General features: G+C 40.5%; 1 protein-coding gene across 2 annotated transcripts; it reads left to right on the forward strand.

Annotated features, from left to right (window-relative positions):
* The first annotated feature begins 13,664 nt into the window (after positions 1 to 13,664).
* TXLNB (taxilin beta) lies at positions 13,665 to 101,640 on the forward strand. Of its 2 annotated transcripts, none has more exons than XM_074397383.1 (10): positions 13,665 to 13,819; positions 50,807 to 51,244; positions 61,142 to 61,233; positions 69,570 to 69,740; positions 77,639 to 77,833; positions 79,643 to 79,762; positions 84,769 to 84,843; positions 93,341 to 93,433; positions 96,842 to 96,937; positions 98,422 to 101,640. In XM_074397383.1, the coding sequence occupies exons 2-10, from the start codon at positions 50,821 to 50,823 to the stop codon at positions 99,229 to 99,231; spliced, it is 2,076 nt and encodes a 691-aa protein (XP_074253484.1). In that variant the 5' UTR covers positions 13,665 to 13,819; positions 50,807 to 50,820; the 3' UTR covers positions 99,232 to 101,640. The 2 variants fall into 2 exon arrangements, with proteins under 2 accessions (XP_074253484.1, XP_039323875.1); XM_039467941.2 differs by lacking the exon at positions 13,665 to 13,819 and adding an exon at positions 48,106 to 48,219.
* The last annotated feature ends 42,539 nt before the right edge of the window (positions 101,641 to 144,179 follow it).

Raw genomic sequence — 144,179 nt, forward strand, 5'->3', positions numbered from 1 at the left:
ACCCAAATGCTTGCACACATCTCACAAACTGGCACTATTTCACCAATGATGATTTGGAATTATAGTGGCCACTTTAGGAGAATTCTGTATATTTCCACAATTGCCCATCTTACAGTGTCCTTAGAGCAAATGAAGTAGTTCTTCATTCGGACAGTAAGGTCCTAACGTTGAATGTACTGTCTTTATTAAGATAAAGAAGCTTCTAAACAAAATTCTAATTCTATAATAGCTTTGATTACAAGGAAAGCACCCAAAATCCATAGCTTATTACAGTCTCTCCTTTGATCCTGTAGCAAAGACCTATCTTGCCTCAAGGCTACAGCAGCCACTGCCAAATTCACGGCCGCTTCTGCTGTCACAATTCCAGGGGCTTCCTGGGAGCTACACAATTTTGGCACTTAACTGAAAATGCATATTTCCAGAAAGCTGGTTTACCCCTGTAGGATCGTCTTACCTCTTTGCAAATTACTAGCCATTATCGTAACACTTTATACCTTTCTGCTTTCATTCTCAGAAAAAGAAGAAATGCATATAAGTTGGGGTTGCCTAATTCATGACACCTCCCTAAAGTTAGATGCCACTTGGGCGAATTGAAATTTGGGGGAAGAAGCCTAAATTGAATGATTTTGCTCTGAAATAATGTCTTAAAAATCCTAATTTGACTAGGTTTATCCTGAATTAGAAGAATTAAATTTGTTTTTACTAGGTAGAAATTTAGCATTTACGACAGAGATTAAATCTGATTACAGAAAAATTTTTAAAATCTCTATTTCATGCATAATTAAGTCATGGATTGATCCACTTACATCCACTAAAAAAGCATCCACGCTATTAAGAGGAGGATCCAGCCTCCTGGTCTATCTCATTTGGGTAATGATGGAATGAATCATGTAAGCTCCTGGACAAGGGTCTCAGCTAGAATTTAAAATAATTCCACTACAAGGATAAATGAGATTATAGACTGGATTGGGACAGAAATGAGCATGCTAAGCCAGCATTCACACAGGAGTTCATCTGAATCTAAACCCAAGTTTTCTTTTTTTTTTTTTTTTCTGATGAGATGGTTCAGAGTTTTGAGTTTCAACTCACTGGCTTAGGGTCTGAGCATTATTGTCTCCTACGTAAAAGAGGGATTATAGCGACTTGAAAGGGTGAGAGAGCCTCTGTAAATGCCTGACACTAGTGTTTGACTCATCTTATTTAAAATTATAACTATTGGTGTAGCAGAATATCAGGTGATGTTGTGGAGAATCTGAGGAACCAATTGAAAAAAACGTTATATGCCAAATGAAAGTTTTCTGGCCAGGGAGAATTTGTGTTGAAATTGGCAAGAAAGCGGCAGCAGGATTTTTGAACTGCCTGTACATGATGATTCAGTGAAAGCCAGAGGGAATCAGAAGAGAAATTATACCTGCTTTCGAAGCTCCATTCTATCGCATGGAGCTTCTTGTACCATAAAATCTTGCAAGGGCTTTGTTCAGACCAATTCTAAATGCCTGCAGAAGTAACGGCCCCACCTTTTGGAGATTATTACTTCACCTAACTAATGGGAGAAAAGGTAATAGACCTTCCCATTAAGAGTATTTCTGGATATTAAATTTACTTATTTTCCTCTGTAGTCTGATTCCATTTCTTTTTTATTGTTACCAATGTTCAGAAATGTTGCTTTGACTTATTGTTGCTGTTGACCTTGATTCATGCTTTCAGGCTGTTCCATTCACCAGCTACCTTTCCCTAGTTCTTCTCTGCCCCCTCCCAAAAACAATTCCAGGAAACCTTTCTGAGAGTACGTTTCTAAGTAAAGCCCTACCTGTATGTGACAGCCTGTAAGATTATGAAATCAACAACAATATGCTTCTTTTGAGACAGATTTCATCATCACAGCAGTGAAAGAAACACAAGATGATCTTTGAGGGTGACTTTTTTAAAGATGAGATGACTAGGAGATGTCTGTTGGATGGAAGATGAGTCACATTTGGCAAAGGATTAAATGAAGCAGCAAGATTGATAAATCTGTTCGAGGTTTAAGAATATTCAGGCACCTTTTCTTCCCAAGAAAATCCCCACACATCTCTTTTAGAACAAAGGCTTCTCTACAATGGTTCCAAATGATTCAGACACAACTTCCTGCATCTGCCACCAAAGGAATTTCTTCACTTTTAGTAAGAGCATTAGCCAGTTTGCCAAATTCTTCAGCATAACAAAATATGTCATTTCTCTTTTGGGCATGCTGAAATGGTGAAAATTGCCCAGAGAAAATGGAAACTCTGATAATTGATTTTCTTACTGTTTTCAAAAGACCCAAACCTTTCTCTTACTAAATTGAATCTTTCAGGATGAACACGATCAAAACCATGGGGAATACCTCTATATTCTTAGAACAGTTTCCAGCTAAAGTTTACAGATGATATTTCTTCTATACAGAGATTTAGAATTAAATTATTTTTCTGAAACAGAACTCTTCTCTCTGGGCTTATGCAGAATCAGCCAATTTGACTATGTGATTTACTTTGTCCTTGTTATCTAAGGTCCAAGAATTGAAGATGTAAAAAAAAAAAAACCCGGGTAAATATTGACTGTAAAACAAATGCTTATGTTATAAACTTGATACTGAAAAATAAATCTCTCTCCTCATTAGTAAGCTACTTGAGGTAGAGACTTTGTTGACAAAATGGCTGAAACGCAGGACCTCTATATTCCTCATAAAATACAGTTCTAAATGATTGGATAATATTGTCAATATGAATATGTGGTATATATATATTTCCAAATCAAGATGCTTTGTGGTTGTCCATAAGATGCAGATGGGTTGCATGATACCACTGTTAGATATGTGAGAAAACACATCGAACACTGAAAAACATTTTTTTTTCTTTTTGAGACAGAGTCTCACTCTGTCACCCAAGCTAGAGTACAGTGGCACAATCTTGGCTCATTGCAACCTCTGCCTCCTGGGTTCAAGAGATTCTCCTGCCTCAGCCCCCCGAATAGCTGGGACTACAGGCGCATGCCACCACACTTGGCTAATTTTTTATTTTTAGTAGAGACGGTGTTTCACTATGTTGTTCAGACTAGTCTCGAACTCCTGACCTCAGGTGATCCACCCGCCTCAGCCTCCCAAAGTGTTGGGATTATGAGCATGAGCCACTGTGTCCAGCTGAATATTTTACATTTTAAAGTTCTTCCAATAGAAACACCTGATGACAGTTTCTAGAATAACTCTTTATGTAGCAAAAGAATATCTGGGCTATGAAGATAAGTTCTTTGAATCATTCATTTCCTGGACATAATTGCATTAGTCTGTTTGGGGTATATAATAAACTAGAGATGGGGTGACTTAAATCAGAGACATTTAATTCTCACAGTTTTGGAGGTTGGGAAGTCCAAGATCAAGGTGCCAATAGATTCAGTGACTGGTGAGAGTCCACTGCCTGTCTTGTGGTCAACGGCCTTCTCCCAGGTTCTCACATGACAGAGAGTAAAAGTTCTTCCTCTTCCACTTCTTAAAAAGCCACTAATCCTGGCTGAGCACATTGTCTCATGCCTGTAATCCCAGCACTTTGGGAGACTAAGGTGGGCACATCACAAGGTCAAGAAATGGAGACCATCCCGGCCAACATGGTGAAACCTCGTCTCTACTAAAAATACAAAAAAATTAGCTGGGCGTGGTGGCGCACGCCGGTACTCCCAGCTACTCAGGAGGGAGGCAGGAGAAGTGCTTGAACCTGGGAGTGGGAGGTTGCAGTGAGCCTAGATCGTGCCACTGCACTCCAGCCTGGGCAACAGAGCAAGACTTGATTTAAAAAAAAAAAAAAAAAAGCCACTAATCCCACTCTCATGACCTCATCTAATCCTAATTGCCTCCAAATCCTCACCTATAAATTCCATCATATTGGGGGTTAGAGCTTCATCATATGAATAAGGATGACAGGAGAGATCATGTAATTTAGTCTATAGCATTAATATGACAATAATGTCTCAACTAATATAAATGCCCTTCTTTTCTAAAGTTCTATATCAGAAAAAAGAATTTCATGAAGAGCCCAAGAGATTGTTGACCTCAAATTCTGACCAGCTCTGCTGCTGGAGCATCTGAGTTCTATCTTAGGGTGAATATTTGTTCTTTTGGCCCTAGGCATCCACTCTTCCTTATGATGGTAAAATACCCCAATTTTGCTTAGGACGAACAACGGCACCTCCAATTCATGTGCTTAGTGAAAGGTGACTCCCCCTTACTTTGAGGTGGAGCCTAATCGAAGGAGCTCACCTGGCCACCATCCTCCACCCACCCAGCCCCCAGCCATATGATTATTTAAAGGATGGGATAAGCACATTGACCCAATCTGAGCCAGAGAGAAAGACTGTGGAAATCCCTAGAATTGTAAAGAAGCTGTAGGAGGCAACTCTCCCTCTGCAGAACTTGAAAGAAGAATAACGTAAATTTGAATGTGCTATGGGCCACAGTGCAGAGCCTAGGACAAACCCCTGTGGTATTGCCTAAGCACAGAATCAAGCAGTATCTAAAACCAGATCTCTTCCTGGATGCTTTCATTTAATCCGAAAGAGCTTCAAATATTAAGTCAGAGTTCAATGTTTAAATGGCTGCAATTTAAAAAATCCAAATTGGCATTTGAGCTTCTCCACTATTCAAGAAGTAACATTTTATGTCTTAATTAAATTACTGTTAAAGACAAGTTTTTGGTTGGGCATGGTGGCTCTTGCCTGTAATCCCAGCACTTTGAGAGGCCGAGGTGGGCGGATCACAAGGTCAGGAGATTGAGACCATCCTGGTTAACACAGTGAAACCCCATCTCTACTAAAAATACAAAAATGTAGCCAGACATGGTGGCATGAGCCTGTAGTCCCAGCTACTCGAGAGGCTGAGGCAGGAGAGTTGCTTGAACCTGGGAGGCGGAGGTTGAGCTGAGATTGTACCACTGCACTCCAGCCTGAGCAACAGAGAGAGACTCCGTCTAAAAAAAAAAAGAAGACAAGTTTTTGTGTTTTCTTTTTTGTTTGTTTGTTTTATTTTTTGAGACAGAGGCTTGCTCTTGTGGCCTAGGCTGGGAGCGCAATGGCACGATCTCAGCTCAGTGCAACCTCAGCTTCCCGGGTGCAAGCGATTCTCCTGCCTCAGCCTCCCAAGTAGCTGAGATTATAGGCATGTGCCACCAGGTCTGGCTAATTTTGTATTTTTAGTAGAGATGGAGTTTTGTCTTGTCGGTCAGGCTGTTCTCAAACTCCTGACCTCAGGTGATTCACCCTCCTTGGCCTCCCAAAGTGCTGGGATTACAGGCATGAGCCACTCAGCCCAGCCAAAAGACAAATTTTCAAAAGGAACTTTCATTAATCTGAGAAAAAAACAAAACAGCTTAAAGGTATAGATAGATACCTGTGTGTGTAATTTATACATTATATAGACGACTAACAATTTTATAGTTAAATTAAAATGTATTAAATTCAGATATTTGATCTACATTTTCCTTAAAAAGAACTAGAACGAAATGTCTTGGATACAGAGAATAGAATCAGTAATGAGTATAGGTTTGGGGACATGGTTGCCTATACTGTGGCTTTTCCAAGAGCACCATAAAAGTACAAATTCCAATTCCGACCAGCTGAGCTATTCTACTCTACTTCGCAAGCTCACAACAATCTCTGCTTATTGTATAACTCCAAGAACTCTTCCCACTCAATAATTTATTGGAACAAACATTTATAGCTGGATGATGGTATCTACTCAGTTACCTGAAAAAGAATAGAGACTCAAGAGACAGTCTGTCTACAATTGTTTAGAAACTACCCTGAGTGGCAAATCTCAATCCCGATCACTGGTTCACTCCCTTTAATATCTTAGGCAGTTTCTTCAAATTGGATTCTGTGTAGCCTCAATCTCCGCAAAACAAAACAAAACAAAAAAAGCTCTGTTGTTCCTCTAAGTTACAAACGCATACCTCTGTTCCCTCTTCCTTTGAAAGTGTAGGACAGATTTCAGACTTCAGGTCTGTATTTCTCAATCTTTTACAAGGGGAAAATAAAACACAAAACAAAACCATCTGAGCACTGGACACTTTTATTTTTCCTTTCAGTCTCATGCAGTAGTCAAATTAATGTCATAATCATGTTAGCATTCACACATTTTTACTGTGTGGTTTTTTTTTTTTTTTTTTTTTTTTTTTTCCCATGTGTAGGATCTTGGTATAGAAACCAGCCCTCGATTTTTTTTTTTTTTTTTTTTTTTTTTCCAGCCAGTATCTGACATTCTGGCAGGATGAGAATGAATAAGAGTGACATTGTGACAGAGAGCATTTTAATTTTAAGTGTTTTAGAACTTGAGTATATTTTAGTCTTTTCAACTTACGTGTGTATATGTGCATGTGTAAAAGATAGTATTCAGATCTTAGTTAAACATAAGTATTCCTACCTTCTGAGAAGGAAGATGTTTTAGTTAGATGTTTAGTTAGATGCATGTTGGTTGCATGTAACAGAAAAATGAACCTAAATTGGCCTAAACAAAAATGATATTTCTCCAAACATGGCTGGATTCAGGGCTCAAAAGCTGTCATCAAGCTGTCTTTTTACTTAGATTTTCCCTGCACAGCTCTCTGTCTTTGACTTTTCACGGAAGCAAAACAGGGCAGCAGCTCTCCACCTTCCATTTCACGAGGCTTCTGGTTCAGCTGGGAAACAGACCTTTTCCCAGCAATCAGCAAATGTCAGCATACCTGCTTGACTCAGATTGGGTGGCTGGACAGTGTCTGAACCAATCAGAGAACGCAATGTGGAGACTGGTTCCACAAATTCCTGTTACCATAATGATGCATGAATGATAGGAAGCCAGAAAAACAACCTTCTTCTGTGAAAAGTCCATTGTAGGACATAAGAATTTTCTTTCATTTTTGATGTATTTGTGTTAAAATCTCTAAGGGCAATTAGAAAGCAGCTGCACTATCTGCTTACGGTCTGAAGATTCAGCTTAGGATAAGCTGTCCTAAAATATTTTGGGACATATTTCAAATCTACAGGGAAAATTAACTAAAAACTCCACTTAATAGGTCAGTTTATGGTGCAGGTATTGGTATATTTTGCAAATAATTCTCAGAATGTAATTATAAGCAAAATTGGATTTGAGTAATGCCCTACTTAACCCAAGTTGGAAACTTGAGTAGGAGGCATAGGGGAAATAACTTTTTCTGTTTTATTTTCGTTCTATTACTATACATGATATTTGATAAGGACATGTTGACCTCTATTTGTTTCTTCTTTTTTTTTTTCTTGAGCTGGAGTCTTGCTCTGTCACTGGAGTGCGATGGTGTGATCTTGGCTCACTGCAACCTCCACCACCTGGGTTCAAGCAATTTTCCTGCCTCAGCCTCTTGAGTAGCTGGAATTACAGGCACATGCCACCACGCCCAGTTAATTTTTGTATTTTTAGTAGAAAAGGGGTTTCACTATGTTGACCGGGCTGGTCTCAAACTCCTGGCCTCAGATGATCTGCCCGCCTCAGCCTCCCAAAGTGCTGGGATTACAGGCGGGAGCCACCACACCGTCTATTTATCTCTTTACTTAATAAACTTTGCCTTTCTTTTAGACGAATTCACCAGAAAGCAACGTGAATATACTATTTTAACTCTTCCCCAAATGCCTTCATGAAAATTTAATCTTATCCTCTCAGAATCCACCAAAGGTTAATTCAGAAAATGGCTATTCATAGACCTTTTTAAAAATTTTCATCTTACTTTAAGCTATAGGATACGTGTGCAGAACGTGCAGGTTTGTTACATAGGTATACACATGCCATGGTGGTTTGCTGCACCTATCAACCCATCATCTAGGTTTTAAGACCTGCATGCATTAGCTATTTGTCCTAATGCTCTCCCTCCCCTCACCCCCAGCCCCAATCAGGCCCTAGTGTGTGATGTTCCCCTCCCTCTGTCCATGAGTTATCATTGTTCAACTCCCACTTATCAGTGAGAACATGCAGCATTTGGTTTTCTGTTCCTGCATTGGTTTGCTGAGAATGATGGCTTCCAGCTCCATCCATGTCCCTGCAAAGGGCATGACCTCATTCTTTTTTATGGCTGCATGGTATTACATAGTGCATATATGTCCCATTTTCTTTATCCTCGTAGACCTTTTTGCACCAACCTAATATCTTCCATAAAACAATTTTTAAAGGTACTGCTTACTGTGTTATAAATTGCTTCCCTGCTCTCTATGAATCTATGCAAGGAATTACTCCTGGAACAGAATTCCTGCCTGGCGCACAATGTTAGGAATACTGTGGGGTTTTGTTTGTTGTATGTTTCTTTTATAATATCTAAAGGGATCTCTAGAACTCATTATGTTTTCTTTTTGGTCTTGTCTACAAGGAAACTAAAATATTTATCTATATTGCTAAATTTATGTTATATCTAAATCATACTTACATGTAAAGTTACATTAATGATTCAACATTAAAGTTTTTTTTTTTTTTTTTTTTGAAACAGAGTCTTGTGGAACGTTCCTGTGTGAGACCCCCAAAAGGCGTCGGTCTCACTATACGGTGAGCTTGATCCCAAACACAGTTTCCTGCTGGAGGCAGTGGAGCAATTGGAAAGAAGGAACTGAAAGATGACTGATCAATTTGTAATATCAACCATGATACTGTTTGGGCCTAAACTATGCGGTGTTGCTAGACTGAGTGACTCCATACCAGCAACCAGTTTCTGCTTTTAACTTTTATGACTCTTTCTTTAAGAATGGCTTTAACCTTTTCTTTACTTGCATGACTGCCTTGTACCCTAGATAATGGTTTAACTGTAGGGAACCCTGCCGTGTGGATATTTGCAAAGCAAATGCCGCTATACGGATGGCTTTGATCCCAGACACAGAGATGCCTGAATAGGGGGAGTTGAGATAAGTTGAGTCAGGAGCAGACAAAGGAGAATCTGGTTAAAAGATACTCTGATGAGCAAACCCAGAAAACCTTTTCACATGTGAGTCCTAAAACAGGATCAAACCAAAAATACCTGCAGCCATGAGGAATAATGTCTGGATGTAAATAAGCTTTGTGATCACAGGAAATTCTATTACTTTTTACAACCACTGATTGTGTATCTGACTTCTCTATTGTATAGGCCATGTAGGGTATAGATTTGCATTTCCTCTTGCAATGACGTAAACCGAGCAGAGAAAGTGTATTTATTCCTGGTCTTTTGAAAAATAAATTCGCTGTTTTGGGCACTGCCTAGTCAGCCCTCCAGACCCTGCTTCCTGTCTCTCTTAATTTCTTCAAGCGCACTCTCTCTTCCAGGTGTTGGGACCCTCTTGCAGGTCGAGAGATCCCTGGCAGACGTGCCATCCCGACCGTCCCCAACAATTAATGATTCAACATTAAAGTTTTTTTTTTTTTTTTTTTTTTTTTTGAGACAGAGTCTTACTCTGTTGCCTGGGCTGGAGTGCAGTGATATGATCGCAGCTCACTGCAACCTCCACCTCCCTGGTTCAAGCAATTCTTCAGCCTCAGCCTCCGAAGTAGTTGGGATTAGAGGCACATGGCCACCATGCCCGGATAATTTTTTGTATTTTTAGTAGACAGGGTTTCGCCATGTTGGCCAGAATGGTCTCGAACTCCTGACCTCAGTTGATCCACTCACCCCAGCCTGCCAAAGTATTGGGATTACAGGCGTCAGCCAGGGTGCCTGGCCTCAACTTTAGATTTCTGTGGTAATCAATTTTCTTTTCTTAAAAGTCTAACTATTGGTTTAATCTTTATATGAACTTATTTGTCTGATGTTTGGAAAATGCGATAGTATTATGATAGTGGCCTCAAATTTTACTTGGAAGTAAAACTATGATAATAAAATTTAAATATACATTAATTTCTGAGTTCACACATAGTAAGTTGAAGAAAAGTTATATACACAAAGTTTTTGATGCTAAAGCCAAAAGCATTATGGAAATGGAGAGTACTGGGAAGGTTCACAAATCATAAAGCATAAGTTTAAACTTTTTTCTAGAAACTGATGAGGAAACACAACTCCCAATTAAGTAATGATTAATAGCAAGTGAGATAACCGGAAATGAAATTCCACATTTCTTGATATTGATACTCTAAATTTTTCTCCAATGTATCCATTGCTTACTTTATGTTGTATCTACACTGCCATCCAAACAAACAAACAAAAAAACACTTTTAACATACATTGAGCTGTTCAGTCATTTATTCATTCTATTTATTCAGTCACCAATTCATTCATTCAACAGATATTTCTTAAGCACTCACTAGGTGCGAGGCACTAAATTTTCAACCCCATTCTTATGAAACTTCCAGCCAAATGAAGGAGACAAGCAAGAAATAAACAGTCAGCTAACTAAATAGTGATAAGATAATTAGTGCTATGCCGAATTCAAAAACAGAGTGTTAGCAGGGAAACAGGGGAGATCATTAATGTCAGAGCATCAGAGAAAGCAACTCTGAGGAATTGACCTTTAGGCTGAATTCTGAAAGAATGGTGAGAGTTAGCCAAGATTAGGAGGGCAAGAGAGAAAACGTCCAAGCAGCCAGAAGAGCCAGAGGCAAGAAAGAGGCTGGGACGTTTGCGGAACTGAAAGGCCAGTATGGCTGCAGCCTGAGGAGTGAGGGGGAGGAGGCAGAAACACGGTCTAGAAATGAACACCTGTTTCAACGGCCAGAGCAGTCAAATAAAGCCAACAGTGGCGCAGGCAGGACAGGGGCTAAAAGGGTGAGCAAGAGAAAAGCATAACAAATGTGTTTGATCTTAGTTTTAGATAACATGAGAGCCTTTGGGATGAAGACCAAAAAATACAGGGGAAATTATCCATTTTTATGCTTAGGTTGGACAAAAAATGGATAGCTATGTAGAAATATGATTGGACCAAAGGGTTTCCCCCAAAGATTAATGTGATGAACTGAAGGGAATCCCAGGAAGGCCTGTGGGCTCAGATTCTTGGCTTCTCTGTGTGGCATTTCTTCTGCCAGGTATGGGGCAAGACCCCTCTGGAATGAGTCTTAATTTTTTTCTTTTTTTTTTTTTTGAGGCAGAGTCTCACTCTGTCACCCAGGCTGGAGTGCAGTGGCATGATCTCAGCTCACTGTAACCTTCACCTCCCATGTTCAAGCGATTCTCCTGCCTCAGCCTCCTGAGTAGCTGGGACTACATGTGTGCACCACTAAGCCCGGCTAATTTTTGTATTTTTGGTAAAGAAGGGGTTTCTCCATGTTGGTCAGGCTGGTGTCAAACTCCTGACCTCAGGTGATCTGCCTGTCTCGGCCTCCCAAAGTACTGGGATTACAGGTGTGAGCCACTGCACCTGGCCTGGTCTTCATTTCCTTATGGCCAGCTGTTACACAGAAAGGTGGGAGAAGGTTAGAGTAACATTTTTAGTCTTTATGCTTGCTTTGGGGAAAGGGAGTTCTGGTTTCTATAACCCACCATGAGGGCGAGAAATTCTAGTTTCTTCTAGTTTCTATGACTTGCCTCAGGGGACTATGAAGGACGAGAGACAGGAGGGCAAGAGAAGGTCAGAGAGAAACTTTGCTTCTGAGGCCTTCATTCTTAGGTATCATTTTCTGAGCCTCTACAAGAGCAATAGATATGGTGAAGCAATTACCCTTAGACTCTCATTGTTAGACTACTGCATGAGAAATTAATATATGAGCCTGTAGTGCTCACTTTTTAAAAAGTGCATTTTAATAAGGAAAAAAAAAACCACTGACTGCTTGCTGCTAATTTATGGTGAGTTATTCCCTCATTAGTCAACAATCATTTATTGAGCACCTGCTTGGTACTGGGTATACAAAGGTGAATAAGAGAGACACCTCTCCTGCCTTCTTGCAACCTGGAGTCTAAGGCAAATAAAGACAAACACATGGGACTTATTCACAGGTCAGCGTGGTAGCAGAAGCAGCCACTCCACAGAAGGAAGGGAGAAAGTAGAGGCAGCCAGTGGCCACAGCAGTGTGGGTAAGGAAAGCAGCGGTGAAGACTGAGCAGGAGCCCAAAGTGCTGTGGCACAGGAAATATTCCCCAGCCAAGAGACGGGGACCCAGGCTGATTCCCCTCACTTTTGCCAGCTGTTGGGCAGGAGCTGTTTTGGTGTCACCATGGCAGCGTTGTCAGGAGTAATTCTGTCCTAATTCTTGATTATTCATAGATGACTGATTTTATCTCCCTCTTAAAATGAAGGTACTACTGACTTGAAGAAACAGGAAGATTAGAGGTTAGGTTTTTAAAAGAAAACGTTTTATGTTTTCTAACTACAGTGTAAAATAGTTGACAAATGTCAAATTATTTGACTGTGTGTTTGCATTGGAGAAAAATTGTAGCCATCAGCATGCATAAAATTAACACCCCTTGAAAAATGAGGAAGTAACGATTGCAGTTAGTAAATTGTTTCCCTTTCTGACCACAGAAGCAGAGGCTGGCAACAAATTTGATTTACAGAGTAAATATAATTTCTACAGTTGGGCTGAGCCTGTTGTTTTCTTAAAGGAAATATATTTTCGTTTGCTCTATGAAAAACACAGATTAGCATTTTTTAGAACATTAGGAACCAAAAACAGTATTATAAAAGCGAGAGAAAAAAGGAACTAATTTTATCTTCCAGTCACAGATGACGTTCAGAATCAAAATGGCATGTGACTAATGCTCAGATATCAAATTAGTGCAGCTCTGCTCTTAACTACGTATGACTCCATGTCTGTTTCTTTATGGCAGCAGAAGACAAGACTTCTGCAGTGGCTCAGCTGAGCAATGGAATATGAATATCCCGGAACTTTCTCTACGCCAGATGATTGAGAACAGCAGTCTCTTACTATTACCTGGCTTGGAAAAGTATTGGCATACATTTGAGCTAACCTTAAGATTTAAAAAAAAACCTAATCTCTTAAAGAAAATTATGTCTGCATTCAAGTTAAAACCATTGAATGCAGCCCCATGGGATCCTGTCCTGGGAAAACCACTATTCAATTAGCAACTGTTTATAGGGGATTCAACAGGGAGAAAAACCTAACAAAAATTCCTGCCCCCCTGCAACATACAGGCTAGAGGAGAAGACAGAATAAACAAGGAAATAAAACTTTGCTTTCCAGAAACAATGTCAGACAAAAAAGGGATTTTATAAAAATGTCATCACTAGTCACAGTAAATATATGTGTACACATATATACATATATATTCAATGTATATATATCTATATCTGTCTGTATGTGTGTGTGTGTATACATAGATACATAGATAGGTAGATACCAATATTATCAACACTGAGTACACTCCGTAGAAAGGGAGGCTTCTCTCTGTCCCCAAAGCTTGGAAGGAAGCTAGAAGCTTCAGACAGAGGATTCTGAAAACAAAGCTAAGCTCAATCATCAATGGGCTGCATGTTTAACATTTAGGGCTAAGATAAGGTGGGCAGAGATAGGAATCATAAAACAATGTCAGTATCCCGGAACACTTTTCAAAGTCAAAGTGGAGTTGAAACATTTAAACAGACAGTCATCTGAATAAACAGGAACCCGTTTCTATGGTGATGACAAGGGAGGAGGGGCGTGACTCTCATCTACCTTCCCTGCTCCAAGCTTCTGGAGGCGTCTTTTGCTTTATGGGACCCTTTCCAAACACTGACCACAGTGATCACTGACTGGAGCAATCTGTGGACTGTCCCCTGTTGGAACCAGAGCTGCCTAATTTTGATAAACAGGCTGAGCCATCAGATGTGGGGCAAAGAAAGCTGATGCCAACGGAAGCCCGGAGGTAGACGAGGGCCCCGGAAAAACGAAGAGGAAACAGAAACTATGAGTAAGCAGCGGAAGTTGGTAAGTAAGCCTAGGGAAGACAATGGAGCAGATGTGTAGAGACAAACCATGTGCCTTGTGATTCTTGGTGACTTTCCTACTTTTCCCCAGCCCAGGTCCACGTGTTTCTTTATTATTATATAAGTAAGTAAAAAAACTAAAGGAGGCCAGATGCGGTGGCTCACGTCTTTAATCCCAGCACTTTGGGAGGCCGAGGTGGGCGGATCACTTGAGGTCAGGAGTTCGAGACCAGCCCTGGTCAACATGGTGAAACCCCGTCTCTACTAAAAATACAAAAAATTAGACGGGCATGGTGGCGGGCTCCTGTAGTCCCAGCTACTCAGGAGATTGAGGCAGGAGAATCGCTTGAACCCGGGAGGCAGAGGTTGCAGTGAGCCGAGATCATGCCATTGCACTCCAGCCTGGGAGACAGTGAAACTCCGTCTCAAAAAAAAAAAAAACGACAACAAAAACCCAAAAAACAAAAAAACAACTAAGCAAATTCTTTTTCTTGGGGTCACTATAATACATCTCTAGATGTTTCTTGCAAATAAAAGAGCCCTAACCACACACTGACCCCCATCCCTTCTTCTTGTGTGGAGCAGAAATGTCAACACCAAGAAAATGAGTTCCTATGTCTTTAAGGAAGGATAATCATAGTCGCTGATCCAAAATGAAGCTTCTTGCTGAAATAACAATTAAAATTATTCCCAGTGGTTCACAGAAATGCTAGTTTCTCATTTTACAATGAGGACAGATCCAGAAGAGATAAAGGGATTTAGGGAAATGGACAGTTTAAAAAGTGATAGCCTCTTGGGCTTCCGTCCTGGGGAAGCCACTATTCAATTATCAACTGTTTATGGGGGGTTCAGCAGCGGGGAAAACCTACCGAAAATGCCTGCTCCCCTGTAGCATACAGGCGAGAGGAGGAGGCATAGAATAAACAAAGCAAATAAATAAAATGTACAGAAAATATGCAGTGTGTTTTTTTTCTAAAGAGAAAGAATGAACAATGGGGCCATAAAACTGGGCTGGGGAGGGGCCGATATTTTAGGGGCCTGGCCAGGAAAGCAGTGGTTACTAAGATAACTTGGATGAGAGGGGGTTGAACCCTGCCCTGTATTGAGGATGGGGCTGGTGAAACTTTTGCGTTGGATCAGATGCGCGACAGAAAAGAGAGGAGTCCGGCATGGCTCCAGATTTTCGATCTGAGTAACTAAAGGATGGAGTTGCCATTTTCCACTGTGGGGAAGACTGGAGGAGGAGTTTCTCTGGAGGGAAGGTGGGGGCTAATGCGAGGTGTTCCGTTCATGAAGGCTCTGCTTTTATGAATGGATTAATAACGGATTAACGTCACTATGAAAAGATCTGACAGCAGTGGGTTCGCTCTCTTCTACCAATGTGGGGACACAGTACTTGTCCCCGCAACAGCTGCCTTTCTACCTTCCGCCATGTGAGGATGCAGCAGGGAGGCCGTCATCAGACGCCAAGGCCTTGATCTTGGTCTTCTCAGTCCCCAGAACAGTGTGAAATAAATTCCTGTTCTTGATAAGTTAACCAGTCTGTGGTATTCTGCTTACAGCGGTGCAAAACAACAGTGGTAATGCTGAAGCAGAGACGTCAGTAGGCTGTGGAAGCCAGGCACGTGCTGCGCATGCAGCCGCAACTCCGGAAGGCTGAGGTGGGAGGATTGCTGGAGGCCAGGAGTTCGAGGGGTTTTTTTTTTGTTTGTTTTTGAGACGGAATTTCACTCTTGTTACCCAGGCTGGAGTGCAGTGGCGCGATCTCGGCTCACTGCAACCTCCGCCTCCTGGGTTCAGGCAATTCTCCTGCCTCAGCCTCCTGAGTAGCTGGGATTACAGGCACGCGCTACCACGCCCAGCTAATTTTTTTGTATTTTTAGTAGAGACGGGGTTTCACCATGTTGACCAGGATGGTCTCGATCTCTTGACCTCGTTATCCACCCGCCTTGGCCTCCCAAAGTGCTGGGATTACAGGCTTGAGCCACCGCGCCCGGCTGGAGTTCAAGGTTTAATGTGCTATGATGATGCCTGTGAATAGCTACTACACTCCAGCGTGGGCAACATGGTAAAACTCTGCCTCTCTAAAAAACGTAAAGTAAAAAGTTAATGAATCTGTAGGTAAAGAGAGTAGTCTGGGCTAAAGGCGTAACGTTAAAGTCTTCAGAAGTCTCTATAAATGAAGTCTCCTTAGATTAAAAAAAAAAAAGGAGGGATCTGTCATAGCCCATTTGGGCTGCTATAACAAATTACCATAGACTGGGTATTTTAAAGACAATTTTAAATGTTTTAAATATTTTAAATGTTTTAAATATTTTTAAATATTTTAAATGTGCTTCTCATACTTCTGGAGGCTGGGAAACCCAAGATCAAGGCATCAGCAGATTCAGTATCTGGTGAGGGTCCATTTTCTGATTCACAGATGGTGACTTCTCACTTTATCTTCACATGATAGAAGGCACAAGGCCACTCTCTGGGGCCTCTTTTATAAGGCCACTAATCCCATTCATGAAGGCTCCACCTTCTTGACCCATTCACCTCCAAAAAACCCCAACTCCTAATTCCATCATCTTGGGGGTTAGAATTACAACACCCAGATTTTGTAGGGGACACCAACATTCAGACGATAGCAAGGTCCAGTGACGGAACCCTGGGACACTCCTGCACTGACAGGCTATTTATCAGTTAGGATTCAATCCACTGGATAAGGTAGAAAATCCAAATAATAGTGTCTGAAAGAACGTGGAAGTCTGGAGGTATTTCAGGCCTAGCAAGCAGGTGCATGACATTAACAGGGATCAAGGTTCCTTGTACTTCTCTGCTCTGCTTTCCCAAACCCATGGCGTTCATCTTCACAGCTGCCTTAGAGGCGCTAACAAATACATCTGCTTCAGGTAGGAAGAAGGAGAAAGTGGGAAAGGGTAGAAGAGATTTCTTAGAAGTATTACCCAGTGACCTGTGCCTACGTAGTATGAGAGGAGAGACACAGACTCTGAAGTTACCTTGTCGAGTGAGAATCATGTCTCTACCAGTGCATAGCATATGTAAGCCTTGAGCAAGTTCATAACTTGTCTCTGCCACAGATTTTTTTTTTTTTTGAAAATGGAAACAATCACACTGCTCACCTCTAGGTTGGTGAAAAAATAAGACTATATGCTTAGAAAATTTTCTGCCCACAGAAAATGCCCTCAAAGTGGAGTTGTAAGAGTTCAGTAAACAATAATCAAAATAAAAAGGAACCCATTTGATTTCTAGTGTCTCATCTCCAACCCAGTCCCCTGAATTTGGATTTTTGGTGATGGTAGTATTTTAGTGAAGGAAACTTGAGTTCACTGGCAACAGTTGTGTTCCTCCAGGACTGAAACTAGCAGCTCACAACTGGCTAGCAAGGAAGGCGATTGTCTCACTAATTGTGTAAATATTCCTTGTGGCTTCCAGAAATTATCTGCAAACAGAAACCCAAAGGAAGAATAGGTTAGTGCTCAACACTGATAATATTAATAAGAATATAGTGTAACTGTCTACTCCCAAATTGATGTATTAGGACCTATGTGTTATACAAAGTTTTAGAAAACATATGGGCTTAGTCACTACTTAAAAGTTCCTTAAGTAACTTCTATTTAAGGGAAAGAGAAAGAAGTTAGAAATGAGGCACTTACATTTATTTTAAAGAGTTAATAATTTAATGCCACATTAGACTTTAATAATTTTAACAAATTCTAATTTAAAACAAAAGACATAGAGTACATATTCAATAACCACTACTAATTATAAGATATTTCAGTTATATATATATATATATATATATACACATACATAAATATATATATACACACATATATATGTATATGGCCATAAGTCAAATATTTATAAAGTAGTAGAAATGTATTTTAATAATTTTTTTTCTTTTTGAGACAGTCTCACACTGTTGCCGGGCTAGAGTGCAATGGCACGATCTCAGCTCACTGCAACCTCTACCTCCCGGGTTAAAGTAATTCTCCTTCCTCAGCCTCCCAAGCAGCTGGGATTACAGGCACCCACCACCATGCCAAGCTAATTTTTTGTATTTTTTGTAGAGATGAGCTTTCACTATTTTGGCTAGGCTGGTCTCGAACTCCTGACCTTGTTATCCACCCACCTGGGCCTCCCAAAGTGCTGGGATTACCGGCGTGAGCCACTGCGCCCGGCCCTTTTTAATAAGTTTTTTTTTTACTTTTTACTCACTTCAGTATGCTGTGTATTGTTAAGCCTTTCTAAATGTCTCATTTCGTGTTGTAACTGTTAAATACTGTAAATGGACTTGTCATTTATTAATTCATGTGAGATATTCATTTAAAAGGATTTATTTGTTCTCCTGTTGCTCCTTTTACTTATTTATTTTTTTAGAGACAGGGTCTTACTCTGTCACCCAGGCTGGAGTGCAATGGCATGGTCATGGTTCACTGTAGCCTTGACCTCCCAGGTTCAAGTGATCCTCCTGCCTAAGCCTTGCAAATATCTGGGACCACAGGAACGTGCCATCATGCCCAGCTAATTTTTAATGTTTTTATAGAGATAGGGTCTCCCTATGTTGCCCAGACTGGTCTCAGACTCCTGAACTCAAGTGATCCTCCCAGCTCAGCCTCCCAAAGTGCTGGGGTTAACAGGTGTAAGCCACCACACCTAGCCTCATGGTACTCCTTTAACAAAGGAGCTGTGATCACACCACTGCACTCCAACCTGAGTGACAGAATGAAACCCTGTCTCAAAAAAAAAAAAGGAAGGCTGAGTGTGGTGGCTCACACCTATAATCCCAGAACTTGAGGAGGTCAGAGCAGACAGATTGCTTGACCCCAGGAGTTTGAGACCAGCCTGAGCAACATGGCAAAACCCATATTTCTTCAAAAGAAAAAAAAAAATTTTAAAGGAAGGAAAACATTGGCTGGGAATGGTGGCTCATGCCTGTAATCACTTTGGGAGGCCAAGATGGGCAGATCAAGGGGTCAGGATTTCCAGATGAACCCGGCCAGCGTGGTGAAACCCCATCTCTACTAAAAATATAAAAACTTAGCCAGGCGTGGTGGCACACACTTGTAGTCCCAGCTACTCAGGAGGCTGAAGTAAGAGAATTGCTGAGCCCAGCAGGTAGAGGTTGCAGTGAGCTGAGATCGCACCATTGCACTCCAGCCTGGGCAACAGAGTGAGACTCCATCTGAAAATTAAAAAAAGAAAAATAAGGAAGACAATGTAATATCCTGACCAAATCTCTACTTTCTTAAACTAGAAAAAAAGGCTACCATTTGTGAATTCATCATTTTAGTTTATTCACTTATATAAACTAATATTTGTAGAGATTGGCACATCAATTTTAATATGGATCTATTGGCAACAAATCACTCATATTTTGTTTGTCTGAAAAAAAATCTTTGCCTTCAGATGTTTGCATGGCTTATAGAATTCTAAGTTGGTTGGTATGCTAAAAATATCAGAGCACTGTCATTTAACTTTCATCACTTTATTTCCACGTGGAAATAATGTGCTTTGTTCTCTGGATACTTTTAACATTTTCTCTTTGTCTTTTGTGTTAAGCAATTTTACTAAGGTGTGTCTACATGTGCTTGGGTTTTATAGAGATTCTTGAATGTTTGACTTGATATCTTGTGTCAATTTTAGAAGTTTCTCAGCCAGTATCCCTTCAATTGTTGCTTATCTCTCTTTCTCTTCTTTTGGGGAACTAATTACACATATGGAAGAATTCTCACCATTTTTCATATATCTCTTCTTCTCTTATAGTTTTCATCTTTTTAATTTCCTATTTAGCAGTTCCATGTCCTCTCTTTTACTGTCTAATGTGCCGTTTAACTCATCAGATGACATCTTTTTTTCTTTTTTTAAATTTTTTGTAGAGATGGGGTCGCACAATGTTGCCCAGGCTGGTCTCAAACTCCTGGCCGCAAGTGATCCTTTTGACTCAGTCATCTGATGAGATTGTGATGTTGATTATTTGTATTTCTCAACTGTAACTTTCATTGGATCATTTTTATAGATTCCAGTTATCTGGCAAAATTTTATATTTATACATCTATTTCCTTAAATCTATTATTACTGTTTAAAAGCCTCTGTCTTATAACTCTAATATATAGGTCATCTATTGTTTCTGCTTTAGTCCCATTTATTTTTCCTATTTCCCAGGATGTCTGGTAATTTTTTACTTAATGCCAATCATTGTGTATCATGAGTTATAAGATCACTGGATAATATCTTCTTTTAGAGATTATTTTTTTTCCTCTAAAAGACAGAGAAGCTAGATGATCCGATCACTGACTTAACTAATTAAAATATAAGAGGTCCTTGGAAATGTCTGAATCCAATTTTTGTCTCTCTCAAACACTGTGAAACTATCTCAAGTTCTGCTTGGTTTCTTAGCCTCTTAGCTTCCACTTTCTGCTTTATTGCTTATATTCTCACACTGGAAGCTCAGGAATAATCAGATTCCCTGAGGGAAAAAGAGTTGCAGAATATCAAACCCACTTTTCTGCAATTCCCTTTTCTCCAGTCTTGGCTCCTCAAGTACCTGGCTAGTATTAAACTCCAACGTTTGCCTCCCTAGCCTTGTGAGCCTTAACTATTTTAAGCCTTTCCTTCTGCTTTTCATCTCACCTGGGCCACTTACATATTGAAAAATGGCTTGAAAGGACAACACAAAGAATGTGAGGTTTACCTCAATGCATGTCCCTTGACTCCAGAATTTGTACACCATTTATTGCAATAGTCTTAGATGTTTTCAGATGTCTCCAAGGGCTGTTTTTTAAGAATACATTTTACTGACTTTTTTGTTATTCTTGTGTTAAAGAAAAGATTGTTCAGTGATACTTGTTAAAGCACAGTAAGGAAGACTTTACTCAGGATCAGCAGCATACGTTTAGGGACCACTGCAATGGAGTCTTATGATATGAAAGATTGGGGTCAATTCCAAAGACAGCCTGGGCAAGCGGGAATTTATAGCTAAGGAACAGGGTGAGGGGTCTGTGATTAAAAAAAGAAAATTACTAGCAAAAAACATCAGGGGTAAGGGAATTCTGACTAAAGAATTCCAACAGGATTCTTGCTGAAGACAGGCCAGGTTGATCAAACCTTACCTGGGGTGGGAGGGGAGAAGATAAGAAACCTGATCACATATCAAGGGTGATCAGATATTAAAGGTAGGGGGTTCTTGGTAAAATGACTTAATAGTGTTCTTTGCTAAAGCTGGGTTTTATAAAAAAGTGAGCAGGTGGGTCTAAGAGAAGGTTCCGAACCCTCACTAAAGCTTAGTCAAGCAAAGAATCTTTGTCCCTTGTCAGAGGAGAAGAGTTAGACCAGTGTAACGTACTGCATCACAGATCGAAGTGGAAATTTCCTAACAAGATTTTGGCCTTCTTGTCTGTATATTCTCACCAAATACTTTTCTCTCTGTCATTTTTTTCATTTATTATTTAAACTTAGTGAAATTTTACTATTATCACTATATTATATAATTTAGTTTTCCCAGTTTTTACTTATTGAAATCTGTATTACTTTAAATTCTGTTTCTTTTTGGCTTATAACATGACTTCAGAGTCCAGAGTCTCTTTGTAAGTTCTCTGTGTCTGAAATAACATCCATTCTAAGTCTTTTGATTAAATGACTTTATTTATAAACTTATAAGAAAGTAATTGTGATTTTCTAAAAAGTTGGCCCACAGATATTTTATTCATCTCAGTATACATTATTTTTCTTCTATCATTTACTTTATTCTCATGAAGAATTTCAAACTCCCTTGCCTGAATATTCATCCTTGCCTCTCACAATTTTTATAATATATTCTACTTAAAGAGAATCTGAAACTCAAGCTTGTCTGGAATATTATAAATATTCTATTTGTGTGAAATCTGTATTCAAATAGTTGTTTCTTCATTACAACATTCATGTGAGTACTATTCTCAGCCAGAGGTCTGACTAACAGATAATTACATGGATGCAGATTTCATTCAAAGAATGCAGAGATCCATGATTTTTACTCATAACTTATTCTCTCTTATGTCAGTAACAAGTGGAGGTAAAAAGGGTAACTGCCCAATGGGTTCACCTTGCCCTCAGCCTAGACAGAGACGATTTATCAAGACAGGACAATTGCAATTGTGAAAGAGTAATTCAGGCAGAACCACCTGTATGGGAGACTGGACCTTTATTATTACTCAAATCAGCCTCCCTGAACTTTGGGGGATCAGAGTTTTAAAAAATAATTTGGCGAGTGGGAGCTTGGGAAGTGGGGAGTGCTGATTGGTCAGGTTGGAGATGGAATCACAGGGTGTCGAAATGAGGCTTTCCTGCTGTCTTCTCTTCCTGGGTGGAGTGGCAGAAGTGGTTGAGCCAGATTACCGGTCTGGGTGGTGTCAGCTAATCCATCAAGTGAAGGGCCTGCAGAATATCTCAAGCACTGATCTTAGGTCCCCGGGAGCAATCTGGGGAGACTTTTGGAACCAAAGGCTGCATGACCTCTACATTGTAATTTCTCATCTTGTAGCTGATTTGTTAATCCTGCAAAGGCAGACTGGGCCCCAGGCAAGAAGGGGTTCTTTTCAGGGAAGGGCTGCTACCAATTTTGTTTCAGAGTTAAACCATGAACTGACTTCCTTCCCAAAGTTAGTTCGGCCTATGCCCAGGAATGAACAAGGACAGCTTAAGGGTTAGAAGCAAAATGGAGTTGGTTAGTTCTGATTTCTTTCACTGTCATCATTTCCTCAGTTATAATTTTGCAAAGGCGCTTTCAAAACTACTTAGTATTGTTCCAGATACAAGTAATCACTGTCAATGGAAAAGAGTCAAACTCTGGAATATTTGAAACGACTTATTCCAAGCCAAATATGAGTGGCCAAGGCCCAAGGCACAGTCTCTAGAGGTCCTGAGAGCATGTGCCCAAGGTGTTTGGGGTTACAGCTTGGTTTTATAGAGTGTAGGGAGATAGACGATAGTCATCAATGCACATAAGGTACACATTGGCTTCATCTAGAAAGGCAGGACAACTCAAAGCAGGAACTTACGTTTCATAGGTACATTAAAGGTTTCTTGACTGGCAACTGGGTGAAAGAATTAAGCTCAGCCTGAAGAATGGAAGTCAGCAGAAAGAAATGTTTGTAGTTAAGACAAAGCCGGGGTTGGGGGGTTGTGGAAGCCCAGGTTCTTGTTATACAGATGAAACTTCCAGGCAATAGGCTTCAGAGGAATATGTGGTAAATGTCTCTTATCAAACCCTAAAAGGTCCCAGAAGTTAAATCCCTTCTGCATCAGGAAAAGACCTGGAAAAGGAAGGGAATTCTCTACAGAATGTAGATTTTCTCCACAAGAGATAGCTTTGCAGGGCCATTTCAAAATCTGTCTAGGCAATATATTTTGGGGTAAAATACTCTGATTTCTTTCAAGGCCTACTATCTGTCTTGTGATGCTCAACTGGGGTCAGGTTGGAATTTGGTATCTTATTGCTACAAGGAGTTTTCTTTGTCTTTGGCTGTTGTTGTTTTGGTTTGTGTTTCACTCTTGTTGCCCAGGCTGGAGTGCAAAGGTGTGATCTTGGCTTACTGCAACCTCTGCCTCCTGGGTTCAAGCGATTCTCCTGCCTCAGCCTTCCAAGTAGCTATAATTACAGGCAAGTGCCACTATGCCCAGGTAATTTCGTATTTTTAGTAGAGACGGGGTTTCTCCATGTTGGTCAGGCTGGTCTCAAACTCCTGACCTCAGGTGATTCACTCATCTCGGCCTCCTAAAGTGCTGGGATTATAGGTGTGAGCCACGACACCCGGCCCTTTGTCAGGCTTAAGATCGCTGTGTAATATCAGTGCTGGTCGGTTGTACCTGAATACCAAAGGGATGAGAGTAGAAAGAGGCACCACTGGACCCCCTCTTTCCATTATGACCTAAACTAGTTTTAGTTCTTCAGGTTTTCTTTGGAATGCCCTTGGCTGAGAGGAGGGTTCATTCAGTTGGTTGGGGGGTTTAGACTTTTATTCTTGGTTTACATAACAAAATTTGAAATCCTGTTTTGTGAAAAAAATAAAATCTTATAAATGAACACTGGAGCTGCCTGCCACAGGGTGACTAAAAAATAAGACAGCGGCTCATTTGATAATTACAGTTTACCTTCCCAGCACAGACTCCCCAATAGCAAACTGCCCTCAGTTGTTTCTGAAATCACGCAGAGCTCTTTCTCACAGGTGTTCAGCAGCACCTCCTGCACCTGGTTCTTCTGCCCCAAACTCCTGGTCCAGGCACACTTTTCTTGTCTCCTCACCTGATACACATGCTAAAATTGCTGTGATGCAAGAGCAGCTAAACTCTGGAGGGGAGGGGAACATTTTTTTTCTTCCTGCCTTCCTAGGTTCTTGGCTAAAGCCCATGTAACAAAAGATAGATTTAAAAGAGAAAGACAAATAGAAGTTTATGAACACGTACATCATATATATATAATATATATATATGATATATATATGTGTATATATATATATATACATATATATCATATATATATACATATATATATGTATGTATATATATATGTATGTATGTATATATATATATGTATATGTATATATATATATATGTATGTATATATATATGTATATGTGTATATATATATATATGTATATATATATATATACATTGGAGGAGCTCAGGGATGAGTAACTCAAAGAGGTGGCTAGAATTTGGGCTTAAATACCATCTTCAGTTAAAAAAAATGGTGTGCAAGATGCAAGTTACTGGAAGAAAAGCAAGCCACCCAGCCTATGGTACTTTGTCATCGTTACCTATGCTGCCTCTCTGCAGCACAGGCAGAGAGGATACAGGCTGGCCTAACCAGCTCCACACTGGAGGTGGGAAAGCTGTGTGTTTGCCTCAGCTCCAGATGACATGACTGACATTTAAGTCATTATTTAATCAATTATTATACCTTAGTGCTTATACACAAACACAGTTAAGATTTAACAATTGTGTGGTATTGAAACAGAATGTGCCAGGTATGATGGCTCATGCCTATAATCCCAGCACTTTGGGACACTAAGGTGGGTGGATCACTTGAACTCAAGAGTTCGACATCAGCCTGCCCAACATGAAGTATATGACCCATAAATGTAAACAAAAGTAAGATTTGTTGTGCAGATTGAAGTCAGTGCCTTCTTCACTGATATGAGTCTCTCAGGACTTACATTCATCCTTTCCTTAGTACAGAGATGCAGACACCCTCAACTCACATGGATAGTTCCTTTATAAAATATAAATTTTCCTTACAAAAGGATTACATACTCTGTTTTCAGAGCTTCTCCTGCATATGCTCTTTCTCAAAGTAATCAGCTTAAAGTAATCCTTATGCCAGAAGCATCTTCTGGGGTTCATAGTCACATCTCCTACAACTCCAGGGATGATGGCCGTTGCTAACTCCAATCAGGCCCAGGGGTCAGCCTCTTCCGTTCAGTCTACACCATACAGCTAAGTTCTAACTGTAGCACTTAACAAAATTACACCGTTGTTTTTAGGCAAGGACCCCAAATGGAAAGGTATCTTGCAAACACTGTGAGAGGTGGCAGCCCTCACAGTTTAATCTCAACTTAACTTCACAATCCTCATAAGGTTGCCCCCAGCCAACTTAAACAGAGTAAGGGTCAGGTTATTCCCACGAACAGGAATTAACTCTTTGACTATAACTGTGCCTAAGAGTCCAGATCACCTAAGACAGGTTGAGAGAAAAAAAGAGATTGATTTTTACCTTTCCTCAAGTCTAAAGTCCTAAGATTGGCTTCTTCCTATTCAAGGAGAAGAGATGTCTCCTTCACAGGAAAGCCTACCCCCTTCTCATTGGAGTGTCGTGTTGCATCATGACAGCATCAAAACTATGACACCAAAACATAACAGTGTAATGTTTATCATCTGGGATTATTCACTCTTAACTCACATAGCATATAGGACATATTATGGACTACATGTTTGTGTACCTCCAAAATTCGTATGCTGAAATCCTAAGCCCCCAGTGACATGGTATTAGGAGGCGGGGCCTTTGGGAGATGATTAGGTCATGAGGTTATGAGATTAGTGCTCTTATAAGAAGGAGAGAGACCAGAGTTCAGTCTCTCTACCAGGTAACACATCGCTTAAAACCAGGAAGTGAGCCTTCACCAAGAACCCGGCCATCCCAGCCCCGCTGCTCTCGGATTTCCAGAACTGAGAGAAATAAATGTTTGTGGTTTCAGCCACCAGCCTACGGTACTTTGTTATTGCTGCGGGAGCTGACTAAGACAGGACACAAACAGTCCAGTTCAGGTGAAGCTGCAGGCGACGTGGTCCTGTTCCCTTGATTGTTTTTCCTCTATAAGACGCGAAGATTCCTTCCGGATGTCCTTCCTTCAGGGTTCTCCAGTTTAGTACATCTCCTGTAAAAACAAAACTAACAACAATAAACTGCTTAAAGCAGAACGTTTGCAGCATCACAAGGTCAGATAGAGGCTGTTTCAGCAATAGACTCTAAACTCATGATCCGCCCTCCCCGCCCCTCAACACACATACACAACAAAAATCACAAAGTAGAGCAGCAAAGTCTCAGAAGCATGGCTCGGGCTTATGGACAAGTTATAGTTTCATCACCAAAGGAACACTCTGCAGCACAGGTCCTGCATTCAGATCTGCCCACAGATTCTTCATTTACGTTTGTATAACTAAATTACCCATTCAAGGGGTTTTCTGCAAAATAAAAGAACGATGTAGCTCAGAGATAAGCTGAAGTCTCTATTTTGGCAAGCAAACTTGCTTTCCGCTTTCTGAAAAGTGTCTCCAGCCTTCACTGATCAAGATGTCAAAAAATATTAGGGCCACATTTTCAACCAGCATTTATACAAAGTGCAGCACAGGCAGAGAGGGAATAAGCTGGCCAAACCAGCTCTAAACTGGAGGCGGGAAAGCTTGTGTGTTTGCCTCAGCTTCAGATGAAAGAACTGACATTTAAGTCATTATTTCATCAATTATTATATCCTAGTACTTAAATAGAAACACGATAAGATTTAACAATTGTGTGGTATTGAAAATAGAATAGGCAGCCACAGTGGCTCATGCCTGTAATCCCAGCACTTTGGGAGACCGAGGCGTGTGGATCACCTGAGGTCAGGAGTTCGAGATCAGCCTGGCCAACATGGTGAAACCCCATCTCTACTAAAAATACAAAAATTAGCTGAGTGTGCTGGCAGGCACCTGTAATCCCAGCTACTCGGGAGGCTGAGGCAGGAGAATAGCTTGAACCCGGGAGGCAGAGGTTGCAGTGAGCCAGGGTGGCACCATTGCACTCCGGCTGGGGCGACAGAGTGAGACTCTATCTCAAAAAAACCAAACCAAACCAAATCAAAACAAAACAAAACAGAATGACATGACAGTCTACAGTGCAACAATATTAAAATTTACCCAAAAGACATATACATGTCATTTTGAATAATTAAAACTCTTCTTCATTAGGTAGCTGGTGCTCTGAACTTAATCCAAAGGCTTCATAATTAAACGGAGAGATAGACTAGCTATCCTTAAACTGCCAGAAATTTACTTCTGACAGGTGGTACTGTGTGAATTATGGAAGAAAACATTTGTATTTAGGATAGATACTTTCTGTTTTGGGAGGCATCACTTAGTGAGTATATAAAGTTATTCCTTATGATTAGTGATGTTGCATACCTTTTCATACACCTGTTGGCCATTTTATGTCTTCTTTGTAGAAATATCTGCTCAGATCCATTGCCTATTTTTATGAATCAGATTCTTTGTTTTCCTGCTATTGAGTTGTAAGAATTCTTTATAAATATTGGATATTAACCCCTTATCACATAGTGGTTAGAAATGATTGTTTTCCCAGTCTGTAGGTTGCTCCTTCATCCTGTCAGTTGTTGTCTTTGCTGGACAGAAGGTTTTCATTTGATGGAGCCCCATTTATTTACTTGTGTTTTTGCAACCTGAACTCTTGGTGTGTTACCCAAAATATCATTGCCAAGGCCAGTGTCAAGAAGCTTTTCCCTTATGTTCTTGTCTAGAAGCTTTATGGTTTCAGGTCTTACATTTAGGTCTTTTACCTATTTTGAGTTGATTTTTATGTATGGTGTAAGAAAAAAGTCCAATCTTACTCTTTTGCATGTGATAATTTAGTTTTTCCAGCACCATTTATTGAAGAGACTGTTCTTTCCCCATTGTGTCTTCTTGACGCCCTTTTCAAAAATTAGCTGTCCATGTGTGTTTGATTTTATTTCTGGGTTGCGGAGGCCTTTTTATATTTTTATTTATGTCAATTAACTTATTTATTTATCTAACTAGAGACAAAGTCTTACTATGTTGCCCAAGCTGTTCTCAAACTCCTGGGCTCAACCAATCCTCCCTCCTCAGCCTTCCAAAGTTTTGGGATTACAGGCATGAGCCACTGTGCCTGGCCTTTTTTGTATTTTAATGTCTAGAATCTTTGAGGAGTTAATAAGGAATTCCACTTTACTAAGTGTGTAGTTTGGACAAGAGGCAATATTGACTACTCTCTTTGTACAAGGTCACAAGCTGAACACCTTTATGCTTATGTTAGTGAGGACAAATAGGCCCCTAAAGGGCCTATAATGCAACTGGGAAAGGTAAGAAGAAAGAAAAGAAATTAACATTTAATATGCATCTGCAAAGGCCTGTGATGTGTACTTGGTGGGTGTGCACAAGATCTACTATTCAGAGATCGTGTTGCAAACAAGAGAAACTGATCTGGGCATATTTAAACAGAAAGAGAATTCATAGCTAGCCCACTGAATCTAAGAAATATAAAAAATCAGATTTGGGAAATGGTAGGGAGTCAAATAAATCTAAGCAGAAGAGTCCTGGCCCAGAAATACTCTGATGAACATTTGCTGCTGAAACCTCTTTCCATAGTACTGGAGATGCTGGAAACTCTCCACCCCACTGGACACTTACCAGTGCCCCAGGAAATAACCTCTGCTCCCTGCATCACTGCATCACTGCCCAGCTGGAAGTGTGATTGGGCAAGGCTAGGCCATATGCTCCTCCTAGCTGTCAAATAGAGAATGGAATGTATGCCCCTCTTTACCTTTCACAGGGGTAGACAGAACCCTGCCCATCACCAAGACGTATCCTTAATCAAGGTTTGAAATGAAAAGAAGACTTGGACACTGGGCAGTCAACACAATGGCAAGCATTCACTGTTGTTTTACTACTTTGGTTTCCTAATTTCTGTATTTGTCACTTGCCCCTTATGGTACAAATTTGCATGTTAAAATAAATGTTCCTGTTTAACATAGCATGATGACTCATTACTTAGTGGAAAATTGACACACCTCCTCAAAGGTAAATGACCGAACGTCTCAATAGTTTCTACCTTCAATTCCAATCTAAGATGTCTGGGTGACACTCATTTCTCCTCCAGTGACCATAGAAACCCATCTTCATGTAATGTAAGTATGGACTAAATTGAAAAGTAAACTAACAACATAGTCCATACACAACAGTGTGGTTGGAAAACAACCAAAAACTTTTAAAAGAAGTATTAGTTGGAATATATAGCAAAACAAGGAAGTGAACAAATAAAGGCTACAGTAGTCACATCTGTAACTCTTCACAAGGTATTGATGTGTGCAGTATTTACAACTTCCCTCTTCCACTACCTACTGCTTCTTGTCTTTGCTTTCAGACAGCATCTGAGCTGGTCAGGGTTTGACTTTGGAAATCCTTCTTATATAATGATGCAATGGTCTTCATTAATTTCTGCAGCCAGGCAGGTAGCTGTATCGCTTAAGTTCCATCCATAATTTTCTCTGTCCTTCTTATGTAGCAATAATCATATATGCCCATGGTAGCCAGGGTCAATGACTCCAAACAGTTTCTTGACAACCATCAGCCCTAATGTTCTGCCTGTTTGCCTCTTTGTTTAATAGCATCTAGAGCTCTAAGGAGCTAGGTGTCCGGTTAGGTTTCATTTTAAAAGAGCCATTGCAGCTGTGTGGAAGCGTTAATCACTTGGCTTCTGAAATCTTGAACACAAAAGAACCCAGGTGTCAATGTGATCTCCCACTTCCACTCTGGGTTCCTAGACCCATGCGTTTTAATTAATCAGGAGCAAATTTGTGTTAAAACACGTCTGGATAAAAATCAGTTTAGCAAAATTGTTTTTAAGACATTTAAACAGATAAAATTATATAATTATTTCTTAGTCTTTCATAATGAAGCCAACATTTAAGAATAAATTCAATATTGCCTTTAAAAAGCCATTTGTTTAGATATCCAAAGAATACCCAATACTATGTTTAACAAGAATGAATAGGAGAGGAAAAACAATGAATGGGAATAATAAGGTTGTTCTGGAAATCTCTTTATAGGCAAGAAAACTATCATTTGGAAAAGTATGTTGCATTCTCTTATGAAAATAATTGAAAGGGCATAAGCTTACCTGAGTATGTTACTATAGACAAAAACTGAGATTGGTATAAGTAGAATTTTGGGGGAACAATTCTTAAAAGTGAATGGAAAAGGTAATTAAAAATATTTAAGTTACACTGAATTCATGATTATGATTTCAAATTGCTATTTCATAGTATTTCATATTTTTCTTGGCCAAATTTATGATTTAATTCATAAATATGTGTTGAGGCCAGGAACAGTGGCTCATTCCTGTAATCCCAGCAGTTTGGGAAGCTGAGGAAAGAGGATGACTAAAGGCCAGGAGTTGGAAGCCAGAGTGAGCAACAGAGCAAGACCTTGTTTCTATAAAAATAAAAAAATTAGCCAGGTGTGGTGGCATACGCCTGTAGTTCCAGCTACTTAAGAAGCTGAGGCAGGAGGATTGCTTGAGCCCAAGTCTGAAGGTGCAGTGACCTATGACTGTGCCAGCCTGGGCGGCAAAGTGCAACCCTCTCTCTAAAAAACAAAAAACCCCAATCATTTGTTGAGAACTAGTAGTGTGCTCTGGGCTCTTTGTTCAACCTGTCTTGATCAATACTTTTATCAGTGAAGATGTGGCAATAGGCTTATCAAAAGTATAGGTGGCAACAGTGTGAGATTTAAAACATTTAATAGTAGAATCATGATTCCAAAATGTCACAATAAGCTGGAATAATGATCCAAATAGAGATACCTGTTAAATTGTTAGGTTCAAAATAGCAATTACATAAGCACAGAATTACAGAATCATGTTTTTAAAACATCACGGAAAGAGGGCCGGGTATGGTGGCTCGTGCCTGCAATCCCAGCACTTCAAGAGGCCGAGGTGGGTGGATCAAGAGGTCAGGAGTTCAAGACCAGCCTGACCAAAATGGTGAAACCCCATCTCTAGTAAAAATATAAAAAAAATTAGCAGGGCATGGTGGTGGGCACCTGTAATCCCAGTGACTCGAGAGGCTGAGGCTGAGAACTGCTTGAACCCAGGAGTCAGAGGTTGCAGTGAGCTGAGATCACACCACTGCACTCCAGCCTAGGTGACAAAGGGAGACTCCCTCTCAAAAAAAAAAAAAAAAATCACAGAAAGAAACAATAACGTAAAGCAGAACACAGGGATTTGAGTTGGCTGCAGGTATGGTGAGAGTCAAGAACATGATAAGGCCACCAGGCAGATGATGGCTGCTGGCTGCTGTGGAAACGCAGTGCCCAGAAGCAGAGTAGGGTCCCCTGCTGCCTACCTGACCCATGTGGGTCAGGCTACATCCCACATGCTGTGCTCTCTTCTGCATCTTTGCAACAACACAGGGATGAATTAGAGCAGGAAAATCAGGCTAAGGAAAGGTTTGGAGGCTATGTCCTATGAGGAACGATTGAAGAAAGCAGGAATATTTAGATCAAAGGCCCACATCGTTTTCAAACATTCAAAGGGCAGTCATGAGGAAGTGGTTTGAAATATCTTATCTGTGACTCCTGATTACAAATGCTTAGGCCGAGTGTGAAAGAAAAACTGTCTTCTTGCCTCGACCATGGGCCATCAAGCTCAGTTGCTGGCAGGCACATTATGTATAGCACATCCTTTCACAGAGAATGTCAAGGGCCATGTCCCTGGAGCATCCCGGAAGTTTGACCCTTTCCATCTGTGAGCATGCCCTGGAATAAACATCAAAAACATCAGAGAAAAATTTTCCGCTGTCTCTACTACATTCTGATACGGCTGCAGGAGGGAGCCTTCAAAAATAGGGGCAGCTCAGTTGGACTGGAGGAGGCAGACTTTTCTCTGTATCTCTGGGGAAGGAGACGCTGATGGAAACCGAATCTCATTACAACCTTAAGGACCTCATGCATTCATTTATAGTTACTGGGAACTGACTCTGGGCCAGGCACTGTGTTGAGCATACTGAGATAAAATAAACCATTCTTGTTCCCAAGGAACGCACAGTTTTGTGGGGATGTAGGCAAATACATCATTGCAATGAAAATTGATGAAATGCTACAATCAGGGCTATTTTCCTAGGTAGATCTTCTAGTTCCCCACTTGACACAAATATTAATAAATCATTTTGATTCTTTTAAATTGTTCTATACTTAACTCCAAATCTTCTGAGGATTAAAAAATGCATACTCATTAAGGAAGATGAATATCTTCCTAATTAATTGAGATTATTTACTATCAGAGACAGATGGAGGATCTGGATCCCTTCCCAAGACCTAATGATACATGCAAAAGCTTACTTAAGTTATTATGTTAATAATTCCACAACTCTGATAGAAGCTATCACTCAGCCCACTTCCTTGGACTTGCATTATACATAGCACCTAATTCTGCTGTCTTCTTGTAGAAATCTACGGCTCCTGTTCAGGACGGTCCATTCAATGTGTTTGGGATTTTAAAAACAATATGATTATCTTTCTGACTCTAACAATGTATAAACTGATAACATTGTAAAAGATTTAGATGTCTTCTCATTGAGCTATTTTTTTATAAGTGAGACTTTGTTCCATAGTCAATATACAGATATTATATAACTATGTGAAGCCAATTCTTAATACAAATACCAAAAAAATTATAAATTCATATAGGTATAATCCATAGCAGTTTTTCTGGTGCCTTCCTTTCTATCTTAAAACTTGCAGGCAAATTGTCCTTAAATAGATGACTGTAAATACAGATATTTTAAAATGTTGGTAAGCTATTAGATCTAATTTCCCTCCAATTTATGACTTAATCCTTACACACCACATGCTCAAACATTTCCAATCTTTCACAACATATCAATCAAATAATAAGAAAAACTGGACCACCACTACCAAGATGTCAAAGTTTCAGTGGGAGAGTTACAAACAATGGGGAGGCTTTTGGGGGAACAATTCTGCTTAAAAGTGAGTGAAAAAGGTAATTAAAAATGTTTAAGTTACACTGATTTCATGATTATGATTTCAAACTGCTATTTAGTTACATTTCATATTACAGGCTATCAAAATTGCCCTTCTGCAGGCTGTGGGATGTTAAGTTGACATACAAGACAATTACTTACCTCTTTAAAAACATAATTTGCACGCAGAAAAGCACCTACCTAAATCTTTTTATTTTATTTTATTTTATTTTTTTGAGATGGCGTCTCGTTCTGTCGCCAGGCTGGAGTGCAGTGGCGTGATCGTGGCTCACTGCAATCTCTGCTTCCTGGGTTCAAGCGATTCCCCTGCCTGAGGCTCCCAAGTAGCTGGGATTATAGGCGCTCACCACCACACCCAGGTAATTTTTTGTATTTTAGTAGAGATGGTGTTTCACCATGTTGGCCAGGATGGTCTCGATCTCCTGACCTCGTGATCCGCCCCCCTTGGCCTCCCAAAGTGCTGGGATTACAGGTATGAGCCACCACATCTGGCCTAATATATATTAAAAAAAAATGGACTGAGGTAGTATCTTCTCCTTTAAATTGTTTTCCTAGAGCTACCAAAAACTTGCATTTATGAAAGAGTAGACACAAATACCTCTGGATGGGTACAAAGAAATATATGGAGACCAGCGGTGAGAGTTGGTGTATGACACTAATTGGACTTTGCTGCTTTTTCATTTGGCTTCATTAGAGGCTAGACTCTCTTCGTTGTTGGTTTCTCTGGTTTCTTCAGAGGAGTCTTAGGTTCTTGGATAACCACCTCTGCCTGTTTTATCTTTGTTTGCCTGTTTTGTTTGCGCTCATGTTATTCTGTTTTGTTTGCGCTCATTTTTGTCCGAAGGTTGGTTCCGTTCTGTTGCCTGTTGTCACTTATTTCGACTTGCATGAGCAGGCTTGATGGATAACCTTGCTCATCACCTCTTGCGCCGTACTGCTCTTTTAGTGGAAATGACCCCCTTTTGTGCATCATGGTGGTGACTGCTTTTTCCGATTATCTCTAAAGACATCTGTACGGGATACATTTCTTCTTATTCTTTGCGTCGTTTAAAAACTGATATAATCGAATTTTGGATACTTTCCATGCCTTTATCTGACTTGTAGTCACAAATGATGGAGTCTTTCCACTGATATTCTCACCTTGTGTCAGAAAATGCCTTTAACTCTTATGTTTAGAGCATTATTCATTTCTGTATTCTTTATGGATACAATAGATGAGCCAATAATGCCAAATAAATAACAAAGCTCAGCAGTAATAACTTCTTCACTTTCTTTTTAAAGACTTCATGTTATTTATTTATTGTTCATTGCTAGGGAATCATGGTTGTCTAATAGATTTAATAGATATCAGTTGACCGGAGGATTTGTTATAATTTTTCATGTTACAACTTTGGCTAGTGGTAGCTTCTTTTAGGTGGGTTCTCATGTCTTTTTGACATTACTTTAGAAAGCTTTCTTGCTTTCTAGCACAAGGTGATTTAAGCTATCTTGTGCATCTCTGGGCCAAGCAAAGACTGAGATGTTTCTCTTACGAATCCTTAGTTTCTTTTAGTTCAAACAACAACAACAAAACAAACAAACAAACAAAAACCAGGAACTGGATTGTTGGGTGCAACATGGATTGATGTCATTCCTAGATTATTTGTGTCAAAACTACAAATATTTTCTTTTAAATTTTGTATTTATGTTGATACTTCTAATTCTGTTCTAAAATTACAACATTCCTCCTTAATCTGAGAAATTCTACAATTGTAGCATATTTTCTCTTATGTAAGCATAATTACTTATATTTACTTTATATAAATGTTCAGTAATTTATCATTACTTATATTCTTCATTTGCCTAAAAGTGCCAAGATGCTAACACCAATATCAGTGTGTACAATAAAGTACCGAGTTAAGCTTAACCTTTTTCTGCATAGTTACTTTTGTTTTTAGTTTTCCAGAAAAAACGTGCATTCCACCCTAGTACTCAGTTCTAGGTTAGTTCTTCAGCCTTCATTCTCCGAGTTACCTAGGTGCTTATTTGACAAACAGTTTGTTTTACTTGTTTAAATCAATTTTGAGTCTGAGATCTTTGGCATCCTCGCAGCTGCTAGTTTTGCACTCTCATTAGGTGGAGGCATAGGGCTACTCCTTTTGCTTGCATTAACAGCTAATAGAAGAGCATCCAAGAGCCAGTCTGTCCTCTTTGAGAGGACACAATGATGTACTGCACAACTGAAAGTACAAGTTCATTTATACAAGTTGATGCCAGGCAAATTGATTCTTCCTGCTCCTCTTTAATTTCTAGTAATTTCTTTTTTTTTTTTTTTTTGAGACGGAGTCTTGCTTTGTCACCCAGGCTGTAGTACAGTGATGCCGTCTTGGCTCACTGCAACCTCTGCCTCTCAGGTTCAAGCAATTCTCCTGCCTCAGCCTCCTGAGTAGCTGGGACAACAGACACGTGTCAACACATCTGGCTAATTTTTTCCTGTTTTTTTTTTAGTAGAGATGAGGTTTCACCATGTTAGCCAGGACGGTCTCGATCTCTTGACCTTGTGATCCACCCGCCTGGGCCTCACAAAGTGCTGGGATTACAGGTGTGAGCCACCGTGCCTAGCCAATTTCTAGTAATTTCTATTTCACACATTCAATTGCATTTTGGTTCTCCTAAATTTTGTCTTTATCTCAAAAATTTTTAAATGTATCTTGTTCCCTTTCCTGAACCATAAACATTCCCTTGTATATAGCATGCAGTATTTCCTTATTCTCTCAGGAACCTAATATATCATGGAAGGTTTTATTTGCATTTCATGATTTCAAGTGATTTGCCCAGTGAGTACTATGTATGTGTACTTCCAGCCAGTGCCAGGCCAGTGCAAAGTGTTTCATTTTCTTGCAGAAAGATCAAGGAAAGACTTTGTAAGCAAATAACATTATATGCAAACTCAGGCTTTTGAGGATTAGACTGAAAGTCACTTCTTTGACCCGGGATCTAAAATTCATATATTTTAAATATGTTATCCAATGAATTATCACCTATCAAAACACATTAGTTAATTACCAATGACACTACTATAGAACTCTAATTTTTCAGAGGTCTTTGGATAAAGCAATATATCTATTACTTTAAGATTTTATGAATTCAAACTTTCAAAAACCATTTTAGAATATCAGAAAATAAGCAGAATGTGTCAAAATAAGACAGTTAATAGAAATATTACGTGCATTTACATAAGGTAATTGCATACTTCTCTGTCAATTTTTATGCAGAAATCTGAATTTGTGTCACTTATCCTTCTACAGAAAAACCACAAAATCACGTTAATTTTTCAGTTTTATTACACAATATAGATGTAGTTACCTGTCAAAGCTTAACAGGTTTTGTTTGTTTGTTTTGAGATGGAGTTTCACTCTTATTGCCCAGACTAGAGTGCAATGGCATGATCTCTCTGATGGAGTCATCAAGAGAATCAAATTGCACTTTTTATTTTATTTATTTATTTATTTATTTATTTTGAGATGGAGTGTTGCTCTTGTTGTCCAGGCTGGAGTGCAATGGCGTGATTTTAGCTCACTGCAACCTCCGCTTCCCGGGTGCAAGTGATTCTCCTACCTCAGCCTCCCAAGTAGCTGGAATTATAGGCATGCACTACCACACCCAGCTAATTTTGTATTTTTAGTAGAGACAGGGTTTCTCCATGTTGGTCAGGCTGGACTTGGAACTCCTCAGGAGATCTGCCCGCCTCGTCCTCCCAAAGTGCTGGTATTACAGGCATAAGCCACCACGCCCAGCCTTAAAAAGCATTTTTAAAAACTGCTTAATTCACATAATATTCACCTTTATATACTACATGTATACTATCATCCTATTTTTAGCTAAACATGCAAAAATTCAAAATACATTTTTATCAAATGCTTTCATACAATAAAGCATCATAGTTTCAATTAAGCATATATATATATATATATATATATATATATATATATATGTTTGTTTGTTTGTTTGCTTCACCCCCAAAAAGACATTCATTCTTTAGATCCTAAGATCTCTGAATTTAAAATTTTGAATTCTAGGAACCTGTAATATATTAGCAGCCTGTCAAAGGTTGCTTGCTTTGCTTTGTTTTTGTTTAGTTTTGTTTCAGGGGAAGGGACAAGTCTTTTTTTTATTAACACATACAGAGTTGCTTGCTAAGTACTAAATAAATACTAAAATAGATATCCTGGTCAGGGGGTGGGGATTAGTTCATTTTAATCTATATTAAGTTACTTTGAAAGTAAAGTTTAGGCAGTGGGAACACTGATTTCTGTGCACAGTCTGCCGGGGCTTGTTGCCCCTTTCAGTGTGGGACACTTTCTTTGGTGAGGACTCCGATCATTCCAAACCCATCCTATCTTGGGCGTGCTCTTCTAACCCATGGAAGACTTAGTGATCATACCTCAAGGGCTTACTCTTTTTTCCAGATCATCGATAGAAGATTTCCTGGCAGTACTGGAGGAAATATATATATATATATATATATATATATATATATTATATATGGAGGTTTGTGGGTTCCTCATAGAAAGGCAGCTTTGGAACTCAGGGGAAAACAATGGAGGTTGCAGAGGTTTACTCAGACATTCATGTCCCCAGTAGCAGGTATAATAATAATACCTACTTTTATACTGCTACTACTTTTAATAATAGTAATATTTTCACCCCAATAAGGTCGTCTAAGATGTCATCTTTTGTATTTAGTGGCGCTATACAGATACCCAAGAAAATTTCCCTGTAATGTTTCCTTCATATTTGTGAATGATTTTGCAACCTCTCTCGGGTATGTATGAGAAAGGCAACCAGGAGTTTGTCCTTCCCACAGAGACCATGATTTCATCTAGCCATAATTTCTGGTATCAAGGTCCCAAGCTGAGTCTAGGAACACCATGTTCCACAAACCCAGGGGTTCCCACACCTATTCTGTTTAAACAGTGACCCCTGGAGTAGGTAACCAGGCATCTCAGCCAGGATCCAACTACAATTTGGGCTCCTAACTGGCACAATTCCAAATTTATACAGGACAGGGGCCCTGGAACAGTTTAAAGAAGAATGGAAGAGATGTGGTGCTTCCTTTGCAGTCTTTGAGCTTGAAATAAGGAACACACAAGGGAAGTTACTCTTTTTCATTTTTTCCATTTTATTTTTTGAGACTGAGTCTCGCTCCCTTGCCCAGGCTGGAGTGCAGTGGCACAATCTCAGCTCACAGCAACCTTCACCTCCCAGGTTCATTCATGCTTTAGATCCTAAGATCTCTGAATTTGAAATTTTGAATTCTAAGAACATTTAGTATATTAGCAGCGATTCTCTTGCCTCAGCCCCCTGAGTAGCTGGATTACAGGTGCGCACGACGCCAGCTAATTTTTGTATTTTTAGTAGAGACAGGGTTTCATCATGGTGGTCATACCAGTCTCAAACTCCTGACCTTGTTATCCACCCATGTCGGTCTCTCAAAGTGCTGGGATTACAGGCGTGATCCAATACGCCCGGCCGAAATTCTTCTCTTCGGAGGACAAACCAGTCACATAAAAGATATTAGCAGCAGAAAGGCTCTGAAACCCTTTAGAAAAGCAGATAGGTTCAGGTAATAGGCTCTCTTTAAAACAATGAAGCCTATCAACGGACAGTTAGACTGGGAATCCCCTCACCATGAAAGAGAGGCAAGAAAGAGGCAAAACTGGGAAGATAAAGGGGCAAGGTAGTAGGAGTCTAAGCATTTGCTTACTCAGTCCCAAGCCTGCTGATGATCTCTGCCATTCCCAGGGTTTGTGTTGTTCTAGATCCTATCAAAGCCACACCAAATGATTAGAGAGAAAAAAGACCACACACAGAATTTAAAAAGTTAGTCCATGATCTTTGATAAGAACTGCATTGCAAGAAGGAAGGACTGTCCACCAGCTCAGAACTAGGTGACAACCACACACCTGTTTTCTGTCACATCAAAATGACAGGCTTTCCTTTCAACACAAATTCAACCTTAGACCCCTCCTGAAAATTGCTTTGTGATCAGCAGGGGAGGAGGGGCTTCATGACACTCACATAGGGGAGAGAAGAACTCCTGACCCTTGAGAGGGGAATCAAAAGAACCTATGATACTAGACAGAGAAGAGAGAAACGAACCTTGTACTTAGTTAGAAAACCTCAAAAAGGCTATTTGAAAGGGATGTTTTATCAAACCTTTGAAAAGAGTCTCACTCCTTGTATGGTAAAACGTCATGGATCTATTATCTTGAGAGACTTAACTATTGGCAAGTAGTGCTGTTTTATTGAACAGAGCCGATTATTTTTTTCATCAAATGTCATCTACCTAAGGACAGATTAGGGTGGTTCTAGACAGGACCTTTGAGTTTGAGGGCGGTGGGGAGATGATCTGTGAGGTCCCTTCCCCTCACCAAAATTCTGCAGACTCCATGATAGCTGGCAAACCCCAGGACAAGGAGGAATGAGAAGAGGGGAGGGAGGGAAGAAATATCCCTGTCCAGGAGGTCGCAGTCCAAAACCATGGGTTGGCTTCAGGACTTCAACGTTGGGATGCTTAGCATTTGGCGTATCAGTTCATCTGCATCATTGCCTTCTTCTTGTCATTAATGAGGTATATTTGGGTATCTTGTGGCCAGAGTTCTTTCAGGCGGGACATATTTCCCAAATTTCCTATAGGGAACATGAGCCAAAGGGAGCAGGATGCCACAAAAAGGTGACCTGAGCCCTTAGAGTTTAGCAACTTTTTTTCCCCAGGGTTGTTGAGTATTTACTAAATGCCAGCTGGGCTCTCCTACCCACATGCAGCAACAAGGAGATGCCTCTCCAGGAGCAGCCCGGGGCAAGCCAATTGGGGCAAGCCAATGGCGACAGAGAGCATCTTAGTCTGTTTGTGCTGCAATAAAGGGACACCTGAGACTGGGTTACTTATTAAAAAAGAAAAGATATTCACTTGGTTCACAGTTCTGCAGGCTGTACAAGAAGCATGGTGCCAGCATCTCCTGGGGAGGGTTTTTAGGAAGCTTCCACTCACGGTGGAAGGTGAAGGGGAACAGAAAACACATGGCAAGAGGGAGGAAGAAGGAGAGAGGGGGAGGAAGGTACCAGGTTCTTTTTAGCAATCAGTTCTTGTGGAAATTAATAGAGCAAGAACTCAATCCCAGGAGAATGGCACCCAGCTATTCATGAGAGATCCGCCTCCATGACCCAAACGCCTCCCACTAGGCCCCACCTCCAACACTGGGGATCAAATTTAAGCATGAGACTCTGAGGGGACAAATATCCAAACTGTCACATATTTTAATCAGGACCAATCACTTGACCTTCAAACCCTCTTTCTAGTATACGAGGGTTGGAACGAACAGAGGAGTCTGCTTTAGGGGAATGTCATTGCTACAGCCTACAGTAGCCACTAAAATACAACTGTACCCTCAGTGGACACTCTGGATAAACAAGTCAACGTACTATCCTACGCTTCTGAATCTCTACGACATCCAGCAAGAGGATAAGGAGGAGCTCTTCAAAGATGGGGAGGTCTAATATTCCTGCAACAGAACACATCTTATTCTGATCTTCCTTGATGAAAATATTGGCATGAGCCAAATGTTCCCTGTAGAATGCATGCAGCAATGTCTTATTAATTTGAATTCAACAGAGAATTGGTATAAAGAAGCCTATCCTAGAATCTGTCTGCATTATTTATAAAAAGACTTTCATGATGAAATTGCTAATACAAAAATGTAAGAGTAATAACGCTACTTAAGAAGTGGAGCTCTTTACAAGTGTAGCACCCAATATTTATACAAATTTCAAGCTATTTATTTTATTTGTGAAAGTTAGTCCACTCTACTCTTTACTAGAAATAATCTTTGCTTGCCTAATTTTGCTGAAAAGTGATTAAACCAAATTCTTTCACAGGGTGGGAATCATATTTCACTTCTAGAGATCAACTGTAAACCCCCAGTACGAATTAAAGAGTTGTCACCATGGAAATTGATTTTGTAACTTGCTGTTTGGTTTTGTATTTGGATTAATATGAAATAATCTCTGTTTGATTACAAGCTCACATTTCCCTTCTTTTTAGAAAGACAAAGGTGATGCCTGCTGAGTAAAAGCAATGTAAAACTATGTGCCCCCACCACCCCAAGCCAGATCTAGCCTAAATCAAGAATATAAATACCACAGCCAAGAGATGATACAAAAGATTCTTCAACTTGGTTCTAGGCAGTAACAATTCAAAAATGTTATTAATGTAGAAAATATTAATTCCCTGCTGGGCATAGTGGCTCACACCTGTAATCCTGGCACTTTGGGAAGCCAAGGCAGGCAGATCACAAGGTCAACAGATGGAGACCATCCTGACCCACATGGTGAAAACCTGCCTCTCTAAAAATAAAAAAAAATTAGCTGAGCATGGTGGGGCACACCTGTAGTCCCAGGTACTCAGGAGGCTGAGGCAGAAGAATCGCTTGAACCTGGGAGGCGGAGGTTGCAGTGAGCCGAGATCATGCCACTGTACTTCAGCCTGGCAACAGATTGAGACTCTGTCTAAAGAAAGAAAAGAAAAGAAAAGAAAATATTAATTCCCATTCACAGGCTTGATTTAAACACATGATTATTGGAATTAGTTAACAAAGATTATGTGTTTATATTAGACCATAATTTACTGTGTTAATTTCATAGCAATCACGTACAACAGGTAGTCCCCATTCTATGAAGTAGGACATTGAAGCTAAAGAAATTAAAATATAGCATAAGTAAAAGACAGATCTGGAAATCACATGGAAGCCATTTGATTTTGAGGCTCATGATCTTAATTATTTAATTATTTCTGCTTCCCTTCAGCCCGTGGTAGAATAGTACAGAATTTATAAACTTGTATGCGTGCAAAAGATCTTAAATGAGTCATTTAGTTTGTCCCTACCCTCTTTCCAGACGTTTCTTCATTAGTATTCCTGAAAGAAAGAACAACCAAGTCTCTACTGGGTGTTTCCAATGCTGACACTTTTTATTTTGAAGGATAGGTCATTTCAATGCTGGACTGCTATAATTGTTAAACACATCTTCATGGTAATAAAGACAATTCTGACTTCTTTCTCCTATAAAATTCACCAGTAAACAAGAAGAACAAAAAGCAAAAAAAGGGAAGCTCTAATGTTAGGGAAGCCAGAAGAATTGAATCCATAAACCCCAAACCACAGTGGATGAGGACTAGAACACAGTCAACAGTGGTAAATGATTCAGCAGGAAGTGTGCTTCATAGGGATGGGGCTGGATGTAAGTGAGACAGGCTAGCAGTGAGAGGCAAGCTAGTTTGCCTGGTAGACTGAAAAGACTAAAGAATTTGAGGTATTTGAGGTTAATATTCTGCAAGTGGAGATACAATTGAAAGTGGCAGTAAAGCAGGAGCCTATAAATACTAGGATGGTTTGATGGCTGTTAGCTTTGTTTGTTTTCAGAGATGGGGGTCTTACTGTGTTGCTCAGGCTGGGTTTGAACTCCTGCGTGCAAATGATCCTCTCGACCCAGTCTTCCAAGTATCTGGGACTACCAGGAGCACACCATCATACCTGGCTTGTTTGTTTTCAGTTAGGAGAAGGAACAGTTAGAACAAAGGGTCTAAATGCCACCATTCAAAATCAAGTCCCTTTCAGGATACCTGAGGATTGTTCTCTGAAGTTTAACCAGAAAGGCTCTGAACTGAGGGATATGAGGCTCAGAGGTGGACAAGAGTGAGCAACAATGACAAAAAAGAAAAGAGGTTAAACATTTGAGTCTCCAGACTTTAAAACCCAGTAGTCATCCAAAATAATAAATGAATAAAAAAGATCCACATCAAATTTAATCTTTGTGAAACTTCAGAACATCATGGTAAAGAGAAGATGCCAAAGGGTTCCAGAGATACATCCAAAGGATAAGGAATAAGAATAACCTTGCATTTTTAAGAAAACTATTAAAAACTAAAAGGGGAAAATAATATGTCTTAAGATTTTTGATAAAAATTATTTTCAACCTAAAAGGTTATATCTAGCCAAACTATCAATCAAGTACGTATAAGGGTATCAAAAAGACATTTCAGGCCCATACACAGTCTCCCGTAAGTGCTTTCTCAGGAAGTCACTAGAGGATATGTTTTCCTAAATGAGGAATTAAACCAAGAAAGAGGAAGAATGGGAGACAGAAAACAGTAGGGAGGTAAAGGGAATTCCCAGAATGACAGCCAGGAAAGTACCAGGACCACAGCTGTGTAGCAGGAGTAGAAGCCATCAGCCCAGGCTAGGGGAGAGGGGTCAAGGTACTGAGGGTGTTTGTATGTGGGGATAATATCTCCAAAAAAAACTCAGAATACATAAATTATTTGACAGATTTGACCTTGGGAATACTGTATAGAGAGATTTAGAGGTCTCTTATGCTATTTGGGAAGACAGAGTATTCCCAATACCAGGCAAATGAAAAGAAAAGGAAATTATCAACTCCAGGAAAAACAGAAAGTTGCATGTGAATAGAACTATAATCACAATGCTCTACCTGGTTTAACAGTAAATGTTATTTCAATAAAGACAATATAGAATATGAATTAAACTTTGAGATGCTAATTTTATGGGGAAAATGAAGAGAGGAGAAAAAGGGGAGTGTAAATAATGGAAATCTTCAGCTACCATTATGAGAAGGCAATAAGTAATGCCAAAAATGAATAAGTTGACAGATAGCAATCAAGGCATTTTATTTACAAATGATAAAGTAAATCCCAGAATTAAAAATATCTACTGGCGGAAGGTAGAGGAACAAGGAGTTATTGTTTCTTGGAATAAGCTTTTTAGCATCATTTGAATTTTCAAATTATTTTCCTGTGATATTTGCATACAAATTTAAATGTATTTTCAAAAAAAATGTATTCTTTACAATAGCTCAAAGCCTTAGATGTGTAATCCGTGTTCTCTTAAGGTTGATCAACAACAAAACACTGCACTCTGTTAATTTGCTGTCTTTACTAACCTATCCCAGTTTTTTGGGCCCCTATCAGGCCACAGGTAAGTTCTTGTGAGTCACAGTTTTGCGTGTTTGCAGTCATTTAAATTATAATGGAAAATGCATACACCTGTTTTGGATCTGGGTAACCACTGTGAAAGTGTCATTTTGATACCTCCACTATCATGTGTGTCTGTATTCAAGTTAGAGCCAGTTAGCACTACTCTAAGAATGGCAGGACAATGACAAAGAATACAGTTTCATCTATACAGGCTGCTATACCAAAATGCCATACACGGAGTGGCTTATAAACAATGGATTTTTTTTTTTGAGACAGAGTCCTGCTCTGTCCCCCAGGCTAGAGTGCAGTGGTGCAATTTCGGCTCACTGAAACCTCCGCCTCCCATATTCAAGTGATTCTCCTGCCTCAGCCTCCCAAGTAGCTGGGATTACAGGCATGCGCCACCATGCCCGGCTAATTTTTGTATTTTTAGTAGACACGGGGTTTCACCTTGATGGCCAGGCTGATCTCAAACTCCTGACCTCGAGTGATCCACCTGCCTCGACCTCCTAAAGTGCTAGGATTACAGGTGTTAAGCCATCATGCTGGGCCAACAATAGAAATTTATTTCTGATAGTTTTGCAGGCTGGAAGGTCCAAGATCAAGGTACGGGAAAATTCTGTCTGGTGACCTCCTCATACAAGGCCACCTTCTCTCTGAAACCTCAAACGGTAGATGGGTAAGGGGGTTTCTCTCAGCATGGTAGAGGGGTAAGGGGGTTTCTCTCAGACTTCTTTTTTTTTTTTTTTTTTTTTTTGAGATGGAGTCTTGCACTGTTGCCCAGGCTGTAGTGCAATGGCGCGATCTTGGCTCACTCCAATCTCTGCCTCCTGGGTTCAAGCAATTCTCCTGCCTCAGCCTCCAGAGTAGCTGGGACTACAGGCATACATCACCATGCTCAGCTAATTTTTTATTTTTATTTTTAGTAGAGACGGGGTTTCACTATGTTGGCCGGGATGGTCTCCATCTCCTGACCTTGTGATCCGCCTGCCTTGGCCTCTCAAAGTGCTGGGATTACAGGCATAAGCCACTGCACCCAGCCTCTCAGACCTCTTTTATAAGAACACAAATTCCATTCATAAAAGCTCTACCCTCATAATCTAATCACTTCCCAAGGGCCCCACCTCCTCATACCTTCACCTTGGGGTTTATGATTTCAGCACATGAATTTTGGAGGGACACAAACATTCAGACCATAACCAGCAGTAAATGACGCAGTTGTACATCAGATGAAAATCATAGCACATGAATTCATAGCAGGCCCATGAATAAAAACTATGTAATAGGCCAGGCGTAGTGGCTCACGCCTGTAATCCCAGCACTTTGGGAGGCTGAGATGGGCAGATCACCTGAGGTCAGGAGTTCAAGACCAGCCCAACAAACAGGGAGAAACCCCATCTCTACTAAAAATACAAAATTAGCTGGGTGTGGTGGCGCATGCTTGTAATCCCAGCTACTCGATAAGCTGAGGCAGAAGAATCGCTTGAACCCACAAGGTGGAGGTTGTGGTGAGGTGAGATCGCGCCATTGCACTCCAGCATGAGGAGCAAGAGTGAAACTTTGTCTCAAACAAAAACAAAATAAAAACAAAAAAACCTATGTAATAATTTGAATAAATCAAGTGTTGAGGAAATTCCCAAACCCCATTGTAGAAGAGTACCAGAAACTCAAAAAAAAAACACCAAAAAACCAGCAGTCAATATAATATTCATGTTGCAAAGCAGCAATTTAAGTTCAGCAAAACAATATCTGTCACATAAAAGTAGTGTTATTAACTTGAATTACATTTATTGATTTTAAATGTAGGCTTTAAAATATATACATTTAAAAATTTATATAACTACTGTAAGCATAAGGAGTTTATACCATTTTCATATTAGTACATATGGGTTCAAATAATAATACAATCCTTCAGATAATTTCCACATTATTTAAGTTATTCTGTTAAGTGAATCTGTACATTATTTAAATTTGAGAAGCACTGACTTGTTTATATTTACTGAGAGATCTGATCGGGTCAGTTTGCTACAATCCAGGATGGAATGTCACCCAATCTGTGGCACTCAAAAAGTATTCATTAACTTAGAAGAAAGTATTTTTCTCTTTCATCAATTTTAATTCACCAACTTAATTATCAAATGATATAGTGAACAGCTTCATTGTCTTCAGCACTGGAATTTCTTTTTCTTTCTTTTTCTTTTTTTCTTTTTTTTGAGACAGAGTCTTGCTCCATTGCCAGGCGCCAGGCTGGAGTGCAGTGGCACAATCTCGGCTCACTGCAAGCAACCTCTGCCTCCCAGGTTCAAGCAATTCTCCTGCCTCGGCCTCCCGAGTAGCTGGGACTATAGGTGCACGCCACCACGCCCAGCTAATTTTTGTATTCTTAGTAGAGACGGGGTTTCACCATGTTGTCCAGGATGGTCTCGATCTCTTGACCTTGTGATCCGCCTGCCTTGGTCTCCCAAAGTGCTGGGATTACAGGCGTGAGCCACCGCGCCCTGCCAGCACTGAAATTTCTTTATCCTGACTTCTGCTTGTTGGGTGCGCTCATTAATATGTAACTTATGCCTCCCCTAAACTCAGAGAAATAAGTAGGAAAATATTGGGGGGTGGGATGTTTTCATTTCCTTTTGCTACCATAACATCTTATCACAAATTTAGCATCTTAAGAACAACTAGGTTTGTTATTTTATATTTCTGTAGGTCAGAAATCCAAAAGGAATTTCACTGGGCTAAAATCAACATCACAGGATTGCATCCCTCTGGACGCTCTAGAATTGTTTCCTTGCCTTTCCCAACTTCTAGAAGCTTCCTGACCTATGCTGAGGTCATCAAATCTCTTTTTCTGCCTGCAATCCTACTGCCTTCCTCCCTCATTTATAAAGATCCTTGTGATTACACTGAGCCCACCCAGATAGTTCAAGATAATCTCCCTACATCAGGGTCCTTAATCACATATGCAAAGCCTCTTTTGTCATGTAAAGTAACATACTCAGGTTCTAGGGAGTGGGACAGATCTTTTGGGTGGCATTATTCTGCTTACCGCAAGGGATGCCACTATGTCCAGCCTGTCCCCAGAGCAGAAACTGATGGAGGAATCTGCTTTGGAAGGATGAGAACACAAGCTCAGAAAGAAAAAGAAAAGAGGAATGGATGGAAATGAACAGAGAGGCATTTCATGGTGAATCAGAAAGAGGTTCTTTTTCTGAGGAGGATCAAGAAGCATGCTGAGGATTTACAAAGCCGGGAAAAGCCACTAACTAGGGAAGAAAAAGCAGACTGCTTCCCTACGGGTTTGTTTGAACACAGTTACCTGGGAAAGACTTTGCTTCGAGGTCACACCAATTACCGCATGCATGAAGATTATACTTAGTTCAGTTCCAAAATCACCATCTACATTTTTATTTTAAACTTTGCAGACAAATCAAACAGTGACATCAGAATTAAAATGGTTCCACCACCTCCCTGTTCTTATGCCATTGTTTTTCTTTTTCCATGATTCCTATAAGAAACCTGACACTAATTAAGCTAGCACAAGAAGCAGTAGAAAAAAAAAAAAAGAAGATGAATCATCCACCACTCTGGAGATGAACCAAGAAGTAAGAAAGTAAGAAAAACTGATCTCTACCCAAAAGGATAATGGTGAAAGACTGCATTCGCAAAGAGGGTGATATACTCAGAGCTTAAATTTCCAAAAAGACAAACAAAACAGGGAGAGTCGGATGAGATCTACCAGCTGCTTCTCTCTGCTAAGACGGTTCCCCTGGCGACAGCTAGGGAAGCTCGGGTGTATTTTCCCCTTGCTGTGTCATACGATGTGCCTTTCCCTACCCCCACCTCCTCCAGACTGCTGCCTCCATCAGTGCCTGTGGCGTGCGTGTGTTTGTGTGTGTGCATGCGCGTGTATGTGTGTGTGCGTATTGGGTTTCTCTCTCCCTTGTAAGAACACCACCAGCCTGCCCCTCCTGCTGTTGCTGCAGCTCTGACTTGCTTTTTCCTGCCTCTTTCCTCTCCTCTCTCTTCTTGCTTAGCTCCTTCCTTCTGGTAAGTATGACAAACACTCCCCCAAGCCCTGTGAGAAGAGGTAGTGTGCAGTTTGTGGTGTCTGGAACTTGCAACTTTGAAATTGTCAGTGAACTGTTGGAGAAGTTTTCATGGTTGTATTTACAAATAAAATGTGTTCCTCAGGGAGGGATGTGTCTGTGATAGTCATCTGGAATAGCCAACACAAGTGAAAAGTTCTCTCCCTGAGGAGGGGAAAATAAGGCAATTAAGTTTATTTAAGATAAAAATTCGAAATAATTTCTTTGCTACATAATATAAAATGGATGATTTAAAAGTAACAAAGTTCTTTGACTTTGTTGTTGCTGTTTTTTTCCCCCTCTTGTGAACTTGTCTTGAGGCTACTTTTAGACATCGAGTTGTCCTGGGGTTTATAATGACTATTCTGTTTTAAAGTAAATGTGGAACAGGAGTTTAAAGAATAGCCATGGAATTAAGAATTAAAAACATTAATGACTGTGGCCTCTGATAAAGAATAAATCAAATACAAGCAACCACTTGGATTTACTCTAACCAAAGTAAAACTCCTATGGACAGTCTACTTTCAATTAATTATTTTGAAGTTTGTTTTACTTGAGATTTTATTTCTTCCTAAGGTACTCTCCCCAACATTAAAACCCACGTGCGGCTTTAAGCCAGTAAATGTTTACTGTTTTCAATTTGATTGAAAAATTATTCTCTTGATTTTCAAGGATGAAGTGCTAAATGCCATGACTCATTTTAGAATAGCTTAAAATAACCTCTGGCTGGACAGCAGGTGGCTCGTGTCTTTGAGTTTGGGGTCAGGGCGGGGGATAAGTTATATATAGTTGAGCGCAATCAACAAGTAGAAGTCAGGGTGCGAAAGTCCCAGTGATGAAGATAATGAAACTGTGTGCTGCATTATTTGATAATCAAGTTGGTGAATTCAAATCAGTGAAAGAAAAAAGTACTTCCTCCAAGTTAACAGTGCTTGGTGAGCATCACAAGTCGGTGGCAACGTCTCTGTGTTGAGTTTTCTGTTCTTGTTGGTGTCCGAGCATCTGATTGACATCTACTGCCCCAAGAACAGGAAAAGGAAGCTGTGCAGTTTGTAGAACAGTATGTTTTTGTTTTCACTTTCATGTTACCACAACAGCAAAACCTGCGAGTTATGAGGATCTTGCCATATCTTTATGTTGCTAATTGGCAGCATCACTGCTAAACATGATTTACAAATAAAATGCACCATAACTTAAAGGGCTAAACCAAATCTATTGCAACCCTAGAAGTCATAATAGTCACAAACCCTGGAATCTCTGGCTCACTTCCATCTCTAACCCTTTCCTAAGAGCCCTTATTATTGCTGAGTTATTTCTCCAGTTGGTTTCCTCCTTGTTTATGAAACACTGCTACTTCTTAAAAATATTAAGTTTTTCTAGAGCTTCCTGACTTAGAAGAGAAAATTGAAATCTGCTTTTTCTTTTTAAAAGCTTGTTTATATATTGCAATAAAAGAGTATTATAGAAATTTAAGGAATTGTTGGTATAAGCACCACCATATTTCTTTTCTTTCTTTTTTTTTTCTTTCTTCTTCTTTTTTTTTTTTTTTGAGATGAAATCTCGCTCTGTCTTGCCCAGGCTGGAGTGCAGTGTCGCAGTCTTGGCTCACTACAACCTCCACTTCCCAGGTTCAAGCAATTCTTATGCCTCAGCCTTCCAAGTAGCTGGGAATACCAGTGCCCGCCACCACACCCAGCTAGTTTGTGTATTTTTAGTAGAGACGGGGTTTCACCATGTTGGCCAGGCTGGTCTCCTGGCCTCAAGTGATCCACCCATCTCAGCCTCCCAAAGTGCTGGGATTATAGACATGAGCCCCCATGCCTAGCCCATGTTCACATACTACTTGGTTTATTTATTTATGTCTTCACTTATTCCCTGTCTTATTCCAAAAATGATGCCAGTTCTAAGCTCAGAAAAAGTATTCATGTTGCTTTTCTGAAAAAGAAAATGCCAGAAAAGTGAGAAATGGCTCCAACCAGTGTAATAATGCATTTACATCAAAATATTCATACTAAGCAAAATATTGAATTATGGATCAAATAGAGCTTAGAGATGTTATGAATCATTTAAATAAATTCAATGGGTCATCTATTAAATATTTTAACTTTGAAAGAAAACTAATGCCATTTTAGATTTAAATATATTAAATATATACAGTCATGTATTTCCAGTGAATTATAATCTATAGAATTATAGACTTATAAAGGAAAATTATAATGCAAACTGGCTAATGTAGGCAAAATGACAAAATATGGTCACAAAAAACAACAGAATGAATTAATTGCTTAATGTGAATAATAAGGAATACCACTGAAATTGAAGATCAAAACCAAAAATATGCCAGTAGTATAACTTGATTTGGTAAAAGAACTTTCCAGTGTTCCTACTGTAATAATTGTAACATGAATGGTTTGTGAAAGGACATTCACTCTATGGTAGAAACCATAATTAGTTGGTATTCACTTGGGGGATATCCCTGCCATTGCAATGTAGCACTGATATGCAGGAACTAGTTTAGCTACATAAAGCCTAACTGTGCTTACCACTAGATACTACTCCCAAGATGGAAGCTAATCACTCTGAACAGCTTGCAGCTGAACAACAGTCAACACCTCCAGGGGAGAGCTCATCATTACCCAGTCACAATGGTCTGGAGAAGGAACATGGCCAGGATTCTTCAACCCCAGTCCAACCACCAGAGAAAGAGGCAAGTGCACACCCCGATATCTCTGAGGAGCTGAATCGACAGCTGGAAGACATCATTAACACTTACGGGTCTGCTGCCGGCACAGCAGGGAAGGAGGGCTCCACCGGGGCCAGTGAGCAGCCTGAGAACGCGGAGTCACCTGACAACGAGGACGGGGACGGTGAAGAAACAACTGAAGAGGCCGGAAGAGAACCTGTTGCTTCTGGAGAGCCACCTGCTGTGAAAGAGCTTGTCAGCAATAAAGAGCAAAGATTGGAAAAGAAAATCCTAAAAGGATTAGGCAAGTAGTTATGTTCAAATATGTGACTTTTCTGTGCAGTATTCCTAAAAGAGGGCCACATCTTTCAACCTTCACTAAAAGCCACACATAATATTTGGATGACTATAGTAGTTACACTTTAATAATTGTAACATCAATGGCTTGCAAAAGACATTCACTCTGTGTTAGAAACCATGATTAGTTGGTATTCACTTGGGGGATATCCTTATCATTGAAATGCAGCATTAATATGTAGCAACTAGGTTAGCTACATAAAGCCTAAATGTAGATCACTGCATTTTCCCTTGCTGTATTTGTCCCTAGCCCTTTCCCCTCAATAGAGCTCAGGTGAAATTTTCAGCATGTTACCCATCTACCCTCTGTTCCATGGCTTCCTATTGCTCTTAGGGTGAAGACCAAAATCTTTAACATGTTCTCTAAGATCCCAATGGTCTAACTCCAACCAGTCCTAGTTTTATCTCACATTACTCTAACCCACGACATCACCTTCCTGAACACTCTGCCTGTATTATTACTACCACCACCACTACTGCCTAATAGCTAGTCGTTCTGATCTTGTCTTTCAGGTCTTTGAACATGCTATACTCCATCCCCCACAAGGCCTGTGCACATCCTAGTTTCTTTACCTAGAAATCTCTACCTATCTTCAAGTGCCCAGTGAGTGTTTATTAATGCCTAGTCTTTGTGAGGCACTATGTAGGTGCACAAAGATAAATAATCATGGCCCTTTGGTCAAGGAGCTCTAGGTGTAGAGAAAACAGAAGACATGGAAACTGATTATATAGGAGAAGGAAAATTTTTTAGGAGAGCATGGGAGATTGGTAACACCAATGATGGCTGTGAAAAAAGGGTGAGAATGTTAATTTTTTAAAACTAGGAGTGAAAGCATGTTACTGTAGATAGGAAATTCCCTCGGCTTGTCTTTCCTGGTGGAAACACTACAAATACCTCCTCCTATGTGATACTTTCCCTGACATGCCCAGGCAGAGTTAGCATCACCTTCCTTAGTTTTCCATTAAATTTTCAGCAGCAATCATTTGTTTATATACCATGCTAGATGGAGAATCTGTCAAGGGCAGAGACCACATCTTATTTGTTTCTGGAAGACTGTGTGGTAGAGTGAAAGATGATGAGCATTGGAATCAGAACTGGGTTCAAACTCCAGTAACCAGATTATCTATAAACCCAAAAATATGCCTATACTGAAGTAGAATTTTTTCTGCAGGGAGCAAGTATATACAAACCTACCCACAAAGGCCAAGGGAGCTGAAGGCTATAAAAAGAGGCTGAAAAATCCAGTTTCTCAGAAAGAAATATTTCACAGGGTCTTACAAACAGTAATGCTGTCTTGGGCAGCAGTGAGACAGTGGATGCCTGCATCCCCCCTCCAGAAAACATCTTTTATATAGCAAGCTTTCAGGGTAAAGTCAAGTGCAGCTGGTCACATCTCAGACTTTCTTGCAAAAACTCATGACCACTGGGTACATTAGCTAAGCAACTTTCTGAGGGATTATCTATGCTACAGGCATTGTTTAATGACCTTACTACAGAGCAGTGGTCAACCTTTTTGGCATCAGGGAAGATAGTTTTTCCATGCACTAGGAAGGGATGGTTTCAGGATGATTAAAGCACATTACATTTATTGTGCTCTTTATTTCATTATTATTACATTGCAACATACAATGAAATGATTCTCACCATAATGTGAGAATCAATGGGAGTCCTGAGCTTGTTTTCCTACAAGTAGACAGTCCCATCTGGGGATGATGGGAGACAGTGACAGATCATCAGGCATTAGATTCTCACAGGGAGCATGCAACCTACATTACTCACTTGTGCAGTTCACAATAGGGTTTGCGCTCCTATGAGAATCTAATGCCACTGCTGATCTAACAGGAGGTGGCGCTCAGGTGGTAATGCAGGTGATGGGGAGCAGCTGTAAATCAGATGAAGCTTTGCTCCATTGCCTGCCATTCATCTCCTGCTGTGCAGCCCAGTTCCTAACAGGCCATGGACCAGCATCAGTCCAACCAGCACCAATCTCCAGGGTTGGAGATCCCTGCTGTAGAACACCTTGGCGTGGAGGAGTCGAACATTAGTCATTACGGCAGGTTTGCTTCAAGATGGTGTCAGTCTTGCCATGCCACAGGCTGTTTTCCTACAGATACTGCTATGATGCTAAAACCCATTGCTACAATGCTTTCAAGAAGGGCTAAATGACACATTGCATACTTGACCCAACTAGTATAAAATTAGAAGAACCCAGATAATAACTTTAAAGTATCTTCACATTCCAAAGTGTAGGGTTGGAATCACTCTAGTGTTTTGGAACATGAAAAAACATAATAAAATTGCTCTGTGTTACAGAGCAATTTTTTCTTCTCTGACCAAACATCTCAAATGTGTCCCTTTGCAAAGTTAGTTTTATTCAAGTTTCCATAAGACAATAACAAAATTTCATTCCAGAGATAAACAACTTCAGGTGTTTCTAACCAGAAATGTTATTTTAAAATTACCCTAAAACTTTTACATAGCAATGTGTGTGTGTGTGTGTGTGTGTGTGTGTGTGTTGTATTGAGAGGAAAGATATGAAGAAAGTAGGGACAAAGTTAAAATAACCAATTTGGGTTTCTACTTTTTTCCATGAGTTATTTCATAATCTGCATGAACCTTAAAATTATCAAATAATCAGGATGATATTTTTAAAAATTCCAGCTCTCTAATTCTGCCCCTGTTTACAAATTATGAAATTCCAACTGTGTTTTACCAAAATCCACTCTTGTGGATTAGCGTATCTAAGTGTGTCCACTGTACCTGAGTGTGTGTGGGCTCATGAGCTTTCTGTGCCTTCCCACTCAGCATCATTAGCATATTATTGTAAACACTGTACAATTTGACAGCTGCGTTATGCATGAAAATGACCTTTTTAGGCTAACCTCAACTTGTAACCACCATTTTAAACTTTCAGTTGTCTGCAAGTAGCTTTGGCAGCCTTCTTAGCTACTTTTCAGTTAAGTGGTACTAAGCTATTGTTTAGATCAATGGTTTTCCACCTTAACTGTTTATCAGAATCAGTTGCAAAATCTGTGAAAAATGCTGCTCCTGAGCTCCCACACACAGATATTTAGCCTTTATAGGCCTGGAGTGAAGCCTGATCTGGTCTCTCAGTTCTTTAACCAGGCTATACTCCATCACCCATAAGGCCTGTGCACATTCTACTTTCTTTACCCAGAAATTTCTACCTATCCTTAAATCCCCAATGAATTTTTATTAATGCCTCATCTTTATGAGGCACTGTGCTAGGTGCACAAAGATAAATAAGTCATGGCCCTTTGGTGAAGGATATCTAGGTAGAGAGGAAAAGGAAGACACATAAGTGAATTGTCATATAGGATAAGTGCAAGACCAGGAACAGGAACGTTTTTAGGAGAGCACGAGAGCTGTTCACCCTGGTCAATTTTGACACAAACAGACTGTGGAAGCAATGGCTACGATTCTTCACAAAGTATTTTCTCCACTGTTTTGGAGAAAACATAAAAATCTGGCTGTGGTCTCCTTTTATACCCTATCTGGAACTTTCATAGAATTTTAATAAATCATTCAACCCATATCTGAAAATATATTCTTAGATTTTGCTTATATACTTGATCAAGGATGTCTTTAATCGATGAATTTATCAGATGCTATTTGTTTCATTGGTACATCTGAGATGCTAAAATGTTTTGACTCTCTACCCCAACATTTTCCAAAGTGTGTCCACTTTGGGATGTTTGGGATTTCACAAAGTTAAACAGTTCCTTTACTGCCAGAATTTTCTGACCTTTAATGCATACACAATGAAAATCTAAAATAGTGATGGGCATAGTTTCCATCACTTCCAAAACTTATTGCATCAGTGAGAGCCTTTTTTGTACAGCACACCTTGAATATTTGGGAAATGTCTCTACAACTCAAGCACCCCGGACTTATTTTTCCTTTTGAGGTTGCATATTCTCCTACAGTAAACACACTACATACCAGAGCAGCTGGGGAAGTATTTAAAAATCTCTCTAGCAGGTAAAGTCACTTTCCCCTTGGCATCTGAAATGAAAGAAATGAAAACAGATTTCCCATTATGCAGCACCATGCCACGTTCACGTCTGAAGTATCCCCTTTTTCTCCTACTCGCACCCTCCAGGTTGAGGTATCTCTCATTTATCACTTCTTTGACAACATTACGTGGGCTGAGTGGAAAACAAAGCTCATTTATAGGGCTATTCTGAGCTCTGAATCCATCTAATCAACCTACTAATTTTATAGACAGAGAAACTGAAGCCTGGGGAGTTTCAGAGTCTGCCAAAAAATGTTACTCATCTAGTTGATGTGATTGCGAGATTAGTCATAAAGCAAGGGACGGATCTTGTGTCACTGACATCACAGGACCAAAAGTGTACAGAGTAAGCATCATATTGGTTAAGGAGCATTTATTACAGCTCAATTAATAAATTGTGTCTTTCTAGTTTCAATGAGCTTCAGTGGTTCCTTCTGAGAGGCCCCTGACTAGGACATCAGTATTCTGAAATGTCTTCAGACACCCATTTACATAGTATTCCTTTTTCAGAAGGAGTCTTGCCCTGACACCAAGGCTAGAGTACAGTGGTATGAGCTCAGCTCACTGCAACCTCCACCTCCCAGGTTCAAGCAATTCTCCTGCCTCAGCCTCCCATATAGCTGGGATTACAGCTGTGTACCACCATGCATGGCTAATTCTTGTATTTTTAGTAGACACAGGATTTCACTATGTTGGCTAGGCTGGTCTCGAACTCCTGACCTCAAGTGATTTGCCCACCTCAGCCTCCCAAGGTGCTGGGATTCCAGATGTGAGCCACCACGCCCGGCCCATAGTCTTCCTTTGAGCAGTCACTTTCCTAGATAGGAAAGTGACTTTCAGCCATTTTCGCCAGATTTCTAGTTTCTCCGAGAGCGTAACAACCTACTGCGTTGATATAAATGCTAAATTTTCTGGGGATTGTAAGAAGACTAGAGAAATTCAAGGGAAAGAGGAATAAGCAGAGACATAAAACTTCACACGTAGATTCACGGAGAAGCTAGAACCTAGACCAGACCCTGACAGGGAGGAGGGTTTACGAAAGCAGATGGAAGGGGGAGAAAAATGTGTGGTGAGGAAAGTTATCAGCACTCTCTTCTAACCAAGGTAGGGATTGGATAGATGAATATTTTACTGTTTTTCTAATATTTTTATGTTTGTTATTGCTAATAGTGTATACACATCATCAGTTGACCTACTAAGAACTCCAGATCCACTCTCTTACTGAGTAGAGGTCAAAATTCCCATATAAATATGACGAGGTCACTAATAGATAAGAGAGATAAAATGTCAGCCAAATAGAAAAAAATCTCACAAGAAAACACAGGCTGGGTGGTATTTTCAAAACGGATAGAGGCCCTAAAACCAAATGAAACAATGAGAGGTGACAGTGAGGAGTAAGAGAATCTTTGTAAATCTAAAAAGGGGACCAAAATCGTCTACGATAACCAATATGCCATCCAAATAATGTTGCTTTTGTTTTTGTTGTTATCTAACTCAAGCTAAAAATGGTGAAAGCTATTTTAGTTGTGAAATGACCAAATCTTAAAGGCTGAACTCAGAATCCATTTAGTCAAGCCACTAATTTTATAGACAGGGTAATTAAACCAGAGAGTTTGAGAGTCTACAAAAAAAGAAAAAAATCACTCAACGAGTTGATGGCAGAGTCAGTTCTGGAACCCAGGTCTCCCATTGTTAGTCCAGTGTGAATTTATACATACATAAATCTTACTTCCCTTAAAAGATACCTATAGATGCTCAGGATTTATCTCATGCTTATTTTTAGAAATCATATTAGAAAAAAACACAACTAACAGTCAAATATGAATCTAGGTCTAACGTTTGGGAAAAGGACATCCACAGCCTTTCTGGCTTTAAGTTTCTGCCACAGTACATGGAAATCAGGAAGGCGGGTAGGAATACGTACACAAGTACATATTCGTGACTAAATTTAACCCCGAAGTTCTAAAAATAAAATAATTTTGGAAGAGAAAAGGCATAATTTTGTTTTTGGTTTTGTTTGTTTGTATATATGTTTGTTTGTTTTTGAGAGATGGAGTCTTGCTCTGTCACCCAGGTAGAGTGGTCTATCTCGGCTCACTGCAACCTCTGCCTTTCGGGTTCAAGCTCTGAGTCTCCAGCCTCAGTTTCCCAAGTAGCTGGAACTACAGGCATGCGCCACCACAGCCAGCTAATTTTTGTGTTTTTTAGTAGAGACAGGGTTTCACTATATGTTGGCCAGGCTGGTCTCCAACTCCTGACCTCTGGTGATCTGCCCACCTCAGCAAGTGCTGGGATTACAGGCGTAAGCCACAGCACCCGGCCAGAAAAAGCATAGTTTTGAACACATTAAATCTGCATAAGTTGTCGCCAAACAGCATAAACAATCATTACTATGCTAAAAGTTTCAGAAAAATCCTGGTCCACATTTCTGCAGCTGGCTTAGTTGCCTTTAATTTCAGGTTCTTCGTTTCTTTGATGTAAAAATAGTTGCTTCATCTTCCAATAAAACTGCGCCAGTGACTACAGCCATATGCGGCAGCACTGTGTCTGCTACACCGCTGGTTCCACTTTCACGTCGACTTCCTACCATGCCGAGCATTTCAGAGTGTGGTAGCTACATGCCTTTAATGAGGAGGAAATGAAGCTTGCTTTGGAAGGACACGTTAGGGAGAAGGCAGGTGATTCCCTCCTGATAAAACGCCCCTGAATAAAGTCAGTTTTTCCTCCTGTATTTGACACTATGATCAAATGACCCTATTTCCTTGGAGATGTAGTGACAGCCTTTCGTAGATGACGAGCAAGTCTCTCTCTTCCCCTCCTCCGTGATTACTCCACATAGCACCCTAGTCCAAAAAAACCAATGGATGTTGAAGAACTGAGGTCAGTGATGTCGTAAATTTATGAATTCGCTACATGCCCATCTCCAGTTCCCTGGATATTTTGTTGAAGGGAAGAATACTTTTTGAAGGCATGTTGATGCACCTGAATGTTAACCTTCTATGCAAAATAACAGGCTAGAGCAGAAAGAGACGTCAGTGAGTGTGAAGATTAAAAAACAAAACAAACAAACAAAAACAAAAAGAAACCTCTTCTCACAGTTACAGAAAACAAAACCTAAGGAGAGAAGATACTTAATGTGGGAAGAAAGCGAGAAGCTTTGACTCCCTCATTTCTCTCTCTCCCAAACAAGACATGTAATGGTTTTATAGGTCAGTACGCACACCGAGTGCTATCCCAGCATACGTGAAACATCACAGGTGAGAGGAAGACCTGTCTTTCCGCTAGTCGGTCACAGAAAGTAGTTTTCGTGACAGTGTTTATTTGATTCACATGATACCAGTTTGAGCTAGTTGACTTTGTTTTATTCTATTATTGTTGACGTTTACTGAGCACTCACCATGGGCCAAACACTGTTTTACGTCCTGGGCCAAGAATGGTCAAGAGCAGTCTCTTGACTTACAATAGATGACACTGTAACTGGGTATAGTGGTCTTCATGTGGTGGGCACCTTCCCTGGACTGAAGACAAGGGTGAAGGGACGGCCTGACCGATGCAAATCCATCCCTGTCACCAGAGAAAAAACTCAAAGCACATGTTTGTCAGGGCTGAGGCAGCAGTGACTCTCGGCTGCAAAGGGCAGCACGTATTGCCACAGGCCGTGATTGAAAAGCCGCAGGGGACCCTACTCACCCACCTTCCCCTGTCTTGGGTGGTGTCTCTAATCTGAACTGACTCACTGAGCAAAGACAGACAATGGGAATGAGGTCAGTTTTTCAACAACAACAGAAAGTTTCCTTCTATTCTTCAAGGTTTCTCTGGTATCAGAATTCCACGTGAGAGTGGAGTGACTTAGAACAATAAGCTAGCCTTGGATTCAAGCCTTGGCTCTGCCAGCACTAATCATGTAACTTTGGATATTTCTGGGCCTTAAATACTAAAATCCATAAAATTAACCAGTTAGTCTGGATGCTCTTTGAAATTCCTTCTAGATCTAAGATTTCTTGATTCCACATAAGGTTGCCAGATTTAGCAAAGGAAAATACAGGATGCCCAGAAAAACTTGAATTTCAGGTAAACAATGAATCATTTTTAGTGCAAGTATGCCCCTGTCCTATATTTCATCTGGCAACCCTAATTTGATGACGTATATGCCTCTCCAAGATGAAGGCAAGTACTTCAAGGGCAAACGTCTGTTCTTGGGGGAAAGGTTGTCAAAGTTGTTAATATTCTTAAGCAGGCCAGGTGCGGTGGCTCACGCCTGTCATCCCAGCACTTTGGGAGGCCGAGGAGGGCAGATTACCTGAGGCTGGGAGTTCAAGACCAGTCTGACCAACACAGAAAAACCCGTCTCTACTAAAAATACAAAATTAGCCAGGCGTAGTGACACATGCCTGTAATCCCAGCTACTCGGGAGGCTGAGGCAGGAGAAAGGCTTGAATCCACGAGGAGGAGTTTGCGGTGAGCCGAGCTTGCAGTGAGCCGATTGCGCCACTGCATTCCAGCCTGGGCAACAAGAGTGAGACTCAGTCTCAAAAAATATATATATATCTATTCTTAGGCAGATTTGTATCAGGAAACGTGGGTTTTGTTGTGTGACTTGACCACCCTACTCTGATTAAACAGAGTGGTTTTCCTAGATAGATAGGGGCGGGAAAATGCCCCCCCTTGCTTGGACTGTTGGAAGAGATAATGACTGTAGTGGCAAATGTGGGCTGCAGCTTCCCACCCGCTTCCTCTCCCAGCTCAGCTCAATGGTGGCTTGAAGACAAAATTTCTAGGCACCACAAAAGGGCAAATGGGCCCTTTGAGCTTAAGAAGACAAATGCAAGAACAAAAGGCAGAGAGAAGGAGGAACCTGAGGCCTGTTAAATAATCATGAACAGATTAATTGTTTTAATGTAGCATAAACTCCAACTGGAAACAAAATGAAACTGCCAACGGATATGAAGGCCTAGGCGGGAGAGAGGAAGGCTCAGAAGGCTGAGCCCATTATCACAGAGACACAAAAAGGCTTGTGGAAAGCCCTCCGTGTCTTTTCTTTCTATATTGATTTTACTCTGTTTGGTAGGAAAGAGGATCAGAGTTATTCCCACTCCAACCCCAGTGAATGGGTTTATGTACAAAAAAAGAGACTCAGCTCCCCCTAAAAGAGGGGAAAGAGGGACCACAAAGAACAAAAAACACAGGGGAAAAAAATGGGCAGACTACTTCATCAAGTTTCTCTGCTTTTGGCTGGAATCCTAGCAACTTCGTGTTGCTGTTTCGTACTAGTCATAAATTTTGATTGGCTGTTTTGCTTCCTTTTTGTTAATTCAAGTTGGAAAACAGGTGATGCATTCTTTCAGAAAGTCAGTATTTTTGATGCATAAAATCTTTTGATTCTGAAGAATACAAGGAGGAGTGATAAGAACTGGGGGACGTCTATTAGAGCAAACACTTACTGAGAGTCTGCCATGAACCTCACACCGTAACACATTCACAAACTTCCCAACTGACATTCACTCCATAAGATAGGTGTCATCCTTTCCATAGGAAAGAAAATTATATCTGATAAGATGAATGGCTTGGCCAGGGTTGGGAATAATTAGCAAGTGGTCAGTCTGAGAATCCAGCCCTTATCACCTGACTGCAAATTCAACACTTATTTTTTCATGTCTTTTTTTATGTATATGTAAGTATATATAATAACCGTGTCTTATTTATGACATATTAGGATACGCTGTTAAAGTTGCACAAATTTTTCATGTAGACATTAACATATTTATAAGAATATGTGAAATGCTGTCATTTCATGTCTTTTCCTTAAGGCAAAGAAGCCAACCTGCTAATGCAAAATCTGAGCAAGTTGCAAACACCTGAAGAAAAGTTTGATTTTTTATTCAAGAAGTATGCTGAATTGGTAAGATCTCTGATTAGTTTCTTTTGTTTTGTTTTGTTTGTTGGTTTTTTAAAAATTGCATTTTAGGCCGGGCGCGGTGGCTCAAGCTTGTAATCCCAGCACTTTGGGAGGCCGAGGTAGGTGGATCACGAGGTCGAGAGATCGAGACCATCCTGGTCAACATGGCGAAACCCCGTCTCTACTAAAAATACAAAAAATTAGCTGGGCATGGTGGTGTGTGCCTATAATCCCAGCTACTCAGGAGGCTGAGGCAGGAGAATTGCCTGAACCCAGGAGGCGGAGGTTGCGGTGAGCCGAGATCGCGCCATTGCACTCCAGCCTGGGTAACAAGAGCGAAACTCCGTCTCAAAAAAAAATTGCATTTTAGGTTTTGGGGTACATGTGAAGAACATGCACGATTGTTGCATAGGTACACACGTGGCAGTGTGGTTTGCTGCCTTCCTCCCCTTCACCTTGATTAGCTTCTTTTGTCAGAATGATTCAGGCTCTGGTTAGAGCTCAGACAAGGAGACTTAGTTTTTCGTGTGCATCATTAAAGAGCATGGCTGGTAACTTCGAACAAGCCTGAGCTAGAATTCATAAAAGAAGAATTTCTTAAGGGAAAAAAAAGAAAAGAAATGCTGAGAAATAACAGCAAGAGGGAGAAAGAGGCTAGAACTGGAGTTCTTCCACCTCCAATTATGTGTGTAATTTTGGGGATAGGAGATTGAAGTACACGTGATTGAAAATTGTAGATATTTTAAAGTTATTTTTAGCTTTGTAACAAAACTGTATTACATTGAGAAATATACTCAATGCAAAGATAAACAGGCCAGGTGCAGTGGCTCACACCTGTAATCCCAACACCTTAGGAGGCCAGGATGGGAGGATCGCCTGCGCCCAGGAGTTCGAGACCAACCTGGATAACATAGTGAACCCCCATCTCTACGAAAAGTTTTTAAAATTAGCTGTGCATGGTAATGCGCACCTGTAGTCCTAGCTTCTCAGGAGGCTGTGGCAGGAGGTTTGCTTGAACCCAGGAGTTTGAGGTTACAATGAGCTCTGATAGTGCTGCTGCACTCCAGCCTGGTGACAGCAAGACCCTGTCTCTAAATATAAATAAATAAATAATAGCTAGCTAGCTAGCTAGATAATATATCTTCACTTTTATTCAGTTCTCCTACCTAGGGTTTTTGAGAGCCACAAAGGGAACACAGTAGGGGTTTGAGCCAATGCCACCCTTCAGTTCATGGCACATTCTAGTCTGGTCCATTTCTGCATTTATTATCTTTGATCCTCATTCTTCTCCCCCTTGCCTACAATAGTAAAGCATTGCATGTGGATTGTTGTGTCTGGTTCTACGTGCTCCTAGGCATCCCCCTTATCAATAAATTGGAGCCCCTAGAAGCAAAGGAAGCCACTCCCAACCATCAGAGAATCCTCACAGTGGACTGTCTCCACTGTGAGGAGTGAGAATTGGCCAGTTGGAGAAAAGGGGAAGGTTTAGTAAGCCCAGTGCCTCCAGTTTCAAGGAACAACAAACACCTGCCAATCTGAGAATGAATTGTAAACAGCAGCATCTGAGGTCTGTGTGCTAACCCTGCAGATTATGAGAGCCACAGCTAAGATGTGGCATCCTCTCTAGTAAAGCTAGACAGTGGTCTTCTCCTTTATTTCCGCTTCTTTTCTTAAAAAAATTCTTTTGAAGGAATGGCCGTCAGAATCTCTATCTGTTCCACTGGGTTATCCAAATCAGGGAAGGAAGATAAACCATATCACCCAATCCCAGTGACATACCTCTTCCTGAGATGCATTGTGACCAGAATCAGTGGGTTAATTCCCACGTTAGCACCTCACTAGCTCCTTTTGATTGTGTAGGTGTCATGTTGATAATAAAGTAAAATAAATGTTACTATACATTAAAAGTTTACACTAATAGTAGTGAAGTTAGATGGACCAAACAATCAAACTTATTTTTATAGAAGTTGTTGAGAATAATCTTTCTTAAAATGTATATATCATTTTAGATATATTGATATAGTTTGGGAAACTTTATTAAAGTTAGTCAGTTCCCCGAATTTTTAATATTGGACTGGGCATTTATATATTGTGCATCAACTCTGTTGGCTATCAGAACACTATAGGAGTGTACAAGCTGTTCTAGCAACTTTGAGCATGTACTATATGGGGCATATGTAAGTTATTTATACACAAGGAAATCTATTTTATGTCACTGTTGTTGAAGAATTGCATGAAATCATGTAGTTGCATATAAAAAGTAGTTTGAGGCAAAACAAAAATTCTTTCATTTATTTCTTTTGAAGAAACAGTGACAGGAGAATGAAACTTAAGACTACATATAGCAAAAAAATTCATCCAGGCAGTGGGTTGAACTGCCCCCAACAGCAGATTTACCATTGCAGCTAAAAAAGCTTCAACTTCAGTATGTCTCACTTACATGGGCACCTTTGAGGCCCAGGCCTAATTCTCTTTAATTCTTTTTAAAAGAGAGCCTCCAAAACTGAATAAGCTTCAGGCCCACAAACTCTCCATCCCTGTTGATGGAGTATACTTGAGTGAGTGACTTGTTTTCTTTGCTTTTCACTCTGAATCTTGTCCTGTAATCTTACTATCCTTCTATCTGATGCATCCTGTTATGCTGAATTATTATGCAATAGATCCAGAAAAATTCTGAAACTCTAAGTGACTGGCTGATTGCTTAACTCTCAATATTTTAAAATTATTTTTTAGACACACAAACTACTTCATGAAGATGCCTAATGCTGAATACACAAAATAAACAAAAATATCTCTAATCCATCATGTAAAATACAAACTTTGCTTTATGCATATTCTTTTCCTGTTCTGTGTATGCAGAGATACTTTTTATTATAATTGCAGTCATAAGTTACATATACATTGATATCTGGTTTTCTTACATGATAGGCATTTTTCCATATAAAATATAGTCTTCATAAATATATTTTGTAAAAGTTGTATCATATTTCATTAAGTGTCTGTATCTACTGATTCAATAATTTGAAGATAAATTCTTCTCACTATTTTGCTTTACTAAATATTTCTGCAATGAATATCATTATGCATTAGCTTTTTTTCTCCTTCTTTTTTATGTTTTTAAGAAAAATTTCCAGAAATAGGATTGCTAAATTAAGTAAGACGAGCATTTTCTGGTTTTTCAACTTTATGGCCATATTGGTTTCAAAAAGAACAGTAGAAACTCACAAAGCAAGGATCAGTGTATCAGTTTTCTTGCAGCTTGTATTGCATTGGCTACCAACAATTTCAATACATAAAGTGAGTTAAATGTCAAAAATAATATTTTCCCCCCATATCTGGCCCCTACCCTCACCTTTCCATGTGATTCTCACCTGTCCATCCTTGCTCTTTTTAGTATTTTCTGAGTCATTTTTCCTTTGCCCCTTCAAATTATCAACTCATACCAAGGCCATTCATGTTTGATTTCTAGCGCCATGTTCTATACTTAAGGGCACTGGGCAGTATTCTAGACTAATACAGGCAGTGATTGATGGTGCTGCAGTCCCAAGACAGTACCTTGAGGAAGCATCACTTTTCGAGACTTACCAATATTTTCTCCATGAGCCAGGGTTGCTCACCCTGTTCTCAGGGAACTCCCTGTAGCTTCTTTCTCATCCTCCTAGCAAAGCAGTCACCCCCAATAAACAAGAGATTATTTTTCCAGAGACCATATTCAATTCAAACCTTACTTGCTATACTTTGGCATTTATATCATCTCTTGTACTAAACTTTCAAACCTGAGAGATCATCCTAGAAAAAAATGAATAGGAGAAAATCGACCCCAAAAACCTATTACATTTCCTTTTCGGAAAAGAAAAATTACGAGGAATTTCAATTATTTACGTGGAGACAAAAGCCTATTTCCTTGCTCACTGATTTGGATATTAATATAGAAATGTCTGAAATATAAGTGTTCACAAGGAATAAATCATCAAATTCAAAGCTGTGAATCAAACTGCCACTCTAGCTCACTCATCCTTGCAGAGTCTAAATCCTGTCATATTATCTGACTTTGTATTCATTAATAAATAAGGATCAGCTCATTAATAAATGAGGACACTTCATGACTAAATTAGGAAATGGCCTGGGAGAAATATTTTTTTGCATTTAACTTCCTCAATTCTTACGTAGTTAAAGCAACATCAGTAATAGGATTTTAATTTAGTACTTAGCATTAATTTTGCTTTTTAACTTAGTAAAAAAAGAAAGAAAATAAGAGAAATTACAGACAAAAATTCTATATGCCTATTACAATTATACAGAACTACGTCTAAGATAAATCACAAACCCAGTTGACTCTGTTGCAATGTTTGCTTTCATTCATTAAGAAACCCCACACATTCACATACTTCACATCTACATATGTGAACAAAATTATCCACATACTACAAAAAAAAAAAAGCCAGAAAGTTAAGGGTTTTTATTTTTAGCAAGGTAAGATAGATCTAACTAAATTCTAAATTTGGATGATCTTGCAGTAAAAGCAAAACATTAAAGGCTGGGCATGGCATGGTGGCTTCTACCTGTAATTCTAGCACTTTGGGGAGGCCAAGGCAGGAAGATCACTTGACACCAGGAGTTTGAGACCAGGCTGGGCAACATAGCAAGACCCTGTGTCTACAAAAACAAAAAAATTGGAATTAGCTGGGTGTGTTGGTGCACGCCTGTTCCCCCATCCACATTCCCCATTTATGTTCACCTTCCTTTGCACGTGCCAGGATCCTCTGCCTTGAAGGCATATCTGCCTCTCTCCTGTTCCTTCAACCTGATGTTTAGATTAGACTTACAGGACTCAGTTCAGATGTTACCTCCTCTTGGGAGTTCTCTAGAATATTCCAGCGCTGGTGAGTAACCCCTTCTCTGCATTGCCTATCACAGTGCCATACAGCTGTCTGCTTTCTTGTGCGAGGCAGTAAGAACCTGGAGGGCAGAGAATGTGTATTGTTCATTGTCCCTGACGCCAAGAATCACTTGAATATTGGCTGAATTACTTCGTTAATAATTACAAAAAATTTAAATATAAAGGAAAGTTCTGGTGTATTATCTGGCTTAATATTCGAAACAATATAAACAGACCAAGCGCAGTGGCTTGTACCTATAATCCCAGCACTTTGGGAGGCCAAGCGGGGTGGATTGCTTGAGCTCAGGAGCTCAAGACGAGCCTGAACGACATGGCGAGAACCCATCTCTACAGAAAAAATTAGCTGGGCATGCTGGCACACATCTACAGTCCCAGCTACTCAGGAGGCTGAGGCAGGAGAGTGCCTTAAGCCAGGCGTTCGAGGCTTCAGTGAACTATGAATGATTGTGCCACTGCACTCCAGCCTGGCTGACTGAGCAAGACTCTGTCTCTAAAAAAATTAAAATTAAAAATCAAAATAAAACATTAAATGGACAACGAGCAAGCACGAATCATTACTCTTTTCAACTTATGAAACACCTGTAGGCTGTTTTCCTCCTGACACTTAGATAAAGCCACATTCTCCAGTGTTCCCTATACGGGGGCGGTTTTGTCCACCAGGTGACAATAGGCATGTCTGTCTGGAGATACTTTGGGGTGTCACAAGTGGGCGGTGCTACTGGCATATAGCAGGTAGGGGCCAGGGATGGTGCTGACCAACCTGCAAGGTACAGGGCAGCCGCAATAACAAACAATTATCTGGCCCAATATGTCACTTGTACTGGGGTTCAGAAGCCCTGACATATGGTTTAATCTTCAGAAGGTAAAGTCTAAACCAGAATGGCAATAATAATAGCAATATATAAATTTTTTTTTTCTTTTTTGAGATGGAGTCTTGCGCTTGTCGTCCAGGCTGGAGTGCAATAGTGCGATCTGAGCTCACTGCAACCTCCACCACCTGGGCTCAAGTGATTCTCCTGCCTCAGCCTCCCAAGTAGCTGGGATGACAGGTGCCTGCCATTACACCTGGCTAATTTTTGTATTTTTGATAGACACAAAGTTTCACTGTTTTGGTTGGTCTGGTCTCTACCTCTTGACTTCAGGTAGCCTCCCAAAGTGCTGGGATTATAGGCATGAGCCACTGCACCAGGTCCTACAATATAAAAATGTTAAGAGCTGACAGTGGTCATTTAAAATCCAAACATAAGTACAAGAAATTTCACCCCTATCTAATAATTATGGTGCAAAATGAAAAGACCACGTTTATTCTATGAGCAGCTTTGCATGAGAAATATTTAATAACAGAGTACTTATTTTCCAAGGAGGAATCTGTTTCAATCAATATTTTTAGTAATATAGGTCTTGTTTTTCCAATGCTAACTTCCACCAGTAGCTTGAAATTGCACATAAGTATGAAGATAGAATATTATATATACATATCCTTAGCTTTACCTGGCAATAGCTTAAAATGTTTATTTTAGGATGGCAGGAAGGAGAGAGGAAAGAAAGAAAATGTGAACTGAAGAAAGTGTGACAGTTATTCATCTTGCTCAGAAAGAACAACTGCTTTTTAATTTTTATTTTATTTATTTATTTATTTGAGACGGAGTCTCACTCTGTCGCCCAGGCTGGAGTGCAGTAGCATGATCTTGGCTCACTGTAACCTCCGCCTCCCAGATTCAAGCAATTCTCCTGCCTCCGCCTTCCAAGTAACTGTAATTACAGGTATATGTCCCCATGACTCAGAACCACATACTTTCTTGCATGGGCCACAGAGACAGGCCTCTGGTACGTGTGGAAAGAGTGTGAATTTTATTTTATTTTATTTTATTTATTCACAGGCGTGAACCACAAAATACAAAATTTTGTATTTTTAGTAGAGATGGCTTTTCACCATGTCGGCCAGGATGCTTTTGATCTCCTTACTTGGTGATCTGCCCGCTTCAGCCTCCCAAAGTGCGGGGATTGCAGGCATGAGCCACCACGCCCGGCTCCAATGGCTTTTTTTAAATGGGGAAACTGAGGCATATGTCAGGGCTCATGTGGCATCTATATCCATTTGCATTAGGCTCTGTGAGGCACCAGAACACCTGAGGTCCAGAAGCACCAGGGCTTTTCCTTTCCATTCACCAACAAAGTCGTTATTAGGACTAGTATTTACCTGGCTTAGGCACCGTCCAGGCACTACAGGAACTGAGGTCAGTGGAGGAAATGGCTCTGGACAAAGGGCTACTGCTTGAATGTGGCCCCAGTGATGGTCGGTCTGAGATTGACACTCTTGAGAATCCACTGATCTCTCTCTGGAGGCTTCTGAGGTTGATCACCATACTCCCCACACCAGATCTAGAACTTCATAATAACATTCCCTGACGTAACAAATAAAAATACATTACACGCAGTTAAGTCTATGTTTCAGTAAACAATAGATAATTTTTCAGAAAAAATATGTCTCATGTAATATATGGAGTATATTAATACCTATGCTAAACATTATTTCTTATTTATTTGAAATTTAATTTGAACTGGGTGTCCTGCATTTTACTGACAACCCTACCTTAGACCTTCAGCATCCGAGATGGAAAGTACAGTGGTAAGTTGGTTTCATGTTCCACACCAGTCCTGATACAATACTTTAGTCACGGCTGCTGGAGGAACATGAGAAGAGTTCACCTGGGCTCAGCAGAAACCAGCAAAATGATTTATTTGTTGTAAGCGCAGAGCAGGTGCGGATGGGGTGCAGCAAGGCAGGTTACGGATATTTGCTATTCATGCTATTGAATCGTGCAGTAGCTATTTCTGATGCTTTGGTGAAAACCCGTCAATGCTTAGGTAGTGGAAGGGGACTTTCTCTTCTCCTTTCCCACACAGAAACAATCCACACTCAGAGCCAAAATTATAAAGAAGACTTCATTTTCTGTTTACCAGGAGGCTGCTTTTCTATTTTCTATTTTTAAAAATTGTGCTATAAGCTTGTTTCAAGGAAGAATCATGAGAACTAAATGCAACCCAAGCAGACAGCCTGTTGATCATTGCCTCGGGGCAAGGCATCGTCACGAACTCTGGCAGTTTACAGATTCTGAGACATGCCTTTCAATTTTGTCTGGCTATTCAATATTGGTTAGGTAGACTCAGGAAAAATATTTCTAGACTATCCAAAAATAGATCCAAGTAAAAAGAGACTAATAATAACAAAAAACTTATAAATGCTATGCTCTAAAAACTATACGCCTGCAAGTCCTGCAATGGTGACATTTTAAAATTTCATTTACTTCCAGAGGAAGAAGTAGTAGGAAAACATATTTCCAAACAACCATAGAGTAATCTTTAGGTTTGCTATTTTTCTACCGACTCCAAGGAGATCTCTGCCATTTTCTTCCATTTTTTATCTCTATGTGTGCAGTTGGATGAACATCGTACTGAGCAAAAGAAGTTAAAGCTCCTCCAAAAGAAACAGATACAAATCCAAAAAGAAAAGGACCAGTTACAAGGTGAACACAGCAGAGCTATCCTCGCTCGAAGCAAATTGGAGAGTCTGTGCCGGGAGCTGCAGAGACACAACAAGACTCTGAAGGTATGTGTCCCCATGACTCAGAACCACATACTTTCTTGCATGGGCCGCAGAGACAGGCCTCTGCTACTTGTGGAAAGAGTGTGAATTTTATTTTATTTTATTTTATTTTAAGACGGGGTCTCGCTCTGTCGCCAGGCTAGAGTGCAGTGGCGCGATCTCGGCTCACTGCAACCTCCGCCTCCCGTGTTGAAACGATTCTCCTGCCTCAGCCTCCCAAGTAGCTGGGACTATAGGCATGCACCACCATGCCCAGCTAATATTTGTATTTTTAGTAGAGACAGGGTTTCACCATGTAGGCCAGGATGGTCTTTATCTCTTGACCTCATGATCCTCCCGCCTCAGCCTCCCAAAGGGCTGGGATTACAGGTGTGAGCCACTGCACCCAGCTGAGTGTGAATTTTAGAATCAGAGAGGCTTGGGTTCAAATCCTGGCTCTGCCCCTTGCTTGCTTGTAACCTTAAATAATTTTACCTCCTTGAGCTACTTTCCTCATCCATAAAATGGAGATTAGACCAGCTTCACTGTGTGGTTAGGAAAAAATTAGATGAAGTTGAGTATACAAGGTACCCACACAGTACCTGATACATTGCAGGCCCTTAATCAGATGCATACCATTCCCCTTACCTTTTTATTATGTTGAGTTTGTATCTAAGGTAGGCCTTAGTTCTTTATAAAAAATACGTTTGTGAAGATTCAACATTTTTGGCATTATAATGAATTCTGCATGGCATCAGATAAATGGTCACAAACCCAACTGACAAAATGAAGTGAGATTGAGAGCCAAAATGTCAATAGTCATTGGAAAAAAAAAAGAAGCGATTGGAAAAAGCACTGAAGCTCTTCAGGCTTAATTATTCAATCTACAAATAATAGACTGATCACTTCATTTGGTCCACCCGGGTTTCATTAATTACAGCATAAGCCCTAGCAGTGTAGTTAATTTGATTACACAGAGACACTAGCTGCATTCAATATAGCAAGATGCAGGGCTCTCCAAGATGATACTGTGCGCAGCCCCAATCCCCTTTCCAGCTGAAGATCCTAAAGCTTTTGACAAACAATAATTAATTAGACACCAATGTTTCCATGAGGTAGTTATTATTATAAATGTTTAAAAGGAGATACTTCAAGAAACAGAGTACATGAAAATCATTGCTGAATTTGTGCAACTGAGTTAGAAAGAAAAATACAAGAAAATCATGGTTCCTCATACTCCAAATTGTTTTTTGATATCTGGGAAATGGAGAAGTGGGGTGATAAAGCCGAAGTCTCAGATTGCAAGGTTTAGGTGATGGGCTACTGGCATCTTGTCAACAATGGCACTGAAGATAGACACCTGGGCTGAATGGCGGCCTGAGGATGGAAGCATTGTCCTCAACTCAAGATTTGGATTCAAAGGATGCATAAATCTCCTGTGTGTCTACATAAATCCCCTGGCTCTCAGTAATGTTACATAGTAAGGAGATAAAAATTAAATCAGACAGGGTGGAATCATTTATCAACAAAGGGATATGAAGAGTGGAATGACATAGCGTGGTCTTCTTTGATAGTATTAAAGAAAGATCAGCTAGTCACAGTGGCTCACACCTGTAATCAAACATTTTGGGAAGCGAAGGCAGGATGATCACTTGAGCTTGGAAATTTGAGACCAGCCTGGCAACATTTATGATAGTGAGACGTCATCTCTACCAAAAATCAAGAAAATTAGCTGAGCGTGGCAAGTCGCTGCAGTCACAGCTACTTGGGAGGCTGAGGCAGGAGGATCATTTGAGCCCAGAAGTTAGAGCCTGCAGTAAGCTATGATTATACCACTACACTCCAGCCTCAGTGACAGACCAGTGTCTCAGAAAAAAAAGAGAGAGAGAGATCTTATTATTACCATCCAGCCAGCTAGAGACTCCTCCCCACCAAAAAAACAGAATGATCAGAGTGGCAAGAGACCTTGTAAGTGTGCCCATATACCCTCAGTAATGGCTTCCCGTTATGAACAATGACATTAAGTATCATTATTATGCCAGAAGTTGTGCTAAGTGCTTTATATGCATTATTTTATTTAATCTTCACGATAACCCAGTGAGGGTTAATTATCTCCACTTTATTGATGGAGAAACTGACACTCAGCAATCCAAATCAGTTGTCCAAGGTCAAGCGTATTTTAAATGTCAAAATCAGAATTCAAATTCAAAATGTGTTCAGATTTTCCAATTTTTTTTGACCCAGGGATTATTTAGAAGTGTTATTTAATTTTTACAACCTATCATACATGGTCTATCTTGATACCATATGGACTTCAAAAGAATGTTTTTCAGATGTTGGGTGTAGTATTCCATAAGCAACAATTAGCTTTAAATTATTTATGTGTTTTTTGAATTTTTTATCTATCAGTTGCTGAGAAATGAGAGTTAAAAATTTCCTCGTATAATTGTGGACTTGTTCACTTATTTAAATTATGTCCATTTCTGTTTTATGTACTTTGAAGCATTAACATTAGGTGTATATATATCTATGATTATGTCCTCTTGATGAACTGGTCATTTTACCATCATGAAATGTCACTTAGTAACAATCTTTATCTGATGGCTACAGTATCTGCTACTAATTTAGCCACTCTAGTTTCTTACTCTTACTGTTTGCATGGTGTATCTCTTTTCATCCATTCACTTTCAGCCTGGGTCTTTATATTTAAAGCGCATGCTCTTAAGACAGCATATAGCTGGATCTTGCTTCTTTTCATTCCTACAGTATCTGCCTTTTAATTGCAGTACTAGCCCATGAACATACAGTGTACTTATGGATGTGGTTTGATATATGCCTACCATTTTATTATTTGTTTACTATTTGTCACCTCTACTTTCTGCTTCTCTGTTCTTTTCCTGACTTCTTTTGGATTATTTGAATATTTTAAAATTACATTTTAATTTATCTCTTGTATTTTTAAATTATAACACTTTGCATTACCTTTGGTAGTTGCTCTGTGATTACAATATGTATGCTTAAGTTTTCATAGTCTTCCTGGAATTAGTGTTGTATTATTAGTTCACATAACACGTAGAAACACTGCAACTAAACAGAACAATTTTCTCCCTCAACCTTAAGGCTATCATTACTATATATATTATATTTACATACTTTTGTAAAGCCAATGAGACATTATTATAAATTTTAATTTAAACAATTATATGTATTTCTTTTTAAATTAAAGGCAAAAACTATCTTTTATTTACCCGGATGTTTACCATTCCTGACACTTCTTATTCATTCTTTAGCTTCACATTTCTGTCTGATGTCATTTTCCATTTTCCCTCAGCCTGAATTACTTCCTACAGTATTTCTTTTTTTCTTTCTTTCTTTTTTTTTTTTGAGATGGAGTCTTGCTCTGTCACCAGGCTGGAGTGCAACGGTGCAATCTCAGCTCACTTCAACCTCCGCCTCCTGGGTTCAAGTGATTCTCCTGCCTCGGCCTCCTAAGTAACTGGGACTACAGGCGTGTACCACTATGCCCAGCTAATTTTTGTATTTTTAGTAGAGTTGGGGTGTCACCATGTTGGCCAGGATGGTCTTGATCTCTTGACCTTGTGATCCTCCCACTTCCCACCTCAGCCTCCCAAAGTGCTGGGATTACAGGCATGAGCCACCAAATTTGAATTTTTTTCAGCCATTATTTCTTCAAATATTTTTTCTTCTCCGCTTTCTCTCCATCTTCCTTCTAAGATACTCTGTGTGTGTTACATCTTTTGATATTGTCCCACAGGTCTTCAAGCCAGTCTTCACATCCTTCACCAATACTTTTTCTCCTTTGTTTTTAGATTATATCATTTTGATTGGTCTGTCTTCACATTCACTGATTCTTCTTTCTCTCTCATTTTCATCCTGTTCCATATTCATCCACTGATTTTTACATTTCAGATTTTGCAATTTTTAACTTCAGAATTTTTATTTTTTTATAGATCATTTCTCTGACTTATTTTCAACCTTTTCATTCATTGAGAGAATATTGTCTTTTACATCACTTACCATATTTATAGTACATGTTTTAATACTTATCTGCTAATTCCACATATGCAGCATCGTAGAACAGACCTACTAGAATTGTCTTTTCTTTTGAGACTAGGCCAGATTTTCTTGGTTCTTCATATGTCAAGCCATTGGCTATTGGATCCTGGACGTTGTGACTATTATGTTGTGGAGAAACAGGATTCTACTATATGCTGAATAGTGTTCAGTTTTTAAGCTGACAGTTAATTTGGTTAGATGCAAACCACAAACTTTGTCTCTTGAGTAGCAACTGAAATCCCAGTTCAGTCCTTTCTTACTCAGCTAGACTACTTTACAAATGTGTGGCTCAAGGCCAGTCAGGTTTGAGTACAGTTTGTTCACAGGATCTGGGCTCTATTTCTCTGACTCTCTCTTTTTTTGGATCATCTCCCCCTCACTGTTGAGGGACTACAGTTGTCCAGAGCTCTGTATTCTTATTCTTCCAACATGAAAGATTGTACATCTTACATGAGAATTGTGCCCACCTCATGCTCCCATCAACAGCACTTTTCTCTCAAACTGAAAGCTGTAAAAATGGGAAACATATATACAAGTGCCAACTTCCCTCCAGAGTCTGCCTGATTTTGTTTACTCTTTGGTGTCGTCATTTCTTGCATTTCATCCGGAGTTTATAGTTGTTATTTGCAGAAGGGTCAACTGGATTTGAGCTTCCTTGGACATACTAGTGAAACAGCTTAAGTACACCTGAATCTAAATCCACGTGCTGGGAGCTTGGGAAGACAATGTGTAACTAGGTCTTTCCACCATCACGAATTTTAGCTTTTACTTTTCTTTATTAAAACTGCTTCCTTAATGAGTCAAACACACACAAACACACACACACAACCTCACACTTTAGGATGATGTAAGAAAGGACTGATGAAAGTCTGAGACATGGGCTTGTTTCAACAAAATGCTACATATATCTGAAGTGATAAATCTCAGCCTCAAACTATACTGAAAAAGAACTGCCTGGTTAGAGAGGGATAAGTGTCGCAGGGAGCATGATTTTCCTAAAGAAATAAGAAGTGTTTGTTATCAGAGTATCAAAGAATTTTAATGTGGAAAGGACTGTAGGAATGATCTAGTCCAAGCTACTCACATGTCTGTACATAAATTAATAATTCATTGATTCATTAAATAAACATTTACGGAATACCTATGGATTATGTGCCAGGCACAGCACCAGCTGGAAGATGGACAGTGATGCTTGCAAGGTTTTTTCCTTTGTTGTCTCAGACTTTATCCCTCAATTTTATTGACATTATTTTGACTTCGAATAATGTAGTTGATAAAGAAAAGATCATTTTATCTCAGACACTGTCCAAATGACTGAAATCCTTTATCAATGGAGTAAAATTTTAGAAGATTTTGCTGGATTTCTTTCTGTCTCATTGAAAAACAATATAGGCCAGGTGCAGTGGCTCAATGCCTGTAATTCCGGCACTTTGGGAGGACAAAGTGGACAGATAACCTGAGGTCAGGAGTTTGAGACCAGCCTGGCCAACATGGTGAAACCCCATCTCTACTAAAAATAAAAAAAAATTAGCTAGATGTGGTGATGCCTGCCTGTAATCCCAGGTACTTCAGAGGCTGAGGCAGGAGAATCACTTGAACTTGTGAGGCAGAGGTTGCAGTGAGATGAGATTGCACCATTGCACTCCAGCCTGGGCAACAGAGTGAGACTTCATCTCAAACAACAACAACAACAAAACCCAATATAATGTAAAATGCAAAATGCCATTTTTTTTGGCTAGGATTGGGGGTTATGATTGTTAGTTTGACATTTATTTAGCGCCATCCTAACATCTGTATCTTCTTTCTATAGCCAGTTCCCAGTAAAAAAAACCTCAGACTTGCATGGGATGGTTGATTCATTCATTCACAGAATGTTTATAAATACAAATGGAATTCAAATCATGGTCTGTAGTTCTGATTCCAAACTTGCTGACTTCTAAGCTAATCAGGACCAATGAGGAAACAATCACAATCATACATATGTATTTAGTTGTTCTTAGCTGGTAGCCATAATTATTTTTAGCAAAACACATATAGTAAGGGTTGGTATACAAAGTTCAGGGAAAATAACATCTTGGATAGTTTATTTCTTCAGTTTAGGAAGTACAGATATCTTCAATACCCCTGAGGAGATGTTGCTTAATAAACGCTTATAACATGAATAAGTTACGATTCTGATATCAGGAGTCACATTAGAGTTAGGAAATGCGTTATTGTAGATGAAAGAAGAAACCCAATGATAAATTTAAATAAATAAATAAATATATGTATATCTCTCTCTCTATATATATATATGTATATCTCAATTTTTTCTTTCTTTTTTTTTTTTTTTTGAGACGAAGTTTTGCTCTTGTTTGCCCAGGCTGGAGTGCAATGGTAAGGTCTACACTCACCGCAACCTCTGCCTCCCAGGTTCAAGCAGTTCTCCTGCCTCAGCCTCCCGAGTAGCTGGGATCACAGGCATGTGGCACCATGCCTAGCTAATTTTGTATTTTTAGTAGAGGTAGGGTTTCACCACGTTGACCAGGCTGGTCTCAAACTCCTGACCTCAGGTGATCTGCCTGCCTCAGCCTCCCAAAGTGCTGGGATTACAGGAGTGAGCTGCCGTGCCAGCAAATTAAAATATTTTTAGAGCATATATTTTCAGCATCAGTTTCTAATTTGATCACATTATTCTGTTGTGATAAAGGTCTGTACAATTACTTCTGTTAAAAATTATTATTTCTTTTTAAAAATCCTGTTACATAATTTGAACTTGGTAGGCAAATCAAATGCAGTATAATTTTACTTGCCAACAACAAAGCGAGCTTTCATATTAACAATTAATCAGAACCGAAAGGAATCCTAAAATGTCTGTATCATTTGTCAGCCACGTAAGTGTTTCTATCTTTGGTAGGATGTAGCAAGATTAAACCCTTTTATTTGAAAAGAATGAGAATAACAATCACAAAGCAATTCCCAATATAGATATGAAGGAAATTGGAGCTCATTGTCAGTGGTTAGCAATGAATGGAGAGTTTTGATTTCGGAGAAAAGAGAACAGAAATGATATAAAAGTTAATTTGCAATTCTTCAATGTTAACAAAGCAGAAGAAGGAAAATTAGATGTTTCACTTTAGAGTTAAAGAAGATTTGAAACTTAATATTGCTTTCAGATTCAAAATTTACATTGAACATTTTAATTACCCTTTGTGACACATTTAATGATTGTTCTTTCAAAAACAAAATAATATCTAGCATATTTGGAAAGATTCCCTTTTATCTTCTTGAATGGCTGTAATTGAGCTATGCTATCTTAGTTTCCTTTTTTAAAGCTTTTTGATGAAAGGTTTTTTCTCATGAAGAGAAAATTTTTATTGTGATCACTTATATTTACAAAACTTGGGTAATACAATTATGTGGTTAATATGCCATGTCTTTATAATATAAGATCTATGGTTTTTCCTTTACCAACCCAAAGAAACACATGATCTGTCTCATCAATCAGTAAACTCAAGGGGCTGTTTTCTCAGGCCACAGCCAAGAGTTCAAAACTGTGTGACTGTGTGTTTGTTAGAAATCGCTGCAGTTCATTCACTCGGCAAGAGACCTGTCATCTTTAAAACAAGTCTATTCATCACCGACTACAAATTCAAGGCCTTCACAGCACCTGCTCTGAGTAACTGCGTACTCACAGCTGAAACCTTTACTCATACATTTATTTGGGGGCTGGGCAGCTTTAGTTCTAGAGAACTGAGAAAAAAAGAAGTCCCACTTACTCTGCACACTAATCTTTTGGTGACCTAATCCTGCATTCTATAAACCCAGGGTGCATTTAAACAAAATGTTTTGCTTTTTATCTGCAGGAAGAGGCCCTTCAGCGGGCACGTGAGGAAGAAGAGAAAAGGAAGGAAATCACAAGTCATTTCCAGAGTACCCTCACGGACATCCAGGGCCAGATTGAGCAGCAGAGTGAGCGAAATATGAAACTCTGTCAGGAGAACACAGAGCTTGCAGAAAAGCTGAAAAGCATCATCGATCAGTATGAGCTCAGAGAGGAGGTGAGTACCACATCAAACAACTTAGAACAGTACACAGATCGGGATCTGGGTGGTGAAGGTGGGAGCCTGGTTAATAAGACAGTTACGGCCAGCCCTCTCAACTGATTAATACTTAGGACTGGATTTCCTTGACTAGCCAAAATGAAGACAGATGGTCTTGCAAAATACCTGACTGAAAGTCAGATGGGATTTCTTCAAAACTGGCATCACTGCAAAGTAAAGGCAATAAATAGAAAGTGATAGGCTGTGGGCAAAGTTTTCCTGGAAAATAATATTTCTCAGCCTTTTAAAAACCCTCTTGTGTAGCCAAAAATAACTCATGCACTCTTAAGAATTGCCATGTCATCTAAATTAAGTCTGTATTCAACATACCCCAGCAGACCAATAATCGTATAATAATGTAATCATTGTAATAATAATGTCATTCATTCAGTGCTTAGTTTGTTATCAGGCAATGTGCTAAGCGCTGTACTTGACATACCGTATGGCATTAATTACCTCAACAATCTTATGTACTAGATAATAATATATCATCCACATCTTATAGATGGGAAGCAGAAGCTAAGAGATTAAACCACATACCCACAGTCCCAAGAGCCAAAAGCCTTTTACTTTCAATAGGTTATATTAGGGTGACAATCAAGGTATTTTGTTATCCCCAAATCATATTTTAATATTTAATGTTATTTTTGAGATTCCAGATAACCTCTTGGGATTTTGATATATCATATATCCTTCCCTATCCCACCCAAACTTTAAATCTCTTCTTTAAAATGTAGCATAACACAGTCAAAGTGACTCTGTTGGCAGCATGCTAAGACTTTATCAAGCACAAAACTGAGCCAGTAGCATATGGTCGCAGTGGTTAGGTAAATCAAGAAACTCCTCTCAGTAAGCCAGAATGCCATGCTACCATTTTATCTTGTCACGAGGATCAATCCAGCTCCAGAATGGAGGTTCAGACTAAAGAAGAAAGGAAGGAGGGAAAGGAAACGGTCCATATGCTTCACAGAGTTCTCAGATGGGAACAGACTGGTATACTGGTTTTATCTTCCTGGGACTGGTTCTAGGCAAAGCCCAAGGGTAGAATTCCATGTCCTGTTTCTGACGGGCCTCCCAGTGACCAGGAAGTTGTTCATACTGAAGTAGAATTGGAGGTTTCCCTTCACCAAACAAGTCCAGAGGTCAAAAGTTGTGGCGAGTTCTGCACACTGGCAAATCAATTTGTCGGTGACCCTTGGCTTGTCATCCCCACCAGAGCAACAGAGTAGAATTCAGGGGGCTCAGGCCTCACTCCCAGACCTCAGACCGCATGCTGGCACCCCAAGGCGTTTTCACAACACTGGAGGCAAGAATGTGGAGAATTCATGATGATAAACTGCACTAATGTTGTGATTCAAAGTGGTTTTACATTCACAGAAAGACCCAAATTACAAATGATACAACTGCAGCCCCTGTATATTGTATACTGATACATCATTGTCTGTGCTGTCTAGCATAATCAATAGCATCGTATCTAATAGTTACCACATTTAGAAAAATATTGTATAGATCTTTTGGCATTCATACTGCTGAACTCTGGTGCCTCCACCTTTTGTAGCTACCTTTGTGTGTGTGGTGCAAAGTTGGGGGGCGGGGCGGTTCACCAATCTACAGCTTTAGTGTAAAGCCATAAGCGATGCCAATACATTTATCCCTCTCTTCTTTTAAATCTTAAAACCTGGAGAATATGTTTTAATACGAATTTATTTTGTGTTTTTAAGCACCAATAATAAACCAAACTTTCTATGTATACTTTATTTTTCTTAGCATCTGGACAAAATATTTAAGCACAGAGAACTACAGCAGAAGCTGGTGGATGCAAAGCTCGAGCAGGCACAAGAAATGATGAAGGAAGCAGAGGAGCAACACAAACGAGAGAAGGAATATGTACTTATCACTTTAGTCACTGTGCATATCTGGTCTACCTCAGTGTCAGAGGCTATCTAAGCAAGTGGTTTTTTGTTGTTGTTTGTTCTGAGATGGACTTTCGCTCTGTCGCCCAGGCTGGAGTGCAGTGGTGTGACCTCAGCTCACTTCAGTCTCCACCTCCCAGGTTCAAGCAACTCTCCTGCCTCAGCCTCCTGAGTGGCTGGGACTATAGGCACGCACTGCCACGCCCGGCTAATTTTTGTATTTTTAGTAGAGACGGGGTTTCACCATGTTGGTCAGGATGGTCTTGATCTTTTGACCTCGTGATCTGCCCACCTTGGCCTCCCAAAGTGCTGGGATTACAGGCATGAGCCACCACACCCGGCCGCAAGTTGTTTTTACGGTGATGAAAGAACACTAGACTGATGGAGAAAGAGCCCCAGCTTCTATGGAGAACTAAATTAGCCACCCAAGTCTAAGGCATTGTATCTACACTACTTTTTACATAAAATAGTCATTCATCCATTCGACACATGTTTTTCAAGGGCCTGTTATCTGCTAAGCACCACAGGACATAGCCGTGAACAAGACAGAAGGGCCATCTCCACCAAGGAGATTAGAGTCTAACTGGAAAGAGATAGGCAATAAACAAACGGGGAAGGGTCATTTCAGACAATAATGACTGCTGCTAAGGAAATAAGGAGAAACTGAGAAGAGGCCAAAGAAGGGGAGGTACTTTAGACTGAGCGACCAGGAAGGCCTCCTGGAGGGAAGAATGCTTGAGCTGAGCCCTGCCCAATGAGGAGCCGCCACTTGGAGCGCTGTCTGTCTCCAGCGTCTGCAGCATCAAAGGCCCTGATGCTGAAACCAGTTTGGCGTGCTCCAGAAACAGGAAAACGTCAGGGAAGCAACAGCCTAGGGAAAAGGTTCAAAATGAAGTTGGAGAGGTAAGCAGGAGCCAAACGGTGTAGCTTCGTAGGGCTGAAAACGTCATTTGGATTTCATTCTAAATATAATGGGAAAGTACTGGGTACTTCTGCAAAGGAAGTGATGACACAATCTGCTCTGCATTTGCTAAGACTCATTTGGCTCCTGGGTGGAAAATAGACCGCAGAGGGACAAGAGAGCAAGAAGACAGGAGGCTACTATAGCAATCCAGGTGAAATATGACAATGGCTTGGTTTAGGGACATGGCAGCAGAGAAGAGGGGTGGAGATGGATGAAAGCTGTTTCCAATGTAAAATCAATAGGCAGCACTGCAGACCTGAGTCTGGTGACAAAGAGAAAAGGCGAAAGTCAAGGATGCCTCCTGAGTTTGGGGCTGAGGAAACTGAGAGGTGGTGTTTATTGATATTTCATTAATCTCAAGCACCCCCGAAAAAGCTGTAGGGCCATTCTATGGATGAGATAATTGAGGCTTTAAGAAGAAATGCAACTTGTTAAGGTCACACACTGCTGACTGAGCAAGATGTGTTTCGATCCTATGTGCCTCTGTTCCCAAAGCCCACATTCTCTCTGAGGGTGCATCACACTCTGATGTGTGTTTCAGAGGCATGAGTTGAAGGGTTCATCTGTTGCTGGGCTGAGAGAGAGGTAAATCATAGTCCATGGACCAATTATTCACACTTGGCCATTTCCCATTTTGATCTTGAGCTTTTCATTTACCTAAAATCGGACCAGAATCAATTCAATTGGTTAGAATAGTAATTGTAAAATAACTTTTCAAACATGGCAACAAAAAGACAAATTTTGGACAACATAACCTGGTGGAGAGTGGATAATTTCAAATCAGAAGTCATGTTCTCTTAAGAAACAGATTAATTTATTAAATCCATCTACAACCTAGCTCTCAAAGCAAAAAATAAAACATTCAATTGTTATTGACAATCCAAGAGAACAGAAATTCCACCATTGGTGTAATTACCCTTTGGGTAAAATATGCTTCCCGTAAGATATCAGTACTTGGTGATATAACATAGGAGACATGACAGAGAAAGAACTAGATAAAGATGCACATGACAGACATTGGAGAGCAGGTTTGAGACGACCCAGCCTTAGCAAGAAACCAGCACCCTGCCCTGGTTCAGCAAAACAGATTTGAGTCAAAGAGACAGAGCTCCCCTCAGTTCTTCGAAGCTCACCACCCACCTGGGTGGCAGCTTGGCACTTCTTTTTGGAAGTGATGAGATATCAAGTCACCCAGGCAGAATAGGCAGCCAACAGCCTCCCTTGAGATCAGGGGTCACCAGTCACAAGGCTGCATAGCCAGCTCACAATAAGCAGGCACAGTGCCACCAGTCCTCTCAGATGGCCAGAGGGGACACTGTAAAGCTTCTAGTCTGCAGCTGCCTAGTCCCCTCACAGGAACAGTCAGTTGCACTTCTATGAGAACCAACCTTCCTTGCACTCCGGAAGGCACACAGGAACAAATACAACCCATTTTACAAATGGAGAGGTTGGGTCATGGGAAAAAGACAAACTTAGATGAGGAAAAAGATGCTTTCAAGTTTTTAAGAATAATGATTTTATTGTTCTTTTTGATTCTGATTACATAAGTAATACATAGACCTCATGGACAGTTTTTACAATAGGGATAAACTAAAAGTTGAAAATTTAAATCAACCTATCTCCAAATACAAGAGAAATTTCTTTTTTTTTTCTTTTTTCTTTTTGAGGCAGAATTTCAATCTTGTTGACCAGGCTGGAGTGTAATAGCACAGTCTCAGCTCACTACAACCTCTACCTCCTGGGTTCAAGCGATTTTCCTGCCTCAGCCTCCCCAGTAGCTAGGATTACAGGTGCCCGCCACCACACCTGGCTAATTTTTTATATTTTTAGTAGAGATGGGGTTTCGCCACATTGGCCAGGCTGGTCTCGAATTCCTGACCTCAGGAGATCCGCCTGCCTCGGCCTCCCAAAGTGCTGGGATTATAGGCGTGAGTCACCACGCCCAGCCGAGAAACTTCTTAATTGATTGACACCAGACTGACTAGCCAAATTGATTTCTGATGTTCATTATCGTCTCTGTAAAACACACTGACAGATGCCCACAACATGCTGACTCACAGGTCTACCAAGCCACTCTCTGGAAGGGCTACAGATATTTGCTCCCATTTAGTAAGGTGGAGCTTACCGAGAATCCGCTCTTTGCACAAACCTTTTCTTTCCAATGGCACTTGCTTTTGTGTAAATCAACAGGATGTTACATAAACGGATGAAATACATGTATGAAAACAAAAAACTGCTTGTGCAAATTGTGCTTAGTGCTTTGAAAGACTAAATGCAAGCAAACGGCAAAAAACAACTGTCAAACTAGATACGAGTAGCTGTCAAAGACTGGGTGGAAAGTGGAAAACTCTAGAGAATTATCCAGTCAAGCTGCTTCACAAGTACTTTTAGGTTCCAGCACTATTGCTAAACACACACACAGACACACACACACAGACACACACACACAAACTCAACAACCTGTGATTTAAAAAAATAATAATAATAAAACAAAACAAAACAAAACAAAACAAAAAACTCTCTGGACTCCAATCAGAAAATACATACCCAAAACAAAGACCACAGCCCTACCTCAAAATTGATAAATAAGTGGACATTCATCTTAAGTTAAAATTACAAGCTTATATATGAGTGTGTCATTTGATGCCCAAATCACCTTTTCAATCTAAGCCATCAGCTGTCAGGGGCCAGGATTTAGACCAATAGGTCAAATTTCTAACCCATGTTTCTCAAAATGTAATCTACAGACCACCAATATCCACACCATCCTGGGTAATTTCTCTAAGCACAGATTTCACTCACACCCTGTACTTCCTAAATCCTATTATCTGAGCAGCATCTGCATTTCAGTATGTTCTGTAGGAGATTCTGATGCATGTTAGAAGCTCTGTGTCAGGAATCAGGGACAAAGATCAAGGACATACATATTTCTTATTATATCACGTGTGCTTTGGTAGACAACAGTGGTGGTCTAGGAGAATAATTCTGGGTCTACTACAAAGAAACAGTTGTTGGCCAGGCACGGTGGCTCACACCTGTAATCCCAGCACTTTGTGAGGCTGAGGCAGTGGATCGCCTGAGGTCAGAAGTTCAAGAGCAGCCTAGTCAACATGGCAAAACCCTGTCTCTATTAAAAATTCAAAAATTAGCCAGGCATGGTGGCAGGTGCCTGTAATTCCAGCTACTGAGAAGGCTGAGGCAGGTGAATCGCTTGAACCCGAGAGGTGGAGGTTGCAGTGAGCTGAGATCACACCACTGCATTCTAGCCTGGGCGATAAAAGCGAAACTCCATCTCAAAAAAAAAAAAAAAAAAAGTTGCTGACAAAAGTGCCCCAAGTGGGGATGTTCTGGGGAGGTCAAGCAGAGGCTGAATGACTGTTGGCCAGGATTGCTAGAGAAGGTTCCAGAATGTGGTGGGAAGATAAATTTTGTGTGATTCATAGTTGAGCTGGAGACTATTTTTCTTTTTTATTTTTTTCATTAAAACTGCTAGTTTATAGTTGAGAATCCAACTTTTTTAGACCAGTTGTTTTCTTGGCTTTCTTTTTCTTTCTTTTAGAAATGGAGTCTGACTCTGTTGCCCAGGCTAGAGTGTGGCAGTGCCAGAAAAGCTCATTGCAACCTGGGATTCCTGGGCTCAAGTAATCGTCCTGCCTCAGCCTCTCGCGTTGCTGGGACTGCAGGCATGCGCCACCACCCCTGACTAATTTTTGTAGTTTTTTTTTTTTCAGTGACAAGGTCTCCCTATGCCGTCCAGCTGGTCTCGAACTCCTGGTCTCCAGCAATCCTCCCAGATTGGCCTCTCAAATTACTGGGACTACAGGCATGAGCCACCACGCTGGGCCTGTTTTTCGTTTTGTTTTGTTTTGTTTTGAGCTTTCTTAAATTCTTTTCAAAGTTCCAAAAAATTACTTAAGGAGGTTCGTGAGCAGGTTATTAAATTTTATAGACAAATTACAGCCCAATGGTAATCTAAGAGGCCAATCTGATCATCTTTCCACACACTCTTCTCATAGTTGCTGAACCAGGCGGCAGAGTGGAAACTTCAGGCCAAAGTGCTGAAGGAACAAGAGACAGTCCTGCAGGCTCAGGTGAGCTCGGGGGGGCGGACAAGGCATGGGGGCGCTGTCCTTACTGTGCCCAGATAAAAAGGCTGGGGCCCAAAGTGGGTGGCAGAAGTCCTCATCTGTGGCAGGGGATGGGGGATGGGAGTTGGAAACGAAGAACAACTTCACATTTATTACTATTTTTAAGTAAAAATACAAGCACCATACTATATCTGTGAAAAAGAAATGTTCTGCGCCCGCCCAGTCCAAGGCTTGCTGACAGACAAAGGATGGCAGGCAGCACAGTGGGCCGCAGAGTCGGCCGCTGTCCGGGTTCCCACCTCGCGCTCCTTATTTTCCCTGTCTCCCTCTCATTGTCCTGTTAAGGTAAGAAGAAAACTTAAACTGCTCAGATGCACCATCTATGAATGGCGATTCTTAAAATGTCCTCGTGTTTTGATATTATTTGTCATAAAAAGAAAATGAGGCCAGGCACAGTGGCTCACACCTGTAATCCCAGCACTTTGGGAGGCCCAGGCAAGCAGATCACCTGAGGTCAGGAGTTTGAGAACAGCCTGGCCCACATGGTACAACCCTGTCTCTACTTTAAAAATACCAAAATTAGCCAGGTGTGCTGGCACGTGCCTATAATCACAGCTGCCGAGGAGGCTGAGGCAGGAGAATCACTGGAACCCGGGAGGCAGAGGTTGCAGGGAGGCAGAGGTTGCAGTGAGCTGAGATCATGTCACCGCACCTCCAAGCTGGGTGGCAGAGTGAGTCTCTGTCAGAAAGAAAGAAGAGAGACAGAGACAGAGAGAGAGAGGGAGGGAAGGAGGGAGAGTAGGAAGGAAGGAAGGAGGAAAGGAAGGAAGGAAGGAACGAACGAAGGAAGGAAGGAGAAAAGGAGAAAAATATTCACCACTCAAGTTTCTGTGCCATCAGAGGTTGGCCTTGTCAGTGGTGAATGGGTAGAAGTGGCAGGCAAGTCAGGAAGCATTTTGATTTGGCTGCCTGGCATCTTTTATGTGCTTCTGTTAGACTCTGGGAGTTCCTATTTGAGACTCAAAAAAAGGAGGGACCATTCTGGACACTCATGCCATGGCTGACTCTGGAAGAAAGCCAGACCCACCTACCTTCCCCCTGCCTTGGGGCTCTGCCCGTCTCCTAAATAATGGTCCCAGTGGGTTCCAGGAGTACCATCCTGCCACAGCCACAGAAGGGCTGTAGCACTGCTGCCTCGGGAAACTCCCAAGTGCTAAAGGGACTGTGAGGTCAGAGGGAGAAATTCACTGAAGGCAAAGAAATCAGAAACCTTCCAAGTTGGGCAGCATTAATTTAAGATTTGTAAATGTTTATGTGCTGACAGCTGAGTACTTGTTCATTGTAAACACACACACGCAATCATGTTCATTGTAAAAGAAAAAAGCAAATAAGAAACTTAAAATCACAGATTATATCACTACATAGACAAAAATACAGGGAACATTTTCATATCTAGTCTTCTTAAAGCATATTTCTGCAATGTGTATATAGCAATGCAAGAATAAATTATTTTCTCCAGTATGAACTACTCTCTGATAATGAAGAATTGTTTTAATACACTAAATACATAGACGTTAGAACCATAATATGTCTGAATTAAAAGGCTCAGAGTTACAAACTCAACATCATCCTTGAGGCAGTCACAGAACTCATCACATCATGGTGCAGGGTGGGTGGCTGACTGCTGGCTGTCTAGCAGAAGGAAAAGGGGTGTGACCTCACTGTCTAGGGATTGGGGGAGCCCAAGGAATCAAGCCAGGGCCTCTAATTCTACCTCTGCCTCATTCACCGCACAGAGCCTTGAGGGAACAATAAACAATACTGGAAACTGTGCATTATTCACATCATCTGCTACATGCAATCTCTACTCCTCCATGCAAAAGGAAGATAATCAACTTGAGCAGAGTAGATTATGTTGTTAAACTCTGGGCTATCTGGGCTACAGAGTGATTCACTCAGCTGGCATTACAATCCAGGCCTTTAATGACCTGTACAATAAAAATATAAAGGTTTTGATCTAATTTCCCACCTACACCCCCTCAAACTTAAAAAAGCATCAACTAGGGGTTCTAGATTTGCTATTGTTCCTCATTCATCTATGAGTCCAGGCACTGGGCCAGAGTCCTGGCTCTTTTTTTTTTTTTTTACTTTGAGGTGCAGTCTCATCCTGTGGCCCAGTCCGGAGTGTGGTGGCGCGATCCCAACTTAACTGCAACCTCTGCTTCCCAGAGTCAAGCAATTCTCTGCCTCAGCCTCCTAAGTAGCTAGGATTACAGGCACTCGCCACCGTGCCCAGCTAATTTTTTGTATTTTTAGTAGAGATGGGTTTTCACCATCTTGGCCAGGCTGGTCTTGAACTCCTGACCTCATGATCCACCTGCCTCAGCCTCCCAAAATGCTAGGATTACAGGCATGAGCCACCGTGCCCGGTTGAGTCCTGGCTCTTTTCCTGAGAAGCTGTGTGACCCTGTGCAACTCACCTAACCCTCTATGGACCTAAGTTTCCTTGTCTGCAAAATGAAAATGCTATAAGGAATCAATGACCTCAAGCTGGAGGCCTGCAACCCTTGAAAGGCCTGTGACTTTTTAGCGTTTCCAAAACATCAGCACGTAAGGTAGCAGCTACTATCTAAAATGTAGTTGTTTCTGATATTACACCAGCCCTTGCTCAGCAACTGTGGATGGAAATTATGCCTATGGTTAAGTTTTTAAAAGGATGCAGTTAATGCATATGCAATACGTAGTTGGTTTTCAAGTCATGCATGCAAAGCGTTTTGCTCAGTGTCTGGCCCCAAATAAGCATCATTAATTCAACTACTATTCACTGAGCATCTACTAAGTGCTAGGCGTGGTTCTAGGTTTGGAGATACATTCATCAATAAGAGAGAGAAAAATCTCTGCTTAGTTAAACTCACAATATGATGATAACAATAATGTTAATAAAAGTATGGGCTATTAATTAATGTATGAACTAGTAGTAGTATTTCATAAGCAAGGATTCATATAAGAAAATATGAGACAACAGGAGTCTTGAGTTGCAAAAAAGTTGAAGAACCGCTAGAAAAGATGATCCCAAGATGCTCTTCAGCTCTAGTTCATGAGCATAGAGAACTTACAGAGGTGAAGAAGTGTGGCCCTAAGCTAAGCTGACCCCGCCTTCTTATCCAATGCCCACGGTGTTCCATAGTGCAGGCAGCCTCACTAGTTGCAAGAACCCTCCTTTGTCTTTTTTTTTTTTTTTTTTTTTGTCTCCAAGTTACCTTTGAAATTCTCATAATTACTTAAACCTCAAGAAGAAAATAGAGGTCTTGAATCCCTATGTGTAATCATGTTTAAGCAAGCTCCTCATTAAAAAGTATCAGCATTATATTTTTAAAACTTTGAAAACCAACTCTATCACACATTCCTTTGCGTAGCAGTCCCACACTTCCTTTGGTTTTACACTGCCTTGAAAGAAGTGGGAGTAGCATAAGGCCAAGGCCCCATGTCTAAGTTCTGAGCAAGAGGATTATCAAGGACAGATTGTGTTATTTTCCTAGAGAAGTCACTCTTCAGTCATAAGCCAACTGCTCGCCAATCGGTGGCAGGCTTCTCACTTAGAGAAGCAATGTCTGGCTTTCAATTATACAAGCCAAAGCAACAGAATAAATGTCAGAGATGATCAATGGGATACAATTGTCACTACAAATAGAGTGTTCATTAGATCAATAAGGATGAAGACAGTAGTAGATGTGGGAAGTCAGCAACATCTGATGTGGACACAAAATACTACCCAAGGGGAAAGATCAGTGGGTAATTGTTAAAAGCATGTAATCAGAGTCTTTAAGGTCTGAAATCCTCTCCATGCCTCTGCAGGGTGAGAGGAGAGCACCACTGCACCTATTCTTGTCTTGGACTTACTCCCAAACCAAATCTCACAGGTTTACCAAGACAATTCCTGGACACAGTTGTTTCCCATACTCTTTGGATGTCTAATTAAAATTTGGTGCTCAGTGAAAAGACTGTGTTTGTCACTTGGCCCATTTAAATCACGCCTGTAATCCCAGCACTTTGGGAGGCTGCGTTGGGAGGATCACGAGATCAGGAGTTCAAGACCAGTCTGGCCAACATGGCGAAACCCTGTCTCTACTAAAAATACAAAAATTAACTGGGCGTGGTTGCGGGCATCTGTAGTCCCAGCTACTTGTGAAGCAGAGACACAAGAAGTGCTTGAACCCGGGAAGCAGAGGTTGTAGTGAGCTGAGATTGTGCCACTGCACTCCAGCCTGGATGAATGAGTGAAACTCTTGTCTCAAAAAAAAAAAAAAAAAGTGAAATATTGAGGCAATTTTTGTTGTTGTTCTAATCATAGAGAGTTTGTTTCTATTTCTGCCTCTGGCAGGAGAAATGCTATGCGTGACCTCTGATGTCCTTCCATGGTTTTCTGAAATAACCAAAGTGAGACTGGGAACATGACACATGAAACCAAACATGCATTATGTCAGCATAACGGTGAGAGGGAAGACACTATCAAATAAACATCCATTCAGTAAACAGGAAGTACAGACGTTTAGTAAGTAGAAGAAGAGAGTGTTAGAGTTATCTGAGAAATCCACAGTTTTTGCTACCTGACAAAGAGGTCAAATAGGAAAAAAAGCACAATATTAAAGACTGGTCACTGAAAGGAGAAATGGGGAATTGTTGTTTAATGTGTATAAAGTTTCCATTTTGCAAGATGGAAAAAGTTCTGCAGACTGGTTGCACCACATTGGAAACATACTTAGCAGTTCTGGACTCCACACTTAAAAATGGCTAGGATGGTAACTTTTGCATTATGTGTATTTTGCTACAATTAACTTTTTTTAATTGAAAGAAAACCAAAACTAAAACCATAACTAGAAAAAGCACAGAAGAGCTGGTGATGAATCAAGACACTACTTCTTAGAACTCTGGGTGTGTCTGTCTTCTCCATGCTCGTGAGCCAGCAACAAGAAAATATAAGAAAAGGAAACAAAATCTGCCCAATTAATACACCAAAAAAAAGCACTCTGCCTTTTTCTTTTTTAAAGCCTTGACTTTGAGACATGATGAGAAAATATAACAGGTACACATGGAAAAGTAAGACACGATGACACTGTTATCCAGTTAAGTGAAGACAATCTAACCTGAGTGCTTTTAATGGCTCTGTTAGCTCATGTTGGGGCTAAAGTCCTGGGGGTGGTTGTTCTTGCTGATTCCATCAAGGCTGCATCTGTGAGATGGACCAGACATGTGCTCACTCCTGCACCCATCTGTCTGCAGCCTGCAACTATAGCGCTGCAAGAGGGATTCGGAGGACCAGCTCAGGAGACCACAGTATCTGAGGCCTCCATGTAGCTCTGCTAGAGTTACTGATTAAGTTGGGAAAAGAATGGGGAGAAATTAAGGAAAACTGTTAATAGAAGGAGTCTGGCTGAGAATACAAATGAAAATATTTTGTGATAGGAGGTGACCAGGAACAGCTGCTGGGGGGTAGCTGTTCCCACCCTAGGCCAATGGATGATGTATAGGGTAGGTAGCCAGTCCCAAGAGCTAACCCTAGGGCAGAGTGTCTCAGAATAAAAGGTCTGACCCATTTGTGGGCCCTGAAATCAATTCCAGCCCACAGTGGATTCCGGCCAGTATTTTGAGAAAAATGAAAATGCAAGTGAACAGAATATGTCAGAGTGCATTGCACATAATGAGTAAATATTGGCTGGGCACAGTGGCTCATGCCTGTAATCACAACATTTTGGGAGGATGAGGCAGGAGGATTGCTTGAGGCCAGGAGTTTGAGACCAGCCTGGGTTAAAAAAAAAATAGCCAGACATGATGCCATGTGCCCATAGCCTTGATATTCTGGGCTGATGCAGGAGGATCCCTTAAGCCCAGGAGGTCGAGGCTGCAGTGAGCTAGGATCACACAATTGCACTCCACCCCGGGTGACAGAGTCAGACTGTCTCTTAAAAGAAAAAAAAAAAACAAAAAACAGTAAATATTGTCTTAGGCACCGTGTGTGCATGTGTGTATGTGTGTGTGTTTGTGTGTGTGTGTGTGTGTGTGTGTGTGTGTGTAAAACCCTAGAGCACCTTCTTGGCCAAAAATTCCCTGATGCCCCTGTACTCTGTCTTCTTCAATCTATGTGTTAAGGAATCATGATAAACAAATTTTGGTTCTGTCACATACTTACAGTACTAATGAGTTATTTCAAAATGGTGATCAGCTGTCATTTGACTTCAGATAGTCAATATTCTATGGAAATGATTTATTTTATCATTTTGTTACCATTCCTGTCTACTGCAGTAAAATCTCTACTACTCCAAATTATTGGGGAAAACCCATTCTAGATAAGCAATTTTCCGGGCTCTAGAGGTGGTTTGATTCATACATACTCCCTCTCTCCTCCCACCCCCAAAGACTGCCAGCTTTCCAATCTGCCTGCTTTCATTTATGGTGCTTTCTGTACTTTAAAAAAGACAGTCTCACTGATAACACCAGCTGGCCAGTTGGTGCCTTCTTCCAGCTGATAACCCAGCTTTCCTGGTCTCTCCAGTGCAGCCAGGGCTCTTGTTTGTTGATGGATGCTGCAAGTCTGCTTCTTCATACAAAAAATGTGATGTATGAAAATATTGTACCCATTTGAGGACTTGGGATTATTCTGGACACCCAAGAGTACCAAAGATTCATTTGAAAATTGAGGCTTGACCAACCTGAATCATCCATACTAAATCCTCTCCCATTCAAAACATGCTACCCTAACATTATTTTCAAAGATAAGATTTTTTTATTTTCTCACTGTAACTAACAATCAATTATTTATACACTTTCCTTCATTGTGTTACCCCCATTTCCAACCTGAATGCAAGCACTGGAATCAAGGACTTGGCAATACAAATGCTCCTCTCCCTCTCTTTCTGGTGGGCCGCATGCTTGGCAATGCTAATCCATATACTGCTTCTCTGCAAGTTAGAAAAAGGCATCTCTTCCTTAAGACCTGTTACTTCCATCTGTGGAAAACTGGTGTAATAAACTGTAGGAAGTAGAAATGTTCCTCTTCAAAGTTTCCTATCTTGTTTAAGAAAAATTAATATGTGTTAAAATAATGGTTTGTCTTAAACACTTTCTTCAAAAGCCTCCTTGCTTTTTGTTAGAAGCCCTATCCTATGTAGCTGTTAGACATGCTTACAGGCACGTAGTACATCCTATGTCCTTGTACTTTAACCAAGACACCTGTGCTGCATGTGCTCACAGCATGTCCCAGCTCATTGCCTATGCTGCTTCCTTATTTGGACTTCCTTTTTTGCTCTCCATTGCTTTTACCTGTTTAGAAAAGTTTCAAGTTATTAGCCAACTGGGTGTTAGTTTAGATTGTGAGTTCTGGCCCCAGCCAACAGAGATCAGACACAGCAGTAAGGACAACCCCAAATGCATAAGGAACAAATATATCTGCTTTCCTTTGTTCATTTTACTTTCATGGCAAGATTGCTAATAATACTTCCTGCTTTGCTAAGAAATCCTTTGTCCCAGTACTAATTTTTTTTTTTGTGGCACCAAAAAGAAAAATGTTATACATAACATAAACTGATACTGATGAAAAGGGACATTTAACTGCTATTGGCTAGAATGCTGTATTCATCAACATACAAAACTCTGATGTCTGAAACAGAAATGGCACCTGCTTAGAGTGGTGTACACCTGCCTCATGGCAATGGCCCTTGTCCGTGTCCAGGACACATTTCCTTTATCACGTCTTTTCATTTGCCTATTTTTACCCTTCCTTCAAGGCCAAGTTCAAGGTTCACCTTCTCCATAAACATGTGGCTCACGTGATCACCCACTGTCCTTATCTGACTTGACTTTGTAGCCATTGTCCTGTAGTCGTCTTTGAAACTGTCTTCTCATTAGAAGTGTAGGTCCCCCAAACACAGATCCATGTGTTAAATACTTTTGTACATACAGTCCATGCACGTAGTACTCAATAAACGTTGGTAAAAGTTTTAATATAATGAAACAATAATAACACATTTTTTTTTATTTTGAGATGGAGTTTCACTCTTGTTGCCCAGGCTAGAGTGCAATGGCACTATCCCAGCTCACTGCAACCTCCGACTCCCAGGTTCAAGCGATTTTCCTGCCTCAGTCGCCTATGTAGCTGGGATTACAGGCACCCACCACCATGCCCAGCTAATTTCTGTATTTTTAGCAGAGACAGGGTTTCACCATGCTGGCCAGGCTAGTCTCAAACACCTGACCTCAGGTGATCCACCTGGCTTGGCCTCCCAAAGTGCTGGGATTACAGGCATGAGCCACCACACCCAGACTACTTTTTCATTTTTCTTTAAAGAAACATTTCAGTTAGGCTCACTGACCTAGGTTAATCTTGTAATAAATAAAATAACTGAATATATTACTAATACTATATGGAGAATTCCTTTAAATAATGAACAATGACTTGTTTTCTTCTGGAAGAATTCTAAAGGATCCAGTCTTTCCTCTGTTACAGCTCACTCTCTACTCAGGACGGTTTGAAGAATTCCAGAGCACACTAACAAAAAGCAACGAGGTATTTGCCACTTTCAAACAGGAAATGGACAAAGTGAGTATTGCTTATCACCAACAAAATATTGACATTTTCTGTTTTGACAGGCAAATTTCCTTTTTCTCTCAGTAAGACATTTTGGTGCATGTCATGAAGTAGTGAAATATTTATAGGTTACGAATGAGGTTAGGGCCATATTTTTAAATTGGTAAGCATCTAGTGAATGAATCTTAGCAAGAGTCCAAAATTTCCAAGATACACTTTCACTCTGAGGAAGAATAGTTCTTTATCTAACCCCATCTAACTAAAAAAGAAAAAACAGACCAGAGCTAGCAACTTAACATTATGCTGTATATACTGAAGTCAAAAAATACCCTTGTAAGAATTTTTTTAAAAAACAGGAACAACTTTTATACAAATATATAAAAGTAGAATGTTAGAATAGGAAATATCATCTTACATGAGCCTTCTTAGAAAATAACTTATATAACATGATTTAACTGACAGAGCCTTGAATAAGAAGATGAAAGTCTGAATTCAATTCTGGTGTGTTCTTACTCATCAGGTAGTGTCGGACAATTCACCTAACTTCCTGAAGCTACCTTTTTTTTTTTCTTTTTTTTTTTTTTTGAGATGGAGTTTTGCTCTTGTTGCCAAGGGTGGAGTGAAATGGTGCGATCTTGGCTCACTGCAACCTCTGCCTCCCAGGTTCAAGCAATTCTCCTGCCTCGGCCTCCTGAATAGCTGGGATTACAGACATGCACCACCACGCCTGCCTAATTTTATATTTTTAATAGAGAATGGGTTTCATCGTGTTGGTCAGGCTGGTCTCAAACTTCTGACCTCATGTGATCCATCCACCTCAGCCTCTCAAAGTGATGGAATTATAGGCATGAGTTACCATGCCCAGCCTCTAATTTGTTTTAATCTATGCAGATACTGCTTTCCCTGCTTAACTCACAAGACTGTGAAGTTAAATTAATGTATTTTGGAAGGAATTTAACTTTTTACAAATATTTTTCAAATATAAGGTGCCAGTATTATTATTGAATGTGATGTTTAAAGCTGTTCAGTGTTTTCCCAGTACAGAATCAGCATCAGAACTGTGTTTCTGAACAGGGATTGGTATTGACGGTTCTGAAGTGTAGAAAAAATCCTTTAAAATATATTTTTTAAATACTATGATAAATTTTACAGTTAAATGAGCAACCTGAAGAATACTGACACTAGTTAAATGTTAGTTTTCCAACTCCAGAATGGAGCTATCCATTTTCTTAAATGTTTTTTTAATTCTAGCATTTTAAAATTGGAATAAATAGAACAGGAAAAAATGTTTTTACTTCAAAATTACGTAGTTTTAACCGTGAAATAAATATTAAATTAGGAGTTCTTAGTCTGGGGTCCATTTATGGACTTTACTAGTTGGCCTGAGAACTCCCTAGAAATTAGCACACACAAAAAAATGATGCACATATATACATTTTTGTGAAGTGTGGTCTCATAGATTTTGCCACATCCTGAAAATGACTGATGATCTGGCCAGGCATGATGGCTCAGGCCTGTAATCCCAGCACTCTGGAATACTGAGGCAGGTGGATCACAAGGTCAGGAGATCAAGACCATCCTAGGTAACACAGTGAAACCCCATCTCTACTGAAAATACAAAAAATTAGCCAGGCATAGTGGCACACGCCTTACTTGGGAGGCTGAGGCAGGAGAATCACTTGAACCCCAGGCAGAGGTTGCAGTGAGCCGAGATCGTGCCACTGCTCTCCACCCTGGACAACAAAGTGAGACTCATCTTAAAAAAAAAAAAAAAAAAAAAGATTGATGATCTTAAGAAGTTTACAAACAATTGGCCAGATGCAGTGGCTCATACCTGTAATCCCAGCACTTTGGGAGGCTGAGGCAGGCAGATCACTTGAGGTCAGGAGTTCAAGACCACCTGGCCAACATGTTGAAAACCTGTCTCCACTGAAAATACACTAAAAATGAGCTGGGCATGCTGGGACATGCCTGTAGTCCCAGCTAGTCAGGGGGCTTAGGCAGGAGAATCACTTGAACCCAGGAGGCGGAGGTTGCAGTGAGCCAAGATTGTGTCATTGCACTCCAGCCTGGGGACAGAGCGACGCTCAATCTAAAAAAAAAAAAAATTACCAACTACTAACTAGATTAACATATGATCAATTAACATATGATCAATTAAAAACCTGGCTTTCCTATAGGGCCAGGGGCTGACAGTCAGGCCCAGCCTCTGACCTCCATGGGTACCCAGCCTCAGCCAGGCTGGCACCAAGCAGCAAGTGCCCAGCTATGTTTCATCCAGGAAAACTGCACCTGCATACATGCCTAGTTCCCCACTTCACCCAGGCAAAGAAGAGATCCTACAACCAAGAACGTGAGTAGTGTCAGGTTCAAAAAAGACAGGTTGCATTTTATTCACTTCTCACTTCCTCGAACTCAACCCAGGGCCTGGTGACCAGCAGACACTGCATATGCTGCATTACATGAAATAAAAGAATGACAGCCCCACTCTTCTGTTAATTTACTTCAGTATTACTCTACCTCTCAGAACTTTGCTATCCCCATTTATAAAATGGGGGTGAAGGCCGGGTGTGGTGGCTCACACCTGTAATCTCAGCACTTTGGGAGGCTGAGGTGGGCAGATCACGAGGTCAAGAGATCAAGACCAGCCTGGCCAATATGCTGAAACCTCGTCTCTACTAAAAATAGAAAAATTAGCTGGGTGTGGTGCTGCATGCCTGTAGTCCCAGCTACTCGGGAGGCTGAGGCAGGAGAATTGCTTGAATCCGGGAGACAAGAGGTTACAGTGAGCTGAGATCACGCCACTGCACTCCAGCCTGGTGACACAGTGAGACTCTGTCTCAATAAAATAAAATAAAATAAAATGGGGGTGAAAATAGAACCTTCCTTGTGGGAGTGCTTCAAGGATCAAACAAATCATACATGTAATCACAATTTTGGGAACTCTACCTCACTCTACCTTACTGTAAAGACCCAGAAAATACAGAGGCGGCTTTTGTGCAGCTACTTCTCAGATATGCCCAGGTAGTATCAACATTTTAATGGCTAAAAAGGCCATGCTAGCTTTCCCACTATGATAGTCGTCTATTCAATAAATATCCTAGGTTGCAGGCATATTGATGGGACTCAATAAAGATATTCTTCTTTTAAATGAAAGAAAAAACAGTGATCAAACCATGTGCCCCTATGTCATTTCCTTTTTCCTGAATTGGCTGAGGTGCAAATAAGTTTACTCGACACTGCCCTAGATGGCTCAGAAATCAATCATGACTCTGCAGCAATCTTCATTCTTGACACTGAACATCTGTTTGTTTCAGCAGCTGGTAACAAAAGGACTTTTCCTTGTGTCACATATGGCGCTAATAGCTTCCTTGATATTAACTCTTCAAGCTTAACACTCACATACTCTAATTTCTGTAGACAACTAAGAAAATGAAGAAGCTGGAAAAGGACACAGCCACGTGGAAAGCCCGGTTTGAGAACTGTAACAAAGCTCTGTTGGACATGATTGAAGAGGTGAGGAAGTTTTTCCCTTAGCTTTAAACCCTCTGCCTAGTCAAAATATTCATACTCATAATATAATTATTACCTGATAATAGTATAAATGGTAATGTTTGGAAAGGAGCTAAGTTTGGGGTTGGGGGATTTGACATTTTAAATTGTAACAAATATAGTAAGAGCAAAGGTCATTTGGAATCTTGATGAATCCAGACTCATCAAGAGCTTTGTGACCCTAAGTCACAAGCTTACTTGTTGATTCAATAGCTGTACCCAGAGCAGCTGTCCCCTTTAAGGGCTGTGAATTTCTTAAAGGTAGGATGAGTGCCTTACTTTATTTTGAATTTCTCCAGTGCCTGACACATAACAGGTGCTGAATAAATTAATTAGTTGATTTAAATATACTGCAAGAAGACACCAGCCCACATGTCCAGTTCATGTGCTACTTCACAATATAAACAGATGTGGAGATACCTCTTTTGAATTCCTCCAACAAACATTTAAATACTGATCTCATGCTAGGTTCCAAATAGGTTTTGAGAGTCTAAAGGCAATACACGGCCCCTGATCTCAGAGGTAGGGCTTACAGGTGAAGGTCTGAAAGGGACAGAGTAGCTCAAAGATGAGGTGAAGGAGTGAGATAATTAGGAACATTTTCATGCACAAATACACCAACATTTCTAGAGAAAAACTTAAACCGTTTGAGCAGCCAGCATCATGAATTAGTATGTGGTGGATTTCTATGGTTATAATTACTGTTCTAACAATTCTTCCCAAATTGCAACCAATTCCAGAGAAATATACTTATTACTCATCAACATAAATCAAATGGCTGCTGGGATTAGCACATAGCAGTTTATTCATAGAATAGATAAGGAAGGTATTGCTGAGACCCACGTCCCAATCCATCTCATTTATCTTGCCAAAAGTCTTGTTTCTGCCTTCTAAGTCTCAGAAGCAGAAAATTCATCCACTCTTAAGATTTGAGAGGTTATGGACCAAAGCAGAAGGAAGCCTCACCATCTTTCTTTCCGAATGAACAGGTTACGATGATTAAAAAGCTACCAGTCGGCCGGACGTGGTGGCTCATGCCTGTAATCCCAGCACTTTGGGAGGCCGAGGGGGGCGGATCACAAGGTCAGGAGTTCAAGACCAGACTAGCCAACATGGTGAAACCCCGACTCTACTAAAAAATGCAAAAATTAGGTGGGCATGGTGGCTCGTGCCTGTAATCCCAGCTACTTGGGAGGCTGAGGAAGGAGAGCTGCTTGAACAGGGACCCGGGAGGCGGAGGTTGCAGTGAGCACTCCAGCCTGGGCTACAGAGACCATCTCAAAAAAAAAAAAAAAAAAAAGGAACTGATGTCCATGATCAAGCCACTGTTCTGTGGCCAAGTCCCAGAGCCTAGTAGACAAATTCTGGGACAAACGGGTTTGCTTGTTTCCAGGGAGCATCCTGGACATTTTGCTTATCATCTGTGTGCGTGTGTGTTCACATCACAGAAAGCACTGAGAGCTAAAGAGTATGAGTGCTTCGTGATGAAAATTGGGAGGCTAGAGAACCTCTGCCGTGCTTTACAAGAAGAGAGAAACGAGCTCTACAAAAAAATCAAAGAAGCGAAAATATCTGAAAAAGATGGCCAGAGTCAGCATAGCTCTGATGAAGAGCCAGAGTCAAATGTCTCTGTGGATCAAGAGATCGACGCAGAGGAAGTTAATAGTGTCCAAAACGCTGTGAAAAATCTGGCCACAGCCTTCATGATAATTCATCATCCAGAGTCAGCCCCGCGCCAGTCCAAAGAAACCCAACCGGAAATGGGCAGAACCCAACCGGAAATCGGCAGTTCTCAGGAGAGTGGTGACGCCGCCCTCAAGGAGCCGGAGCAGCCCCCTCTGAACCCTTCAGGGGTTTCAGAGTCTCCTCTGCCTCCCCTAACTCCCCGGGCTGAAGCCGAAGGAGGCAGTGAGGCTGAACCTCCCTCCAAAGCCAGTAATTCCCCTGTCGGATTGGGAGCAGAAGGCCAACGCGAGGGTCTCCCCGATGGCGCACAGGTTGATCAGCGGTCCCGGAAGCCAGAGGCAGAAGCTTCCGGTCAGGCACCACAGGCTCCCACCGAGGCCTCCCTGCAGGGAATGGAGGCAGATGTGCCTGCTCCGGCTTGCACAGCAGAAGAGCAGGTTGCAGCCATGGTGCCTGCATGTGAGCCCAGTAGGCAGCCCCCACCAGCAGCAGCAGAGGGGCTGCCAGTAGGGGCCTCAGCAGGGCCCCAGCTGCCCAACGTGGCTGACACCAATCTGGAATGCGTCGACTAAGCCTCACTATGCCTTCGGAGGCTTCTCCCTGACTCTTTGCATCTTCAGCATAACAGATGGTCTTCTGAAAAAGGCATTAAGGACTAGAGATGTCAAATGAAAGAGAATTAGGATCAAGACATTTTTTAATGTTATCTAGTGCACATTCATTCAGCCTTTGCTATTTGTTCTCAATTTATAACTGATTTAAAGCTTTTCTATTTAACACTGGTTGACAGTATAATTTTCACACATGGCAACAAAACATACAGACAGCAAATTTATATTACTTTTCCGTTAAGATAAGTTTCTTAATCACCAGTAAGATTTGATGTTTAAAGACTTCTGAAAATGTGATGTTCTGCTTATTTGGATATATAGTTTAATAAGTTCCATGGTAATTTATGGATGTCCACGTTACATTTCAACTATACATATACATAATATATGCATATTTATGTATATGTATATGTATATATGCATATATAGATGTGTGAATATATACATGTATATATTTTATATATGTATATATAAATTCATCATTATACATTTCTCTCACCCCTTAATGCATTTTTCTCAATGCAGAATATTGAGATGCTAATCAAAAAAATGATCTCTTACTTGCACTTGGGACTGTGGTAGACTAACACTTTATAAATTTGAACTGAGTTCAGACTGTAAGTATTTAGGCTATCATTATGTTGGGCAAAAATAAGTAACCCAATGGGAGATAAATGAATTCAACCCGTTGATCAAATGGCAGAAAAGCAATTAGACTACAATCTGTGCAGACAGCACGGACACAAAGATGGCCACAAGGGACCCAAAACAGAAAAGAGAAACACAAGCTCACCTCTTGGCAGCTGCTTCTCCTAAACTTCTCAGCCCATTGCTTTGCCACCCCGTCATGTGCCGAGGCATCCCATTCCAGGCATCCTGCAAGGAAAGGGCTGGAGGTGGAAAAAGAGAGCTCTGGATTAAGGGGTTAAGGGGCCTCACACTAAGAAGGGGCTGTGCTTTGATCCCCTGCCTCTTGCACTACTGATGTCTCAAGACAATATTCGTCTCTTGCTATCAGATGCAGCCTATTTCTAAAAGCTTCTGCTCCTTCCTTCAAAATTTCTCCTTTGCAGCAGGAAATTACACCTAGCCCTCATCTCAATTAATGCTAAATAAACCTATTGTTTTTCCAAAACAAATCGACACTGGGTCTCAATATATTTTTTGCCGTGAGGATTTCTCTCTAGGCCAGAAGTAGAAAACAAAAAAAACCAATGGATTTTAATCAAAATGATTTGAAATACAGGTGAGGATTCAGGAGAAGGCAAAAGCTAGAAACACCTGGGGTTGTCTGCATGCGTATTAGGTTAACATTGTTTGGTAAGAACCTCTAATGATACTGAAAGTATAAATTACTCTACCTAAGGTAAAGGGTAACTGCAGTAATGAAACAGGAAAGAGAGGGAGAGAGAGGAAAGAGAAGGAAGGAGGGAGAAGGGAAGAAAGAAACAATGTCTAATCCAACCCTATCTTAAAAGTTGAGCTCAAGTAGAAAAATGGATAGAAACAAAATTCTCCAGTACTCATCCAGGAAATCATTCTTTAATGTTGCATGTGGCTGTTTGCCAAGGCACACAAAGCGCTTGTAGGCAGCAACCATATGCTACAAGAATTGTAAACTGCATATAATTTGTTTGAGGTAGACATTGAGGATAATAACAAAGTTGCTAGGCAGGAAAAAAAAATCAGGAAAAAAGCTTGTTGCTATTTGAGAATCTGTGTATTTTTAAAGGCTTAAAATATTGTAACCACAGGGTATCCAGCCAAATTCAACATTGCTGCAAGTCTTAGAGATTTAAACATTCATTTGATTCAGAGCTAAATATTCACCATAATCCAAGAGGGTCTCCTTCCCCACTATTTATAAAGGCAGAACATCCAAGAATGGAGTAAGATTAGTCATAGCAAAGTCTTAGTCTGAATGTTTAGCAAGACAAACAGGCAGGAGAGGAATCCTAAGGCAGTAAATCAAATGTTCTAAAACCCAAAGTTCATTATTTTCATCCAAAAGACTTTCACAGCGACACATTACTCACAACCATGTATATCTTGGACAGAGTTTCAGATGAAATGACTTGCCTGAAATTTGTAAAGCTTAATCTAGGTTTTGGGGGAATTATTTTAATATTCAAAGAATGTTTTATTATAGTCCTTTGTGTTAGAATTTAGCATTATTAATTATGATAATAAATCATAAAGGCCTAAATGCAGAAGGAATATCTATTCTTTATCAAATTTATGTAACTATTTTTTAGAAATGCCATCTACTTTCTAGAAACACTAAAGTTATTGGTGTCTTCTAAATTAAATAACTATAAGTTACATATCTATTAAAAAGATACTTGTCTTCCCAAATTCTCTAGTAGTTATTTTATTTTTCTAACTTTCATCTATTTTTATTTTTGTTACTTCTATGTTTCAACAATACCTAATGAAAATTATGGTTATATTCTGTAGTTAATTGAGTTTTGGGTCACTGAGTAGAATTACATGTAGTCAACACTTTGAAAACATTGGAGTGTGTGTGTGTGTGTGTGTGTGTGTGTGTGTGTGTGAGAGAGAGAGAGAGAGAGAGAGAGAGAGAGAGAGATAATGAAGCTACAGTTAAAAATCACTGAGGCCAGGCGTGGTGGCTCATGCCTGTAATCCCAACACTTTGGAAAGCCAAGGTGGGAGGATCACTTGAGGCCGGGAGTTCAAGACCAGCATGGGCAACACGGTAAAACCCCCATCTCCACAAAAATTTTTTTTAAAAATTAGCCAGGCATAGTGGCACACGCCTGTGCTCCCAGCTACTTAGGAGGCTGAGGCAGGAGGATCACTTGAGCCTGGAAGGTTGAGGCTGCAGTGAGCCAAGATCATGCCACTGTACTACAGCCTGGGTGACAGAGTGAGACCCTGTCTCAAAAAAAGAAAAAAATGTCACCGAGGCCTACAAGAGAAAAGCACTGGAAACGGAGTGCCCAGGCTGATAAGAAAACAAAACCCAGACTCCTCTGCCTGGCCATGCAGCTGTGGGTGGACAGTTCTCACATGGCCAATATGTTTCTCAGTACCAGTCTCCCATGAGACTACATTTCCACAGGCTTCTCTGCCGTGCGTCTTCTTGGAGGAAGGGGGGAAGTGTAGAGGTGTCAGGGCGTTTTTCCTCTCTCCAGTTCTTTTGACTGCTCCAAGAATGTCATCAAACAAGACTCAAAGAGGCCCAGCTGCTCTGCCTTTTGATTGATTCTTCTCTCTCTCAGTCCACACTGACTTGGGAGGGGCTTCTCAAACACCGCATTTCCTAGCATGCTGTGAGAAGAGGACTGTGAGCTAAGGAGGGAGGAAAGGTAAGACCTGCTCATCAGGCTGATTGTGCTCCTTTTGGCCTGGTATTGATGTACACTTTTTAAATACCGCCTTTTATGAGATTATAAAAGTAACGCGTGTTCGTTGTAAAACTGACGCTGCTTTTCAGCGTCAGGAACAGGAGAGGGAGATGGCTTCAGAACAAGTTTCTCAGCCCATTCTCTTCTAACCAGTAGTAAAAGCCAGTATTTACAGAAAGTAAAATACTTTAAAATGTAAAGAATTCGCTAATGGAAGATATGGCATGAAAATAAGGATTCTGGCCTCCAAAGTTCATTCTCATCATAAACCGGCGAGGAGGGTTTCACGGGCAAGTGGGACATAAGGGTTCAATTTTCACAAGGTTTAAATAATTCCCATTTCTGTATTTTAGAACTTGAAAATTAAAGTTGTCATTACATCAACCATGAGAGCACTCTGTTGGAACAGAAGCTTTCATGTGATAATAATGAAGATTTTTCTCAACCCTGTTAAGTTGTATCCTCAATACTAAACTTAAATCTCTTTGGTGATATCTCTGGATAGAAGTTCTACAAATGCTAGCTTCTGTCACATGTATGTGTGAATGCATACACACACACACACACACACACACATGCCCATAATACAGAGGTATAAAATTTGACCTAAGTCTAATTGTGGTCTCATAGATGAGTATTTACACCAATATTTTCTCTCTCTCTCTCTCTCTCTCTGTCTCTTTTTTTTTTTTCTGAGACTGAGTCTCACTCTGTTGTCCAGGCTAGAGTGCAGTGGCACTGTCTCGGTTCACTGCAACCTCCACCTCAAGGATTTAAACGATTCTCCTGCCTCAGCCTCTCAAGTAGCTGAGATTACATGCACCTGCCACCATGCCCAGCTAATTTTTGTATATTTCGCAGAGACCAGGTTTCACCATGTTGGCCAGGCTGGTCTTAAACTTCTGACCTCAAGTGATCCACCCGCCTTAGCCTCACAAAATGCTAGGATTACAGGCGTGAGCCACCGTGCCCAGGCTTACACCAGTATTTTCAAAGGATACTTAGTATTAGCTTTCCTGACAAAAACAAACTATAAAAAAGAATAGTTTACTGTGTGAATAAGGATATTTGGTAGAAACATTTAACTAGCAACATAAACTTAGAAATTCACTGCTCTATGGCACAAAAATTACTCACAGAAGCTACTTCACCTTGCCAGGAGGTAACAAAAGAAATAAATTATTTCAACAGCACAATCAAGCTTGGCTAAATCCAAATGCAAGTCTTTCCTGCTGGATTTTAGAGCCCTAGATTTCTATTCATGCCAGCATCTATCCCACTTTGACTTTTTTTTTTAAAGTGAGATAATGTTCAATTACCTCATGTCATAACTAAAACATACTGACGTGTAAAACTCATTATTTCAGAACTGACAGTCAATTAATGACATTTTATGTCAAATAACACAAAAACTATTCTTGCTAGAAGCCAATCAGGAAGACATTATGTTACAAGGTGGGGGGGGGGGAGAAAACACTTTCAATCTGATAGCTATTTTATCTATTACATATGTATATATGTTATAGGTAAAATATCTAGAATAGACACATTACATTTTTTTTTTGAGACAGAATCTCTTACTTTGTTGCCCAGGCTGGACTGCAATGGCACGATCTTGGCTCACTGGCACCTCCTCCTACTGGGTTCAAGCGATTCTCCTGCCTCAGCCTCCCAAGTAGCTGGGACTACTGGTGGCGCCACCAGGCCTGGCTAATTTTTTGTATTTTTAGTAGAAATGGGGTTTCACCATGTTGGCCAGGATGTTCTTAATCTCCTGACCTCATGATCTGCCTCCCAAAATGCTGGGATTACAGGTGTGAGCCACTGTGCCCGGCCAATACATTGCATGTTTTCAAAGAAATGTGAAAGTGGGAGCTCAAATAAGCTATTATATAGAGGGTAAGACCTTAAGATAAGATATAATGTATAAGATAATATCTTAAGACTATTAAGAACAATGAGAGGAAGAGGCGTATAAACTGGTGAACCCTTTTGTGGAAGCAGAATAGCAATAAAAAGCCCAATCCCTGATGACCTTAATATACTTTAACAGCACAACTCCAACCTGGGGAATTTTTACAAACATGGTTTTCAGGGTTGCTGCCTTATTTTTAAGAATTCTTATTTGTGTTTCTCTTAGAATAATAAAGGAGATCAGGCACAGTGGCTCAGGTCTGTAATCCCAGGACATTGGGAGGCCAAGGCAGGCAGATCAGGGGGATCACTTGAGCTCAGCAGTTGTAGATCAGCCTGGGCAACATGGCAAAATGCCATCTCCACAAAAATTACAAAAATTAGCCAGGTATGGTGGAAGGCACCTGTGGTCCCAGTTCCTTGGGATCATTCTGCTTAGGCAGAATGATCGCATGAGCCTGTGCATTAGTCTGTTTTCTCACTGCTCTGAAGAAATACTCGAGACTGGGTAATTTATAGGGGAAAGAAGATTGATTCACAGTTCTGCATGGCTTGGGAGGTCTCAGGAAACTTACAACCATGGCCCAAGGCAAAGGAGAAGCGGGTGCCTTCTTCACAAATCAGCAGGATGGAGTGAGTGCAAGCAGGGGAAATGCCAGATGCTTTTAAAACCATCAGATCTTGTGAGAACTCACTCACTATTGAAATGGGAAATCCCTTATCCCCATCGCAAAGCATGGGATGGAAGTGTGACTGGCTTCTTTGGTGCCCCACTGCTCATACCCCCAGGGGGAGCATGCAGACAGGCAAGTTGGGGAGGGCGCCAAACCCTCTGCATCTAGGGCTGAGTGTTTACAGCTCCAGAAGCCCCAGTGGGCATGTGTTACAGTGCACTCTTTCAGTTTAACTGGTGTTAATCAGCTCAGTTAGACCCTCTGCCTTATCACAAGGACAGAGGGCTTTCTGTCTCCTGGCTTCTTGCCTTAGTGTACCAGAAAAATTGGATCTCATGTGGGCTTAGAGAATAAGCGCAAGGTTTTACTGAGTAGAGGTAGCTCTCAGCAAGGTGAATGGGGAGGCCAAAAGGGGGATGGAGTGGGGAGGTAGTCTTCCCCTGGAGTCGGCTGCCCAGCATCCGAACTATCCTCTGACCACCCCTGGCCAGATTCCACATTGTCCCACTGTTGATGGCCTGACAGCTTTTGCTAGTGCCTGTCAGTGTGCTCTTCTGCTCCTCTGCTCCTCTCGATGTCCAGCTGCCTATGTGTTCTTCTACTGGTATGTTCCTCTTGACATCCAGCCACTGTGTCTGTGTGTCCTAGGGTCTCGTGGTTTGTATAAGCACAGGATTGGGGTATGTGGCAGGCCAGGGTGGTCTTGGAAAATGCAACATTTGGACATGAAAATGGGAGTGCCTGTCCTCACCTAGGTCCATGGGCACAGGCCCAAGGGTGGAGCTCTCACCAGGGACACCGCCTTTCTCTACAAAGCACTTCCCTGCCCACATCTCATATCACTCTTATGAGAACAGCATGGGGGAAACCACCCCTGTAATCCAATTACCTCCCTCCAGTACCACCCTTGACACCTAGGGATTATGGGTATTACAATTCAAGGTGAGATTTGAGTGGGGACACAGAGCCTAACCATACCATTCTGCCCCCGGCCCCTCCCAAATCTTATATCCTCACATTTTAAAACATAATTATGCCTTCCCAACAGTCCCCCAAAGTCTTAATTCATTCCAGTATTAACCTCAAAGTCCAAGTCCAAAGTCTTATATGAGAAAAGGCAAGTCCCTTCTGCCTATGAGTCTGTAAAATCAAAAACAAGTTAGTTACTCCCTAGACACAATGTGGATACAGGCATTGCATAAATATACCCATTCCAAATGGGAAAAATTGGCCAAAACAAAGGGGCTACAGGCCCCATGCAAGCCTGAAATCCAATTGGGCAGTCATTAAACCTTAAAGTTCCGAAATGATCCCCTTTGACTCCATGTCTCACATCAAGGTCATGCCAATGCTAGAAGTGGGCTCCCATGGCCTTGGACAGCTCCACTCCTATGGCTTTGCAGGGTGCAGCACCCCTCCCAGCTATTTGCACAGGCTGGCATTGAGTGTCTGTGGCTTTTCCAAGCACACAGTGCAAGCTGTTGGTGAATCTACCATTCTGGGGTCGGGAGGACAGTGATCATCTTCTCACGGCTCCTCTGGACAATGCCTCAGTGGGGACTTTATGTGGAGGGTCTGACCTCACATTTCTCTTCTTTACTGCCCTAGCAGAGGTTCTCCATGAGGGCTCTGCCCCTGAAGCAAATTTCTGCCTGGAAATCCAGGCATTTCCATATATCCTTTGAAATCTTGGCAGAGGTTCCCATACTTCAGTTCTTGACTTCTGTGTACCCACAGGCCCAACACCACATGGAAGCCATCAAGGCTTGGGGCTTGCACCTTCTGAAGCAATGGCCTGTGCTGTATCTTGGCCCCTTTTAGCCACTGCTGGAGCTGAAGCAGCTGGGTTGCAGAGCACCATATCCCGAAGCACAGAGGAGTGGGGCCCTGGACTTGGCCCACAAAACCATTTTTCCCTCCAAGGCCCCCAGGCCTGTGATAGGAGGTGCTTCTGTGAAGGTCTCTGACATGCCCTGGAGACATTTTCTCTATTGTCCTGGTGATGAACATTCAGCTCCTCATAACTTATGCAAATTTCTGCAGAGTAGGCTTGAATTCTCCCCAGAAAAAGAGTTTTTATTTTATTTCACATCATCTGGCTGCAAATTTTCCAAACTTTTATGCTCTGCTTCCTCTTGAATGCTTTGCCCCTTAGAAATTTCTTCTGCTAGCTACCTGAAATCATCTCTCCCAAGTTCAAAGTTCCACAGGTCTCTAGGGCAGGGAAAAAAAGCTGCCAGTCTCTTTGCTAAAGCATAGCAAAAGTGACATTTGCTCTAGTTCCCAACAAGTTCCTCATCTCCATCTGAGGCCACCTCAGCCTGGACTTCATTGTCCATATGATTATCAGCAATTTTGGTCAAAGCCATTCAACAAGTCTTTAGGAAGTTCCAAACTTTCCCACATCTTTTGAGCCCTCCAAACTGTTCCAACTTCTGCCTGTTACCCAGTTCCAAAGTCACTTCCACATTTTTGTGTATTCTTATAACAGCACCCCACTGTCTTGGTACCAATTTACTGTATTAGTCCATTCTCACACTGCTATAAAGAAATACCTGTGACTGGGTAATTTATAAAGGAAAGAGGTTTAATTGGCTCATGGTTCTGCATGGCTGGGGAGGCCTCAGGAAAATTACAATCATGGCAGAAGGTGAAGAAGAAGTAGGCATCTTCTTCACAGAGTGGCAGGACAGAGTGAGTGAGTGCAAGCAGCGGAAACACCAGACATTTATAAAACCATCAGATCCCATGAGACTTCACTCAGTCCATGAGGTCAAGGCTACAGTGAGCCATGTTTGTGCCACTGTACTCTAGCCTGGGTGACAGTGAAACACTGTCTCAAAAAAAAAAAAATACACACACACACACACACACACACACACATACACGCATACATAGTAAAGGCACTCTTTTCTATAAAAGTAATAAAATTATGTGAAAAAATTCAGAAAATAGAGAAAACTCATAATTCTGTCACTCTAACCACTGTCAGCATCCAGTATATAAAATAGTATATTTCAAATTATTTTAATATGTGTGTGTGTGTGTGTGTGTTTGTGTGTGTGTGTGTTTGAGACAGAGTCTCACTCTGTCACCAGGCTGGAGTGCAGTGGTGCGATCTCTGCTAACTGCAGCCTCTGCCTCCCGGGTTCAAGCGATTCTCCTGCCTCAGCCCCCTAAGTAGGTGTGACTACAAATGCATGCCACCATGCCCAGCTAATTTTTGTATTTTGAGTAGAGACAGGGTTTCAACATGTTGACCATCTTGATCTCTTGACCTTGTGATCCGCCTGCCTCAGCCTCCCAAAGTGCTAAGATTACAGGCATGAGCCACAATGCTTGGCCTTGAGTGTGTTTTTCAATTATTTGATGTGTTTTTAAATTTAACATTATGTTAATTTGGCTTTTAGGGAGGGCACAATAGTATAGGTGAGAATGATAGCTATTAATAGATACCAGATTTGAGTGTTTACCCTGTGCGGTAAAATTTTATATATTTCACTTTGTCATAAAACATGGAAGCATATTACATTATTTATAGAATAAACATGCCTATGTAAGTACAAATATGCAGCATTCATGTTTGTTGTTACAAAGCTTTGCCACACATTGTACTTAAACATTCCACCACACATATACAGGTTTCCACATAAACTTCCTGGACTTGGGTAGAGCAAGATGTATAAACTCAATACAGCTTAAACAAATAAATAGGTTGGGCGTGGTGGCTCATGCCTGTAATCCCAGCACTTTGGGAGACCAAGGCAGGCGGATCACTGGAGGTCAGGAGTCAGAGACCATCCTGACCAACATGGAGAAACCCTGTCTCTATTGAAAATACAAAAAATTAGCCAGGTATGTTGGCATATGACTGTAATCCCAGCTACTTGGGAGGCTGAGGCAAGAGAATCACTTGAACCCAGAAGGCGGAGGTCGCCGTGAGCTGCAATTGTGCCATTGCACTCCAGCCTGGGCAACAAGAGCAAAACCCCATTGCAAATAAATTAACCAACTCAGGAAAAATACAAGTGTGGTAAATAACAAAACAAGAGAAAAAGTCAAACTGTTTATGAAGTGACAGGAAAGATATGATAATGCCATAAATTAGCATTGGCTAAAGGTCAAGGTTCTAAAACAAAAGTAAACATTTCAAAATTGATGAGACAGTTAGTGGTTTTGTTGCTCTAGGGAAATGATGGTCACCAGTATCATATCATATCTATTAATTACAGCAAGAATAAAAACTGTCATGAACCTGAGATTGCTCTAATATACCTACCAGGCAGATATAACAAGCCACAGAGCATTCGGAAATCCCATTTACTAACAAAATTTCAAACTCAGAATTCAAGTATATAAAACTAGTACAATAGGAATACTTTAATCATATCTTTCTTTCTTTCTTTCTTTCTTTCTTTCTTTCTTTCTTTCTTTCTTTTCAGACAGAGCCTTGCCCTTTTGCTAGGCATCAGGCTGGAGTGCAGTGGCACAATCTTGGCTCACTGCAACCTTTGCCTCCCAACTTCAAGCAGTTCTCCTGCCTCAGTCTTCTGGGTAGCTGAAGGCACATGCCACCACACCCAGCTAATTTTTGTATTTTAGTAGAGATGGGGTTTCACTATGTTGGCCAAGTTGGTCTCAATCTCTTGACCTCGTGATTTGCCTGTGTTGGCCTCCTAAAGTGCTGGGATTACATATGTGAGCCGCGCCCGGCCTACTTTAATCATATCTAAAGTCATGAGATTAAATATGTATTAGATGAGATTAATACCAGTATAATATGGTTTGGCTCTGTGTCCCCACCCAAATCTCATCTTGAATTGTTATCCCTATAATCCCCATGTGTTGAGGGAGGGACTGGATGGAAGGTGATTAAATCATGGCAGCAGTTTCTCCCATGCTGTTCTCATGATAGTGAGTGAGTTCTTATGAGATCTGATGGGTTGCTTTTTTTTTTAGAGACAGAGTCTCACTCTGCCACCCAGGCTGGAGTGCAGAGAGAGGATCTTGGCTCACTACAACCTCTGCCTCCCCTGTTCAAGCAATTCTCCTGCCTCAGCCTCCTGAGTAGCTGGGACTACAGGTGAATGCCATCACACCCAACTAATTTTTGTACGTTATTAGTAGAGATTGGGTTTTACCATGTTGGCCAGGATGGTCTCAATCTCTGCCCACCTTGGCTTCCCAAAGTGCTGGGATTACAGGTGTAAGCCACTACGCTCAGCCGATCTGATGGTTTTATAGGTGTTTGACAGCTCCTCCTTCATACATGCTGTCTCTGGCCTGCTGCCATGTAAGATGTGTCTGCTTTCCCTTCAACCATGATTGTAAGTTTCCTGAGGCCTCCCGTATCCAGTCCCAGCTATGTAGAACCGTGAGTTTTTTAAAATCTCTTTATAAAGGAAAGAGATTTAATGGGCAGTTCTTTATAGCAGTGTGAGAACAGATTAATAAACAATGTGATACCATAGGCCAGATTTATTAGATTGTAGTAAATGCTCTGCCAAACCAGTATAATTCCTCAGACTATTGTAATGCTCTGAGTAAAGAAATTCACATTCAGTTCATCTGTCTTCTTACCATTCTTATTAACGACTTATTCCTGTAATAAAATTATATTATTATTAGCCAGGCGTGGCTCACATATGTAATCCCAGCACTTTAGGAGGCCAAGGCAGGCAAATCACGAGGTCAAGAGATTGAGACCATCCTGGCCAACATAGTGAAACCCCATCTCTACTAAAATACAAAAATTAGCTGGGTGTGGTGGCATGTGCCTTCAGCTACTCGGAAGACTGAGGCAGGAGAACTGCTTGAAGCTGGGAGGCAAAGGTTGCAGTGAGCCAAGATGGTGCCACTGCACTCCAGGCTGGTGCCTAGTTTAATCAACGATAGTACTCATCCAGGAATCAGGTTATTGAATGCCTAGTCCCTGCTCTGCTGCCAACTAGCTTGGTGACTTTGGATAAATTATTTAACATCTCTGGGCCTCAGTTCACTCACCTATAAAATGAGAACCTTGGACTGGAGATTCCTTACTATATATGTAAGAATTTTGGTGTCTCTGATTAAAATCTCAAGAGATTATGAAGTTCCCCCCTTCCAGGGAGGGTTTTATTCTACAAGACCTGCATATCATTTGGGTTACTTCTGTTAAGTCAGGCAAGAAAAAGGAGACAAGAAATTACTCATATTACTTTTTTTAAGTTTAAAAATTAAATAGGGAGGATGAAGGATTTATTCAACATACATTGAGGGCCTTCTCTGCATCTGTGCTAGCCCCTGGAGTGACAGTGGTTACAGGGCTAAGCAAAGGGTTTCAGGACCCATTACACTTTGACCCTGTCTGCTCTGGATCAGAGCACCTTGTTGTGTGACTCAGGCCTGAGGACTCCTCCCACTACCAGTGATAGGAACTAGGTACCATGGGAAGGGCTTGGAAGAGACTTTGAGCTGTCTCATTCACCCCTAAATGTTCAGCAACTGAAAAACAAGAAGAAAATGTCTGGGAGCATTTTTATTACAAATTATATCCAGATCTCCGAGTAGAAAGCGTAGGTTCTTGCTAGAGAATAGTGGTTTTATGAAATGTGTCTGTGGTTGTTTGTGTGTTCATGTATTTATGGGTCATTGTGTACTTGTGTGTGAGGGTATGTATATTTGTGTGTAAGACGTACCAGTATGTGTAGTTTTGTGGGAGTGCGTTGTAGGTATGTAGTTCTATGTGAAGGCTTATAGTTGCATGTGACTGTATTTATGCATGATAAAGTGATGCCGCCCATGTAAGAGTGACGGTTATGTGCAAGTGTACAATGTGTGTGTGTTGGGGCTGGGTACTGAAAAGCTGAAACACTGCAGATGTAATCTGAGTCACGTGGCTAGCTACTTCTTCACAGGATCACATCTTGCTGCAGACTTTTGTTTGCTCAACTAATCCTCTTTTGCTTACAATGTCACAAGGCTCACATTTTTTGGCTTCTGAACAAACAGGCAGGTGTGCGAGGCAGCAAGTATAGTATCAGCTATTCATGAAATAATTGCATGCGCCACCATCAGCCAATATGACAGTCGTCATGGACTCATAGCTCCATCCCCAGGCAAGGCAAGGAGTATGCCTTGAGAAATTCTCCATGCCATTCCTTACAGAGACCAGCTGCAGAGCTTGGAGTACAAGAAATGGTAGCAAACAGGCTAAATGGAGTCTGGCCTGCCTCAGCAGGAGAGGAGCTCTTCACATGGTTACTATCTTTAACTAGGGTGGCGTCCTTGGAGGCAGAGTTCCAGTCTCCTTTTTCTCTGCTATTATCCAGCTGAAATCGAGCCTCTGAATAGTTTCCCTGAACCAAAAGCCAAAGAGAAATAGTGTCCGACCTATTTATGTTTTAATCAGTGAGTCAGAAGGTAGTAAACCAGGGCTGATTGCGGACCCTACTGGCCCATCAGCCATGCCCATAACTCATTCTTTCTGCCAAGAGATTTTTTTGCTGTGTCACAATTCATCTCCCCAAAATATTTAGCACTGACTGGCCATATAGTTGTAGGTGGACCATCTGGCTTCTCCCTTGCCCATTATAAGAAAACCAATATCGAAGTCCTTCAATTCATCTGGGAGTAATTTAAAGCAATACCCAGAGGAAGGAGAATGAGAGCTTTTTTTTTTTTTTTTTTTTTTTTTAGAGTCTTACTCTGTCACCCAGGCTAGAGTGCAGTGGTACTATCTCAGCTCACTGCAACCTCTGTCTCCTGGGTTCAAGCAATTCTCCTGCCTCAGCCTCCTGAGTAGCTGGGATTACAGGCCTGCACCATCATGCCCAGCTAATTTTTGTATTTTTAGTAGAGACAGGGTTTCACCATGTTGGTCAGGCTGATCTTGAACTCCTGAGCTTGTGATCTGCCTGTCTTGGCCTTCCAAAGTGCTGGGATTATAGGCATGAGCCACTGTGCCTGGCCAGGAGAGCTTTTTATAACAAACTGATTGCCTGGCACAAAAGTTAATCAATAATCTTCAGAAGTTAAAGGGAGCAAGTAAACAAATAAAAGCCAAGGATAGAATGGGAGAATATAGTCACAGTAAATACAACAAGGCATTAATGTCCAGAAAACAAATACTCCAAAGTAATAAAAAAGACAAACAACTCAGAAGAAAGTGGGCAAGGGCAGTGGAAGATGGGGTGGGAGGTGCATTGTCTATCAGAGAATGTTTAATAGTGATAAAACCAACCACAAGCTTTTATTGTCATCCTGCACAGCAGTCCTAAATAATGTGAGTGGTAGTTTTTCTCCCTGCCAGAGATGATCAGTCCTACTGTGTGTCCCACTCCCATTTGTAAGCCCTGCATTGCATATGAATGGGCAGTTTATAGAAGAAATGCAAATAAATAAAACACATCAGATAAATAAAAATAAATAAATGAAACAGGCCAGGTGTGGTGGCTCATGCGTGTAATCCCAGCACTTTGGGAGGCTTATGCAGGCAGATCACCTGAGGTCAAAAGTTCAAGACCATCCTAGCCAACATGGTGAAACCCTGTCTCTACTAAGAATACAAAAATTAGCTGGGCGTAGTGACAGGTGCCAGTAATCCTAGCTACTTGGGAGGCTGAGGCAGGAGGATCACTTGAACCCAGGAGGTGATAGCACATGCCTATAATCCTAGCTACTTGGGAGGCTGAAGCAGGAGAATCGCTTGAACCCAGGAGGCAGAGGTTGCAGTAAGCCAAGGTCACACCACTGCACTCCAGCCTGGGCAACAAGAGTGAAACTGCATCTAAAAAAAAGGGGGGAAACTAACTGATCTAAAATGATCAACATGTTCCAGGGGCTCAAATATGGTTACCAGGATTAAGATTCTCATCTCGCAACTCCACTCGCTTCCTCTTGACTTGATTCTACATGCAGGTGATTCCTCTTGGTAGGCAGAATTCCAGCAGGAAAAACTCAGTAGCTTGGTTAGACGGGACCCCACCTTGGCACATGTGGGCACACTGGATTGGAGGGGTTTCAGTTCACACAAACCCCCAGATAACATGGGGATAAAATCAGTGTGAAAGTGCAGCTCCATGACAAGCCAAATAGCCTCCTTCCCTGCTTTCAACCCAACTGCAGCCCATAAGCCCCTTTCCTATGGGAATTCTGAAGCTGCCACTGTCTTCAAACTGAGCAGTATAACAAGTGTTACACTGCTTTAGGCCTGTCCCGATGCCAGGACTGGGTGAATGGGTAGGGCTCTGTGCCTGACGGCCCCATCCAGACTGCATGCATCCAGGACAAAGTGTTTTTTCCAAGGAAGGGACTTGGGCAGGCAAAGCGATATGTTTGCTCTGTGCTAAAAACATTTTATTTTTGTGTATTAGGAAAAGATAATACTTCCAAATTGCCCTTTGAACGTTCCTACAAATATACAAGAAAAGGACAGATGACCCAATACCATATTGACAATTTGTGAGTTTCCCCATTTGCCCTCATCCTTGCTAATACTGAGTATTATCAGTATTAAAGTTTTTTGGGCTAATGAGCAAAAGTGATCGCATGTCATGAAAAAAAATTTTTTTGAGATGGAGTTTCACTCTGGTTGCCCAGACTGCCGTGCAATGGTGTAGTCTCGGCTCACAGCAACCTCCGCCTCCCGGGTTCAAGCAATTCTCCTGCCTCAGCCTCCCAAGTAGCTAGGATTATAGGCATGTGCCTCCATAACCAGCTCATTTTTTATTTTTAGTAGAGACAGGGTTTCGTCATGTTGACCAGACTGGTCTTGAACTCTTGACCTCAGATGATCCACCTGCCTCGGCCTCCCAAAAGGCTGGGATTACAGGAGGCACTGTGCCCAGCCAAATTTTTTTTCTTTTTTGAGAGGGAGCCTTGCTCTGCCGTTCAGGCTGGAGTGTAGTGGTGTGATCTCAGCTCACTGCAACCTCTGCCTCCCAGGTTCAAGCGACTCTCCTACCTCAGCCTTCCCAGTAGCTGGGATTACAGGTGCCCACCACCATGCCTGGCTAATTTATTATTATTATTATTATTATTTTTTTTTTTTAGTAGAGATGGGGTTTTGCCATGTTGGCCAGGATGGTCTCGATCTCCTGACCTCATGATTCACCTGCCTTGGCCTCCCAAAGTACTGGGATTACAGGCCTGAGCCACCGCACCCAGCCTAGTTTCCCTTTTCAAGAGGAGGTAGTTGTGTTGCTGGTTGGGTTTCTGTCATCTGCCTCCAAACAGCAATGAGTAGCAGAGATGAAAAGAAGCATGAATGGCTACACCATGGTGGCACACCAAAGAAAAGGGTCAAAATTATAGTAGTTAACTTCTATGGAAATATTTTGAAACTGTCATTTCTCACCTAAGTTTTCAACATATCTTTAAAAACTCTTTACTGCAAAAACAATGCTTTATTACAAAGTGAATCCTCTCATGCAACCCACCACCTGGGTCAAGAAACAGAGCGTAGTCAAGCATCCTGCAAGTTACCCCTCCCTCCTCCTTAAAGGAAACCACATTTGTTTTGCCTGTGTGTGTACATGGGGGTGTGTGCCTGTGTGTATTTGTGTGTATAAGGGAGCTATATATTTTTTTTACTTTGTGAATATATCCTTTTATGTCTGGCTTTTTTTGCTCAAAGCTATATATGTGCAATTCATCCATGTTGTGGTTTGTAGGAGTAGTTCCTTGATTTTCATTTCACATAGTGATCTATAGTATGAATATACCACAACTTATCTGTTCCAATGTTCACTGGCACTGGAATTGTTTCCAGTTAGCATCCACTACAAATAATGGTGCTATGACATTTCCTATATGTATACACAGGGGATAAATTGGTGGGTTACGTGGTGTATATCTATTATCTGATTATCCACGGAAGATAGTATCAATCAGTTTTCCAATGAGATTGCAACAATGATTTCAACTACCAGTGTATGAGAGTTCCCGCTGCTCTGTGTTCTCCCCATACGTAGTGTATCAGTTGTGTTCATTTTAGCCATTTGGAAGTGTATAGTAATATCTCACTGCAGTCTTTTAGTTTTGTTTTGTTTTGAGACAGAGTCTTGCTCTGTCACCCCAGCTGGAGTTCAGTGGTTCGATCTTGGCTCATGGCAACCTCTGCCTCCTGGGCTCCGGCAATGCTCATGCCTCAGCCTCCCGAGTAGCTGGGACTACGGGCATGCACCACCACGCCTGGCTAATTTTTGTATTTTTTGTAGAAACTAGGTTTCACCATGTTGCTCAGGCTGTTCTTGAACTCCTGACTTCAAATGATCCACCTGCCTTGGCCTCCCAAAGTGCTGGGATTATAGGCATGAGCCATGCACCTGACCCTCACTGTAGTTTTAATTGGTCTTTCCCTGATGACTAGCAAGGTTGAGCACCTTTCTGTACAATTATTGGTCAAGTGTATAGCCTCTTTTGTGGCATGCATGTTCATTTTTTTCCCCCACATTTCTTTTTGGCTTATCTGTTTTTTCTTGTTCATTTGTAGTAATGCTTTATATTTCTGGAAAGTAGTACTCTACTACTTAAATAAAGTAGTGCTTTATTACAACTGCAAATCAGTTCTCCTGTGGTTTGACTTTTTATTCTCTTAATGATATACTTTGATAAAAGGAATTTTTTTTATTTTAATAGTGTTCAATCTATTAGTCTTTTACCTTTTTGACAAATACATTTGTATCCTTTGTCATCTTTGTGCTGTCTTAGTTATAAATTGAATGTTCATGCATATGTATGTCTTTCTCTCTCTCTCTTTTTCTTTTATTTTCTTTCTTTCTTTCTTTTTGAGACAGGGTCTCACTCTGTGGCCCAGACTGGACTGCAGCGGTGTGGGGTGATCATACCTCTCTGCAGCCCCTGCAGCCTGGGCTCAAGTGATCCTTCCACCCCAGCCTCCTGAGTAGCTGGGACAACTGGCACACATCACCAGCCTGGCTAGTTTTTGTATTTTTAGTAAAGATAGGATTTTTCCATGTTCCCCAGGTTGGTCTCGAACTCTTGGGCTCTAGCAATCCACATGCCTCAGCCTCCCAAAGTGCTGGGATTATAGGTGTGAGACACCACACCTGACCTATGTGTGTCTTTTTTCTAAACTCTATTCTGTTGAGTCGATTTGTTTATCCTTGCAACAATACCACATCATCTTAATTACTGTAGCTTCATAATAAATCTTTATAGCTGATAACGTAAGTCTTCCTACTTTGTCATTCTTCAAAGTAGTCTTAACTTCTTAGCCTTTTTACTTTCATATATAATTTAGAATTAGCTTGTCAATCTACACACACAAACACACACACACTGGGGTTTTCTTGTGGATTGAATTTAATATGTAAATCAATTTGAAGAGATTTGAGGTTTTTACAATATCAAGTTTTCCAGTCCAGGAACGTGGTAAATATTTCAATTTATTTGTTCTTCTTTGACTATTTTCAGTAACATTTTATATTGTCTTGGTGTCTGTGTTCATTTTGCATTAGGTTTAATTCTGGTGTTTGATGTTTTATGATACAATTGAAAATGACATAGTTGTTTACATTTTACTTCCTAATTGTTTGCTGCTGATATACAGAAATATATATTTTTTTTATGTGTTGGCTTTGTAGTTAGCAACCTCATCAGATCCACTAGCTGATTACAATAGGCTACTGTAGATGTTTTTGGATATTCTAAGCACACAATCATGTCATCTAGAAATAATGGCATTTTTTCTCCCTTTCTGCTCACTGTCACTTTTATTAATTTTTCTTGCATTATTGTACTTATAAGGACCTCTTGTAGAATTTGAATATTTATGGTGAGAGTGGGCTTCTTAGCTTATTCCTGATCTCAAGCGAAAGCTTGCCTGTTTTGTTATCAAATAGAATGTTTACTATATGGCATCTGTAGACATTTTCTATCAGATTAAGGACATTCCCTTTTTTAAAAAAATTTATTTTATTTTATGTGCATACTATATCTGGCATTTCTCCCCATGTTATCCCTCCCCACCCTCCCCACCCCTCCCACCCCTCTTGCCTCAGCCTCAGGAGTAGCTGGGATTACAGGTACATGCCACCACGCCCTAGAGTTTTAGGTCTCTAGCTCAAGAGACCTAATTTTCTTCCTTCCTCCATCCCAATAAATGCATTTAAGACTACCTAAGAATGCCTTTAACTGCATCCCACAAGTTTTGATCTATTGCATTTATTATCACTCCATTCAAAATATTTTTAAATTTTCTCTGTGATTTCTTCTTTCATATATGTTTAAGAGTATATTAATTCATTTCTAAACATTTGAAATGTTCTACTTATCTTTTAGCTTTTAATTATTAGTTTAATTCTGTTACAGTCATGGACCATACTATATGATATAAATCATTTGAAACATGTTGAAACTATATTTACAGTTTTGCATATAGTCAATTTCGGTAAATGTTCCACCTGCGGTTGCTGAGTGCAGGCAATGTTTTCTATGCATTAGTTAGGTCATCTTATTAATTCTGTTGTTCAAATCTTCTTTACCCCAACTGATTATTTATTTACTTATTTATTTTTGGTCCATTGACCAAAAAATTTGGTCCCTTGACCAATAAATTTGGTCCTGTCAGTTAAAGTTCTTACTGTCATTGTAGTTTTTTTTTTTTTTTTTTTTTTTTGAGACAGAGTCTCACTTTGTCGCCCAGGCTGGAGTGCAGTGATGCAATCTCAGCTCACCGCAACCTCCATTTCCTGGATCCTAAGTGATTCTCTTGCCTCAGCCTCTGGAGTAGCTGGGATTACAGGTACACGCCACTACGCCCAGCTAACTTTGTATTTTTAATAGAGATGGGGTTTCTCCATGTTGGTCAGGCTGATCTCAAACTACCATCCTCAGGTGATCTGCCCGCCTCAGCCTCCTGAAGTGCTGGGATCACAGGCGTGAGCCACCACACCCGGCCTATTGTAGATTTTTCAATGTCTCTATTTTGTTCTATCAGGTATTGTCTTATTATTATGTGTATAAAAATGTATACTTGTGATATCTTTATGTTGGATTGACCACTTTATTATGAAATATCTATTTTATCTGTAGTATTGTTTATTGCCTTAAAGTCTACCTTGTCTGATATAAGTGTAGGTACACGAGCTTTCTTGTGTTTAATATTTTCATGCTGTATCTTTTTCCACACTTTTATTTTCAATTTCCCAAATTCTTTTAATTTGCAATATGTACTTCTGTGCAATATAGTCTTATGTTGTTTGCTTTATCTAGACTGACAATTTTTTCTTCTAGTTAGAGATTTTGATTCATATGTATAAAATTAAACTCACCACCTTACTGTTTATTTTATACTTGTGCCATCTGTTTTATGTTTATTTTTATTCCTTTCTTTTTAAATTCTTTTGGACTTTGGATTATCCATTTTTATTATTTTTATTATCTTATTCCCGTCTCTGTTAGCTATTTTTAGTTATTCAACCTTTCCTTAAGCTTTTAGTGGTTACCATAGAAATTTCAACATTCGTCTTTGACTTATTAAAGTCTAATGAATAACATTATTTTGCCACTTCCTGGGCAAAAGAAGGCCTTAGAACATTTTAACTCCATCGAATCCTTTTCTCCTATCTTCTGATTCATCATCCAGTTTATGATCATTCTCTCTTCAATCATATCTAAGCCACTGTTATATCAATCCACTGATTTCTTAATTTCAGATATCATATTTTCCAGTTTTAGACATTAATTTTATTTTTATAGTTTCCAGTTTTCTTGTATAAATCCCTGTCTCATTGTTTCATTTGTTGAATGTACAAATAACAATTATTTTAAAGCCCACATCCATTCATTGCAATATCTGGGTATCTTAAGTGTTTTTTTTTTCTTGGTTTTCAACAATTTTACCTAGAGATATACTAAATACTTTTTGTTTGAATGCAGGGCAGTTTCTGGGTGGGGGATGGGGGAGAGAAAGAAAAATGGAGACGATTTAAATCTCTGAATATGTTATCTTCCTGAAGAGAGTACTTATTTTTGCTTTCAGTAGGCAGTTAAGATGGAACTAATTATCTTACCCAATCATAAACTAAGTGATCTGAAGTTGAATGTCAGACTTTTTAGGGAGCATTATTTTCTGTAGTGTAGTCATTTGAGGGTCCCAACTAAAAGCCTGGAGTGTTTGCCAGAGCCCTAAATCATTAACTATCTCTAAAATCCAATTTTTGTTTCTGATGCCCCATGAAACTGTAGGATGCTTTGGTTAGCGTCTGATCCTCTCAGTCACAGGTTGCATATTTGCAAGTGTCTTGAAAGGGAAAACCAGTCTGAATGTTACTTCATTTCTCTTTTTTCTTTTCTTGACCCTTCAAATTTTTGCTGACTAAGTATCTCTCCAGTGCCTTCCAACAGACATTCTAAGTGTCTTATCAAGTTATCCTAGTTTATTCTTGGATGCAGAGCTACCTTGCAACATCTGATTCTACCCTTACAAGAAGCAGAATTCCCATTCAGCTTGTCTCTTGAGCATCAGTTTCATTATGTTGAGATTCTGAAGATGCACCATGTTTTCTTTGAGCTCTAGTCTTTGGGCTCTATGATTTGGGCTCCTCTGAGTTTCTATTTTATTTAAGAGCTAGCTATGAAGGATCACATTGTTATTTTAGCTAAGATTTTGACCTTTATCATTATCTGAGAAAATAGAAACATTAAAGGTCAACCACAGTTGAAACTGGGCAAGTAAATTTTATCCTATATCCCAGAGTCTGTGTGAGGCCAAAACTGGTCTGGGAGGAAAGTGTATCACGATAAGTTAATAATGCCAACCCCAGGAGAAAAAGGGACAGCACATATGCCAGGCATTTGTCAGACACAAATATAATGACACACATAGGTATACAGCTCTCTGAGGAGTTGCTTTGTATCCACTTAAATGTTAGAGACTCGTGGCTATACCACACTCCTGCCTCTCTTTGGATGGTATACAAGGATTTGCTTGGCAGATATTCACCCCATAAACTAAAGTACTAGCAAAAAACAAATCCCAGTGACCTGTGGTTTCCCACCACTTAGTGTAAGAGTTTGAGAAGTTTGAATTAAATAGAAAGGGACGGTACATTGCTGGTTGTCTTTGCCTGTTCAGGCTTCTATAACAAAATACCATAGACTGGGTAGCTTATAAACAACAGAAATTTATTTCTTGTGGTACTAGAGGCTGAGAAGTCCAAGATGAAGACACCAGCAGACTCTGTGTGGGAGGTCTGCTTCTCCACAGTCAGCTGTCTTCTCACCGTGACCTCACATGGCAGAAGGGGCAAAAGATCTCTCTGAGGTTTCTTCTATAAGGGCACTAATCCCATTCATGAGGGGTCCGCCCCCATGATCTAATTATCACCCAAAGGCCCCACTTCCTAATACCATCAGTTTGAGAGTAAGCATTTCAACACAAGATTTTGAGGGGGGCACAGTCAGTCCATAATATCAGTTGAGATTCAGCTTTCAGGAAATGAAGGGTAATTATGGTGACCATATTTTCTAAACCACAAGGTGAGATCCTATTGGATGAAGCCTAATACTCTTCTATCAGCAAAAAAAAAACCAAAAAAACAAAAAAAACACAGAACGTTAGAAATCCAGACTGACCAGGAAAAGCCACCTCATAGGTATAACAAATATAATTCTGCCACCAGTTCAAGATATTCTAGATTTTTGCTGACTTGGTTCCAGGATAGGGCTTTAGAGAGCTGGCCATGTTGATGAGATTTTCCAGACCAGAGTTAGAAGAAGGAAAGGCCTGCCTGCCCTTTCAGCCTTCCAGCTGCTCCCAGACGCATGTGTGGGGAACCAGATAACTGACTCCTAACCTGCTTATTTTAGCCCAGTGGCTTCGCTTCTTGACGTCTTCAGTCTCATGGTCACATTCCAAAGGCCCTCACTCTGAAACTGCCTGCAAGCAGGGGCAAACAGCAGCAGCTGCCACCGCGGTGATAATGGGTTTGCGCTGCTGCTTGCCCAGAAAGGCTGCTTCGAGCTGATGATTTGCATTCCTGCTTGCCCAAACAGACAGCGTCCGCGTGGCCGCCAGCTTCTGCACAGAGAGAACAGCAGTGCCACCTACTGAACTGCTGGAGGTGTAGCCAGTGACTCGGTCAGCCCAGGCCTGCTTGTCAGTAAATCTGGCAGGACTGTGTACCCAGCAACCCGACTGAAAACCACCTTTGTACAGTGATGAGGTAGGCTTCCTCTTCTGCTAACTTGAGTGATCGTTTGCCACCATTAGGTGAACAAAGTCTCAAGGAAGTTTATTTTTCTCTGAACAAATGAAACTGAATTGCAGTTGGGCTCTAGGCTATATCTCACTTCAGTGAGAACTGGGCGAGCCAGCAGTTGCGGAGTTGAACGCTGAATACAGTTAGTGAGTACTTACCCTGTGCCGGACACTGGGGGAGGCACTAGGGATAGAAGCATGAATGAACTGCACTAGAGAAGCAATAGAAAGGTAAGGAACCTATACCAGTATTCCACAACTGACAAAATACGCTCAAAGAACACAGCCACAATTTGCTCCACAGAGAGCATGTCTCCAAGGATAGTATTTGGTGGAACCAGATTTCTATTTTCCTGTGGGTTCCATTGCTGCTGTCACCAAGCTGAGATCCAGAAGTCATGATGACGTCTTCACTGGTTTTTAAAAACTCATCAGTTAACAAATAATATATTTGGAATCTTTTTTTCTTTTCTTTCTTTCTTTTTTTTCTTTTCTTTCTTTCTTTTTTTTTTTTTTGAGACCGAGTTTCACTCTGCTGCCCAGGTCGGAGTGCAGTGATGCAATCTCAGCTTACTGCAACCTCTGCCTCCCAGGTTCAAGCAATTCTCCTGCCTCAGCCCCCCAAGTGGCTAGGATTACAAGCATGTACCACCAACCCTAGCTAATTTTTTGTATTTAGTAGAGATAGGGTTTTACCACGTTGGTCAGGCTGGTCTTGAACTCCTGACCTCAGGTGATCCACCCACCTTGGCCCCCTAAAGAGCTGGGATTACAGGCATGAGCCACCACACCTGGCATATATTTGGAATCTTCTTCACAAAATTGCTGCTCTGCAGATGCCTTAAGTATCTACTTGGCCTGCCTCTTGGAAAATCTTGCCAGGACAGCTCTCAAAGTGCTAAATCTTTTCAAGGTATTCACAAACTCATCTATGTGTTAATAGCATATTTCTGACAATTATTAATAAAATATAGTTTATATGTTTTCAGTATCTAATGACATAAGAAAACCTTACTTAAATATGTGCATACATACAAACATGCTTGCACTTACTTATATAAGTTAGTAATTAAGCACCCTACTAAGTTAAGAACACAACACACACTGAATTTGTCACACATTTGCTGCTAAGCAACAGGAGCTGAACACCCTGAAGGGAACCCTACCCTACTGAAAGACATTAATGCTTCAGCCACTATGTACAGCTGCCATTCGAGCATACTCTAATGAGTTATACAGGTGTGACTCCTCCTCTAAAAGGAGAGACCAGGTAAATACAAATTATTGGAAATGGGCAAAGCAGTGTCATGTTGGACAGAATATACATAGTTTTAAGACCGATTACAATATTCACAAACTAAGCTAAAATTTCTTTTTTCTTTCTTTCTTTTTTTTTTTTGAGACAGAGTCTCGCTCTATCACCCAGGCTGGAGTGCAGTGGTGTGATGACTCACTGCAACCTCCACCTCCCAGGTTCAAGCGATTCTCCTGCCTCAGCCTCCTGAGTAGCTGGGACTACAGCCGTGTGCCACCACACCTGGCTAATTTTTCTATTTTTTAGTAAAGATGGGGCTTCACCATGTTAGCCAGGAGGCCTTGATTTCCTGACTTCATCATCTGCCTGCCTTGGCCTCCCAAAGTGCTTGGATTACACGAATGAGCCAACACAGCCGGCTTAAGCTAAAAAATTTTAAGCTACTACCATGAAAATTATATGTGAAGTAGGATGAGGCAGACGTTAATCCTGCTAAAGTTTCTGGTATTTTACTATGATTTTACTTTTGAATACAGTCCAGGTGGGCAATAATTTAAATATTATGCATTAAATATTTATATTAGCTTTTATTTTCACCCATAAATATTCAGTTATCATGTTTCCTACCCATCCCCATGCCCTTCTTTTTGCAAGCTTCTGTGCAAAGCGGCTTTGCAAACATGTTTCCACTCAATCTTTCAGCTGCTGAATTCATAGACTTTTCTTTTTTCTGAGACAGAGTCTGGCTCTGTTGCCCAGGCTGGAATGCAGTGTTGCAATCTTGGCTCAACTCAGTTCTCCGCTGCAACTTCCACCTCCCGGGTTCAAGTGATTCTTCTGCTTCAGCCTCCTGAGTAGCTGGGACTACAGGCACCCACCACCACACTCGGCTAATTTTTTGTATTTTTAGTAGAGACAGGGTTTCACCATATTGGCCAGGCTGACCTTGAACTCCTGACCTTGTGATACACAGCCTCGGCCTCCCAAAGTGCTGAGATTACAGGCATTAGCCACCATGCCCGGCCAGACCTTTCTTATATGATTTATTCTTTAATTCTCATGATGTAATCAAAAGGGAGGTCTTCAAGGACTAAATGTATAAGTGCTAGGCTGCTGTCAGCTGCTATAAGTCCACATTTAGCCATTAAGTGTGCTGCTAGGAGAACAGGCACATACAACCCTGGACATCTCTCAGAACCTTCCGCAAAATTCTCATTCTCGCCAAAATATCTGCACTGTTCTAAGGATAGGCATTGTAGCTTATCTAATTCCCTTTGTTTTAATTTTTATTTTATTTCAATAGTTTTTGGGGTACAGGTGGTTTTTTGTTACATGGATAAGTCCTTTAGTGGTGATTTCTGAGATTTTGGTGTACGGGTCACTTCAGCAGTGCACACTGTACTCAATATGCATACCCAAAATTTGGAATCTTTTTTTTTTTTTTTTTTGAGAGAGAGTTTCAAATGTTCATTGGCTGTTTGTATATCTTCTTGCTGATTTGTTTGAGTTCCTAGTAGATTCTGGATATTAGTCCTTTGTCAGATGCGTAGTTTATGAATATTTTCTCCCATTCTTTGGGTTGTCTGTTAACAATACTGAATATATAGTCTTTTATCCCTCTAATACGTAGTCCTTTATCTCTCACCCCACTCCCGTTCTTCCCTGTAACTCCCCAAAATCCATTATATCATTCTCATGCCTTTGTATCCTTATAGCTTAGCTCACACTTATAGATGAGAGCATATGATAATTGGTTTTTCATTCCTGAGTTATTTCACTGAAAATGATAGCCTCCAGCTCCACCCAAGTTGCTGTAAAGGCCATTATTTCATTCTGTTTTATGGCTGAATAGTATTCCACAGTGTCTAATTACCACATTTTCTTTATCCACTTGTTGGTTGATGGGCATGTAGGTTTTTGCAATTGTGAATTGTGCTGCTATAAACATGTGTGTGCCTGTGTCTTTTTCATACAATGACTTCTTTTCCTTTGGATAGATACCCAGTAGTAGGGTTGCTAGATTGGATGGTAGTTCTACTTTTTGCTCTTTAAGGAATCACCATACTGTTTTCCCTAGTGGTTGAACTGGTTTACATTCCCACCAGCAGCATGAAAGTGTTCCCCCTCACCACACCCACTCCACCATCTGTTTTTTTAAAATTTGTATTTATAGCCACACAGTGAGATAAGGTGGTATCTCACTGTGGTTTTAATTTGCATTTTCCTGATAATTAATAATGTTGAACATTTATTCATTTTCTTTTGGCTGTTTGTATATCTTCTTTTGACAATTGTCTATTCATGTCCTTTGCCTGCTTTTTGATGGTAATATTTTTTTCTTGCTGATTTCAGTTCCTTGTAGATTCTGGATATTAGTCCTTTGTCAGATGTATAGTTTACAAATATTTTCTCCCATTCTGTGGGCTGTTTACAATACTGAATATTTATTTTTCTGTGCAAAATCTTTTCGGTTTAATTAGGTCCCATTTTATTTGTTTTTGTTGCATTTTCTTTTGAGTTCTTAGTCATGTATTCTTTGCCTATGCCAGTAGCTAAAAGAGTTTTTCCAATGTTATCCTCTAGAATTTTTATGGTTTCAGGTCTTACATCTAAGTCTTTGATCCATCCTGAGTTGATTTTTGTATAAGGTGAGAGATCATGATTCAGTTTCTTTCTTCTACATGTAGCTTGCCAGTTTTCCCAGCACTTTTTATTGAATAGGGTATCCTTTATCCGCTTTATCTTTTTGTAAGCTTTGTCAAAGATCAACCGGCTATAAATATATGGCTTTATTTCTGGATTCTCTATTCTGTTCTATTGGTCTATGAACCTGATTTGTTCTTTTCACTTAGTCTTGCTTTGGCTAGATGGGCTCTTTTTTGGTTCCATATGAATTTTAGGTGTGTTTCTCCTAGTTCTGTGAAGTATGATGATAGTATTTTGATGGGAATTGCATTGAATCTGTAGATTGCTTTTGGCAGTATGATCGTTTTCACAATATTGATTCTACCCATCCATGAACATGGGATATGTTTCCATTTGTTCGTGCCATCTACGATTTCTTTCAGTAGTTTTGTAGTTTTCCTTGTAGAGATCTTTCACCTCCTCGACTAGGTATATTCCTAAGTTTTTGTTTGTTTTTTGCAGCTATTGTAAAAGAGGTTGAGTTCTTGATTTGATTCTCATCTTGGTCATTGTTGGTGTATGGCAGGGTAACTGATTTGTGTACATTAATTTTGAATCCTGAAATGTTGCTGAATTCATTTATCAGTTCTAGGAGCTTTATGAATGAGTTGTTAGGGTTTCTAGATATATGATCATGTCACTGGCAAACAGCTACTGTTTGACTTCCTCTTTACAGATTTGGATGTCCTTTCTTTCTTTCTCTTGTCTGATTACTCTGGCTAGGACTTCCAGTACTATGTTTATAGACGTGGTGAAAGTGGGCATCCTTATCTTGTTCCAGTTCTCAAGAGGAATGTTTTCAACTTTTCCCCATTCAGTATAATGTTGGCTGTGGGTTGTCATATATGGGTTTTACTACCTTCAGCTATGTCCCTTCTATGCCAATTTTGCTGAAGGTTTTTATAATAAAGGAATACTGGATTTTGTCAAAATTTTTTTCTGTCTATTGAGATGATTATATGATTTTTGTTTTTAATTATGTTTATGTGATGTATCACATTTACTGACTTGTATATGTTAAACCATTCCTGCATCCTGGGTATGAAACCCATGGTGATCATGGTGGATTATCTTTTTGAAAGGCTGTTGAATTCATTTAGCTAGTATTTTGTTGAGGATTTTTACATCTATGTTCATCAGGAATATTGGTCTGCAGTTGTTGTTTTTTTTTTTTGTTATGTCCTTTCCTGGTTTAGGTATTAGGGTGATATTGGCTTCATAGAATAATTTAGAAAGGAGTCACTCTTTCTCTCTTTTGGAATAGTTTCAGTAAGATTGGCACTAATTCTTTTTTAGATGTCTGGTAGAAATCAGCTGTGAATCCATCTGCTCCTGTACTGTTTTTTGTTGGTAATTTTTAAAATTACTGATTCAATCTCATTGCTTGTTATTGGTTTATTTAGAGTTTCCATTTTTCCTGATTTAATCTAGAAGGGTTGTATATTTTTCAGGAAATTATCCATCTCATCTAGATTTCCTAGTTTGTGTGCATAAAGGTGTTCATAGTAGGCTTGAATTATCTTTTGTATTTCTGTGGTATCATCAGTTGTAATATCTTCCATTTCTTTCTTTCTTTTTTTTTTTTTTTTGAGACAGTCTCACTCTGTCACCCAGGCTGGAGTGCAGTGGTGCAATCTCAGCTCACTGCAACCTGCACCTGCCAGGCTCAAGCAATTCTTGTACCTCAGCCTCCTGGGGAGCTGGGATTACAGGTGCGCACCACCATGCCTGGCTAATTTTTGTATTTTTAGTGGAAATAGGGTTTTGTTATGTCGGCTAGGCTGTTCTCAAATTCCTGGCCTCAAGCGATCTGCCCACCTCAGCCTCCCAAAGTGCTGGAATTGCAGATGTGAGCGACTGGCCCCATTTCATTTCTAATTGAACTTGTTTAAATCTTCTCTCTTCCTTTCTCAGTTAGTCTCACTAATGGTCTATCGATTTTGTTGATCTTTTCAAAGAACCAGCTTTTTGTTTCATTTATTGTTTGTAGTTCTTTTTGTTTCAATTTTATTTCAGTCTGCTATGATCTTTGCTATTTTTCTTCTGCTGGGCTTGTATTCAGTTTGTTCTTGTTTCTCTAGTTCCTTGAGGTGTGAGATTGGGTTGTCTATTTGTGCTTTTTCACACTTTTTGATGCGTTTAATACATTTGCTGTATCCAAGAGGTTTTGATAAGTTGTGTCACTATTATCATTCATTTCAAAGAACCATTTAATTTCCATCTTGATTTCATTATTAACCCAAAGATCATTCAAGAGCAGATTATTTAATTTCCATGTATTGGTATGGTTTTGAAGGTCCTTTTGGAGTTAACTTCCACTTTTATTCCATTATGGTCTGAGAAGATCCTTGATATAATTTTGATTTTCCTAAAGGTATTAAGACTTGTTTTGTGGCCTATCATATGGTCTATCTTGGAGAATGTTCCATGTGGTGATGAGAATAATGCATATTCTGCTGTTATTGGGTAGAATATTCTGTAAATATCTATTAGATCCATTTGTTCTAGAGTGTAGTTTAAGTATATGTTTTCTTTGTTTGACTTTCTTTCTTGATATCTATCTAGTGCTGTCAGCGGACTATTGAAGTCTCACACTGTTAATGTATTGCTGTCTGTTTCATTTCTTAGGTCTAGTAGTAGTTGTTTTATAAATTTGGGAACACCAGTGTTAGGCACATAGTACATACATATTTAGGTGCATATGTAGTATCTTCTTGTTGGACTAATCCTTTTATCATTGTATAATGTTCTTCTTTGCCTATTTTTACTATTGATTTAAAGTCTGTTTTTCTGATATAAGAATAGCTACTCCTGCTTGCTTTTGGTTTCCATTTGTGTAGAATATCTTTTTCCACCACTTTACCTTAAGTTTATGTGAGGCCTTACGTGTTAGGTAAGTCTCTTGAAGACAGCAGACACTTGGCTGGTAGGTTTTTTGTTTTTTGTTTTTAATCCATTCTGCCATTCTGTATCTTTTAAGTGGAGCATTTAGTGCATTTACATTCAATGTTAGTATTGAGATGTGAGGGACTGTTCTATTCATCATGTTAGTTGTTGCCTAAATACCTTGTTTTTTAATCATTGTGTTATTATTTTATAGGCCCTATGAGATTTATGCTTAAAGAAGGCTCTATTTTGGTGTATTTTCAGGTTTTGTTTCAAGACTTAGCACTCCTTTTAGCATTTCTTATAGTGCCAGTTTGATACTGGCAAACTCTCTCAGCATTTGTTTGCCTGCAAAAGACTATTTCTCCTTCATTTATGAAGCTTAGTTTTACTGGATCCAAAATTCTTGGCTGACAGTTATTTTGTTTCAGAAGGTTAAAGATAGGACCTCAATTCCTTGACTTGTAAGGTTTTTGCTGAGGAATATGCTGTTAATCTGATAGGTTTCCCTTTATAGCTTACCTGATGTTTTTGTGTCACAGCTCTTTAGATTCTTTCCTTCATCTTGACTTTAGATAACTTTCCTTCATCTTGACTATATTCCTTGGTGATGGTCTTCTTGCAATGACTTTTCCAGGAGAGCTTCTTATAGTTGGATGTCTAGATTCCTAGCAAAGCCAGGGAAGTTTTTCTCAGTTATTCCCTCAAATAGGTTTTTCTAAACTTATAGATTTCTCTTCTTCATCCACAACACGATATATTCTTACGTTTGGACATTTTACATAGTCCCATATTTCTTGGAGACTTTTTGTTCTTTTTCCTTTGTCTTTGATTGGGTTAATCCAAAAGCCTTTTCTTTCAGCTCTGAAATTCTTTCTTCTACTTGTTCTAGTCTATTGTAGAAACTTTCCACTGCATTTTGTATTTCACTATGTGTGTCTTTCATTTCCAGAAGTTCTGATTTTTTTTTTTTTTTCCTGTATGATAGCTATTTCTCTGGAAAAGATTTCATCCATATCCTGGATTGTTTTTTAAATTCCTTTAAGTAGTCTGTAATCCCAGCACTTTGGGAGGCTGAGGTGGGTGGATCACTCAAGGTCAGGAGTTTGGGACCAGCCTGGTCAACATGGTGAAACCTCCTCTCTACTAAAAATATAAAATTAGTCAGGTGTGATGGTACATGCCTATAATCCCATTTACTTGGGAGTCTGAGGCAAGAGAATCACTTGAACTGGGGAAGCAGATGTTTCAGTAAGCCAAGATCGCACCACTACACTCCAGCCTGGGTGAGAGAGTAAGACTGTATCTCAAAAATAAATAAATAAGTAAATAAAAATAAAAAAATCTGTAGGTTTTCATCTTTCTCTTGTATCTCCTTGAGTAGCTTGATAATGAACCTCTGATTTATCTGGCAATTCAGATTGTTTTTCTTGGTTTGGATCCATCGCTTGGGAGCTAGTGTGATCTTTTGGGGGTGTTATAGAACCCTGTTTTGTCATATTACCAAAATTACTTTTCTGGTTCCTTCTCATTTGGGTAGACTATTTCTTCAAATTGTTCTTGATTTTATTTTTGACTGGACTATGTTTTCTTTTTGTGTTTTATTTTTTCCCCTCTTAAGAATCAGACTTTAGCGTTCATTTTAACCTAATTTGATTTTTGGTGCTTTTAGGGGTGAAGACTCTGTATGAGTTCCTTAGTTATATAAAGTTTTTGTGCACTGGCTTTCCCAGATGCTGGCTGTAATAGTTATGTTCTTGGTGTGGGCGAGTTCACTGTCTCCTATTGGGTTGGAATGGCAGAGATCTCTCCAAGCTTCTTTTGTTCTCACATGATGTACACTTTATTTACTTATTTAATTTCCCCCAGATATTTTATTTACTGAGTTGATGATTATGGATTCAGACCAGTAGGGGAGGTATCCCTAGACAGTCACCAGTTGTAGCTAAGGCAGGTGGGTAGATGTAATACCCAATGGTGGACCAAGGTCCTAACCTTGATGAGGATGGCTGAGGGAGTTCTCAATTAGGTGTGCTGAAGTTTTATCAGGGTAAAGAGTAGGAGCTACCTCAGCTCCCCTGCCAGGGCAGCAGGAAAGGTATTTATCTCATAGCCTCACTCCTATCCAAGTATTTGGGCTCTCCAGATCAGACAGGCACCTCTTCTCATCTGTAGGAATGTTGATATTCCAAGTAGGGAGGAGTTGTGACCCTGCCTCTTGTGAAGCCTAAATCAAGGGGGTACTCCTCCTGTGGGGCTGCATTCACACCGGATTGTTCCAGGAAGGCTGTCTAAAGGTTCATTCATGCTGTGTTCCTGTGGGGGAATCTCTGGCTGTGCCTGCAGTGGAGGGCCAGCAGGGAACAAGGACCCTTCTACAAGACTATTGATGAACACAGAGTCTGCATGCCTGTTGGGGTGAAAATGCAGATTTTCCCTACTGCTTCCAGCACTGCAATTTTGTCTCTGCTATGAGAAACTTCCCACCAGTGAAAAGATCTGGAATGCAAAGCCTGCTGTTCAGATTATTCTGACCCGTGGGTTGATCTCTTGTAGTGCTTCCCGCTTGCTCTAGGGATGGGGCTTCCTGAGAGTCAGTCTGCAGTGATTCTTATTGTTATTGTTTTTCTGGGTCTAGCCACTCAGTGAGGCTACCAGGCTCCAGGCTGGTGCTGGGAAATATCTGCAGAGTCCAGTGATATGACCTGTCTGCAGGTCTCCCAGCCATTGATACCAGCACCTGCTCCGATGGAAGTGGCAGGAGAGTCATGTAGACTCTGAGTTCTTGGTTATTGACAGGCTTAGTGTGCTAGCTTTCTTGAATGTTAGTATGCTAGTGGTGAAGTTGTCACATGGACAAACTCAGGACCTCTGATTAACCAGGGTGTTGCAGGCAGTGGTGTTTGCAGCTGTCTTCTCCTTCCTGGGAGCTATGTGATGCTGCCAAGAGTTGCTGTAATGGCCAGCTGGTTGGCCTCCAGGCAGGAGGTAGCACTTGCAAGAGAGCACCAGCCATGGTAGCAACAGTGGGATTTGAGCTTGCCCTAAGTTGGCCAGGGGAAGTATTCTGCTTTCTCAGGCAATGGGCTCCCAAGAGTTTATTTCCTTTGTGTTAAGCTATCAGGGCAGGTAGAGAAATACAGTCAGGTGAGGGCAGGGTTGGGTGGATCTGAGCTCAGACTCTCCTTGGGAAGGGCTTGCCACAGCCGCTGTGGGGATGAGGGTGGCTCTCAGGCCACTGGGGTAATGTTCCATAGGGGAATACAACTGACTCTGTTGTACAGTAGAGTTTACAAGAGGAATGGGGAATAGCCAGCAGTGATAGACCTCATCTAGCTCCCATGCAGCTGGCAAGGCTGGTCTCAATCCTGCAGTGTCCTGCTAACAGTGCTGGGTTTAGATCCAGGCAACATGCACACGCAACTCAGACCTGCCCTAGCCATAAGCTTCTGCACTAAGAAAGCAAGCAGGGCTTTCAGGCCTTGCCCCTCCCATCTGCCTGCAATGCCAGGAGCCTAGCTCCCGTGCTCATGTCTATAGCACATTTCCCACCTGTCCCCCAGATTCTGATCAAGGGTGTTCATGATGCCCACTCAAAATTGTATCACAGAATTCAGTTGGGAGCTTCTTTCACCCTGTGACCTCTCTCTGGGTTCACTGGCTGCCTTCTCCAAAGCCCCCTATGAGATATAGTCAGGGATGGCTTTCCTGAGCTTGAGCTGGAAAATGGGAGCGCTGACAAATGGGAGTGCCTCCATCAAGAAGAATATAAAAATTAGGACATTAGGCCGAGCATGGTGGCTCACACCTGTAATCCCAGCACTTTGAGAGGGCAAGGCGAGCAAATCATAAGGTCAGGAGTTCGAGACCAGCCTGGCCAACATGGTGAAAATGCGACTCTACTAAAAATAAAAAAATTAGCCAGGCATGGTGGCAGGTGCCTGTAATCCCAGTTACTTGGGAAGCTGAGGCAGGAGAATTGCTTGAACCCAGGAGGCAGAGGTTGCAGTGAGCTAAGATCACACCACTGCACTCCAGCCTGGGCGACAGAGCAAGACTCTGTCTCAAAAAAAAATTAGGACATTAATGGAAACTTCATTTCAGCCATCTGTCTAACATGTCAGAGAGTAGAGAGATGCACTCGAAGTTGAGAAAAGCACAGTTTGCTCTAAAGCAAGAATTTAAATAAGAAGCTTTTAAAAATTTCATATGTATACCAGAACACCAACGAATTTTTTTTCTCTTGCCCCAATTTCAACTCAAGTCCCAAGACTAAGTATAAGTGCTAAGGTACCTCACATTCTAGAGTGGAACTGGACTATCTTTGCATATGGATGTGGTCTCAAATCACCATCACTGGTCTGTCATCCACCTTTAGCTTATATTTGAGAAAACTGGAATGATGAAGAGGGGAAACACTGATGGGTGAGGATGTCTTTGGAAATAATCGTTAGACTGCTGAGCAGTTTCTCCCTTCTTCCTTTGACAGTCTTACAGTATAAGAAGACTTAAGAGATCGGTAGAGAAAAACTAAAAAGCATCCAGAGAGGTGGGGGGAAAAGCCAGAAGAGTGCATTGTCATGGAAACCAAGGGAAGAAAGTGTTTCCAGAAAAAGGGAGTAGGCAGCTGTATCAAGTGCTGCTGAGAGGTTAAGCTAAGAAATGAAAAGCATTTATTGTATTTAGCAATTACGGGACATTGGCTTCCTTGATTAGAGAAATTTTCCCCAGAGTGGTAAGGGTGGAAGTGAGACTGCAGTAGGTGAAGTGCTAATGAGAGAAAATCCACACAATTCTTCAAATTTGTCTGTGAAAGGAGAAAGATAGTAACTGGAGGTACATGTACATTCAAGGGAAGAATTTTTAAGATTTAAAATTAAGAGCATATTTATCCAAAGGAAAGAAAATATGTATAGCAAAGAGATATCTGCACCCCCATGTTTATTGCAGCACTATTCATAATTGCCATTACACAGAATCAACCTAAGTGTCCATCAACAGCTGACAGGATAAAGAAAATATGGTATTTATATACAAATAATGGCATACTATTCAGCCATAAAAAAGAATGAAATCCAGTCATTCACAGCGACATGAATGAGCCTAGAGGATATTAAGTGAAAAGAGCCTGGCACAGAAAGATAATGACTGCATGTTCTCACTCATATGTGAGAGCTTAAAAAGTTGTGCTCATAGAAGTAGAGAATAGAATGATAGTTACTAGAAGCCAGGAAGGCAGGGAGGGAGAATAAGAAGAGGTTTACAGACACAAAATCACAGCTAGATGGAAGGCAGAAGTTCTAGTGTTCTATAGCACTGTAAGGTGACTAGTTAACAATAATTTCTTGTATATTTTCAAACAAATAGAAGAGTGGATTTTGAATGTTCCCAACACAAAGAAATGATAAATGTTGGAGGTGATGGATATGCTAATTACCCTGAATTGATTATTACACATTGTATACATGTATCAAAATATCACAATGTACTTTATAAATCTGTACAATTATTACATGTCAATTTTAAAAGATTGACTAGAAAAATAAGAGTATAAAGCATTCAAGGAAAATGAACCTGCAACGTTATATGTACTACACAGAGAAAATACCATATAGCGTAGTGAAAGGTGCAGGTCTTGAAGACCTATATATACACACCTGTAACTTTGTAATAACCTTTAAAACAAATATCGAAGTTTATTTGTTTAAGTTCCATTACACTAATCAAAATAACATACAAAAGAAATCAAATGTTTAAAGTTTGAAATTCCTAAAATGGCCACTTTGTACAGTAATGCAAAATTTGATCAAGGTTTCTGAGAAGTCCAGGACTTTTTGAGCTAAACCAGAGGTCACATGATTTGCATCACTGAAATGGTTCTGGGTGAGTCAAATGGAAAAGACGTATAACCACGTATACATGGATATAATCTATGCCAGTTAGGTTCCTGATAAAGTCAGTCTGGGGCAGGTTTCTAAACTGTACTATGTAAGTAGACACAACTGAGAAGCTTACAAATAGAAATTTCATATGGTATCCTTTCTATCAAACGAAAATAAAACTAAGAATATCTGTTACCGTTAGAAGAGACGGATTGGTTACAGTGTGGGGACTGTCGTGGGTGACTGGCCATAGCATGCTAGGAAGGCAATGTTGCAATGAGTAGGAAGCAGTTGATTCTCCCCAGTGTTTTCAGCTTTGAGTCCAGTCTAAGGCCTTTCTCCAACAGAGCCGGCCAGTGTTTATCGCAGAGTGTTTGAGTCAGCCGGTGTGAGCGGGGTCATGCCTTCTGTCTTCCATTTCCTCTTTCACACGAACAAATAAAAACACAAACCAACCAGCCAACTAAGCACGGATGAACCAGCAGAGAGGGAGCTGTGGGAGAACCAGGACTGAGGGAATCTCTGACAATGCAGTGGAAATAGGTAAAAGGTACTAGCATTAGAGAGGTGTCAAAAGACAAAAATCTCAACAAATGTAGTCAAATCATTTAATTGGCATTTACTTGCAATTCATGCATTGGGCAGCATCTCACCTAGAAATAGAGAGGCACTATGCGGGACATGATGGAGCCGTCAGTTTTTGTAAGGTAGCTTGAGCAGGAAAAAAAAGACAACTTATTACGAGTGGATTAGTTAACATCAGGTTACTTTCCTTATAAGGGCTAAAGCAGAGGAGATTTCTTTATCATGCCAGTTCACACTGGCCTATTTGGGGATCTGGCTATCATCTCTCCTGATTTTTTTGGAAGGTCAGGTTAACTGTTTAGCTTCAGTTTGGTGATGTGGAGCTTCAGTGTGAGTGGCTCCATTTTGCTTCAGTCTGTTCTATTGGGGCCTAATGCAGGAGTTCAGTCCAAATCACTGGACTCCATCAATTTCACTTCACAGGAAATTGGACAACTCTTTAAAGATGAGAAAGACAGAATAAAGGTCCAGATAGTGTGAAGTTTGGTAATTTAGTGGCAAGAAGCTGAAAGAATTTTTAATTTATTTCCATGTAAAGTATAAAGGTTATCTCCTGTGGCTGAGGAGGAATTAGTGAGCTGGGTTTAAAGAAAAAAGAGATTTAAATAAAATAAAAGCTGCCAGGAAGAATAGGGGGAAGGAAAAATGATTAAAAGAGTATGAGATTGCAGACCTGTGAGACTGGATAGAGACCAGGAAGGTAAAATGACCCAAATGCATGGTGTGGGGTATTCTCCAGGCCGTGAGTATGCTCAGAGAAGGCAGCCTAAAGTTGGTGTTTTATCACTGAAGTTAGAAGGGGTAACAAGAAAAATATTGACAAACTGGGAATTGAAACACTAGGGCATGAAGTTTAGGCTGGGCTGGGGTATCAGTCTCTCAATAAACCTCTGTTAACAGGGAAATAAAAGAAAATTGGAAACTAGAAACCTAATAGAGACATCCCACCAACCTAATCACTAAGCCCTATTGATTTTAACACCGTAATCTCTCTCCATTCTCTCTACCTCTCTCCACTTCCACTCTCACCAGCATCTCTTACCTCCTGACTCATCTCCCCACATCCACTATTGATCACAGCATCCCAAAATTTCTGCATGGCTTTTGCCTGCTCATTATTTTTCCATGGTGTGCTAGACAGGGTACTCACTAAACATGGAGTTCGTTTGACCATGCTGCATAGACATGGAGATCATTCAATCACCCTACAAACATGGAGGTCATTTGACCATGCTGCATGTGGCATGGTCTTTTATTTCTCTCATCCTACAAGGTAGCAAATGTCCCTCTTAAAATATCTAGCCCAGGCCGGGCACAGTCGCTCACGCCTGTAGTACCAGCACTTTGGGAGGCTGAGGTGGGAGGGTCATGAGGTCAGGAGTTTGAGACCAGCCTGGCCAATATGGTGAAACCCCATCTCTACTAAACATACAAAAATTAGGTGGGCATAGTGGTGTGCACCTGTAGTCCCAGCTACTCAGGAGGCTGAAGCAGAAGAATCACTTGAACCCAGGAGGTGGAGGTTGCAGTGAGCTAAGATCGTGCCACTGCATTCCGACCTGGGCGACAGAGTGACTGTCTCAAAAAAAAAAAAATTATATAAATTACACACACACACACACACACACATACACACACACACACACACACATAAAATCTCCTAGATCCTAGACACCAAGACAGGATTAAATATGCAGTGGTGTTATTAGGGAGGATGCCTGTGAGCTGTGAGAGAGAATAGAGAAACAGAAGACACTGGAAGAGCTGTCGGTACACAATACAGATCTGACCCCAAGTATAGAAGAGAGAGAAGGAAGGTGGGAATGCCCTGGATTCCCAGGGAGCCCGAGGAAAACCTGGAAAGGCGGCAGGGAAGTCCTCAGCTAAGTATGGACTTCAAAGGAGTCCCGTGTCTTCCAGGAATGGGCCTTCCTTGATCACCTGGCTGTGCTCAGGCATTGGCTGCAGCTACCTGTGAAAGCCTCGGAGCCAACACTTTCATAGATTTCAGAGCACTGCTGCTGGGCCTGGGGATGATTTTGCTTCCTGTCGCTGGAGGTCTGTGAGGCCCATTCTTTGAGCCACAAGAAATCACTTCCCCTTAGCGTTCTGGTAGAGTCTTAAGTCCTTAATAAAGCATCATGAACCCTATAAATTTTAGTCTCCACCTACCACTCCAACCTTACCCCACCCCACTTTTTTCCTGCTCCAGCCATGCCAGGCTTCTCTCAATTCCATAAATGCACCATGCTCAGTCTCCCCAGTCAAGGCCTTTATTAATTCAGCATCCCTTACCAAGAAAGCTCACTCTGATGCCATCTCCACCTATGCATGGCTATATTTTTACTTGGCCTTTGCTCATATCTTTAGACGTCATTTCCCCAACTCCTCTGCCTATCTCTCCAGAGTGGGTTCAATGCACTGTTACGTGCACTTGTAGCAGTGAGTTCTTCTTCATAGATAAGTCAGATGAGCCATGTTCTGTTTGGCATCTGACCTTCCTGCCAAATGAGGTGTCTCCACAGCAGAAGAGCCTGACTGCTCACTCACCACTGGACCCTAGAGCCAAACCCAGGGAGATGCTCAAGAAATGTTCAATAACACATTTGACTGACTGGTAAAAGGATATCAGGTACGAGGCAGCTGTTAGCAAGAAATTAGTAGAGTTGTAAGCTTAGGATGCTGGATATGCTTGAAGCTTAGGAGAAAGAACTTAGTGAAAAACCTAGAACAAGAAGATTAGAAAGGAAAATTTTAAAAAATAATTTAGTTTGCAAAAAAAAAAATTAAGGTAAAGATCATACTAACAATGTGATCATTTTGCTGAACTGAGTGTGAATCTAGGATCTAAATATAGCTATTTTTCTAACAACATGGCCTCTGTAGGCTGTACCAGTTGGGATTAAATTTAGCGGCATACAGCGGGAAACCTAAATATGAACGTTTATCAGTTGGGGATCCCAGCATGAAAGAGATGGCACATTGACATTTTGGGCTGGCTGATCTAAAAAAAAAAAGGATGAAAGAAACAGATGGCATATTGGAAAGAGTTTAGCTGAAACAAAGTTAAAAGAAGCCACTATTTATAGAGGTGTGGACAGGATTAAGGAAACAAAAAGGAGTGAGGACGCTCCTTGAGGTTAGCAGCAGTGGGAGACCATTACCACCTTAGGCTGAGGGGACGCTGTGAGTGGAGTCCATCAGAGCTGCAGCCTGAAAGGAGGAGCTGCTGAGCAGGTGCTATGACCATAGAGGAACAGAGCCTCTGCTAGACAATGCAAGCAGGGAGTGGGGAAAATAATTCTTCCCTTCTCCTGCATTGATCTCCTGCCATGTGCCTCAATTGGCCAAACCCAGTTGGAAGCGAGAGAGCAATAGAGCCTCCTAGAGGCACAGATTATGGAAGACAGAGTGGAGGAGGGGTCTTGGGGAGAGGGCTGCAAAAGGAAAATAAGCAAAGCAGCAGTTTATCTGTCTTGCATGAGAGCAATCTGGAGGTAGGCACCCCTGGCTTGAGATGCTGGCTCCAGGGTCCGCAGGAGCCCAAGCTGCCTTCCTTACAGTCACCTCCCATTCCAAGATGACTTCTGGAGCTCCTGATTTCTCACTTTTTTTCCAGGAAGGAAGAAGGAGAAAGGGGAGGGGTACCTTCCAGTTGAGCAGGGCCTTTTTAAGGAGTTCCCCAGCAGTGCTACCCAGGACTTCCACATAGATTATTTTCTCTGGGCATGTTGCTTCACAGAACGAAATCTGGGTTTATTAGTTAAAAAAAAAAAAAAAGTACAGTGGATATTGAGTAGGCCCCCCTAAAACAATGCTTGAAGAAACACTGCCAGAAATAGTTTTACCGAAAGATGGTAGGAGTTTTCTTAGGAATTTTTCTTACGTTGCCTCATATACCAACTGCTATGGTTTGAATGTTTGTCCCCTCCACAACTCATGTTGAAATATACTTGCCAATCTAACAGTATTCACAGGTGAGACCTTAAGAGATGATTAGGCCACAAGAGTTCAGGCCTCATGGGTGGGATTAATGCCATATAAAAGGAGAGTTCAGCCCACTCTTACCTCTTAATCCTTCTGCCTTCTGCCATGTGAGAATCTAGCCTCCCTCCCCTCCAGAGGATGCAGCATGCAAGGCGCCATCTTGGAAAAAGAGAAGGTCTTCACCAGAAGTTGCTGGAGCCCTGACCTTAGACGTCTCAGCCTTCAGAAATAAGAGTCAATAAATTTCTGTTCATTTTGAATTATCCAGTCTCAGATATTATGTGATAGCAGCACAAATGGACTAAGATGCTAACGGAATAACCTAACATCTGTTTGGGTTTCTCAGATTCCTGATTCCTCTGTATAACTTCCTTAGACTACAAAGACCATTTTCTTTACATCTTATTAGTCACATAACTCTCAAGGAATATTTGTCAATCAATGATTGATTTCTGTAACTGATTGTAATGTATCATACCTCCAACTAGTGAAAGATGAGAAGCCTTATTCATTCACTCAACAAATATTTACTGAGTGCTTACTAGGTGCCAGGTACTGCTCTAGATGCTGGGAATATAGCAGTGAACGAACACAAAAAGTCTGTGTCTACATGGAGCTTACATTCTCGTGGGGAAAACAGACAACAAATATGATACATAAATACAACATACAGGATGTTAGTTGTTCATAAGTGCCTTGGATAAAAGTAAAACTAGTAAGGGAAATAGGAGGTTAGGCAGCAGTTGGGATTTTCAAGTCAGAAAAGACCTAATTGAGAAAAACACGTCTGAGTAAAACCCTTTAAGAGTGCAGGATCTGGAGATAATGGAAGGGAGAGTAGAATAGGTAAAGAGAATAGCAAGGGTAGTTTCCTGAAGGGATATAATGGGCAGAATAATAAACCCCCACTCCCAAAGATGTCTGTCCCCTAATCCTTACAAACTGTAAACATGTTACAGGGCAAAGGTTAATGAAAGCTGCAGACAGAATCAAGGTTACTAGTCTGCCAACCTTATCTGAAGGGAATTATTCTGGATTATTAGGTGGGCCGAATATACTCACAAAAGTCCTTAAAAGTGACTATGGCTTGAATTTATTTTTTTTCAGCATTGAAATTAATAACCAAGGATAGTATAGAATGTAATAAGTGTTTTTGATGTCTTAGAAACTGCTTTCTTGGCTGAGGTTTTAATTTACCTTTTAAGTGAATATAAGGGATATTGAAATAAAAAATTTTTCTAAGGGCTATATATTTATTAAGGTATAAAGAGATCTAGAGATACAGTTGCTATGACTTCCTGTATTATTATAAAAATAGTATGATAAGGATTAACAACAATAGCAATATAATCATTATTGCTACAACTATTTTTTAAACTCTCACGTCTGAAGCACTCTTAGTTGCTGGAAATCTTGTTTCAAACATGTTTTAATGTCTCTCTAATACATGGAAGACTTATTATATGGCTTAATTGGAGCATTTAAGATTCCTGCAGCCTATATGGTAGATTCCTTTCCTTTTTTTAAAAAATTATCTCACCCTTTCCTCCCCAAAGAAAGTAGTTGCTGCTGACAATTATTATGTCTTACCTGTGCACTTTCAATGTTAGTTTTGAGGTCTGGTGTCATTGATAGTAGAGCAGTTAGGGACCATCAGCGATTTCCTAGAAGAATATAATTTCTGTTGGATTTTTAGGAGATCCCATCTGGTAGACTTTTAGAGAACATGATGGAAAAACGTCCTCTTTAATTAGTCTCAGCAGATACATTTGGGTAAAACAGCAAAACAAGCAGAAGAACAAAGGGAAAATGGAACACTTCTTCGATAGAACCATTATTCAAGGAAATAACTCAGGTTAGCATACATAGTCATCATTGGGCTTTTAATACCCAATTTTTCTTAAGTTAACCATGCAACTACAATTATGGCATCAGCTTGAAGTTTATCATTTGTGATGACTTTGTTTACTTTAGGTTGTCTTCAGTTTTGTGGTTTTTTAATGTGATAGAATTATTTTTCAATATAATTGTGTAAAGATGGACCTCATGTAAATCTGTCACAGTTTTCTGGGTTTTTTTAAATTTTGTTTTTCTTTGAAATTTTTCACTATATTTGGATGAAGGTATCTCTTGAACCTTATTCAAATGTACTGCACATATTCTGGAGAATTCCATGTTAGACACTAGCTATGCACAAGGCTTCTCAGAGACTTCTTCACATCAACGTCACATATAGAAAATAATAATACTTATGTGGCACACTGGGGTAAATTGGAGAAATCTCAGAGACATCTCACATGGGCCTAGGTGAAAATAATCATTGTGTTTTCTTTATATTATATAACTATCATAAAACTACCAAGTGAAAGGAATAATTAATGTTGTTTCTATAAAACTTACAAAATAAATGTTAAAAAAAATTTTTTAAAGAAGCGGAGATAGGAGGCAGAAAATGAGGTGAGAGTGATGCAATGTGAGGACTCAATCCACCCTTGCTGGCATTCAAGACGGGGGAAGGGGTCATGAACCAAGAAACACAGATGGCCGCTAGGCATTGGGAAGGGCAAGGAAACAAATTCTCCTTGAAGGCCCTTGAGAAAGGAATGAAGCCCAGCTAACACGGTGATTTTTAGCACAGCAAGACCTGGCCTGTGTCAGACTTCTGACTGCAGAACTGTAAGGTAATAAATTTGTGTTGTTTTAAGCCACTGGGTTTGTGGTAATTTGTTACCGCAGTGAGAGAAAACAAATACAAGTGCCAACATGCCTGGTATGTTAGAAGAAGAGCAGGGAGACTTCACTGAGACAGAGCGAGCAAGGGAAGAGTAGTAACACTTCTCTAAGAGTTTACATAAGTAACTGGGGGCCAGATCATGTAGATTCTTATTGGCCATTTCCAGGATTTTGACTTTTACTCTGAAAGGAAAACATTATGCAGTTTTGCACAGACAGGGCTGTCGTGATGGAAATATATTGAGAGGCCAAGGCAAAAGCAGCTGGATCAACTGAAAGTCTTTTGCAATATGATAAGCAAGAGACAATGACTTGTATCAAGCAGTAGTGCTGAGTTGTGTGAGGTGGTTGAATTCTAAACATATTTTGGTGACTGAGTTGACAGGATTTTCTAAAACATTGGGTACGGAATATAAAAAAGAATAATATAGGATGATTCTAAGAATTTTGATGTGAACAATTGGAGTTGTCAGTAATCGAAATGGGGGAGAATGTAGGAGGAGCAAGTTTGGAGAGAAAGATCATGAACTCAGTGTTGGACATGCTAAGTCTGAAATGTCTAATAGATATCTGTGAGGCTGTATTGTTGTTCAAAATCATTCACTCCCTTTCCAGTTGATGGAGTATACTCCTGTTTCATTGACTTTGGTCTTAACCATGTGACATGTTTTGACCAATAGAATGTGAGCAGATGTGACATAAGCCATTTTAAAAGCATCAAAAACTTCCACTTGCCCTCTTGTTCCTGCTCTCTGCTGCAAGAGAATAGCACAGACCAGATACAGATAGTGTCTTCAGCCTGGGGTCCCAGAATAAGACCAGCAAAAAAATCCACTTATGAAACAGGGAGAAAATGTAAACCCAATTCACAGCCTGGAGCTGACTCGCAGCCGAGCTGAAAACCCAAGAGCAAGCAATATATCTTTGTTGCAGCCACTGACATTTGGAGGTTGTTTTCAAAATAATGCAGCCTAGAGTTTAGAGGAGAACTCTAGGCTAGATATATCAACTTAAAAGTCTTCAGTATATGGTTGTGATTGAAGCCATGAGACAGACTGAGATCACCAAGATGACGATAAGAAGAGGAGAGGGTAAGACTGGGCACTGGGGTGTTCCATTGTTGAGACTGGAAGAGGAAGAAGGACCAGTAAAGGAGGAATTGAGAAGGAGCTAGCCAGCAACGTAGGAGGAAAACCTGAAATACGTGGAGTCCTGGACGAGGAAGTTATTGTATTAAAGGCTTTTAAGAATTTAAGTATGATGAGGACTGAGAAGTGATCGGTTTTTAACACATGGAGGTCACCGGTGATCTTCACAACAGTAGTTTTAATAGAGTGATCAAGTGAAAACAGTCACTCTTTGTGATCATAATCATTTATTACTTAATACATTCAATGACTATTTCTTGAGCATCTCCTATATGACAAGCACTATTCTAGACACTTGGTATGTATCAGTGAAACAGACTGCCCCAAATCAAACAAATACCCATGTCCTTAACAGGCTTAGATTTCAGTGGGGAGAAACACACGATAAACAATAAGTGTGCTAAATGCAAGAAAGGTGTTAAGTGTGATTGAAAAGGAGCCCAAAGGGTTGCAATTTAAACAGTGTGGGGCAGGGTAGGCTTCATGAGGAAGGTGACGTTTAATTAACAGCTTTAAAGAGCTGACTCCTTGATCCAAGACTGTATTCAAGGATTTTATTTTCCTCAATTCCCTCACTTTACAG

Source organism: Saimiri boliviensis, chromosome 4 (assembly GCF_048565385.1).
Source record: "Saimiri boliviensis isolate mSaiBol1 chromosome 4, mSaiBol1.pri, whole genome shotgun sequence".
NCBI classification, from domain to species: domain Eukaryota; kingdom Metazoa; phylum Chordata; class Mammalia; order Primates; family Cebidae; genus Saimiri; species Saimiri boliviensis.

Coding starts and splice junctions, on each gene's coding strand:
- TXLNB (XM_074397383.1), top strand. CDS start 50,821: ATGGAAGCTAATCACTCTGAACAGCTTGCAGCTGAACAACAGTCAACA. Junction 61,234..69,569: donor TCAAGAAGTATGCTGAATTG/GTAAGATCTCTG, acceptor CTATGTGTGCAG/TTGGATGAACATCGTACTGA. Junction 93,434..96,841: donor TCAAACAGGAAATGGACAAA/GTGAGTATTGCT, acceptor TAATTTCTGTAG/ACAACTAAGAAAATGAAGAA.